The sequence below is a fragment of the Acomys minous genome (assembly GCF_964271855.1).
Source record: "Acomys minous genome assembly, chromosome: 5".
NCBI lineage: Eukaryota > Metazoa > Chordata > Mammalia > Rodentia > Muridae > Acomys > Acomys minous.
Window position 1 is genome coordinate 86,808,258 of NC_140494.1, and position 127,697 is coordinate 86,935,954.

Consider the following 127,697-nt stretch of genomic DNA (forward strand, 5'->3'; position numbering starts at 1 on the left):
TTTATGGCTTCAAAATACTTAAATAATGCATGACTCGTCGGTGCTTCTTTACAAATGCAGATTATTTGTTCCAATTAAATCAAAGTCCTTTAGTGTCAGAGGGACAAGGAAGTTAGCCCTAGATATAAGGGACCATATAATATATGTTGGTATATGACGGCAGGAAAGGAGTGACCTTATAGGCCAGCCATCCATTAGCAGTCATTCTCGAGTTTGGGGCCCTGGAATCTACACAGCCGAACTGGTAAAAAATGTAAATAATAGGTCAACCAATGTATAAAAAAATCATAAGAAACCTGCTACTTTATAAGCTAATTAAAAAATAAAAGTAAAAAATATTTGATCTGCTCCCAGGAGCCATAAACTTATTAAATTGCCTCCTAAATATTTTGGATTATGCCCACTGTGATGCTTAGCATTAACATTAGAATAACTGGGATGATTGTGCACATGCTGGTGGGCTTGACTTTTATGTTAATTGATATGAGAATACTCATCCTAACTGTGGGTTGGACCATCCCCTGGGCCATATAAAGTGCAGAAGGGAAGCTGAGCATACCTTGGCTCTGATTCTCAACAGTGGATGCGATGTGACCTGCTAGTTCAGGCTCCTCCCACCGCTGTGAGTTCCTGCCATGATGCACTTTAAGATGGACCTATGAGCTAGAATAAAGCCTTTCTCCCTTAGATTGCCTTTGTCAGGTGTTATCACCACAGCAGAAATGATCAGTGTTGCTGTCAGCTTTGATTAGAAGCACGTCTTTTCATAATAGGTGGTGGTTCTCTGAAGACTTAATAACTGGTCAAAGTGCTGAGAATAATTTAGTGGCAGAAGCTGTGCCCTCAACAGGACACCACTCACACTCCCTCAAAGGCTTGGGGACCATCATACAGGGTCCAGAAAGAATGAAAGAGCTAGGGAAAGGGGTAGAGTGTTATGGAACATTTTCTTCTCTGCATTCTTGAACTCTCATCGGCTGTGAAAAATTAGCCCAGCAACATTGTCGCCAAGAGGGGAGGGAATCACAAGGAGGCCCATCTCCCCTTGAGATTATACAGTTACTGGCTGATGGTGGGAGGGAGATTATTTTCTTCAGTAGCCTAGCCACTAGTTAAGTTATCCATGCTCCTGTGTGCATTTGTAATGGGACTCAGAGTCACAATGATAAAGAAAGGGCAACTGACTTGCAGAGGAAGAGGGAGGACTTGGGGGAGTTATGCTGTATGATCAAAATACAACCTTCTCCATAGGTTGTTGGCCAAGAAGGCCTCTGATGTACCTAAAACAATATGGATCATCGCCCCTCATACTGGCTACGTACCATAGGTATATGGTTAAGACCCTGTTACTGAAGACAATGCATACTTCAATTGAATGGCATGCAGAACTCGAGTTGCGATTAAGCTAGAAGCTTCCTCCTTCTGGCAGTATTTTATGGTGCTGGGAGGCGCCATGTAAGCTGTTGGCTGGGAACTGCCCATGCTCTTGTGTATGCTGCAGGACTGACCTGCTGGGGGTCAACAGCAGTGCAACAGTGGCAGGACTGAGGAAGATAGCTGCTTTCTGATGAGAGCGGTGGCCTGCTTCAGATGCTTGGTGTGGCAAACCCACTCAAAAGCCATGGCTGGGAAGAACTTGGGTCCTCCTGGGGAAGTCTTGCTGAAAGGACATGATATAGCTGTCAATTTGCTACTGATTATGATTATGCCCACGGACTAACGCTGCTGTCAGCCTAGCTTCCTTTTGTACTGGGCTGTAGTTACTGCAGAAGCTCATAACCAGTTGGTTTGGAGAATAAATGACTAATGGATTCTAAACTATGAGTGGGGCATCTATATTCCCCCAAGGTTCAGGAACATTATAAAACAGGATAGGATACAAAAAAAAATGTGGAGGGGTACAATGTGGAACGCCATCTTCAAGACCTAGTAAGGCCCCTGCAATCTTCAGCTCTTGGCAGCTGTGGTCACTGATAAAACCCACACAAGGCTGGGCCCATCAACAGTTTGTCATGGAGCAGGGAGGGAGGGCTTACAAGGCCCACCTCTCCCTGACGACTTATAGGCAATTAACAGTTGCTAGGAGAAGGGGCTCAGGAGGCCCTACCCATCCTTGAAGATCTTTAGGCAGTTAATAGGGGGCAGAGGGATGGTTTCCTCAGTCTTTAGCCACCAGTGAACAGCCTGCTCTTATAATCAAGCCCTCACCCACGTGCCTATGAACCTGTAACAACCCTAAATAAACCCTTTGGGACACACACACACACACACACACACACACACACACACACACACACACACACACACACACACACGACACTTGGGGAATAGGACAGGGATCAATGAGAGTGTAAAAGGACAAGAGAAGGCAATGGAGAGGTGAAAGAGACTCAACATATTAATGTACATGCTAATAAATAATGTAAATCCTGGGACCCCCATCTTACACCAGCCAAGTGAGAAGTTTCTATGGAAGGGTCAATCTCTCCATCCTTTCTGGATACTTGTGATGACCACTAGCTTGAGAATGATCACATCAGAACATCAGTCGCCAAGAGGTCAGAATCAAAGTGCAGCTGTGTTACAGTTCTAAACTGGGTGGACGGGTGCCTAATCCCATCAGGCCGAAGCAGGCAATTCTCCGTGAGTTCAAGGCCAGTCTGGTCTACAGAGCTAGTGTCAGACCTACACACAGAGAAACACTGTGTAAAATAAAAAAAGTCAGTTCTATTTGTGAATACACAGCTAAACTGCCTTCCCTCCAAGCAGGCTAAAGAACACTGCACAAATGTGTAGACTATAATTGAGCAATCTTTTATCCCAAATTGTCTGTGGGGTAATGTATGTGAAAAGCTGTCAGCAACTCTGAAATTATACCAATACATATGTCCTTTGCTGAAAAGGACAAAGTAACATGTGGCTTTGACCATAAACCTAATAACATTTTGGATGGTTCTAGTACCTACCATCAGCAGCGGGCCCCACGGTTGCCACCCTTCCCCTTTCAGTGAGGTCTGCAAGATGATGCAAACCAGCCCTTGGCCGTCTGACTACAAACGGAAGTGTGCACAGTCACAGTTAGGTGTGAAGGAAACCAGAAGGCAAAGAAAATACTTGGTACATTTTTCATGTATTTTTTATTTAACATATATAGTACATGTAAACAAGGGGCATAAAATTCATAAAAATACAATGCTCCTATGCAGTATCATTTTATTTTGGACACATCCTTTTATTTTCTCCTTAATACTATTGACCTACTTTAACAGCGCACATTTTTTTTTTTTTTTTTTTTTTTTTTTGGCCAGGCATTTTAGAGGCTTATCTTTTTATGGTAGTAGTGCCCAACTTATTTTTTTAATGTCACAATAACTATTTCAATTGCCTCCTGTCTTTCTTTCCTTTCCTCGCACTAAAGCAAAAATAGTTGTAAATGCTAAAAATATGCAAAATACTGAGCTTTAATACTGCATTTTCAGCTACACAGAATCTATTACTCTTCCATGTTGCCATAAAAGTGTTTACAGCGCAGAGCACCGGCTGCTCCTAGACGTGCCGGAGGCTAAGTGTGCAGCGGACTCCAAAGCCTCAGCTCCACGCTGACCTGCCTAAAATACAAGCAGAACTTGCTGGTGGAGTTACGTTAAGAAATACTGTTACAAAAGCTTTCTGCAAAAAACTAATTTAGGCTACTTTTAATGTTTCCCAGCATGTGAACTGGCTCTAATAGTATTTTAATGTTTTGTTTCTCTGTACAGAATTTCCCATCATTACATGTGAACTTATTATAAAGGGGACTGTTAGAGGGTAAGGATAGAAAATAACTTCTTAAAAGGTGATTTTTTAAAAATCCTAACTGCTGTATACCACACCAGCCATCCTGGGCTGTAGGATGGCTGCAGACAAGGCAGGGCATGCATGCCCCCTCACAGATAGGACCACTCCCTTTCTCTCCAGCCTCAAGGGCCCTCTTTCCATTTTTTTGCATTACTGCATCACCACTCAAACAGGCCTGACCCACTATCTCCAGCTGCTTCCTTATTTTCTGACTCCGTAAAAGCGTATAAAATAAAATTAAGCATCAGATGAGGAAGCTTGGTCACTGTGTGTAACACTGAGCCCCTGGCACAGTCTGCACCACTGGAAATGACAGTCCCCAGGCAGCTCCAGGGAGAGGGACCCTGGCAGGTGAGGCTGGCTCCTCACTGAGGCCACACTCCTCAGTTGCATGTGCTGTCTTTGCAGGTGACCAATAGGAGCAAGCTAGTACTTCCCCAGACAGGCTTGTCCTTGGGCTCTGGGAAGAAGGCAGAAAGAGAACAGCTCTTCCATGGCTGCCAGGAGTGGGCACCGGAAACCATCCCTGAGGACTCAGGTCTCAAGGACAATCCACACTGAGGTTAATCTGCCTGTGGTCAATAAAGAGAAGACTGTATAATTAAACGTGTACTAAGCTACGGTCACAGTTTGCTTAGAATTTAAAACCGAATAACCATTTCTTACAACAATGAAGATCCGTGGTTTTGAGGAATCTCATTTCACACAAATTAATTTCTAAGAAAAAAATTTATAGAAGAAATTCAAAGCATGTTTGGAAATTTTTCAAAAAATGGGGGGGAGAAGAAATGGGGGAGACTGAATATACTCATTCCTCATACTAAGTTTTTTGAGGCAAAATTGTAATATAAGGTTTAAGGCTTTGTCTTATTAAAGACAGGCAATTTTGAAAGCAAAATAGAAAAACTTTATTCATTTATAATTATTCATTTACATTTTGACAGAAGTTACTTACATTTTATCCTAACACTAAAAGAAAAATTACAATATACTATAGTCTACCATAAGCGCTCTCTTCTCCCTCCCTCCCTCCCTCTCTCTCTCTCTCTCTCTCTCTCTCTCTCTCTCTCTCTCTCTCTCTCTCTCTCTCTCCCTCCCTGCATCATTTTTTGGGTTGTCCAATATAGTTTTTCTTAAAACTGTAATTAATCATGAAAAATTTTAAATGAAATAAAGTTATTAAAATATAATATTTGGTTAATACTAAAAATGAGAAAGATACATAATTACTAATTTCTTAACCAAGAATAAGCACTTGCTAATCAATCTAAAGACAAGATAGCATTTATGTGGGAAAAAATATCTGTGTGGGAAGAGACACAACGGCACATGGGAACTGAAGGAGCCGGTCCTCCGCCACACCCAGGAGTCTGGGTGACAACAGGCAGGATTCACGAGAGCAATACAGAAGAAAAAGAGCACCAGGAAATGAGCTGAACAGGTGGTCCACACCCCAGCTACACCTGGCCTGAGTGCTGAGATAGGCTGACAAGACTGCGAACTACAGATTCACTGAGTGTTCAGAGACAGGAAGCGAGGGTGGGGACAGGCTCTGTGCTCAAAAGCAGCCCCTGAGCGGTTCAGAAGTGACTGCTTTCATATCATCTTTGTGATATGACCCATGATGTTTTTCTACCCAGGTGGCTTTGTTCACTGTAACACAAATATTTAAATGATGTACAAGCATATACTCATTTGCATAGCAAATTTTAACAGGTGCACTGAAACAGTAACTAATTGATCTGGTGTAAGTCATTTTTACAATCAGAATGACAAATTGACCAAATAAAATGTTTTCCATCTGAAAACGGTTACTTTAAAAGATTTTTTAAAAAAGGTTTTACAATCTGAGTTAAAATGATACACGACTTAGTGTCAAAGCAGTAAAGCCATTACTGATGCGGTCTCTGAGGGCGGTGCATGCAGCAGTCACTCCTTGATGACTTCTAGGACTTTGTAAACACTGTTCTGGAACACTGTGGTGAAATGCGGCTTGGAGTCCTTCACCAGGATGTTGCACAGGGGTGTTTTCCCGGCATTGGCTGGATCCTCCACATCCCAGATTTCAGGCATGCTGCATCCAGGCCTAGACAAGTAAATGCACGGTAAAATCAATGTACACTGTCCAAATGCAGGCAGCACAGCACATTGTCTACACTTTTTGTCTCATTTCAGCTTTCCTATTTACATTAATTTAATTTTTTAATGTCATAATAGTTACCTTTATTTTTGTAAGCTGTGATAGCTCCTCTTTAGTACAAGGAGAACACAGCAACAGAGAGTGTAAGTAAGATGTACAGGACACATATGCTCTGGGACTGGATAAGACAGCTGACAAATTCTGGTAAGTTCCGCCTCTGCTGCTCATCCAGAATGTGCTGTTAAAGTTAGTTACTTCCCTCAGGTGGTTTCCTCTGGAGTAAAGTGGGAACATGCCTAAAGCAGCGGCTTGCCACTCAGAATGTGAAGACGGTACAGATATCTACCACACCAGGCTCAGAGTACAAAATTATTAGCTATAAAAAATGGGGGAAATTTGCTTAGTTCATGGGCAAGGTACATTTATTATACTCTAAAATGAGTCAATTTAAAGGAAAGTTTTATTATGACTGTATGGGAGGGACAGGGCAAAGAAACTCTCAATATGGCTGCTCCGTGGTATACTTAAGGTTTTTATTGCAGGTAAAAGAGGAAAAACAAAAAAGCCAAAAATCAACAAACAAACAAACAACCATCCAGAGTCCAGGGCAAGGGAAAAAGAGCAGATTGGACCTGTGCAGAGGGACTCTCTTGTGACTATATGGAAGTATCACCTGTCAATAAAATGCTGTTGACCTAAAGCTGAGGCAGGAAATAGAAGGTGGGACATCTGGAAGACAGAAACGATTCTGGAATAGAACCCGGTGTGGGAAAGTCACCAGGCAAGATGAGGAGGACAGAAACATGGTACCTGAGCACAGGTAACTAGCCATGTGGCAGAATGTGAATTAGAATAAATGGACTATTTTTGGTTATGAGCTAGTCAGAGAAGACCCTAACTATATGGCCTTGGTTATTCATGTACACACAGACACACAGACACACACACAGACACACACACACACAGACACACACACACACACACACACACACACACACACACACACACACACACACACACACACACAGTCTCATGAGCCATTATTCTGGGAGCTTGGGACCAGGTGAAACACCACAACAGACATGACCGAGAGAGAGAGAACATATCCACAGGCGTCTGAAAGAGTCCAGAACAGAGAGAAAGAGAAACAGATTAGACAAGGCCAGGGTTACTGCAAGAGAAGTGAGAAGAGCAGGAGAGAGAATGGTGACAAGCAGGGACAGAGCTGGGACATGGGTATAAAGACCCGAGGCGACAAGAGCCATGACGTTAGTGTGAATGCTGAAACATGTAACCAGTACTTGTGAGAAGGCACTTACAGAGCGTCAAGACCCAGCATGGGCTTTGACATGCAACCTGCACGTCAATGGAGCCACCATCCCTTCTGACAGAGGCAAGGGAAATGACTCCTTATGGCACTTTGGGCAGATGGGAACCAGTTTCACAAGATTTCTTGAGGAATTCTGGTTTTTATCTAACCACCAGAAATCCTCCTGTAGCAGGCTGCCAAGATGAGACTTGATAGCTTATGACCATATAGTGGGGGAGGAGGTCCTCCTCCGTCTTAGACCTAGGGGAGGACTACACAGAGGGACCCTGTCTCAACACCAAAAACCAAAACGGAGCCTGGTATAAATAAGATTACCAAGTTATATTTGCCTACATAAGTCATCTAAATAATTTTAACATTTTAAACAGGTATGCTTTATGGACACAGCTGCTGAATTCTCACGTGGTTCTTCATTTTCACTTGTCTTGGGAGATTTTAAGAAAAAGAAAAGCCTGTACTGGTTGCACAGACCTATAATCTCACCTGACTCTGAGCTAAAGTAGAAGCATCTCAAGTTCAAGGCTAGTCCGAGCAAGTTACTGAGATGATATCTCAAAACGCAAAAAGGTCTGAGGAAAGATGCTTGAATAGCACAAATGAGGCTCTATGACGTTCAATTCTCAGTACAAAGAAAAATTAAAATGAAAATGATAGAAAATCGACTATGGCTGTTTTGTCAGACTCTAAGTGTCCAGAGTGATCTGAAGCCAGGCAGACAGTGCTGGTGTTGCTCAGAGGCAACACTTACTGACTTATGTTTGTGTGGTTTCCAACCTTCCTAATGCTGCGACCGTTTAAACAATTCTTCATGTTATGGTGACTCCCAACCACAAAAATATTTTCATTGCTACCTCATAACTGTAATTTTGCTACTGTTATGAATAGTAATGTAAATATCTATTTTCTGATAGTCTTAAATGACCCCTGTTTCTGACCCCCAAAAGGGTTTGCAACCCACAGGTTACGAACCACTGCCTTATATCTTCAGTGTCCTCAATGTCCTTAACCACATAAAACCAGTTCTCTGCATACTAGAGGATGGCAGCACCAGAGCTGTGCAAACCAAGGCTGCACTCCCAGGACTGGAGAGCACAAAGCGTCAGCAATAGGGACACGCTCAAAAATGTCATGCAAGGGTCTAGAAAACTAGGGTGGATCTTGGGTCAGTGTTCCTCAACTGGGGGAAAGCTATGCAAATGATTTTCCTGTTCCAGTGGCCTCCACATTTCTTAAAAGGGGAAGCCCAAGGAGATAAAAAGAGCCCGGCCTAGCAGAAGGCTGTCAGGACTCTGAGCTGTCGCCAAGGCTCACCCAGCACTGCCTTCTTACATGCCTTCATAACCCAGAGACACTAGGCTTCTGTACAATGGACAGGACAGAGAGAAATGGTGAGTATACGGATTTCGTTACGTCCACACCACCATAGGCACTGTAATTTTTATTTTATGTGTATGAAGGCTTTGCCTGCATATATATGCGCATCATGTGAGTGCCTAGTGTCTGATGAGGCCACAGAGGGCACCATATCCCCTAGGACTGGAGTTATAAGAATGCTGGGAAGGGAACCCAAGTTCTCTGTACAAGTAGCTAGTGCTCCCAGCCAAGGACAATACAGGTGGTAAACCTTCAACCCCTACTCAGATCTAGCCAATGGACAGAACATTCTCCACAGTAGAGTGGAGAGTGGGATATTACTTTCTCACATATTCTGGTGCCTCACCTTTTACCATGTCCCCTGGAGGGGGAGACCTGGTGGCACTCAGAGGAAGGACAGCAGGTTACCAAGAAGAGACTTGATACCCTATGAGCATATACAGGGGGAGGTAATCCCCCTCAGGAACAGTCATAGGGGAGGGGAATAAGGGGAAAATGGGAGGGAGGGAAGAATGGGAGGATACAAGGGATGGGATAACCATTGAGATGTAACAAGAATAAATTAATAAAGGAAAAAAAAAGAAGTAGCTAGTGCTCTTAACTGCTAAGCCATATCCTTAACACTGGTTGTAAGCATTTAAGACATGTTCTACACAGTAACAGCAATAACACTTTCCATAAATGATGACTGAATTCAAGTTACCTAGAACCTACTCATAGGAAGGGCTTGGCATACCCAGTAACTATCTTAGGTCTTGTAGACAAAGCTATCTCAATGCTATGCCATAGAACTGTTTTCACTCATGAAGTTTATAGGAACAATTTCTCTTGATGTCCTATAAAATCAGTGAAGTAAACAGCAGACAAGGACAGCTGAGCCACAGATAGGGCAGTCTCCCGAGGCTTCAGTTGGGCAAAACTAAGAGTTCTGACATAAAACAGTGTTCCACTCAATGCCATCAACTCTTGGTGAAATACTCAAGCCGTGTGCTCCCCATTTAGGCAGCTCCCCATCTGTCCTGTGATGGCAGACCACTGTCACCTGCTGTCTCATTATTTGTATGCAGCTTTGCTGGGCTCTGGCTTTGTTTCTTTTCCAGCCAGAGCCTTGCTATGCAGTCCAGGCTGTTCGTAAATTCCACATGAACCCCTACTCAGATCTAGCCACTGGACAGGACATTCTCCAGTTATGTGGAGTGCAGGGACTGACTCTGACATGAACTCTGGTGCCCCATATTTGACCACTTCCCCTTGGTGGGGAGGCCTGGTGGCACTCAAAGAAAGACTAAGCAGGTTGCCAAGATGAGACTTGATAGCCTCTGACCATATAGTGGGGGAGGAGGCCCCCCTTGATCATAGATCTAGGGGAGGGGAATAGGGTGAAAGCGAGAGGGAGAGAGGAACGGGAGGATATAAGTGATGGGATAACAATTGAGTTGTAATCTGAATAAATTAAAAAATAATAACTCAAAATTGCAGTCTTGCCCTTGGCATGCCGAGATGCCAAGGCACGTGCCCAGCCCATTTCAGAAGTTATATTCAACTCTGAGATCTTTCTGGCATTGTAGCTACACTCTAATCAGTGACTTTTGTCATGGAAAAACAAACTTCTCAAACTATAAGCTTAGGAGAATGTATATAAAGTTAATTATTTCTACACTGAGATGTACAGCAGCAAGAAAGGAGAGTTTCATTTGAGGCGATGATGCCAGGGAACCACAGGTCAGGTGCAGACTCACCTGGACACGGGAGTCCCTGCCTCTGCTGAGCCAATGCAGCACCGCAGGACTAGCTCAGTACCTGGCTTCAGAGTCTGAGGTCTTTTGAAGGAAAACACACTCATTTCTAACTAAAGTGTTTAAAAGACAGCAAAGGCAAGTAAGAAGAGTTTGGGAGATTATCAACCCCAATATAATCACAGTAATGTAATATATATGCGCATGTCACTATTAAAAGTCCATATAACAGGCAAAAAGTTCTAATTAAAGTAATTATGTACAGGGGTTTCCCTCATATTTTTGGAACTGTTTTATTTTACATATATCATGTATTGTATTACCAATGGACCTCTTACCGTGAGTCTAAACTAGCTTTCTACTCTTTGATTATAAACTAGTAACTGTATGAAATACTCACTTGGATCTTCTTATACACCAGGACTCTTCTAGAATGTAGTAATTCACTTTTAATTTCATCAATTCCCTCTTCACTTCGTCAGCTGCTTTTCGGCTATACATGGAATATACTATTTTTGTTCTGGCTCTTCAGGAAAAAAATAAATAGGCAAAAATTTCAAGATTAGAACGGATCCGATCAATGTTCTATGGAAGTGTGCATGGATGCATGGGATGAACCGAGCACACTCCAGAGAAGAGAGAAGGTGGAGACGTGCCGGAGGAGACGGCCAGGGCCCAGGGTATGATGACAACGAGAAGGCAGAAGCAGCTCCAGGCTTCTAGATAAGAGGGGTGGCTCTGAGGCAAGGGCCCCGTTCCAAACTTAAGCTTCTCTCTGTCCCCTCGCTTGTGTTTCTAACTATCCAGCAGCCCTGCGTGCAGACGGGCTAGAAAGCAGGCACACTAGCTCCAGCGCTGCAAGAGGCGCCTGCTCAGCCCACGCAGCTCTCCGCTTGGCTTCTAGATTTAAGAAAAATGTACTCCACAAAACTGCTTGGAATTCAGTTCACCAAAACTGATTTTTTAATGAAAAAGCTTTTTATTTATAAAATGCATACCTTGTTGTTATGCAAAAAACAATATCCTAATAGTATTCATCTAATCATTTAGGAAATTAATAGCTTCTTTACCTATTCTGGAAAGTGCATGTGTATTAAATCTATCACCTCTTCTAAGAGAACACACAGCATCGTTTATGGAAAAACAAGTAAGTCTTACACGACCACACAAAATATCCAAGCTCACTACAGCAAACGGTATCACAAAAGCAGAGCAGAAATCCCACTGAATCAATCTCCTGCAACTGACTCCTCAGCCTTGAAGAAAAAAGCTGATGTGGAGGCTTTACTACAAACACAAACTGTTGCATGTCTGACAACTGTGGGCGATGGGGCTAAGGAGGCCCCAACACCTTGAATAACTGAAAGGATTTTTTTGTTTGTTTGCTTGTTTTTTTTTGAGACAGGGTCTCTCTGTGTAGCCTTAGCTGTCCCAGACTCGCTTTGTAGACCAGGCTGGCCTGCTCACAGCAATCCCCTTGTCTCTGTCTCCCGAGTGCTGGGATTAAAGGCATGCACCACCATGCCAGGCTGCCTTGCTTTCTTCTTCTCTGCTCAATAGGAAACAGCACAGAAGATAACAGCTTTCCTGCACCTTGGCACCTCAACAGTCTTGTGCCTAGCCCAGCGGCCTTGCTTCAGCACCGCCTTCCCTATGGATGACTGCAATAACCCTGCTGACACTATCTTCTCTGAAGCAGTCCTCTTCTGCTGGGTTCCTCCCTCCTGTCTATTTGTACGAACACGTGCCCTTCCTGCCATGCATCTGTACACTAACCTCAGACCTGCATCTTCATAATGTGGGTGGTTCACCACGGGCCGGAGGGCAGAGAGCTTCACACTTGCCATGGTGGGCATGGCGCCTGCAAACACTGCATCTGGAAGCAGTAACATGGTCTGAGGAACATGCTGGACAAGCATCACCAGGGCTTCCGTCAGGACAGCCCAGTTATTTCACAAGTAACAGAGATGGCTGAAGCCCATCGAGGTTCACTAGCTAATGATTCAAAGTAGGAGCAGAATGAAGGCCGATGGCTGACGGATGCAGGTCTGCAGCCAGGCTTGGGGAGTCCTCAGAGCCGAGGAGCGGTCACCACCTTTCTCTTTTTCCCTTTCTTTTTCTAATATCTCATAGAGCAGTATTCAACTGACTTAAGAAAGTTTCGCAGCACCAACCACTTCATACTAGGACAGCAAGTTTCCACAGGGACAGGTGGATTAAAGGGCACAACTCGCCGGTGAGAGGAACTGGGAAGGCTTATATTCAAATTCCATTAAGGAAGGAACCAACAAAATCATGTTAAATGTAGCACTTTCAACTTTGGAAAATTTTTACAAATTGAAATTAACATGAAAATAGCAAAGCAAACCACTAAGATATGTACAGCATTCCCCCTTTAAACCATGTAGCTGGAAGCAGTAGCACCTTTAGAAAACCCAGGTGGGATTTTGTGGTAATTTATAAAAGTAACAGGGCTTTCTTGTCATTTTTACCTGGTTTTGTGCTGTATCGGATCCATTCTATGAGTTCTTCTTGTGGTAAATTGCTGAACTCCCCGACAATGTTCCACTGGGTTTGTAGGTTTGCTGAACCTTGAATAGACATTACTGCTAATACGGCAAAAACAACAGTGCCAGGATGCACTTTGCCGAAGAGCCATCCAAACAGCTGGAATCCAAGTAAAGACCCTGTGACTGTCAGCCCAGAGCAGTGTGTACCCGTAAGAAACCATCCTGAGGCTGCGGTGCCCCTGTGGACTGCAGAAACCCTAACTGCCCATCATTACTTAGTTCTTACTGTGGAGGTGACAGAGCTTAGAAGAAACTGTGGATTCAGTTCTCTCCTTCCACCTTCCAGGACTGGACTCAGGGCATCGTGCTTGGCATCAGGTGCCTTTACCCACTGAGCCCCGTTGCTGGCCCGGCAAACAATCCCCAGAGGGACACCGCTTCAGAAGCACAGGGAGAAGAGCCAGGTCACCTCTTGATTTACAAGGCCAGGCCCAAATAAAAATGAGAGCCCATTTATAAGACTTGTGAGTGCAGAACAGGCTAGGCACCCAGCCCACTGGCAGAGCACAGGCCTGTGAGCCTGGGTGCAACCTCCAGCACCAAAGCAGGTACAGGCTTAGCCCAGGGCAGAGACCTTCTGAGTTCAGAACATGGTGCAGAGGCTGGTGCCCGCCCCATCTGGGGGATGGGGGTCAAGATGGAGGACTTGCCACCAGCTCTTTCCAGTCCCAGCGCAGCCTTAAAGATGAGGCTGCGGAGCAGGGGCCTCTCTGCATGGTGCGCACACTGTGATAGGAGCCCCGTTACATGCATAAGCAGCCCACACTTAGTTCTTTCCCCTGGGTTGCCCCTGTCTGACTTTTGGGGAACAGATACACATTTTGATTTTTCCACCCCATAATTCAGAGCTGGTGCTTAGTAAACGTTTGTTACAGCTGATGGAGGTGATGCTTCCGCACCTTGCTGACTGACCGATGAGACAACAGTACAGAGGAGTAAACATTTCTCAATATGACAAGTAAGAGTAAATCATCAAGGATCATTGACCTCTAAAGAGTAAAAGCAGAGACACACATACAAGTGTGCACACAGTGAAAAACATTTTAAACTTTGATTCTGAATAAGACAATGTAATTTCAAAGTTAACTTGAAATCCATTTTTAGAAATTATGTAGCTGGGCAGTGGTGGTGCATGCCCTTAGTACCAGCATTCAGGAGGCAGAGGCAAGCAGGTATTTCTGAGTTCCAGGCCAGCCTGGTCTACAGAGTAAGTTCCAGGATAGCCAGGGTTACACAGAGAAACCTTTTCTCAAAACACCAAAAACAAAATTCCAATAGTGGTGGTGGTGGTGGTGGTGGTAGTAATGATGATTCAATTGTGATATAAATAAAAAAATTTTCTACAGTTGAGCTGCACATTCTATCAGTGCCCATAGAGATTACTGACAGACCCAGGCTGCACTGATTTGGCATTTGCTGTTTGCCAGGACAATTTTACAAAGTAGAAGGGCAGAGAGTACTCAGCCTGGGCCATTAGGCTTAGGAAGCTGTATACAGAACCAAGGGCTCAGTGGTAAAGACTACAAAACCCCGTCAGCCAGCACGGCCTAAGGACCCCGTGTAGCTACAGCTGAGTTAGAACTCACTGTCACCCAAGTTACCTGTCTGGAGCAGATCAGGGATGCCATAACACACATGTGTGGGGTCAGGAAGAGCTTCAGTCGCATGATGAGAACACCAAGGGCTGTGTACGCGATCAGCTGCAGAGCATGGTAAACCAGCTGAAGGGAGGGAGAGACGCATTCATTTCCGCCATTCGTGCAATTAAGAACACACTGTTCATCTGGACTGGCAGAATGCTTTCTTCAGTGATTCTTTTATGTACTATTCTTATTAACTATTTGAGGATTTCAAGCAAGGCATTTGAATATATTCGTTTCCCACATCTTCCCCTAACTCCTCTCAGCTCCACACTCCCAGACTACAGGACTACATCCTCCATCCTCTTAACTTTGTGCCTCCTTTAAAAACAGTACTAGTTCATTTGTGTTGTTTGTTCTCTCTCTCTCTCTCTGCTGTACACATACACACACACACACACACACACACACACACACACACACACACACACACACCCTCTCACCCCTCCCTCTCTTCGGCTCTCTCTCCCTTCCTCCCCTACCTTCTCATGGGGTTGAGATCATCCACTGGAGCATCTGGACCTCCCTGGGGCCATATCTTTAAAGAAAACTGATTCTCCTTCCCTTAGAAGCTGTCAGCTGTCCATAGCTCCCCAGTTAATGGTGGAGGCTCCTAAGCCCCATCTCACCCATGCTGGAACTGTGGACGGGCTTGATCATGCACAGGTCTTGTGCAGGTGACCACAACTGCTGTGTGTTCATGAGGGTGGCAGTCCTGCATCCGAAGCCGCTCTGGTCCTCCCTGACCCCTGGCTCTTGCACCTCTCCCTCCCTATCTTCCAAGATAGGCCTGGCTTGGCAGGGGAAGGGATCATATAAACAGCCATTCATGGCTGACTGCTCTATGGATACTTATTTTCTGCACTTTGATGAGAACTGAGAACTGCCTAATCTGTGGGCTACAGACACTGTTAAAATGTACTATCAGGCTGTACCACTCTAACAGAGGCTGAACTTAGAAGGCAGCTGAGTCGAGCATTTGTGCAACTGTATTCAGAGTGAAGTTTGCAGTAAATGCAGCCTGATTTCTGGGTCTACCTTGAATCTGCCTTGTTTTTGGGCTTAGACCAAAGCATGGAAATGGTCAAGGGAATGAAGGCCGCTGCCTCAAATCACAGTGCTTTCACGCTGGGCTGTGTAAAGCCAGCTCATTTCCGAAAGGTGCGGACAGCAGCCGCTCACATCTCGGAGGCTTCTGGACAAGGTGGGTGGAGAAAAACATGGCATTCTATCATGCAACGACACCTCACGTATCTGCCTCACTGGGCTTCAGACACTAGGCTCTAGTCTGTAAGGACGGACTTCATTGACCACACTGTTATGAGCCAACTACTCAGCCTGCACATCTCCCCCCTCCACACACAAAAAAAAATACATACCATAGAAGTGTGAAGACAAATTAATGGCAAGTGCCAATAAGCCCAGACACCAAGACTACAAAACAAAGTCCACATATATAAAGTAAATATTTACCTCTCCATGATCAAATTGGTGTTTTCTGAAATGAAAAAAAAAAAAATTACTTGTTACTGAGGCAGTCATGTCATTTACTTGTTCTTTTATCTTTGATAACCTTTTATAATCTCTTTAGTATTCCTCCTAAGACACATAATGGAAATTAAAAAAAAAAAACCTAAAAATTTTATCCCAATGCTAGTGTACAACCATTTAAAATAGTTTATTTTTTAAAGGGCAATGTATTTACTATGCCAATAATCCTATGGTGTGCATAGCAGGCCCCTTAAGGCATGAGGTGAGAACCCTGAAGCCTTCAGAGCCCTTGTGCCTGCTTCCTCCCCCGGTGAAGCTCTGCCCTTCTGCTGCAGTAGAGACGACATGGCTACAGAAGTTGCACGCACAGTCTTTTCAGCACTAGGTGTTTAACATTCAAATAGATACATCTGCCCTCAGCTTTGCTTGAATGCTCTCTTTTTCTGGTTATGTGTTTAGAGACTGAGACGTCTTGCTCTCATCTTTCCCTGCCCACCATCAATTCCTACAGTAGCAGGACAAGTAGTTACCGGAAGGGCCAGCCAGTCAGCCACTCCATTGCTTCAACGTCTAAAATGAATGCGGTCCCTCTGCAATTGATGCGGACTTTCAATCCATCAGCTCCAATGCTCCTCTTGCAATGGCCCCACTTCTCACCCCAGACAGCTACCTCCTCCCTTGTCCTCTTCTGATTAAAGTGACTTGATCACAGGCTAATTGAGTCCTAAAGCCACGAGAGAAGTTTGCCTCCTACACAGTGTCCACTCCACTGTCACGCCTGTCCCACTGCCCTTCTTAGAGGAGACAGGATTCATATTTGTATTTTGCGTGTCACTTCATTTGCCCCTCCCCATTAAAATGAGACCTGCAGGAGTCCACGGTACAGATCTATCCATCCATCTACTCAAGTTCACTGAATACTGAACACCTAGGAGATAGAGAAGGAACAAAATAGGAAACCATCCTTATCCTCTCAGAGTCTATATATAAATCAAAGAGGGAAAAAGGTAAATAAGCAATGGTCTCACAGTGAGCAGAGCTGTAGAGGCGGGAAATGGTAGAACATGCTGGAGCCGGACTGCCTAGAGGGGGCTAGCACCACGAACAAGTATCTGAGTGGCCTGAGACGGGGGAGAAGGAGACACCCTGTGGACAAAAAGCAGACAGGAGCCACAGGTCCAGGGTAGGGGGGTTCTGCTGGGCCAGCCATGAAGACAGTGTGTGTGGAGAGAAGAGAAGGCCGAGACTAAGAGGACGCGTCATGGGAGGTGAGCGGTCAGAGGCTCCCAGGTCCTGGAGGCCAGGACGAGGACTGTGGTGTACTTGTCCTCAAGGGCCCCAAAGGGCTGAAGAGAACAGGGATACAGGGTGTTCTGACTTCTACTGGAAAAGCTTGTATCTGGCGATAAGGGCAGAGGCAGAGGCAGTCCAGAGAGGCACTCCACAGGGGCAGCAGTGGCAGGCTGGAGTAAGGGGGGCGCCGGGGTAGTCACAGTCCAGATATCATTCTAAATGTGGCACCGGCAAGATCTGCCAACTGCTAGAAGATGCACCTCAGAGCAGAATCAAAGCTTACAGCTGCTGAGGTAAGCCACCGGGGTGTCAGAGGGAGGTGTCAGACAGGAGAGAGGGATCTGGAAGATTTCTGACACAGAGAATTAAGAGATCCAGAATTGTTCCCAAGGCTTGAACACAGATGAACAGCAGTATCAGTGGTCCTCCTCCCCCAGCCTGGCCAGAGCACAATCGGATTTGGGAATCTGGTCTCAAAAAATGTATTTAGCAAACACACGGGCCAAGTATGAAGGAGGTGGGCTGTCGCTCAGTCTCCATTCCCTGAGCAGCCACAGTGTTCACATGCTACAATCATTTGTCACCCCCACAGCCAGCGAGGAAGGCCAGCCCCAGCGGGCCTGTCAGCCAAGGCTGCATTGAGGGCCATCTCAAAGCTGATGCAGTTTCTCCGTGAGGCCATGACTACTCCTTTACCTCCAGGTCCATGAGTGGAGCGGCTGATGACGACCGCATCCAAGCTAAGGTGTGCCTCTTTCTCCTTCCTCTCCAGTTTATCCTGGCATAACGTTTGCTCTTATGAGAAATGAAATGTCAGCATGCCATTCCCTTTCCACAAGAGCGCTCTGATTCTACTGAACTGAAAACCCTATAAAAGTCTGGTTTTCTGAAATCCCCTGTGGAGTTTGGCTAGTCTTGAGAGGCAGTTGTATTTTTCTATGAAAATTTTTACTTTCTTTTTCCAGAGTTGACTACTAAGGTTCTAACTTTGAAGCTGCTTCTCCAAACTCTTCCAAAATAAAACACTACCTCAAATGAAGAGAAATTTTGGCATCATATACCAGAATCACTTCCCCTTTTCTGTCTATCCATGCAGGTGCAAGCAAGGCATAGTTACAGACAACTGTTTCTAAATGATATACAAGATTTTCCCATTGTGTTAGCAGAGCTTCAAGGGTCAGGAAATAGTGAAAAGGTAAAAATATTCAAGTTATAAAAGAAACTGCATACAAACGCATAACTTAAAAGTATAGTCGCCGTATGTATGTATGTATGTATGCATGCATGTATGTATGTATGTTTGAATTGGCTTTCAAAAAATCCACTGATGTATGCTCGAACTATTCCCATAAGGATGGTAAAATATTCTACTTTATTCCGGGACCATAATTTTACTCTGTAGTAATACATGTTTTGACCATGTTAACTTTCCATATTTTGCACAGTACCATGCTAAGCATCCTTTGACTACTATCTCCATTTGTACGGACACTGCTACAGGATGTACCTGCAGCGGGGAGTGCCGGCTTGAAGGGCCACAGACAATTGTTTCCCATTTCTTCCAGCTATGCAAGCCTTGGATATCACCAATTCTTACTAATCTGCTTAGTAAAGACTTAGTTTTACTCAAAGTCTCTTCATCACAAGACTGTATGCCGTTCAACTACTACAATTTTCTACTGGCTATGCCAAGAGTCAGACTGAAAGGGACTGGGGACACAAATTACTCCGACAGAACAGCTGGCCATTACTGAAGGGCAGGTGGTCCTGGGGCATGGGTGTGGTGGAGAGGGAAAGCACAGACTCACCTTTCTTTCAGTTCTCTTTTCTGTGTCTTTCACTCATTTCCTGGTGTATGAAGACTTTCCTATTACTTTTTCTGGGCTCTTTATATGTCCCAGGCTATCATCAATCCAAGTCACAATATCACAAGTATTTGTTGCCACTATCTTTTTCCTTTCAATAATGCCTCTAGCATCTTTTATCAAATGGAAGTACTTCTGTTTGATGTTGTCAACCTTCCCAGCATATGTTTTGTATCCTTCAGAAAAGGCCTTTTATTTCTTTAATTACAAGGACATTCTCTTTGTCAACTTCTAGGTACATTTGGTTACCTATACGTTAACACTACCGCTTAGGGAGGCTGAGGAAAAATGAGGGATAGATCCAGTTTTATACTTCTCTGTCTACTTCTGACGTATACCAATCTAATTGCTCCCAAGCAGAGTAAGTTATTTTCTGGCAAAAAGCTGTGTCCCTCTAAAAGAGGGTGTGAGGGGGTGTGGTCAGACTTCTCTGGATGAGATCTGATGAATGAACGCAGAGTCCAGTATCCTCCACAGGAAGGGAATAGTGACAATTGAAAGCATCACTTATGAAATTCTGAATGTACAACATACAAGTATATACTGTAATAAATATTCAATAAATGGAAGTAAGAAAATTAAGAGCATATTTACCTTATATGTGTCTGTTGTTTAGCTATGACACCCCATATATCACTAATAATCTGCAAATAGATTTTTAAAGACTTTAGAATAGCTGTTATTAAAGATGTTAAAACTCTTAATATAAACATGATAAATATGGAGATAAGAGATCACTATGAAAGTAATACTTTCAACATTATTTTGTACTAGCACAGTCCTTGATTGTGTCTAACATTCAGGAATCCTATTAGGAAAACTGCAATATCCCACTTAAGACATTAGCAACAGGCTCAGAAAGATGAAATGGCCTCCCTTAACCATGCACACAGAACTGCCTAAGTGGCTCAGAGACACCAACCCTTCAAATCCTATCTCCAGCACGAAGATCAGCATTCTGCACAAGCCTTAGCTTAACCCCGGTAAGAAATACTGGGCTGCTGCCACGGGTTCTAATACTTTCCTGATTGATCTATGCATTTCTGGTCAAAAGCCCTATCTTCAGAATTTACAATTGGCCAGATTTCTAAGGCACCAAAAAGAATGTAGTCATATTTTCCTAATAAGAGGCTTTTTAAATATTTGAAAACAATTATCCATCTTCTATTTGAATCTTTTTTTCTTTTAACTAAACAGCGGAGCTTCGTTCATCTGACCTACTATATTCCATCACATCTTGCCAGCAAAGCTGCAGTCTTTTGTTTTATTGGGCATAGTCTCATCTCACTGCGCAGCACTAGCTGGCCTAGAGCTTGGTATACAGATCAGGATATCCTTAAACCCACACACATCCACCTGCCTCTGCCTCCTACACATGAAGAGTAAAGGCACGTGCCATCATGCCTGGCCATTGTAGTCTTTGAATAGTCTCTTGATGGGCAATATCTGGTCATTTTTGAAGGATTTTATATATGAATCATAGTGGAAAAAGGCAAAGCAGGTGCAGAGCTTGGCACACAGTGAAACAGTAAAGTGACATGAGTTGAAACATGCTGAGAGAGTGCCAAGTTGGGTATCACCCGGTGTCTGGTATAGGAGGAGGGTGCTAAGCCTGAGTCTAGTGTGAGAGTGGGCGCAAAGGCAGCTACTAACAACTTCTGACCTTCCAAGGCACTATCTGTCTAGCCCGTGGGTCAGTGGCTGAATAGCACATCAAAATATGCCATGAGAAAATAGTCTGGAGGAGCACAAAGCACAGTTCAAACATAACGCGCACGGTGGTTACAGCACAGAGATCCCTCAGATAAATACTGCGTTAACCTAATCCCTAGAGCTCGTGCTGGGCTTCGCTGTGTCTTCTTCAATTGCACACGATCTCATCTTTTAAGTCTCATGCAGTTACAGACTTCACAAGCTCCTTTAAAAAAAAGCTCCACACCTGCCTTTCTTTATAGTCGACTAATGTTTCTCAGGCCCACTTTACACCAGAGCTTAAATTGTCATTAGTAAAGTAAATTTGGAAACTAACAAGCTATCTAGTTCATCAATACACTGAAGTTTCGAAATTCTTTCTGATTAATAATAAACCTTACTCAAGAGTAACTGAAAACTGCTCACATACTGTGTACAGCAGTTAAAATATTAAACGCTTTTGGACCTATGACTTAGCATTAAAATCTAAGCAATGAACCCGGGTAAGTCAACTGGAATCTAGGTCAGTGGGTCAGTCACAGCCTCTGGACGTGCCTTCCAAGTGCACGGCAAGAACCTAGGCCTCCCTTCCCTGCGGCGACTTTCAGCTAGCATAAGCAGAGCATCTTTGAGATTGGTATGTACCCACCAGAGGCCATCAGTACAAAAATAGAACGCTTCAATAAATCACACAAACTGTCAGATTATCACGTAGTCAAATGTCTGTGACTACTATACAGAGAGGAGGGGTGTATTTAGCGGTGGTCGGCTTCTCGGCAGCACGCGCACCTTTCTAACCACTGCGGCGAAGATGACAACAACAACGGGCAGCAGCAGCGTCTTCGTGTATCTCAGCGGAGTCTAAAATTGAAGGTATTTGTTAGAGAGAAGTATTTTAGCCAAACAGAACTCCTTTTCAAATGAGGAAACACGTAAATTTCTAAAGGCGGAAGAGAACGTTCACACAAACATTCATCAGCTGAGAGTCCAGCCTATGTACCGACTCCATCATTGAAATTAAAGCACGTTTCCATAGAAACACAATTCACCAGAGCTGGGCTGAAAACACTAAAAATACAGGTCCCCAACTCCTGTGAAAGGCGGCTAGCGCTTCTTCTCCCTACACACTATTTGTCTAACTGAGGAGCTCTGTTGCTATTCATCCCATGAAGGCGCCTTTGCTTACATGGAACAAGCTACCGTACACATTTTATGTATATTCTTACCCACTGTATTTTTTTCTTTTACACCCAAATATATGCTGAATAATGACCAATGCTTATGAAGGTAACAAAGCTAATCTTTACATCTTATCAACAGATAAATTTATAGGAATATTTTTAGTAACACCTGTGCACTTCTCAGTTATCTCCTCACCCCAGCCACTGTCTGGATGCTGCCCGTACACCTTTGTGTGTTAATTACAGGTAAGTAAGATTGCCTTTGTTTTTTCCATTATATATTTTAAGCATCTTCCCAGGTCAGTTTGGAACTGTGTTAGGGAGTAGCGTTCAAGCTTTATCTTTATTTCTATTGTATGATGCTATAAAAGGCATGCATTCCCTCAAGAGACAGACACACAACTGCCTAGTAACAGACCCTGAATTCAGATGCGTATGGAGATGGGCATGGCAGACCACAAACAGCCTGACATTCTGCTTACACTGAATGAAGTCATGCCATGCCTCAACACACAACTTCCTTCACTAGACTGAGCCAACGGCCACTCTTGGGCTACAGCCGCATGATGCTCTCAGCCCCTCCCACAACATTTCTGTTCTCTGCTGATGTTTACCTTCTACTTCCTTCACCACTTTCTAAAAGATGTCCTGATTTCCTATATCTGTTATTTTAAGATCTTACAAGATACTCTTCCTTTGGTTTTTCCTATTACCATTTGTATAGCTTTTATTAGCTATTATGTATCAATATTACAAACAGGATAAATGAAGACCAATGTGTAATTAACTGGAGTCATTCAGGCACACTTGACTAAGAACAGATAACTGCTGGCCTGGCACTCCGGACATAGTATTATCACTGTGGGATTGCAGGGGAAATGAATGTGTCAATAAAGCAGTGGCCAGGTTAGTGCACTCCTACACATGTAGCCTTAAAGGAAGATGTATTGAGTATAAATAGCTGTAAAGGAAAGGAAAATGGGTGGTGCTTCCAAGGCTGATAAAAACATGCTTGAAACAAACTAGCTCATGAAGTATTGAAAATATTTCACTTATGAGATCAAAGTACTTTACTATGTGAAACTCATTTTGTCTTCAGAATATCTGTTTGCAGTATACTACAAGGAACTAGTAGGCTATAGCACAGAGAGTAAGACAGTTTGTTCAAGACCATTATTAATTCACGTTGCAGGATTCTGTCCCACAATCCACTACCCCCTCTCTAGCTTTCCTGTAAACATCAAATATCAGAATCAAAATTTCAAGAATAATGACAGTATGAAAAACTTGTGCTCACTGCTATTTAAATGCAACGAGATCATTCAAATATCCACATAATAAGTAGAAGCCTAAGAGCCTGAAGCCCGACTGAACAGTAATGCTGTCTCTGAAAAGAGGCAATTGGAAATGCCTGAAATGCCTGCGTCCACTCATCCAAGCACTGTGGGTATTCTGAACGCATATTTCCAAATTACCAACACAGAAAAGGTCATAAATAAATGTACAAATGGGAAGAGCTTTCATTAAGCTGCTAGGCATTCTTCCTCTGAGATAAGAGTGCATTGCGGACCCTGAAATAGCAGAAAAAAAGACTGGAAATTGCATCTTACCTCCTTTTCCATAAAGTCAAACTCTGCTGCACAAGTATATAGTAAAGTATCAAAATCCTTGTAACTGAAGAATTTTGATGTTAACAAGTTGCCAATATGAGCCTAGAAAGAAATAAAGTCAGGAACCATTATACCAAGCCAAACATTATAATTTTGCATTTTAATCTTGACAATATCTAAATATAGTTTTCACTGTATGAAAAAGTCCATTGTTCCAAATCTGGGCCTTTGTTAAAGAAAGTTCTGTTCCTCCAACCCCACAGCTGTGTTCCTGTGCTGCCAGCAGCAAGTGACAACTCCCGAAGCTTCCTACCAATGTCTACCTCACCAATGCTTAAGGCTTGCACCCTGGACGCTTGCTTTGCATGGTACTACACCTGGTTAGCCAGGCTTCCCAGCTCCCACCTTGCTGCCTTCCAGGAACTCTATACAGACTTCTGTCCACGACATAGGAAACTGGGTCTGCAGTACAGAGGGAAGGCTGAGTCTGAATTCTGGGAAGAGACTTAGAAAACTGTTTGAAGGTAGCAGACATGGGGGACTGGTATAAAAGGTGCCTCTGACTGACTACCAATACGGGCATGTGTGTAGTCACATACACCTCCCTCCAACAGATAAGGCACAGCTGTTTTCAATTCATAAATGTGAAAAGGCTCACAGACATAAGACAATCACCGAACTTTCTTCAAAGTTAATTTTTTATCTAAAACAGCAAAGTCTAGAAAAAAGAGGTGATTATGCCTAAGGCCACCACAGCAGTGGAGCTGGTGAGAGTGGAGCAGAAAGACAGCAATGTGAGAAAGCAAAAGCTATGCGAAAAGAGCACTGGTGAAGTTACAAAGCTAGACAGGAGGATATGGGGCCCCTAAAACAGCACAAGGAAACAAATAAAACGAAGAACTTTCTAGCAGAAGGTGTATACATACAGAGCTAAAGTTATCTAATTAACACACAAAGTTTAAGCTATCTCGTGAATGGACAGGTGCTCAAACTGCCTTAGGGATCAAATATTTCTATGTTGTCTACAAAAGATAAACTTTACACAAAAGCTGAAAGGAAATAAACATCATTAGTCTAGAACAAAAAACCTAGGGTAGCAATGACAGCACATCATAAAACTAAGTTCAAGACAGTGAGATGCAAGGAAAAGTACTTGTAACAGAAACCAATGCAGAGTGTGGACCCAGAACCACAGTGGAAAGAGAGAATTCCACTCCCCCAACCCCCATACACACACTCACTCACTCACTAAATACAAAATTCAAGATCGAAAACTACATGGAGATTCAACTTGTAAAAAGACAATACTATGCAGTGGTAAATGAACCACAAAGTAAGCTGGCAGGTGCCTGTGTGCGCTCTCCTGTAGAGACACCAGTACACGACTGCAAAACTGACAACTGCAAGAGAAGCAGGGAAGCTCACAGTATTCACTGGAAATGTTAAGCTTTAATCCAGGAGCACGAGAAGATAAATTTAACACAAATCAGCATAATATAATTAATAAATCCATAAATAAAGACTATACACTCTATAGGAAGAGCATATCATTTTCCTTAGGCACAGTAAAAAAAATTAAGTGTTTTTATATGTATATACATATATAAGCACACACACATACAGCATGTAATAACAGTATCTTAAAACTTAATTTTTTTCTAATCGTAAGTGCAACAAAACTAGAAAACAACTAGGAATGGTTTTAGGAGTCCTTTTGCCTAGAAACTAAATAAGGTAAATTTTAATAACCTTTAGATCATATAAAAAGCTAATTTATAAAGTATACAAAAAGCACTACTTACAGGAATAATTAAGATAAATTTACTAGAAAGGAAGAGTGGTGAAAGAAAGAGGGCCACGCATGCTCAGTCTTGCAAATGAATTCTACAAAAGTTAATCTCAGCAGAAAAATATGGTTAAAAATAGCTTGAGCGAAAAAGAAGTGGGGGAGAGGTGGTCAGAGAGGATACATAACTACAGTTAGGTCGGCACAGCTCAGCAGACCACGGCACTGCAGGTGACCGCCATGAGTGACCCTGTCTCATTCCAAAACGCAAGAAAGGCTGTGAAGAGCCACAGAACAACAACAAAGTTATCCACAGAAAGGCTGCTTTTTACCACTCTACAATGTACCAAAGCTCCACACATGGTGTTCACATCCAGTGCTACCGTCAAGTTAGAGAAGCTGAAAACTTAATTGTTTTAATATAACGGATTATTTTGCATATACGTACATATGTAAAACTTGCACATGCAATCCTAGTTAGTTGGTTCCAACAATACCTCTTCTGAAAGCTCCACACTCCACTCAGTAGCATGCACAGAATGAGCAAAGCAGCCCTGAGGACACCCCCACAGCTCCTGAAGACACCCCACAGCTCCCAAGGACACCGCCACAGCTCCTGAGGACACCCCCACAGCTCCTGAGGACACTCCCACAGCTCCTGAGGACACCCCCCACAGCTCCTGAGGACACCCCCCACAGCTCCTGAGGACACCCCCCACAGCTCCTGAGGACACCCCCACAGCTCCTGAGGACACTCCCACAGCTCCTGAGGACACCGCCACAGCTCCTGAGGACACTCCCACAGCTCCTGAGGACACTCCCACAGCTCCTGAGGACACTCCCACAGCTCCTGAGGACACTCCCACAGCTCCTGAGGACACCGCCACAGCTCCTGAGGACACTCCCACAGCTCCTGAGGACACCCCCCACAGCTACAGGCAGCTAATCAAGGTCCTAAGGAAGCTGAGGTTGCATGGCAAACCTATTCACAGAAAGTCCTGAGTGGGCGTTGAAGGTTTCATTGTTGCTCTGCCTACATTTAAGAGGGACTGCCGGCTCTACTCATGCTTTCTGAATAGGAGACCAAACCCATCTTCAAAAATGTGGGAAGCTACCACTATCCTGAAGTCAAAATGAGACAAAATCACTACAGGTAAAGAAGACTATCTCTCCTGCCTTTTATGATTAATACCTTTTCATGACAAATACCCTTGAAGTGCTAGCCAGCCATGCCCAGCACGAGCAAGGAAGAACAGCATAGTGAGCAGATGAGGTTTGCTTCAGAAGTACAACACTGGCTCGGTGTTATAATGCTAGTGAACATGAGGACTTCTATATACAGAAGGGAGAGTCAGAAATCCCCTCCCACAAGGCAACTATAAAACTGGACAAAAGTGTCACAACCATGGCACAGTCTCCTAACCTAACTGCACCAAGTTGTATTTGCTGATAAAAATAAACTTTGATTGAAGAAATGGGAGTCTGTGGCACTCTTGCCTAGGCTGTCCCATCAACACCACCACGGTTCTCTCGCTTGCTGGGTCGATAGCATGGTATCTATGAGGGCAGGGGGCCTAGTTTCCAAAGTTGATTTCAAACAGATTAGAAATGCTGCTGCTATCATCAGCACCAGCAGGAAATGAAGGATGCAAACCTTCCTGCCAGAGCCTACAGCTGCAGTCCCAGTGGCATGAGCAGAACACGGGGAGATCAGTTGTAAATGCTACAGTGAGAACCTAGAGACCAGACAACCATCTGCGGGATGGAGACATTTTTGTATCCTTGAAGGACACGTATAAGATACATAGATGCAAAGAGCCCATGCCTTCTACAAACCCACAGGCGAGGGACTAGAGGGTAGTATGTACATCAGGGACCAGGCAAAGGGGCACGGAACACAGTAAAGACTGGTGGTTTTTATCTATATTTATAGAAGAATATTGACTGGCTTCTTAGAAATAATATAGACCAGAAGATTTAAAGACACTACAGTCAACAAGCAATTCTATAACCATCTAAATGAGAAAAGATAACCACAACAGACAACCACAGCTATACACTGGAACAGAACCAAACTCTGAGAGAATGCAGTCATTGCTAGGAGACCTGGCTTCTTAAAAATTAGGAAATGGCATCCTATAGGTTAAAAGGAAACAAGCCTCCTCAAGCACAAGAGAAAAGAAGGGCAACAGAAATGGTGGAAATGTTGATAAACACAAAAGGCGATCATCTCTTCGTTTCTTTTCATTTAAGACAAAAGAGTGCAGAGAGCAGTAATCTGAACTCATACTGTCCTCACTAACACAAGTGGTCAATGTATGACAGTAATGGCACAAAGGAGAGGAAGCAGAGAGGTTGTGGAGCAGAAGCATTATAAGCATTGCAATCTCTAATGCAACACTAGAAACTAATGAAGATCCATTCAGAACTCAATCCACTGCAGCACTGTCCACCAGCCTAAACAACCTAAGTACACATCAGTGGAACCAGGGAGGAAGAAAACTAATGCTACTGACACTGACCACATGCTATCCTGAGAAAGTTCTTTTAATTTATGTGAACCATATAAGATTTCACATGTGAGATGTGGCCATTCCAAACCAAGGAACCTGCTGAAAAGAACCTACAGGGAAGTACAAGCAGTTTGTTTGTTTTTGGAAGCTGTAGAATTCATCACTGAAGAAATGAGGCCCACATAAAACTTTCAAAGTAGAAATGCTTGAACCCGACAGGCACAGGCTCCTCCAAACAGACAAGGAGCAAAGAAGAAAAGGCATAGCCCTCTCCAAGGCTAGGTGCCTGGCACTCGGGTCGTCAGCAACAACACATTAAGAATGCTGCTGCTGTGGCTATGGCTCACTGTTATGGTTCTACAAATGTTCACCAAGCCTACAGCATCTCTTGTGTGGAAATCAACAGTGACCATAAACTTTTTGGTTGTTTCAGCCCACTAAGACATTTGCCTACAACAGACATGTTACCAGTGCCTTCCCGCAGTCTGAATCGCTGTTTTTACTAGTTTGTCCCCCAACAGAAACTACACACTACAGCCATCTTACCCCCTTCCTCCCACCCTCTGCATCCAAGCTGACTTCATCAGCCCTGCCTCTCATCTGTACAGATGACTTCTGGTCCATTTCTCACTCGCTTCCTGTGTGCTCCTACAGCAGGCCACATGTACCATTCTTCCTGTGTGCTCCTACAGCAGGCCACATTTACCATTCTTCCTGTGTGCTCCTACAGCAGGCCACATTTACCATTCTTCCTGTGTGCTCCTACAGCAGGCCACATGTACTATTCTTGAGTGTCATAGCCTCCATTACCCTTTGTATGACTGTAATTGCTGGGAGGCCCCTATTTAGAGTGTGCTGATCACCGCATCAAAATAATGTAAGCAAAGTGAGGCTAGGGGATGGCCGGGGGTGGGGGGTGGGGGTGGGGCAGTAGCACTCATGGCCGAAACATGAGACTAACCTGTGTACAAGCCCAGCATCCTCAAGGGTGAGCAAAGAGGATCCCTGGGGCTTGCTGGCCCCTAGTCTAGCTCCAGGTTCAGTGTCTTGCCTCATGACAGTAAGGCAGAGAGTGCAGAACACAGTATCCCTTGCCCACCCCTGCTCACCCATAGGCACCCACACAGGCACTGTGAACACACACATATATATATATATCTTCTATACACATGCAAACAAGCAAATAAAGTAACTGTTCATAAGAATCCTTCATAAAATAGGAATGTTATCAATTTAGTCTGTGTCCTAGCCAAACAAAACGAAATATCTAAAGTCTAACATGGCTCTCACTGTGAACAATGGTATACAAGCAGCCATTGCACACACACTGGCCACAGAAGATGGGGAAAGCAGATCTCTGCCTGTGACTGTGAAAACAGAGATGGCTATACAGACTTTAAAATTAGGCCTTAATCTCCAGAGTTCTTGTTTTACAGTTTCTATATCTTTGTGACGTAGAACTTAATTCTGGAGATTAAAAATTATATACATAACCACAGTTTTGTGATTTTCTTTCTGGCATTAAAGAGAGAAAATAATATATACTTCACCTTGGAACCTGGCTTAAGTAATGACACTCTAGTAGTTCAATTAAGACACTCTGACCCTTCTCAAGTCTTCCAAGTGTAAACAGCACCACACTCACATCATCTGCAGCACCACACTCACATCATCTGCAGCACCACACTCACATCATCTGCAGCACCACACTCACATCATCTGCAGCACCACACTCACATCATCTGCAGCACCACACTCACATCATCTGCAGCACCACACTCACATCATCTGCAGCACCACACTCACATCATCTGCAGCACCACACTCACATCATCTGCAGCACCACACTTACATCATCTGCAATGCCAAAGGTTCTGGAAGTCAAACACTTGAGCGCAACAGTTCCAAACAGCCAACAGCATCCTTGGATAGCCTACAAAAGAAATATAAATAAAATTAACTTTGTAGCTTGGTGAAGTGAACAGAACAAATGCTTTATTCCCATGTACACAATATCTTAATCTCCAAGGAAAAACATCTATTGTTCCAAAACTGAGAGTTATTAGAACTAAAATTGAAACTAAAAGCATACGACCTTTCCAGCAAAACTTTTTATGTCTTATCAGAGATGTAAACAGACTCCTACAGTGGGGTTTGTGACACATGGTAGTAAAGAAAACTTCAATGGACTACGGCACCCAGAAAGCTCCTCACCTACTTAGCTGGACATTCAAATGCAGCCCTTGTGTTTAAGATGCTGTTAGGGCCCTGCAGTGCGTGTATAACTCCTTTAAAAGTAAAGCATAAAACTACTGTTAGATTTTCAAGAAAAAAATGTAAAGGCTCATTCTTACCCATAAACTAAGTTCAGATACATTCATCTTTAGGAACTGTGGTTTCATTGCCAGCATGCCCTAAACAGAAGCACAAATGAATATCAGAAGTTCAAGCAATAATTATTCTGAATAATTAAGACTGTGAAGGATGAAATTCAGCACATGATTGGTTTTCTTATTAATTAAATTTGTTATTTGACATTTTCACACATGTATAAAATATATCTGAATTATTCTCCCATCCTGTCTTCCTCAGTCCCCATCCCTCCTCCTTACAAATTTCTTTCCCATGTGTTCATGGGCTTTGCTTTGTGGACTTTTCATAGCACTTCAAGTCCCATATATTTGCAGTTAGTGACTTTAAAGCATTTCTTTAAAAAATTAACACTAAAAAAATCTATCATCAGTGAGTTTGTAAAATTGAAAAGAAAATCATTATACAGTCTATACAATCTAGTTCTCTCTGTTATCTATCTGGTTTGCCTATGAAGAGGAATGCACCAATAGCAGAAATGTAAACAGCTCACGCGTAAGATTCCCGTTAAGCTAGCAATTCCTGACTTATGTGATGAACTATACATGAGATTTTCCTATCTTAACTAAATATTTCTGTGTTGATTCTGTCCAGGGACATGAATCCTAAGCCATACTAGAACTAGAGAGAAACACATACTTCAAACTTGCCAAAAAATATATTAAAGAATTTACCAGTCCTAATCCAAAGGCACCCCGATAGAACCCCAAGTTTAGGGTACAAACAGCATCACCATGTGCCCATGGCTGCAGCTAAACATGCTGGAGCTACAGAGTAGAGGAAGCAGCTCAGGTTGGAAAAGGCATCTTTCTTGGTAATGGTATTTTAAAGTAGGTACTTGCGAAGCAGGCACGTAAGACTCCAAGTTAGTTTATTAACGGGTTCTAGAAACCATGTGAACCAAAGGACAGTTTCTCAAATGGCAGACAGCAGTGGGCTGGGGAAATGCAACGCGCATGTGCATACATGTGTCCTCAGGAAACCAGCTCAGTGGAAGCCCATATGCTACAGATGGAAGGAAGAACTTCCCGTTTGCAAAATATTGTAACACTAAAGCCCTCGAATCAAAGCAATTTTCTAAAAGTTCACAAAAGTCTAAATTTAAGATCACTTTATATTTAGGCTGAAACTGAAAAGACGAAAAGAAAAATTAGCAAGCACAGAAACCTCCCACAATGAACCCAGGAACACAGCAGGTGCCAGGTGAGCCAAGGGGAGAGGAAAGGATGGACTGAGGGTGAGGCAGGCGCTGAGGTCTGGCAGTGACTCCACTGAGTCTCACTTTCTCTGCTTGTGACACGAGAAGCTCATCGCTCTGCCAGGTAGGACCCTGAGACACTACTCCCAAATGCCACGGCAGTGACAAACAATGTGAACCCTTCTGTTTCTAAAGCAGCCAAAGACAGACGGACTGAACATAGAGAGTTATCAAGGGGGGGGGGGAGACAGGAAGCTGGAGCAGTGTGCTGAGGGCACATGAGTAATATCTATGGTCATATTTCATTGAATACATGTATAAAATTATCAAAAAACAGAGGAAAGTTTCTAAAAAGCAGCCAACAGAACACTTACCCAGATAATTACCAACGAGGATGCATAGTATGATGTTAGCAACATCGAGTTCCCAAACATCAACACAAAACAAAGCACGAGAGAAATCTGTAAAAATCCAAATGAAATGCAGTCAGTCCAATGGACACAAAGGAAGAACATGGAATCTCACTTTCAAACGCGGAATTCAAAGCACCAGGCAAGATCCAGCACGCTTTTCCATCCCACATCTCGTTCCCCAAGGCAGCCATCAAGAGCGGGGTCCTGTGCACCCTCTCAGACACCAATATCAGGAAATGACAGCTTATGCCTCAGTCGTGAGTCACAGTGGGCACCCACCCCTAAGCTACTCTTTCTTGCTTGGACTACTAACACGCTTAGGGAAGCTTCCCATATCAACCCAACTCATTCTAATCTGCTGTGTATGAACTGACAAGCATATGCCATCTGACAGACAAGCCACGGCGTATTTGACTGCCCTGGGTACTGCCTGGCACCTAAGGGCCTTCTGCTTCCACCCTGTCTTCCTCTTCCCTGGCGTAAATGGCAAGGCCCTGTGGACACATCTTCTGCACCTACCAGTGCATTCCTATAGGTACCACGCCTGTCTGTCAATGCACTCCTGTAGATGAACTACCTCAAGAAGAACGGGTGGGTCAAGATACAGCCATTCCAAAACCCAAAGACAGAATACTGACACTGTACAAACAGACTGTACCAGTTTACTCTACCCCAAACAGAGTGAGTATTTCTGTTGTCACATACTAACCTATAATGCGCATTGCTTCTTTAAAGCTTCCCATTGCACCCAGGGAAATGCTGTCTCATTGTTAACCCCTTCCCTGCTGCAATGATGTATGAGGCAGTGTCTTCCACAGGCGTGTGCTATGAGTGTGAACCACTTATTTCTAAATGTGTGTTTTTCTGTTAGCTTACTGGTTTTCCTTCAGGTTCTTGTAATATGTCACAGGACGAAGATCCTTATGAAACAAGCATACCGCAAGTATTTCCCCAGTTCATTTTTCATCTCTGTCCTAGTTCTGTATTATGGTCTGCTTAAATTTTTATGTTAGTCATACTTATTATATCTCTCCTTCGGGTCTTCAAGACTTATCTTTATAATTTAAAAAGCCTTTAAAAATAAAAAGTCCATACTTTATTCTAAAAGTTTAATTTTTCTTTGATATATGTCCATTTTCATGTGGATTTCATTTCAAAAATACATATTTATATTTAAAAGCAACCAATTTAATACACTACATTTTGAGAATAAAAGAAAAGGCACAATTTCAACTGATACAGAGAAGTATTTATTAAAATTCAAAATCATCCAGTTACAATATACTGAACAAACCAGGGGCAGGGCAAACCCAGCTTTACACAACAGAGGCCATGCATGTCGCCAGGTAGGCGCTGCTGGGACAAGGGACAGGACAAACATGTGCCTCTTAGAGAGCCAGGAAAGAAGACATTCCAGCAAACTGGAGACGAAAGAGTAAAACCTCTGCTCACAGATACAATTTCAAATCAAGAAAAGCCTGAAGGTGGGATAACAATTGTTAATAATGCAAGAAGGTAACAGGCTGCAAAATTAACACCCAAAACCCAGGCAAGCATCCACACACCAACGAGAAACAATCTCAGAGAGAAATCTAGGAAGTAAACCCTTTTGCGCCAGTACCATCAAAAGGAACAAACACACAGAAAAATACAATAAAAAGCCTCGGAAAGAAATTAAAGCACAAATAGTGAGAAGGCAGCTCACGTTTATTGTTTGAATACTGTTAAAATGAACGCTGTGAATGGATGAGTACTGTGAAAAAGAACCGGGGACGGACTCAGACTTGGGCTGCAAAGCTTAACGTGACGCCAAAGTACAGAGAATGCCATGGGGGCAGGCACAGAGTCAGGGAAGTAGACAGTGAGCCCGCCCTGGCATGGACCGGGCAATACATGGACCAATGATTTTTGACAGGAATTCTACCATCGGTCAGTGGAGATGAGGCAACACGGGATGGGGCTGGGAAGACTTGTGCTGTAATGGAGTAATGGCAGCTGCAGCGGGCACAGTGGGCGCAGTGGGAAGGGGGAGCTTATAATTTAGTTATTTTTTTCCTCTCAGAGCAAAGATCCCTGCAGAAAATCCTTCTATGCTGCCAGTGGAAGGAGAAAATGGTTCTGCTTTGAAATATGCAGCTTTCTACTCTCTCCTCTAGAAGATGGGGGCCATGTGAACTCTTCAGCTCACTGGATGGTACAAGACTATCTTATTCAGACCACGACATCACAGTAAGACGGCTGCCAGTGTCTCCCACAAACACAGATGCAAAAGAATGACAACAATAATGAACTTAATTCAACAAAACATCAGGAAACCAAACTGGACAGTAAATAAAGAGTCATGCACCACCAGCAAGTGGGTGGACCCAGGCGTGAAGTGTGAATCGTGCAGCACTTGGAAGCCATTTTGTCTCTAACACTGACCGCCTGAAGAAGGAAACAGGGAAGAGAAGCTATCTGAGCATGCACAACATGCATTCATGCTTTAAAGGAGAGAAGAGTGCAGCCAACTGTGGACACCCATGATATTCCCTCAAGCTCACAAGGAAGATCTACAGAGAGTAACAGCACCCCACAGCAGAGTTAAGGTGATCAGCCCCCTGCCAAGATCAGGAGCCTGGCTGTGAGCGCCCTCACTGCTTCTCAAAAGCCCCATGCCTTACAGGGAGGAAGGATGTGGCAACTAAAGGGAAGGGATTCATTATCTGCAGGTAACAGGACCATTTGTAAAGAATATCCCAAACGACCAACAAACCCAGGGTTAATGAGGAGCTGCAGCAAGATGACATGTGGGTTTCGACTGCCTTCCGTCACAACCCAACAGTGTCTGATAATTAAAAGCACTTCGCCATTTAAGCTAGCAGCTGAAAAGATGAACTATGTATAAATCCAACAAAATGCTTACGAGATCTCCAGACACAAGTTTACACACACACACACACACACACACACACACACACACACACACACACACACACACACTCATGTAAAATAAATAAAAACATATATTGGGCTGGAGAGATGGCTTCATGATTAAGAGCACTTGCTGCTTCTGCTAAGGACCCAGGCTTGGTTCTCGGCACCCACAGGCAGACCATAACCTTCTGGACCTCTGAGTCTAAGGAATCCAAAGCCCTCTTCTGACCTTTGCAGGCATCAGGCACACATGTAATACAGAGATATACACACAGGCAAAATATACAAATCCATAAAGAGATAACTATGCAGCACTGGTTAGAGCATTCAAATAGGTAAATAAATAAATCTTTGAAAATAATTAAAAATCCTAACTCTGAGAAAGTCAATGCCAAGATCAGAACAAGCTATCTTGTTCTGATAGGGGAAAATATTCATAAAAGGTACATGTGCACTGGGGCTGTAGCTTGGTGACAGAGTGCTTGACTAGCATGTATGAGGCTCTTGGCTTAACTCCTAGTACCCAGATTTAGACGGAAGAGAAAGACATCATCTGCTAAAGGATTGTTATCCAAAATAACAACTAATTATTAAAACTCAATAATAAGAAAAGAACAAGCAACTTCAAACAAAATAAACAACAACAAAACCAATGGCAAAGACCTGAACAAACATGACACCAAATCAGAAACAGTCTAATAATATGAAAGTATGCTCAAACACACTGCAGTGAGACAAGTGCGACTCACACAGATCAGAATGGCTGGCATAGGCTCAGAGGAGGGGGCAGGGCAGCAGGGTCCCTTCCTTTTCCTTACACCCCTCTTTCTTTCCTCCCTCTGTCCTTCTCCTGGTGGAAATATAAAATAGTGCAGCCAGCATGGAAAATAGTTTGGCAATTTTCTAAACACTAGATAAACTGTTGCCCTGTGATTGAACGATCACTTTCCTTGTCCAATGAATTTAAAATTTAAATCTATATAAAAGCCTGCAGGCAAATGCTGCTGCAGCTTTATTCATAGCTACAAAAACTTGGAATTAACCAAACTGCCCCTCAGTAAGTAAATGGATAAACCATGGCATAACAAAGAAAAAAAGTCAAAATGTTATTCAATTATGAAAAAGTGAGCTATCAAGGCACAAAAGAAGTAAAGCAACTGCATTCAGTAAGTGAAAGATATGGATCCGCAAAAGGCTAAGAGCTACGTAACGCCACATGTCTGGCACTCAGCACAGGGCAAAACAACACAAACATGGCCATTATTAGGCACATGGGGGGGGGGCAGGACTAGATGTATTCTAGGACTGTGACCCTGTTCACAGGATGTGTCACCATCCATCAGATTTTATACAATATACAGTACCAAGAGTGGGCCCTGACATAGCCCACAGACTGGGTGTGTGAGACATGTCAATGCAGGTCTGTCAACCAAGACAACAATGCCACGCCCATGCAGGACAGCAGCAGTTGCGGGCATCATGCAGACAGGACTTTCTTCTCACCTGTGCTCAGCCACAGCTGCTTGTGCAACTGTGTTTCTGCTCAAGGGAATAGCACACCACATTTTACTGAGAAGTGTACTTAAAAAATATAAAACTGCACTAACCACTTTAGGGAGAAAAATTAAGTCATATTTAAGAAAATAAAAGTAAAAAATAATTGTTTAACCTTAGAATTCATAAAGAGAAATAAAAATGCAGCAATAGTTAGGAATTATGTCTATTCCCCCTCCCCAAATGAAGGGTGTTTGCCTGTTTCAATGTGATGTCACCGTGACAGCAGATTGAAGAGGGAACAGCACACAGATCATCCAGGCAGAGGAAGAGCTTTTCATAAAATTTATTATTATTCATTTCTTTTGAAAAGTAGTCAAAGCAGGATGAGAGAGCATTAAAAAAGCCACAGAGATAGTGGGCTAAAAGGTATGTAATTCACACAACAAAAAATAAATACACTGGATTACATCACTCACAATCAAAGAGATCCCACCGCTCCAACAAAAGAGAAAATTTGCAAAAAGATTTGAGCAGGAAGGTCTCAGAAATAAAAACAGAGGGTGATTAAACATACTAAAGATATACAGATTCATGAGTAAAAAGGAGAAAATGTAAAATTATAATTGGATTATTCTATTTTATACACAGGCATTATATGTAAAGAAAATGTAGTATCATGAACCATTATGTATTGCTTTTTTATTGCTCATTATGTATTACTCTCACCATTTCAGAAATGGTTTATCAGTTACAAAGCTGAACATGGTAGTAATTTAGCATAGAGCGGTACTAGGTAAAGACTCCCAAGAAATGCCTATGCGCTTGCCCCAGGATATACTAGTAAGACTACACATCATTATTTGTTAATGAAGAGACAGAAGTGTCAGCAAAAATCTCAATGTTCTTCAACAATGAAAGATAATAAACTGTTTAATTCATGCCATGGAAAATGCTCAGCAGTGGGCATTTCTGAACTCCAGTAACATGTGAATTTCAGAGACCTAAGAAAAAACCTCAGCCTCAGAAAAAGGCCACCCACATCAGCCTGAAGAACTAGGCTTCTAGTTCACAAGTACGACTACTTCAAAATATCTAAACAGCAAAGCGGAAGGAAAGCCACTCAGCAACAGCCCAGTGAGGGCAGCGGTCACCTCCGGGAGAGGTGAGGATGTTCTATGCTTTGCTAGGATGTTGGCTAAACGTACCAAGATCCCTAGTGTGAACTGTAGGACAAGAAAAGGCAGTTTTGGTCCAGTGCAATGACGTTAAGATCAGCAGAGAAAGAAAACACGGGTGCTATGTGTAAATGAGGAATGACAGTAGACAAATATGTTCAAAGCACAAACATGCAACCAGCATCAACCAACCAGCCTCAGAGGCTCCTCAGGCAGGTTTACCAACCTAGACTGTTGTTCTCGGTGATGTCACTGCCTGCCTGCCCTCCTGCCTCTGTCCTGCTTGTCCTTATTTGGGCTGACCACCTCTTTCACGGCCGCCATCTTCTTCCCCCAACTTTGTGCTCCCTAAATGCCCTACTCTCTGTTAGGTTTTTGTTCTTTACTTTTTGTCGCTTTCTGACACCTATTATATTCCCAATTTTTCCACTCAACCAGGTCAGAAGCATGAATGCTGAGGGCATGTGTCTCACGCCCAGTGAGTGGACGTTCCAGTTCACGTCAACAGGAGGCTCCACAGGTGGACAGTGCCCTACTCCATGTCTCTGTGCACACGTACATATGCTGGGCACAGAGCCCATAAGATAGCAGGATCCAAATTAAAACCTCCGTGGTAGTCTATCTAAAACAAGGGCAACTATCAGTGTTTGAACAACACTGATTGTAACTACAAGTTCTGACAACCTCACACCAATGTACATAGATTAAAGTTAAATAAAATATTAAAAAAAAAAGAAATAAACAAGTCAAGACATCAATCAGGAGCTTATTAAGGTAAAATTACGGAGAAAACATATAACAGAAAGCATTACCATGTGTGTATAAATGATCTTCCGTAGTTTACATGTGTCAATGTATCCCACAACATATACTGCAAATAACGATGCAATCTGAAATAAAAAGAAGTTGTATCAAAAATAAACACCACACACACACATGTACAAAACAAGTAGCCAAAGAATAAAGACAATACTACTTTATCATCTTTACATAGGAATTGAGTGTTTCTTTTTTCCTTCCAGTTGCCGGTTCATTATTGAATATAACAATTAGCTGATCTTTCCCTTACACAGCTCTAATGGCAACTGTGTGACGTATCTACTCTGTGGATCGTCCAAAACAGCACTCACTTTAATATCAGCCTAACTCTACAGAAACACATACAAGTAAGAAGTCTTCTAGTCAATCAAACACTTGAAAATATAATTAAAACATGACCACTAAGACAACTGCAGAAGACACAGTAAACTAAAAAGTAATCAGGTGATGTATATTTATGTAAAAACACACTAAGTCTTCCTGTTTGTCATCTCCATTTGTATTATGCATAATTCAGATAGATGGTTACATGCTTATTACAATAAAATTTGTCAAGTTTCAAATTTGAAAAAAATACCACAAAAAACTTTTTCCATTTGATGAAAATTCTGTTATTTATAAAGAATTATAAAATTCTCCAATTTATCACAATTCTAAAGTTACTAGATTTAGATGAATTCAGTGATTAAATGACACTCCAGCTCACGTAGAGAAGTGTCATGTCAGACAGTGTCCCTCTACTCTTTCCACAAAGGGAAAAAAAGCCATTCAAAATAACTCTATGCCTCTTCACAGGCAAGCATGGAAAACTGCATAAGAGCTTAATATTTACATACAATCTATGATCCAACCACTAAAGTTTTTTGTCTTTAATTTCTAAGTCATTCCTCCTAATAAGAAAAGCATGCTTTCTTTTCCCCAGCTACCCATGGGGACCACACTGCTTCAGGGAGATCAACGTGAGATGACGTGTGAGTAGGTGTGTTGCTCTGCGTGAGCCCCAAGGGAGGCAAGTAGACCAGCTTCCTTCCGCATACCCCTCACCTACCCCACACTAAATGCAGTCTAGCCCACTACCTGGAAGGAATCAAAAGCCCCTTCTCACCCCTGGAGCAGAGCCACACACAGCACACTTACAGGGCACAACCCTTGGATTCTAAGGACAACTCAGCCACAAAGTGAATTTAAACAGAGTCAAATTAAAGACAAAGAAGTCTCAAAGATACGATCAATGAAGACATTAAAAAACAAAACAAGGAGCCAGGCATGGTGGCACATGCCTTTAATCCCAGCACTCAGGAGGCAGAGGCATGCAGATCGCTGTGAGTTCGAGGCCAGCCTGGTCTACAAAGTGAGTCCAGGACTGCAAAGGCTACACAAAGAAACACTGTCTCAAACAAACAAACAACAGAAAATCAAAAAAACCTAAAGAAACAAAAAACCCCAACCCTCTTGTTTTTTAAATAACAAAAAAGCAACTAACAAGACCAGGTGAATGAAGCAACTGCAGGCTCAGCACCCAGGAAGCTGAAGCTACAGGGTCATCACTTTGGGATACCAAGATTCTGCCTCAAAAATTAAAACAAATCAAGGCAGCTGACCTTCCTGACATCTGGTTGAGTCCTGGCTATGGTGCTGAGACTTAAACACACTAGCATCTGATGCTACCCCAACCTAGGAAAGTGGGCACTTCTCTGTTTCAGAAAAGATAAATCTGGAATAAAGAAAAGTTAGGGTTTTGTTTTCATTTTTGTCTTTATAGTTCTTTGTTTTGTTTGTTTGTTTGTTTGTTTTGCCTATGAAGGCAGTAATTAGTTAAAACTCAAATACAGAGCTGCCTTTATTTCTGAGTATTTAAGAACATCTCTCCGACAGTGTTATATTAATGTGACAAGCATAATTTCACTAATAGCAAGTGAGAGAAAACCCGAGCCCATGAAAGCCTCCTCTCTCAGAGGGCCACCTTGCTTTATAAACCTAGAAGGGAGAAGCAGGCTACTCGGAAAAATGATAAATTACAGAGCACCAGGGCAGCCACATCAAGCACACACTTACTGCCCGCACATTCTCTTGCTCCACATATACGTACTCTACATGTAAGAATTTAAGCGAGCCAGCCAAAACCCCGCACTAGGGTGGCGAGGGGTCCATGAAGCCGCACCCCTATTTGAAGATCTATGGGCAACTGGTGATGGGGCGGGGTAGTTAGTTCTCTTCAGGGATGCAGGGCCCTGAGATGCTTTCCATGTTCCAACTGACCACTGCACACTGATGCGCATACAGACAACTAAATACACTCAGTGGGGCGGTGTGCACAGCACACAAGAATCGGGCGTGTGAGCGCACAAGCACATGAGTTGGAAGGAAAAGTGGTAAGGAAAAGGGAGAAGCTGAAGGGGAGGGAGTGAGGGAAGTGGAGTTGATACAAATAAACAGTATGTAGGCATGAATGCCAGGAAGCACTTACGGAACTAGCCGTAGTTTGACTTAGAGACGCACTTTGGGTTAACCACTGGTTCTGCTTTCAGTGTACCAGCAGTTACGGGATAACAGAGATACGCATTCCTACAACCCTGAGCTCTACTAGTGAGCACACGAATCTCACAAAGATCCACACTCCGATTTATCTTTATAAGAATGACCTAAAAAAAATCTTAGAACTTAAGACTCATGAAACAGGAAGGGCCAGTCTGCTTCAGGGATGATGAGTGCTTGTCCAACCCTAAACCGTCAGCCACATATACATAGTAGCAACACTTAGTGAACACAGCAAGTTACATTTACACACACACACACACAATACACACACATATTTAGATACACACACACACACACACACACACACACACGTGTGTGTGTGTAAAACATCAATACAAATAAAAAAGCATGACTATAAAAGGCAGAAATGGGAGGCACTGGGTGGAACAGTGGAGAGAATGTTGTTAATAAGTACTCATATATAAAATTCTCAGACAATAAAAATACAAAATAAGTTGTGGCTACAATTTCATACAAATGAGCTCACATAATCAGAAGCACTACGCTCAAATACTTAAGTTTAGAAACACGCCCACCTTACCTGAGTAAGAAGCACAAACTGGGCGAACTGCCACGGAAGCATGAAGAATACATTGGAAATGCACAGTGCAACCAAACTCCCTCTGTAAATTTTTGTAGTCCTTGAAAAGATAAATATCAGGAGGTTTAACTAGAAAATAGTCTGCCATAGCTCCAAACTCCTGCTAATAAATCACAAACATGATCCGGGGTTCGTACTACCTGCACACAAGATGAACCAATGGGTTAGAAATTATACCTTCTAATTCTCAATTACAATAATTTTCTATAAAAAGTAAATACCTATTATTACTGCAAAACCACAAAGCCCTGCCAAATAGAGGGAGCAGGCGAGGTTAGCATAGTCATTATTTTTTTTTTCACATTACATTTTGGAGAATTTACAATCAAACTTTTTAAAATGGTGACTCAACAGATTCATTAGTTCAAGAAGTAAGAGAATGTCTAGGAGAAATGACAAAAGTGGCGTGTTCTGCGAGCTAAGCAGTGTGTGGATGAGCACCTCAGGGATGGGATGCAGGGGTGGGATGCAGGGGTGGGATGCAGGGGTGGGATGCAGGGGTGGGATGCAGGGGTGGGATGCAGGGGTAGGATGCAGGGGTGGGATGCAGGGTAAGAGGGAGTGGAGGGAGCTAAGCAGTGTCTGCATGAGCACTGCAGGGATGGACAGAGAATAAGAGGGACTAGCAGGGATTCTCTGAGGAAGCAGCATACAAGGCAGTCTTCTGCAGGGGCATCTTGGAAAAGAGATGCGGAGGCAAAGGAAGGGGCTATTCTGGAGCCACCAATAGGGGTGTCGTGTTAGGACCAGCTAGTGCTTTAGGAGACTTTCAGGAGCAGCCTTTACGCCTACTTATGAGCCAGTCCCAAGCCCTAAGCCTGCCACCATCTGCTTGCCACCATCCTCACAAAAGTAGAATGTGCATACTAGCATAGTGAGGAGAGGAGCAGGCAGCAAAGGGACACCACCCGGGGGCCTTCCTCAGCTACCTCTCCAATGAACTATCCGCCCTTGTTGCTCTAATCTAACCCAAGTATTCTTAACTCCAGACAACCTTAGAAATCAAGTAACTAGATGAAAGGCAGCACTTTAATGGAGTACAAGAGACAGACAGTGTCCTGTGAAGTTTCAGCTCCAGCCGTGTGTTCACCTGTACACGTGTGTGCTGGACCACAGTCAGTCGCAGCCATGGGGTTGGAATGCCACTCCGTAAAAGCAAAGCTTTTTCTACAACTTTGGAATGTGAGACTCATCAGACTCAACAAGAGCAGAAATAGGAAAAGTCAAAAACGGCAAGTGAATGTGGAAATGGCTCTGGTGAGCAGAAGGCAGGCTGGCCTGCAGGGCAGCACTTCCTCCGCAGTGCACAGGAGCCCTTCTCCCACTTGTAGAGCCAAGAGGGCAGGGCTGCACGTCACTTGTGGGTGCTGAGGGAACACTGAACCCGCTCCTAAGCAGGAACTCAGACCAATGCTAGAGGCATGTAGACTTTTAAAAAGCTCACAGGCTAAAAGTCGCCAGCCACCTGACCTGTGAGAGACCTGTCTGGTGAGACTCTATCAGAGACAGGAAGCTGTGTACAGGCCGTTTGCCATCTAAATGCATCACAGAGGCAAACTGCCCAAAGGCACAGCAGCCTTTTTCTGCAAAATTCAGCAGAGCACTGGATGGAGTTCTCAGACCAAGACACTTTGAGCACAGGCCCTACTCTATGTTCATGCCTAAACTCAGGACATTTCCACTCAAAGAGAAGCTGGTCTTATTCTTTCGCAGTGGTACTTAAACCAAACTCAGTTATGGATTCCTCACAGGAATTCTCCCAGCATTCCTCTGGTCTACATAGGTGGTTTCTTCCTATAGCTGCGCTCTGCCAGTCAGCAGCTAAGGAAGCTCAGAAAGCATGAGGCCACCAAGTCCACGTGCGAGCATGTCCAGCTGGGACTCGATGAACTCTGTTCAAAGGACTGAATCCTATAGGACGGGGTCCCAACGACTGAGCGGTGAAAGAGAAAGGTGAGTGACTGCGGGGAGCAGGAGTAAACGTGCATCTGTTCATCTTGAGCAGTCGCCATGGACACAGAGGAAAGACAGGACCAGAGGGCAGAGGAAGGAAAGGTCTTCAGTACTATCTGTAAATTTACATTTTGAAAAGATACATACAAATTTTCTTTATTTATTCACTATAACAAGATCATATTAATTTACTATGCTAATGTTTTTATTAAGGAAACAAGACATCATTTTTTTAAAAACTTATCAAAACTCTGGTTTAAGTTATTTAAGGGACAACAACCCCCATAGGAGAAGAAGTGAAAGTTACCTGAGAATATGAGTCACAAGCAGCATCTGGAGCACGAGGAACGGATAGGAGAAGCTTTCCCGGAGGGGGGGCGTCCACATCACACGCGTGCACTGCAAACAGACATGCCACAGACATGCTTACCCCAGGTACTGAGTGAGGAGGGGGACACGGTAAGAGGCACGGTCAACGAACACCAACTACTTCCCAAATGCACCTCAAATGGCGCACTGAAGACGAGCTTCTGGGTTTCCTATGAACAGAACCCTGGCAAGTGGGAGGCCTCGCTGGGAAAAAGGCACCCGAGGCTTAAGATGCATGCGGACAACAACCTTTATCTTGGATATTGTAAATGGGGATGTGGCAAACACAGCGGTCTAGATACCATCTGACAAAATTTTTATTTTCTTTGGAGATGTACCTGAGAGTAGAACAGGTCGAGTAAGTATTGGTTACAACAATGTACCTCAAAAGAGCTAGAAGGGTGTGACTGTTGCTAGCAGTCAGATGTGCTGGGGAGATGCAAGCACTTAACAGCTCAGACTGTGATCTCTAAATACGTTTCCCCCCAATAGGATACAAGATTATGTGAAAATAGCTGATTCTGTATCGTGGAACGAGGTGGTCCTGAGACAAGAAAGTGTTCAAAGACTGAAAGAACATATCAAAAGACGTGAAATGCACTCCACCCTCTCTGCAATGAGCGGCAGAGAATGCAGATGCATGGCTGCCCATGGTGCTCCCGAGTGACAGCTGACTGACGCAGCCACTGCAGCTATGGCAGCCTGCCGGGGGCCCGGCAAGTCAGCAGGTGACCGTGACTCAGGACAGGCTCATGGGCTCTTCTCCTCTCTGCTGCAGCAGCGCTACTGAGCGTCCTGGAGAAGGGTCATACTATCCAACTGCCTTATGAATATTTATGTTCACATGCACAGATCTGTGCTACTCTCAAGTCTGGCAGAAGCTTCTTTTTGTGGTGGGTGATGGTCAATTCAGTCTTGTGATAGTTCAAAGTGCTGAGAGCAAGACACTGTGAGTACTCCGTTGTTTATGGGGCATCTAAACCAATCTGTCGCGACCCCAAGGCCCTGGTACCACCATGTAAGAGGAGCATAAGAATGAAAGAGCTGGATGATGGGGAGGAGAGCCGTGACTGGTCTTCTGGACATGACTTAACTACCATACACACGAATTCACATCAGCTCTGGCGTGAATCCAGAGGGGCTGCCTAGGTCTCAACCTATGAAGAGCTACTGCCAGTGGCTGGCTGCTAAGGGAGAGTCACTTTTCTTTGGTGGAGGATGCTAAGATGCCAATGCCCTGGTGGGTTGCCCGACACCCATGTACTTGTGGACAGCTGACTACATCCACTGGGGCATTAGCATCTTAGCACCCTCCACCAAAAGAATGCATGAAATTGGGAGGGAGACATACTAGAAAGTTCCGAGGGGAGCTGGAGGCCAGGTAGACATGACTTTTCAAAGGAGAAAAATTCTACTAAAAAAAAAAAAATAGGAATCCAATTCTATAAAGTTACAAAAGTACCAAACCCATAAATGATGACGGAGACAGGAGCTGCTTCCCATGGAGGGGCTCAGGAGACCGCCTGTTAAGGGATAAAACTGTACCTCACATTTGATATAGAGCAGCCCTTCTCAACCTGTGGGTCAAGACCCCACAGGGCTTACATATCAGATATCCTACCTACCAGATTTTTACACTAAGATTCATAAGTAGCACAATTAGATAAGAAGTAGCATTAAAATAATTTTCTGGTTGGGGTCACTACAACACAAGAAACGGTATTAAAGGTGGCAGCATCAGGAAGGCTGAGAACCGCTGATGTACAGAGAGACAGCATAACTAGGTACATATGTAAAATCTGCTCAGCTTGACAGTTACTACATGTGATGTTAATATATGCAAATTATGCACCATTTAAAGTCAAGGCTACTCTTGAATTTGTGGTGATTTTAACATCAAGAATTACGATGACAGGAAAAAAAAAGAATTACGATGACAGATTACAAAACACTACATATAAAAAGAACTCAAGTGTATATAATAATAGTAAAAGAAAGCAGAGCAAAATTTTGTCTTTATAGAATAGCAATTATTAAATGTAGATAATATAAGAGAATCAGGAAACTGCCATTTTCAAAAGCCAGCAGAGTAAATGATTCAGGCAATAATCATCAATGAATGTGAGCACTTGGTGAGATGCTTCAAGGAAACAAGACATTTTATATCTCACAGCATCAAGACACAAACCACTTAGTAATATAAAAGGAACAAGAGCATCTTTTCAACAGATAAATCTGACTTTCACCACCTGAACCATGGGACTGCTTGAAGAAATCCAATAATGTGGCAAACTGGTCTCACAAGTCTCTCAATGTACTGCAATAAAAATGATATATTGCCTGCTACAGTCTTCAAAAACTGTCAAATGGGGACCCACTGGTAAGCAAACAAATGATGGGGCCTTTACAAAGCAGTAGGCCCGTGTCTGTGTGCCCATCCAAAGACAGACGGAGGGGCTGCTCTAGAAGAGGCCCTCTAGATAAAATGGTAACTAAAAACCACGTGTGGTCCTTAAGCAAATCCCGTATCCAACTCAAAAGCATCAAGGAACTGGCTGCAGTAACTAGGAAATGTTGACTGTGCAGTATATAATATTACCACTGATTTCTTAAGTATGAAAAAAGTCCGTCATAATGTAGCAACTTTCAGGCAACATATAACAAGGTATTTGCAACTCATATGCAAATGGAGCAAGAGAATGCCTGTCTGGGTAAGGTGTGTGCAAACAGTGGCATGCTCAACGAAACGCTCAGCAGGTAAAGGCACTGCTCAAATCCTGACTTCATGGTCTAAGTTCAATGCCCAGGACCCACAAGGCCACATGGGGAAGGAGAAAACCAACTCCTGCAGATTGTTCTGACTTTCATATGTGGTGTATGTGGTATGAACACACACACACACACACACACACACACACACACACACACACACACACACACAATATAATGAAAACTTTAAAAGAAATTTAAAGAAAAATTGCTAAGTAAAAGTGAAAGTAAACATGATCTTACTTATACAGGAAATCCAAAAAGTTACACTCAGAGAAATGAAAACTAAACTGCTGCTTCCTAGGATTGAGGTTAGGAAGAAGACGTGGTGTGGGGGGAAGGGAAAATTTGGATCAAAGGACGCCTCAGACTAGAAGAGTGACTGTCAGTGGTCTGGTGCACTTCTGTAACCACAGTGAATAACACACTATGTATTTCAAAATGGCTCTAAGAATACTTTTAATATCTTTTTTTCTCTGTTGCACAAGTTTTATTTTATTAGACTAATGATACAGCATAGAGTATCAGTATCTATAATCATGAATAAAATAAAAGCAATTCAAAGTCTACAAGCTAAAAACATGCCCCCCAAAACTCTATTTTCACCGGAATGTTTTTCAAATATAAACAGTCTGACCTCACTAGAAATCAGTTATATAGCCATGCTATCTGTAATGAGGAAATGTCAAAAGCTTCTTCAGGAGGCTGTTTCAATATTTCACCTTTCTACTAGAAAATAAATTCAACTTCTCATTGGAGTTTATTCCTCTGAATCACAAAATGTTGGCAATTATTTTGACCAAATCTACACTGTATCTACAGATCATATAATTATGAATTTTCAATTTATAAATACATTGAAAATTAATAAAACGCCCTGCTTAGTAATCATGAGTTACTAAATCTTTAGTGGTTCCATTTAATGCGCACTGGGATATTATAGCTTCCTACTATGAAAGAATATTATGAAGATTATCTAAATTGTTTTCAGTGTTCTAAGAATTGTTCTCCAAGTCTTATATAAGCAACATAATCATGCCAATAAGTAATTAGTATTATGAATATTTATATTTTAATCTCAGTCCAGTTAACAGTATCCCAGAGACGCAGCATCCTACTGTAGAGACACCTGCTCATCCATGCTCTTTGCTTCCCTAGTCCAAATAGCCAGGAAATGGAAACAACCTAAATGTCCTTCAACTGATGAATGGATAATTGAAAGTATGGTACATAGTCACAAAGGAATCCTGCTCAGTTGCAAAGAAAATTAAAATTTCAGGCAAATGGATAGAACTAGAAAGTACTACACTGAGGTCACCTAGACCATAGCGACTGAACGTCCTCTCTTACTTGTGGATCCTGGCTCCAATATTTAGAAATTCAAGAGCGCAAAGAAGCACTAGAGATGCTGACAGCAGGAGGCAGCTGCTACAAAGGAAATAATGGGAGTGCAGAGAGGAATGAGAACACTAAGGATGTTTGGAAAAGCCAGTTAACTTAATGTGAGTGTGTATACAAATGTGTGTGTCTTTGTGTGTGAGAGTGAGTGTGTGTGTGTGTGTGTGTGTGTGTGTGTGTGTGTGTGTGTTTAATGCAATTACACTATATGAGATGATGGTGCTATCCCAATACCTAATACAACTCCAGCCCCAGGCACAGCATATGGCCCTCATGTTGTTGGTCAGAGGAATACAAGAGACTCCAAAACCCAATATTGGCTATTGATTTCCATTGCCTTTGGATGACTTCCAGAACTTGAGGGTAAGACCCTACTGCTGAAGACACCACACTAGTAAGATGTGGAGGAATTGTGATGCAAGCGGACTAGGAGCCTCCTCTCTGAGGACTGGTTCCATGGTCTCAGAAGGTGCTATATATGCTCTCACAGAAGAGAAGCTAACAATATTCCTACTGAGCTGTAAGTCCTATAAACCATAACAACGACTTGCCTGGGAAAAGAGTCACAATGTTGCAATAGTGGCATTTTTGTCTTGGGTATAAACAGCAGCTAACTAATTACACTCGACCTGCTCAATACAAGGGACTCATGCCTGGTAATATAAATCCAGCTAACTATCCACGGTGGAGAAGTCACAGACTCGAGCAGATAACTTACTACTGGCATTTCCCTAAAGCGATATAATGTCTAACTATTCTAAAGCCTTATCCTTATACCAACAGGTGAGTGGCGCGCTCACCTCCAGCAATGCCTCTTTATACAACAGAGGGGACGATTACAGAGACCCACACTGACCAAACTGCAGAGTTCAGGGACTATGGCAGATAGTCCCCACCCTAACTGGCAGATCTGTAATACCACGCCTACACTAAGACTCAAGAAAAATCATGGAAGAGGGGACAGAAAGACTTGAACAGTCAGAGGCCCATGATGACTACTTCTAAATAGTATCCCTGAGACATGACAGAGAAAACGCACCCAAGAAATCTCAACAATACGGTTGCCTGAGACAAGCACAGTGGCATGCACTGTGGACAGGGTAAACTGCAAATGGTCCCACCTCCAGATGAAATGCAGTACCTGCCAGGAGCTACTGAAATACGAAATGAATTTCCTCCTGCGGGGATGAGGACCCAGTTAGGTTGTCTAATTACAAATGGCACATAAAAATAATGCTAATTGGACTCAGTATGTGCTTCTCCTCTCTCTCGCTCTCTGTCTCTGTCTGTCTCTGTCTGTCTGTCTGTCTGTCTGTCTGTCTCTCTCTCTCTCTCTCTCTCTCTCTCTCTCTCTCTCTCTCTCCCTCCCTCCCTCCCTCCCCCCCCCTCTCACACACACACACACACACACACACACACACACACACACACACGTGCGCATACATATATACATGTAACAATGTAATTAAAGATCATAAACTTGGGAGAGAACAGAGGACACAGGAAAGGAAGATTCAAATGGGTGAGAGGGGAGAGAATAATGTATATTAAATATATTCTCAAAACTAATAAATGAATTTAAGAAACTAACATGAATAAATATGTTGGGGTAGTTTTAAAGGGTTATACATGACCCACAAGACAATATTTCCACCTACCTTAACTTGCTTTTCTAAAATGGAAATTTGCAATTTCAAAAGCCTTTTTGTTTGTATGTGAATATATTCACAAATGACAGTATGTTTTACATAAAACATTGATCATGAATATTAATTTTTAAAACTCTGTATGGAAAAGCTAAATAATCCTATTTCACATAAAAAGGAACATCTAGCAGTTAATATTTGAAGCAGGGCTGGAGAGATGGCTCAGCAGTTAAGAGCAGCTGTTCCCCTTACACAGGTCAGGAGCTTAGCTCCTAGCACCCATGGCAGATGTCTCACAAATGTGACTTTAGCTCCAGGGGATCCACTGTCCTCTTTTGACCTCTGCAGGAACCCATACATACCTACACACAGAGACAGAGACAGCCAGACACAGACACACAGACACACTCACACTCACAAGGCTGAAGAACATACAGTACCAGTTGGTTTTGTTTTGCTCTTTGCAGTGCTGGGGATTGAACCCAGGGCCTTGCAGACGCTAGGCAAGCTCCCTCTCATTAGCCAAATCCCCCAGCCCTGTACAGGGGAGTCCTGTGCACTCTCCCCACCACTGCCCAACCCTTTCATGTATGAAGGCTTCTAACAAATCAAGTCAAGAAAGTTTTTTGCCCTTTCTTTCTTTCCTTTAATGGTGTACAATGAACACTGTGTAAGCTTACTTCCCCCTACATCCTCAAGTGTTTCTTCCTTCTCTTTGCCATTTTCCTTTTCTACTCCATGAGATTTTGTTCCCCATTCCAAGGTCCTTCTGTGATATTTATCCAGTTTCAGCCTGTGATAACCACCTTGCCAGGCAAATGCCAACACAGATGGTTGTGTCATTTAGCTTTTCCCACTGTATCTGTTCAACAAGGATGCCATTCTCCCCATAAACATGAGCTACTCTACGGGTCTCCTGATGTTCAGTGTCCTCTTACAACCTGAACCTCATGATCTTTTGTTTCAACAACATTTTTAGTAATTCCTTGGGAATTTCATACAACATATTTTTACTAAATCACTTACATTCCCAGTTCTTCCCACAGGTTTCCATCCTCCCCACACACCCACCCAACTCAGAGCCCACACCACCACGTCAAGTCCAGACTGCTTGGGAGTGGGTCCTGCCCTGTGAACATGGTGTCTCCCATGGAGCCCCATCCTGACTGTCCCCCTCCCAGAGGCTATGGAATACTAGTCGCTCCTCAGCTAGGGGTGGGGTTTCTTGTCCACCCTCCCTGCCCTATGCCTGGATTTTGTCTGGCTGAAGCTTGTACATGCTGTCACAATCACTGTGAGATCACATGTGCAACTGCCACATGTGGAAATACAGTTTCCTTGATGTTATCCACAACCTCTGGCTCTGTAGTCTTTCTACCTGCTCTTCCTGGAAGGTTCCTGAGCTATGCGTGCCCCCCAGGGCGGAGCAGCCCCCAGGCTCCATTATTTTCTGTTAGTGTGCTATACTGTCAACCTATGGCACCCACTTCTGGTTTCATGACAAGGAAACATGACAAACACAGCAGAGCTGTTGGCTTTTGTCATCTTAGCTTCCCACAGTGGCATGAGAATAAAGAAATAAGCTCATCTGCATGTTTTAACCTGGAATGCAGACCCTCAGTACTGTCACTCGTAATGGCGAAAAGCCCCTATCTTCCATCACATGTTTCAGATGTCAAGGTCTTCAACATATTTTTAAGGATTGAATTAATCCATTTGTGCTATACATAATTTTAGGTATGTGGGGAACAGGCACAGTACTTTAGAGTACTAGGCAAGCACTCTGCCCTCTAGCAATATCCTTTGCCCTATAAACAAACATTGTAGTTCTTCTGTTAAAGCCAGGTTTTCTTTGTGACATAATCTGTGGGGAAAAAAATTACAACATGCCAAGTACTGTCTTAGATCCACTACTGAGACAATGTATTAATAAAAACAAAACTTAAAAGCAACTAGCAGGGGGCTGGAAGATGGCTCAGTGGTCAAGAGCACTCAGAGCTCTTCCAATGAGTCTAAGTTCAATTCTCAGCACCCACATGGTGGCTCACATCTGTCTGATGCCATCTTTTGATGTATAGACTAAAGTACTCATATGCATAAAAAATTTTGAAAAAAAGGACAACTAATAAGCCAAGGATATATTTTGGTGTATGAATAATTCACTCATGTGAGTAAACATCTGGTCTGAGAAAGCAAAGCGTGGGGCAACAGGATGACCCAGCTGGTAAAGGCTCCTGCTGCCAACTCTGACAAACTACATTTGATCCTTCGAGGACGCGCAATAAGGAGGAACCGGCCCCTGAAAGCTGTCCAGTGACCCTCATGTGAAGGCTGTGTCATGTGCACCCCAACTACTCACAGAATCAAATGCAATCTTACAAAGGAAGGCACTGGCTACCAGCCCACAGCAATTTCACTGAGCAGTGTTCCACAAAAGGTACTTGATGTGTGACAGGGAGGAGCAGAGCAGATGATTCCTGTCAGACAAACATCTGAGACTTTAAAACATGCATATATTTGTCTGTGTGTTGGACAGACCTCATTCTGTAGCCCTGGTTGGTCTGGCCCTGTAGGCCAGAGTGGCCTCTAACTCAGAGCTCCACCATCTTGTCTCCTGAGCACTGAGATGAAAGGCGTGCACCCAGCTACAAACAGTTTTAAAAGATTAGAAGAAAACAGGGTCTAAAGCTGTCATAGTCTGAAAGCAAATGAATAACACTATCGTAGGCTTGGGCTTACTTCAATTCTTACCATTATTAACAAAACTGTAGCGTATGCTCTAAACTTCAATGTCATTATACAAAAACTTTTCTGCCGTAAACTAGTAAAATGAAATACAACAATTGGTTATTTCCATAAAGCTAAAGTTCTCATTTTATTTGTTTCATGTACCCTTCCTAAAAAAATGATATCTAAGTAAGCATGTTTTAATTAAACTAAACAGCTAGAACATACTAAGAGGAAAAAAACCAACAACATTAAAAAAAAAACCCAACCGATCTGAATTCCACTTTTAAAACTGAAGATTGTTCTTGCTACTTTAGCATCAAGATTGTAAGAAAAACATGAAGGGGGCACTGGCACGCCAGGAAACCGTGATGGTACAAGGGCCTTCTGTGCTCAACAACGGTGCCTTTCTGGCCGCATCTGATCTACATGCTTAGTAACGCCATGCCCCGCATCCTATTCTTACAGACAATGCCCCTTTCTTGCATTATTAAGCTACTGTTTCCACTTCAGACATCATTCTTATAGAATCAATTTCAAAACATCCCACGATCCAGGCTACTATAATGTGCAGAATCCACAGTTAGGATAAAGCCAAATCCTTCCCTCCCTTGGTCCAAACTCACACTGTAGCAATGCACTGCAGCTGCTGCACTCACTTGTGGAGCGCTAACCCGAGGCCACTCAATTTTGCATTTCTGTGATTCTAAACAGTGAGTGTACATCAGGTGAGACTCTGTTAGCAACTGGCTAACATCTTTGCTCCAGTTTGCGTATCATCACTCACGCTTAAAACCTGTGCATGTTCAAAGACCACAGACACTTAGGGCATGAAGAGAAAACATGCAGACATCTCACACATCCTTTTCCTTCCTCATACAAACTTTTCCATAAGAAGTCTAGACAGACAGAGTATCAAAAAAAAAATTACAAGTATGATTAACTTAGAGGAAAGAATTTATTGAAAATTTGAACTTATTAGAATTTTATTTGAAAATTATTAGTAATAAGTAAACTATCTATCTAAGCTAACAAGCATATGGCCCTTTACGTTTTAAAAGCTGTATTAGGCACTTTAACATAGCTGCATCTGATTTATGCAATAACACTATGAGATGAGTAATGTTAGGATCCCATTTACAAAGCAAGGGAATGCACAGACAAATAATAAATAGGAAAACTGGGATTTGAACCCAGGCAGCACGGATGCAGAGACTATGTACTTGACAACGTTGCTATCTTTGGCCTGCCTTGAATATTTGCAAACTTACAGGTTTGGCAAATAGTCTCAATAAGATACTTAAAAGTGCATTAGTCCTAACACGAGAGACACCAGCTTTAAAACCAGACTCATTCTTTCCTCAAATCAGTAAGACTCCTGTCACAGGAGACCATATTTACATTTGGGGTCAAAATAAGAGGATCAAATGCTTAAGGAAATCCAGTATTCCAGATTAAACATAAGAATTAGTTGAAGAAGCTGGTACTTCAGTAGTGATCGTGACTACCTACCTCTCCATGGTTGAAGAAGAAGCACAGCACTGTGACCAGGCCTCCCAGCCGGCTGCCACTGCAAGAGGAGAGGAAAAGGAAAGTGCATGTCAGAACCGAGGGTGAACCTGTAACTGACGCCTTCAATCACAGCACCACGGTAACTTTCCACCAACACAGATGCCTTGGCCACAAAAGACCTCTCCTGTGCTTATTTACAAATGTTCCTTTTCTTCCAAACTATCACTACTCACAATACATTTTTTTAAACTCACTTACCCGCTCAGTGAGGTGACACAGGCCTCTGCGTCCAATACTTGAGACACAGGCAGGAGGAGCAGGGGCTCAAGGCCAAGCTTATCTGCATTTGAGTTTGGGGCCAGAGTATGAGATCCTCTCTCAGAAAAATAAAACCAAACACCTCATTTGCCACCCACAAAATGTGCACACTCAGAAGGAGGGGCGTAGGAGGTGTGGGAAAAAGAACTAAAAGAAGTCATTTTTTAAGAAGTTACTGACATTTTTACCTGTGTCTGCTTCCAAGTCATTCTCTATAGCCAAACCATCACGAGTGAGCGCGGAATTCACATCTCTCTGGTATTCTTTCTTCTCTAATTTACTATGAATATTTTTAATAACTGCTACCATAGGCATCTTTTAAATCAATGTGAAAGACTGCACAGTAGAGCGCTGCAGTTCCTTCAGCTCTTTGTAATGTGTGTGCAGATATGTTCAGGCTCTTGCTGTGTAACATGTTCACATGTTGGGAATACACATGCTGACGCCTTTCTCCCCCTAGGAAAGACGTGGGCGTGGCTCTCTCTGGTAAGCACCGCATCCGGACAGGTGCAGCTCCCCTAGGCTGTCACTTTACCTTTCACCTCCCTCCCTGTTGGCAGGGAGGAGCCCTGGACTGTTACAGTGACGTGCACATTTTTCTTGCACTAACTGCCAGCAGCCATCCCTGTGCATTCAACTATTATGGCTGTACGCTTCTCTTATTACAGACTGTGGTAACCAAATGGTTGGCTGTCATAAATTGCTTTGATATAAATTATAATGTATTCAGCTAGCACTTCTAATTATTATGTGGCTAAGTATGTTAATTTTATTTCTTCTCTATTGCCTGCCCTGTCTAGGCAGGATTTTCCTATTTCAAAATTTTATAGGTAAAATTTCTTCTAGAACCATACATCTCCATTTAGACCTTTCATCCGGAGAGGTCTAATCTAATCTCTTTGAAGTTACCACTCATGCTAAAATACCACGCATGGAACCTTCCCTTTCTTAGAGAAACACAGCCCAGCCTTTCTCATACAGTACTTGGTTACAACGCTAGAACCGTCTGTCCTATGACTGACTCGGGTCTGTAACTCCTTACTGTTGCGCGACACCATCTTTATCCTGTAAGATGCTGGCTACTGTAACACAACTCAGGAAAACTCCCAGCCACTCTTACAGACTGCTTGGTGATTCTCAGAAACTTACTCTGCGCAAAGCATGATCTAACAGTCCACTTTCAAAACAAGTGCTGTATTTCATCTAAATTTATACACGATTTGTGATGGACTGCTCTGCCTGCTCAATCACTGAATATGCCACTCCCCATTTATTCAATTAATTTACTTCAAAGAAAATTTTATGAGCCAACAATACATCACTCAAGCACTAAAGTTAATCCTTCTATAAACACAGAGAACATGGTGAAACCTGACCGTGCTGGTTGTTTTCATGCTTTCAAAATGTGGCAGGTCATATAAGCCAAGAAAACATGCCAGAGATTTGAAATAGAGCACTAAAACGATCAATTTTATAAAAATATACAGTAGTCTGACCAGACAGAGACTGTGCTGTTCTTTATGTCTCTCAAGCACCAAGTTCTGGAGTCAACGCACTCTCAGATTATTGTCAAAAAATAAGACAAAAAAAATTAAGAATTTAGTATGAAAGTCCCTTTTGAAGACTTCCTTTGAGCAAGACAGAACCCAAACTCGAGCTTCCTATCTTTAGTTTTTCTTAGTGGAAGGGCAGAAATAGATGAAACATGGAAGAGGTGCAAAGCCTCAGGCAGGAGCTGCCACAGCCGCCCAGCCTCACTTAGCTGGCCCAGCCCCAAGGCTCCGAGACTGGGCCATCTCCACAGCACACATGCTGTCCCGCCAAACTGCACAGGTTCCAGCCTGTGCCTCCTGTCTTCTGTGCGAACTACCCAGGGAGGCAGGTTTTTCTGAGCCACTTTCACAACCTGCGAAGCTGGGATGTGGATGTCTACAAACAAGCCTACAGAGCTGGCATGTCTATAAGGAATTTGTCTATAAGGGATAAGTGTTGTCTATAAGTGCCTATAAGGGAGTTGCAATCACTACTTAATGTTGTGACTTCAAAAAAAAATCAAAATTAGTGTCCCTAACACTAAGCTATCATTCTGTCCTAGAAACTGCCACCAAAAAAGTGTTACTTTGCTAACCAGAAAACGTGTGGTAATCAGAATATTTAAAAATGTTTAACCTTTTCCCTCATCACAGTTGATATTTCAGCATTGCTTAGTAATTAAGAAAAAAAAATCTTGAAATATCTATCACCAACTGTCAGAAAGCATGAAAGCCACTATTGTGCAAACTTATAAAACATGACAAACTTGCTGAACACTGGCCACATACAGTCAAAGATTTCACTCATCTTTTTGTGTATGTGGTAGATGTGTATTTTTGTGTGTGTGTGTGTATCTATGTGTGTGTGTGTGTGTGTGTGCGCGCATGGGTGCACATGTGTACATTTGTGTGATGATCACCGCTCAACATTAGGTATTTTCTTGTGAATGCCCGCCTTCCTTTTTTGAGGTAGGGTCTCTGGGTCAGCCTGGAGCTTACACTGGCTAGCCGGCAAGCTCCAGATCTCTGCTGATGTGTGCTGCAGCACTCCTTGGCTTTTTACACAGCCACAGTAATGTGAACAGGTCAGCATACTGTGTAAGCACGCTCTTCACCAAACGAGACAGCTACCCAGACTCTTGATTTGCCCTTTGAGCCTCAGTGGTCTCAGACAGAAAGTTAAGAAGGGGGCAGTAAAGCTTAAAATGTAAAATTTCCATTAAAAATACTTCCCAGTTCTGAAATTTAATAATGCAATAATCTTTCTTACTCCTTAATTTGTAAAAAATTGAAATCAATTATCAAATTCTAATGGGTTTTGTCAATCCTCTGACTAACAAATGTTAATTTGTTCTCTGTAGCACTATGTAGAAAATGATGGAACATACAATATAACATTTGAAGAGAAGAAAAGAGCATTCAGAGTTTTAAAAACTATAGTAAGTAAGACCTAGGATGATTTTTCTTATGTAAATACTTAATAAATAGGGAAGAGAAAAATGTGGACACTGAATGAAGAATTTTCAATTGCAAGGTTGGGAACTAAGGCAGACACCTTGCTGTCCTAGTGAAGAAAGCATCAGCGGCTGAGTGGAGACGCGTGTCCTATGTGTGAGGGACTCAAAGGTACAATAAAGAAAGACAAACACTGGGCCAGCAGGAGGGCTCGGCGGGAAAAGGCTCCTGCTACTCAAGTGTGGGAATCTGAGTGCAGACCCCTAACCTCATACAGAGGTGCAAGGACAGAAACAACCCAATCATTTTCCTCCATCCATGCACCACGGCACATGCCCATACATACATGTCAAGTACATATATGTGCACAACTGTAATGATTTAAAAAGAAGAAAGTAAAGACAAGGGAAGGAAATGACAACAAAGGAGGGTTTTAAAAAAACCTTCTCTGCTTGGCCCCGCCCAACTCTCAGGCTTACATTACAACTCCTTAACCGTGTGCAGGCATTTAAACAAACACTCCCTCTCAGCATGGCAGGACCCACACACTTACTACCAGAGCAAGCCTTGTCACGGCACAGACTCACAGATGGCCCCTAGAACAAACAAATACACAAATGGCACTCAACAAAAGGCTGCTGGCATTTGCTGGTCCTGGAGCTTTGCTGTCAAATACGTCGCTGTGGTCCTTAGTCACTTGTCCAGTTGTAGGTGCCAATTCATTGTCAACAGCATGTGGTCTTCCCACTGTCCCCTCCACAGCCTCCCAGCAGGGAGACCTCCCACCTGCTCTGCCTCAGCCACGGCCTCCTCCTCCTGCTCCTCCTCCCCCTCCTCCTGCTGGAACCATCACGTCTTTTGTGCAGTTGCTTCCCTGGAGACTCCTCAGCTCTTCCTGCTAATATCTGTAGTAAGGGCACTCCCACACACTGGCCCAGGCTGCCATCCTCTTCTACCTGGAGGGCTATGGCCTTGTGGCCTTCTTCTCCCAGGCCTGTTTCCTTTCCTAAACATACTGAACTGCCGCAGGCCGCCACCATCCACAACGCACTTCATAATGGGCTGCACCAAGCCCCCACTGTCCTCACTGTACTTCACTGCCCTCCTCTCTCTCTCTCAGCTCCATCCAAGCATCAAAGCATGCCTAAATGTCTTGCAGGATCTGGCCCCCGCTCCACCTCCAGAACCCCTCTCCATTCTTCCCCACCTGAACGCTGTGGTCCAGCTGCCTGGTCTCTGTCAGAGTCTCAAGTGAAACAACCACGTGGGCTGCAGTGTACAGAAGACTGTGGTGAGGGCAAGGCTGAAGCAAAGCTGGATAGCCAGTGAACTAAGGCTTTGGTGTGTGGCGTGGCGGAGATACAGAGCCAGGTGGAGGGACTTGAGATGCTCTGACAGAAGTAACAGGATGCTAGGTCCACCTCTAATACAGAGCCAAGGGCAGAGGAAGGCCATAGGTACCTCCTAGGAGTCAGGCATGGGCATTACTGTGAAAGAAGTGTCATTTGCTAACACAGTGAAGTCATATAAGGGGAAGAATATGGAGAAAAGATGTTAGTATTTTCTAACAACAGCATTCATCACTTTATGCATACCAAAGAGAAATACTTATCTTTAAATATTCATATACAACTGTTAAGCCAAATGGGTGGGATAAAGGATGTGATAGCAGGCCAAGTTACTAGAACATTCAGAGAAGTATGTAAGTGGCCAAGTTTCAGATGGTACAATATACAACCTATTTAAGACACATTTTTACCAAATCCTGCCTGGGTAAGCAGTAAATGCCTGCTTTACAATAAGGTTAGAATCAGAAAATATCACATAAAACTGTACAGCAAGACAAAAAGTAAAATATATTCTCATGAGAAACTTAACTTTTCCTTAAAACAGGTAGGAACCAGCAGAGGACTAAGAAACTGATAATAAAAAGAATTTTATTCTACCAAGGAGCCTCCAAAGAACAGAGGATCAGAAGCTGGACTCGGGTCGTGCGGAGACTGTGATGACTACTCATTTCAGAAGGAAAGGGGAACACACGCAAAACCAAATGGGGAGAGAGAAAGATACAGATAAATCTTCTGGGCCCTTGACCTTCTGTCACACATCTAGAAGTAAACTCACATTTAAAAAGGGTCTCTGCTACCAAGAGATCTGCTCCGACCTTCACTGACCAAGGAGGATGACAGAAGGACAGAAGATGAACACCCTGTGCCCTGGTGACTGTCAGAGCACAGATGCCAAAGAAAAGGCATTCTCTGCTCACTAACTCCATTTACAAAAAAACAAAGAAGCAATGGAGATTTGAGTAGACAAAAGAAGCAGTAAATACTCCATAAGAGGAGGAAAGCATCGGGGACAGATCAGAGTGGCCACAGGGACCCTGGTCAGCAGATAGGAAGTGGATAGGAAATGCATGAAAAAAAGAACTGCCAGTGCAACACATGGAGGTAAAGGAGGAATGGAGAGTGCACCCTGCCTGCGTGCACCGCTCGGCGTGCCACTGTTCCACGTGGGTGGCACCACTATGCAGGTATCACTTCCATACGCCAGACTCATTCCAGAATAAAAATGGTTAGCTTCCGCAGAAAATTAGGAACAACTCTACATCAAGACCCAGCTATATCACTGGGCATAGACCCAAAAGATGCTCCACCATACAACAAAGACATTTGCTCAACTATGTTAATAGCAGTGCTATTAGTAATAGCCAGAAACTGGAAACAACCCAGATATCCCTCAACCGAAGAATGAACAACAGATACTGTTCAGCTATTAAAAACAAGGACATCATGAAATGTGCAGGCAAATGGATAGAGCTGGAAAAGATCTTCTTGAATGAAGTAACCTAGACCCACAAAGACATGCATGGTATTTACTCACTTATAACTGGATTTTAGCCATATAATTAATACAGGATAACCATATTACAATCCACAGACCTAAAAAGCCCAAGGAGGGCCCTAGGGAGGATGCTTAATTCTTATTCAGAAGGGCAAACAGAATGGACAGTGGAAGTGGTTGAAGAGAGGGAACAGGATGGGAGCCCACCATAGATGTCCTCTGAAATTCTCCCTACCCAGCAGGGATTGAAGCAGAGACTGAGACTCACAACCAAACTTTGGGCAGAGCACAGGGAGTCTTATGGACGGGGCAGGGGGATAGAAGGACACAGAGGAGATAGAACTCTATAAAAAGACCAACAGAGCCAACAAAGATAGACCCAGGAGGTGCTGTGGAGACTGATGCACTAAACAAGGACCATGCATAGAGAGGACCTAGGCCCCTGTTCAAATGTAGCCAATAGGCAGCTCAGTCTCCATATGAGTCCCCTAGTAAGGGTATCAGGGGCTGTGTCTGCCATGAACTCTGTAGCCTGCTCTTTGATCACTTCTCCCTGGCAGGGTACCTTAGCAGGCCACAGAGCAAGAGGATGCAGACTGTCCTGATGAGACCTGATAGGCTGGGGTCTGATGGTAGGGGGGGAGGACTCCCTTCTCTGAGGACTAGGGAAAGGGAAGAGGGGAGAAGAGGGAGGAAGGGTGAGACCTGGAGAGACGAGGGAAGGATGATTGGATGTAAAGTGAATACATTTTTAAAAAGAAACTTAAATTAGAAAAAAATGCAAAAGTTTCACCTTGTCCCTTTTTTCTCCATATGCAGATGCTGCTGGGCCCATAATGAAAGAGCTACAATCAAAGGAGTCTGGGCCTCCTCTGCAGAGAGCTTTCCAACCTCACGAAGTCTGCTAGTCTGAAGGTCCCACTCCCTTAAAAACATTGTCCTCTCGGGTCCTAAAGGCTCTCTAATTCTAAAACTGTAACTGCTACACTAAGGATAGCCAGACTCTTAATCACTCTTAGCGTGAAAGACAGAAATTGCTGTTAAAGATGGAAATTAGGCATAAGAGGCAACACACACACAAAGTCAGAAGAAAATTGCAGACCTAGATTACTTAAAAAGTTGAAATTTTACTAAGGAACAGAAAGTATAACAGATAAAACGAGGGGGAAAAACAACCCTAAAAATGTAATTTAAAAATTCTTAAGACCTGAAGTCGCCATCTCCTGTGGCCACGTGAGATTTTTAGTGGAGAGAGGGAGATACCAACCCACCCATAAAACCTATGACCCAAACTTTGTCCTGCCTACAAGAAGTGTAAGGATAAAGATGTAGCAGAGATTGAGGGACCAGCCAGCCAATGACTGGCCCAAACTGAAACCCACAGGATGGAAGAGAGCCACTCTGACACTGTTAATGATACTCTGCTATGACTGCAAACATGAGCCTAGCATAACCATCTTGTGAGAGGCTTCATCCAGCAGATGATGGAAAGAGATGCAGAGTCCCACAGACAGACAGTAGGCAGAGTTCAGGGGGTGCTGTGGAAGAGCAGGAGGAAGGACTGAGAGATCAGGAGGGGAGATGGGTCAAGGACACCACACGAAGACCTACACAGTCAACTAACCTGGGCCCTTGGAGGTTCACAGAGACCAAACCACCAACCAAAGAGCTTGCATCAGCCAAACCTAGACCCCGTACGTATACATAACAGATGTGCAGCACAGTTGTCATGTGGGTCCCCTAATAATGGGAGTAGGGGCTGTCTCTGACTTTGTGCCCTGACTTGGATCCCTTTCCCCTAGCTGGGCTGCCTTGTCTGGCTTCGTAGGAGAGGATGAGCTTATTCCTGTTGTAACCTGAAGTGCCAGGGTGGGTTAGTACCCAATTAGGGCCTCACTTCTCTGAAAAGAAGTAGTGGAGGGAATGGAGGCGAGGCACAAGGGGAGGACTGGATGGAGAGGGAAGAAGGGGCTGGATTCAGGCTGTAAAGTGATTAAATAAACCATAAAAGTGCTCCAGATGGTATTAAAACAGATATGCCTATTTACCACCACATACACACACACACACAAAAGTGGTAAGGTTTTGTTAATTTTGGCTTAAAAACTACTAGAAGAGAAATTATCCCTGAGGCAAACATACTGCCACATCATCTAAAATTCTGGAGTCATACATGATAAAGACTGGAGCATGAACCCAGGGCAGGTACATCACACAGGACCTGTAAAGTCACAGAAGCACTGCATACAGCATGGCACCTTTTCTTCCAATTTTTGCTGTAGTTAAAAAATCAATATACTGGCATCGAGAAAAAGAAATGAGAAAACTACTCAAATGATTATGAATATCTCCTGCATGATAGTATGAAAATAGAGCAAAATGAGATGGTGATAAATGACAATATTAAGAAGTTACCTTCTAGGTATTAAGTGGAAATAGAAGGGTAGAAGTCTAATGTCTTCTGCACTCAGAGTCCTGTCTCCTTACAGGGAGGCCTCTTCAGACTCCATGACCCCTTCTACTAGGCATGTCAGCTAGAGTCATCCCACATCCTCCCAGGAGCGTACCCCATGTCCTCCCAGGAGCGTACCCCACATCCTCCCAGAAGTGTACCCCACATCCTCCCAGGAGCATACCCCACATCCTCCCAGGAGCGTACCCCACATCCTCCCAGGAGCGTACCCCACATCCTCCCAGGAGCGTACCCCACATCCTCCCAGGAGCGTACCCCATGTCCTCCCAGGAGCATACCCCACATCCTCCCAGGAGTGTACCCCACATCCTCCCAGGAGCGTACCCCATGTCCTCCAGGAGCATACCCCACATCCTCCCAGGAGCATACCCCACATCCTCCCAGGAGTGTACCCCATGTCCTCCCAGGAGCGTACCCCATGTCCTCCAGGAGCATACCCCACATCCTCCCAGGAGTGTACCCCACATCCTCCCAGGAGCGTACCCCATGTCCTCCAGGAGCATACCCCACATCCTCCCAGGAGCATACCCCACATCCTCCCAGGAGTGTACCCCACATCCTCCCAGGAGCGTACCCCATGTCCTCCAGGAGCATACCCCACATCCTCCCAGGGGCATACCCCACATCCTCCCAGGAGCGTACCCCACATCCTCCCAGGAGCGTACCCCATGTCCTCCCAGGAGCATACCCCACATCCTCCCAGGAGCGTACCCCACATCCTCCCAGGAGCGTACCCCATGTCCTCCCAGGAGCGTACCCCACATCCTCCCAGGAGTGTACCCCATGTCCTCCCAGGAGCATACCCCACATCCTCCCAGGAGCGTACCCCACATCCTCCCAGGAGCGTACCCCACATCCTCCCAGGAGCGTACCCCATGTCCTCCAGGAGCGTACTCCACATCCTCCCAGGAGCGTACCCCACATCCTCCCAGGAGCGTACCCCATGTCCTCCCAGGAGCATACCCCACATCCTCCCAGGAGCGTACCCCACATCCTCCCAGGAGCGTACCCCATGTCCTCCCAGGAGCATACCCCACATCCTCCCAGGAGCGTACCCCACATCCTCCCAGGAGCGTACCCCACATCCTCCCAGGAGCGTACCCCATGTCCTCCCAGGAGCATACCCCACATCCTCCCAGGAGCGTACCCCACATCCTCCCAGGAGCGTACCCCACATCCTCCCAGGAGCGTACCCCATGTCCTCCAGGAGCGTACTCCACATCCTCCCAGGAGCGTACCCCACATCCTCCCAGGAGCGTACCCCATGTCCTCCCAGGAGCATACCCACATCCTCCCAGGAGCGTACCCCACATCCTCCCAGGAGCGTACCCCACATCCTCCCAGGAGCGTACCCCACATCCTCCCAGGAGCGTACCCCACGTCCTCCCAGGAGCGTACCCCACATCCTCCCAGGAGCGTACCCCATGTCCTCCCAGGAGCGTACCCCACATCCTCCCAGGAGCGTACCCCACATCCTCCCAGGAGTATACCCCATGTCCTCCCAGGAGCATACCCACATCCTCCCAGGAGCATACCCACATCCTCCCAGGAGCGTACCCCACATCCTCCCAGGAGCATACCCCATGTCCTCCCAGGAGTGTACCCCATGTCCTCCCAGGAGCGTACCCACATCCTCCCAGGAGTGTACCCCACATCCTCCCAGGAGCGTACCCCACATCCTCCCAGGAGTGTACCCCACACCCTCCCAGGAGTGTACCCCATGTCCTCCCAGGAGCGTACCCCACATCCTCCCAGGAGCGTACCCCACATCCTCCCAGGAGTGTACCCCACATCCTCCCAGGAGCATACCCCACATCCTCCCAGGAGCGTACCCCACATCCTCCCAGGAGCGTATCCCATGTCCTCCCAGGAGCATACCCCACATCCTCCCAGGAGCATACCCCACATCCTCCCAGGAGTGTACCCCACATCCTCCCAGGAGTGTACCCCACATCCTCCCAGGAGTGTACCCCACATCCTCCCAGGAGCATACCCACATCCTCCCAGGAGCGTACCCCACATCCTCCCAGGAGCGTATCCCATGTCCTCCCAGGAGTGTACCCCACATCCTCCCAGGAGCGTACCCACATCCTCCCAGGAGCGTACCCCACATCCTCCCAGGAGCGTACCCCACATCCTCCCAGGAGCATACCCACATCCTCCCAGGAGCATACCCACATCCTCCCAGGAGCGTACCCCACATCCTCCCAGGAGTGTACCCCACATCCTCCCAGGAGCATACCCCATGTCCTCCCAGGAGCGTACCCCACATCCTCCCAGGAGCGTACCCCACATCCTCCCAGGAGCATACCCCACATCCTTCCAGGAGCATACCCACATCCTCCCAGGAGCATACCCACATCCTCCCAGGAGCGTACCCCACACCCTCCCAGGAGTGTACCCCACATCCTCCCAGGAGCATACCCCATGTCCTCCCAGGAGTGTACCCCACATCCTCCCAGGAGCGTACCCCACATCCTCCCAGGAGTGTACCCCACATCCTCCCAGGAGCATACCTGGTCTGGGGTCTCCAGTTTCTCTTGGCGAAGCCTTATCCACAGTTTCTCTTCTCTGCAAGCCACTGGTCCTGCAGTCCCCACTCTCCCTATGTCTGACCTCCACTGTCCTTTCTCTCCTAGCTCCCTCTCCTACCCTGCCCCCTCTCTTCAAATGCTTCCACTGTCTATTCTATTTCCTCTTCTGAGTGAGATTTAAGAAGTGTCCTCCCTTGGGTGTTAATTATCTTCTTTGGCTGTATGAATTGTAGTATGGTTATCCTGAACTTTGACCCAAAATTTACACTGCCTACAAGATGTATGTACAGGGATAATAAAGACAGAGCAGAGACTGAAGAAATGTCTAACCAATGACTAGCCCAACCGGAGACCCACCCCATGGGAGAGAGCCAAACCCTGATGCTATTAATGATATTTTGCTATGTTCGCAGACAGGAGCCTAGCATAGCTGTGGCTCTGCCCAGCAGGAGATTGAAGCAGATGCTGAGACTCACAGCCAAACATTGGGCAGAGCACAGGGAGATGTGAAAGAATGTGTGTCTGTGTGTTGAGGTTGGGGGGAGAATAGAAAGACCTGGAGGGGACCGAAGCTCCACAAGAAGTCCAACAAAGCCAACCAAGCTGGGTCTGTGGGGCCTTGTGGAGAGTGAAGCACCAACCAAGGACCATGAACGGGCTGGACCTAGGCCCCCTACACAGATGCAGCCAATGGGCAGCTCAGGCTTCATGTGCATCCCCTAGAAAGGGGGAGGGGCCGTCTTTGACATGGACTCTGTTGCCGGCTTTTCTAATCACTTCACCCTCATGGGGCTGCCTCACCAGGCCACAGAGGAAGATGTGCTCAGTCCGGATGTGATTTGATGTGCTGGTGTGGGTTGGTGTGTGGAGGGGGCTTTATATGAAGAATAAGGAAGGCGGGGCAGAGGGAAGAGGAGGGACTGGGCAGCGAGGAGGGAGGGGGCTATGATCGGGATATAAAGTGAATGAATATATAAATTAAAATTTTTTTAATTAAAAAAAAAAGAGAATACCAGAATCCTGGAATTGTGGAGACCTTTGGAAATGTACTGTTATGAGCAGAGAGGGGGAAGGGAAGGGGAGTAGGAGGTAGAGGGGGAACAGAAAGTCTGGATCATTGTAAATGTCATTAATCTTTAAAGCACTTTAGGTGACGTTTTTAAAAAATAAAACAGGACTCCCCTTAAAATGGAATAAATCTTTTTCTTTTGTTACTCAGAATGTGTAAATAACAAATTAAACAAAGCTATAGATAATTTCTGTAGAAAGAACATTTAAAATGGACTTACACAAAGATACTGCAGAGCACACACTCTAAAGCTTGGTCTACATTCAAATCCCAACACTGCAACCGAATAGCTCTCAGGAGAGCTTAGAAAAATTACATAATATCATGTAAACCTCAGTTTTTTCTAAAACACTGCTAACCTGCCATGAGACACCACAGGCCTAAGTGAGGTTACTAATATAAAGAGGCTGGACCAAAGCCTGCACATAGTACAGTAAGGCAGGCTTCTGCACCATGTAGAGTACTCAGTGAAGAGCAGGCCAAGCAAAGAACGAGGTCCAGGGAGAGCGGACTCCACTGGGAAACACTTCCTAAGGTGGTAAGTTCCAATAAAGCTCACGTGATAAAGAGAAATCCATTTCCACTAAGCCCTTCATATGTGGCAGGCGTGAGCTGCCACTGTGCCATGGTGGAGTCTCCAGGCCCAGGAGCCAAGCTTTCCTCTTGTACCAGCGATGGAAAGCTAACACGGACGCCTTCTTGGTTAAAGTGCTTTCAGGTGCCACCTTCAGTTTTTAGGACCAAATACTTTTGTTTCCTGCCTTTCGTTTCCTAACCCTCTATATCCCAACACTGCACTCACTCTTCTGTTTATACTAGTCAGAACATTGCTCATAGTCCAATTCCAAAAAGAAAAACAAATCTTTATTGGAATAATGCTGCAACTTGTACACATTTTCCATCAGTGAGTTTTAATGAATTTTATATGTGCGTATTTCCCCCAGACATACATGAGTGCATCACGACAGAGATACTAATTCCAAAACAAACCAACCAAGCTACTCTTAATGTACGATGACCAGGGTGAACTTGACACCACAGACTGTAAAGCCATGCTACACTGCAGAGAACAAGCATTTTGCCTGCTTGGTACATGCTCTAGAATGCAATAACAAATATTTTTTGTATTTACTAATCAAAGAAGTTCATACCTTGGGCATGTATGAGCTTTACCAATCAAAAAAGCGTATGCCTTGAGTGTGTGAGAATTTCCCCTAAAAAGAAACTATGTAGGAAGCTGTACTCTTAGAGCTGCTCTCCTGGTGCTGTCAATCTACAGTGTACAAATACCAATATCTGACTGAACTGTAGCCATAAACTAGCAATAGAGCCTGAAGAGTAATTAGAAGGGGATATTTGGAAAAATACTAAAATACTGAGAATTCCAGGAAAAGAATCATATTGTGAATAGGCTATGGTTGAAACTATGTCTCATTTGTCTTAAGTCAGTTCTTGAAAGCCAGCCCCAATCACCAGGTGGCTGGTTTTTATTTCCCTCCTACTTCCATTTCTAATGAAAAGCAATGATTATCTGGCTCCTGAAAATATATATCTGCATTGTCATATTATTTTGAAAACAAACATACATCTGAAAAAAAGTGGCATACACTTAGCTGCCCTGCAAATTTCTTTTTTGTTTGTTTGTTTTTTGAGGGTTTCTCTGTGTAGCCTTAGCTACCCTAGATTTGCTTTGTAGACCAAGCTGGCCTCAGACTCATAGTGTTCTGTCTCCCCGGGTATTGGGATTACAGGAGGGCACCATCAGTTTGTTCTGCAAATTTCTAATCTGCCAGATAAAATCTAAATTTAACTTCTCTCTACCTAATATAACTCATATTGACAAATACTTATGTCAATTTTTTATATCTTCTTTATTCTTGACTCAACTATTAAAACTCTGCATCTTTATCCCAGTCAAAAAATTAGACAAGTAATTAAACTAGCCTTCAAACTAGAAAACAGTAAACATGAGACTCTAAAAGCACTTCATGGTAATAACACTTAGAAATGTAACCTGTGGCCAAAGGGGCAGCTTATAGGAACACCGCACTTAAAGAGGAAGAAAAGCCAGGGGCTTCTGCTTGCAATGCGAGTGCTGGGTAGGCAAAGAGAGGCTGATCCACACACCAGCCAGCCTCACCTCACTGGCAAGGTCCAGGCCAGGGAGGTCCTGTCTCAAATACCCACGTTCATCCTCTGGCCTTTGAGCGTGTGCATGTGTGCACGCACACACACACAGAGGCACAGCCACAGACACGAAATGCAATGTTTAAAAACTGATAGAAACCAGTGATAAAGAATTCAGCCTTCCAGTGTCATGAACACTAGTGCTCTAGAGAGCAGGGAGGTCTCCCCTCTGAGCTCCCTGGGCTGCAAGGGCCCTCTGTTCTAACAGCTCAAAGCTTTGTATGAACGGCAAGTGCTGGAAGACCTCTGAGTTTAGGACAGCGTGATGCTAAACTCCTTGCAATCTCTGCAGTGACACATTTCTTTTTGTACTCTAGAGTTCACTGACAGCTTGATGGCCCCTAGGTGGCTGAGGAATGGGGACTGGTCACAAGGACATGAAGGCAGGGCTCAGGGTTTAGGAGTTTTCATTCTCAACCTCCAAGTTCCAGGAAAGGGAAAGTGGCTAATGCTCAAGTTAGTTAGCAATAGTGACTCAATCGTCCCTAGATGACAATGTTTCCATAAACTGACAAAAAGACTAAGTTTAAAAAGTGTCCAAATGCCAAGCAGAGGAAGAAAGTTCAGGAAAGTGGCGCTATCAGGGTCAAGAGGCCCTGGGCTCCTTTCCACACACCTTACCCCCATGCCTCTCACCTCATGCTCTGTAGGCATTTTTATAATAATCCAGCAACACCACAAGCACTGAGTAGAGACCGTGAGCAGAGAAACTGGGTTAGTGTTCCCATGTGTCTTCAGAGATACCTTTGCACAGGCTAACAAAATTATTTGGGGCTAATAAAAGTGATAGGGGACAGGGGACAGAAGAGATGCACAGAGGCAAGCTCTACTCTATTACAAAAGGCACAGTGGACACACACACACACACACACACACACACACACACACACACACACACACACAAAGGGCTTGTTTGCTCTAAGCAGCTTCTAACCAGGTGGTAGCTCAAGGCTCTGTGGCCTTGGAGTATGCAAACCCCACTGTACAGAGAAAGGCTGTAAGAGGGGAAAGTGGGGGACACATAAAGAGAAGCAGAAATACCATGAACCTCAGAGACAAGGTAACTTTCTAATGGCCGACGGGCCCTGTCGCCATGCTCTAAAGTCCACTGCCAGAAGACAGGATGGAATGTTGCTCTTCTGCCTTCTCGGGTCTGTGCAACTTAAAGGTTAATTCTCGGCTTGGATTACTGACTCTGTGGTGAGAGGCAGCATGCACTCCCCCTTTGTGGTTATCCTAACAAGGAAGACAGAGCTGGAGAACAGATGTGCCCTGGTGATGCAGGCTGTGGGGGCAGGGCATCAAGCCTGAGGCAGTACAGAAAGGGTCAGAGACAGTAAAGCAGGCAGAGCTGAAACAATCTGTATAGGCCTTGACCCTGGAAGGAAAACAGAGCCCATTACTCCCTCTCCACCACCTTAAACGGAGGCATTTGTAGGACTGCAGCTACAGATAGAGAAAGCATTACAGCATAACCCAGTACTCAGACACAATACAACAAGCCTAAGCTGTACTGACACCATTAAAAATGCTTTAGTCTAGCATCTGTCTCAAATATCAGTGTGTGTGTGTGTGTGTGTGTGTGTGTGTGTGTGTGTGTGTGTGTCCGTCCGTCAGTCCTTGGGGGTAAATTCTTCAGGTGCTATCTGAAATTCTGTTATCTGAGAAAGCGTCCACCTGTCCCAGCCTCTCCAGTGTCAGGGTGTGCCAGCGTGCCAAGCTTTTTTCCCCCTTCACTATGGTGTAATGGTTTGGATGAGAGTGTGCCCCCCAGGCTCAGCATTGGGAACTTGGTCCCCAGGTGGGAGCGATGTTCAGGGAGACTGTACAGGCCTGCTGGAGAAAGTCCAGATGGGCTTTGGGAATTGATAGCCTTGCCGCAATTGCAGTTTGTCCTCTCAACTTCCTGCTCTCTTCTGCCATGCCTGCCACGTGTGGCCACGGCTCCATTTCTGCCACGTGTGGCCACGGCTCCATTTCTGCCACGTGTGGCCATGGCTCCACGCCTGCCACGTGTGGCCACGGCTCCATGCCAGGATCGCCCCTTATCCCTCTAGAACCATACGCCAAAATAAACTCTTTCTTCCATAGGTTGCCTTTGGTCACGGTGTTTTGTCCCAGTAACAAAAAAGTAACCAATACATATGGATTCTGGTGAAAAACTCAGGCCTCCATGCTTGAAAAGCAAGTTTGCCCAGCTCCTAAAATACTCTTCCGTGGGGGAAAAAAATGGAGTACCAGCCTACAAAACTGTTTTCAAAGCTGCTTAAGAGGCTATGCTCTGTAGTGTTAGGCTGTGCTGGGTCTGTGTACCTCTAGGGACAGTGGCAGCTCGGGGCCCTCTAAGATCATGGCCCATGGTGGTTAAAACTTCTAACATACTGCAGTCTCTTTGGGATGAGTTTAAAGCCAGCCTTAGAGGAAGGCCAGCATCCAGCCCCCGATGGCTATGACTTTGTCTTCTCGCCCATGGGAAACATGAACCCTCAGGTAAAACTCACCTTGCCAGCTGCTTTCACATCTTATGTGCCCGCTTCTGCCTCACTGGGAAGTGTCTCGGTTATTTCTACCTATCTAATCTGATGTCTCAGGGTTGGGCTCCAGTGTCCTTTCCATCAGAACAAACTTCCGCTCAGGATTCTAGACTCCTCCCCTTCCTCCCTCCTCCTTCCACTGATGTGCATTATGCTGCCATCCTCACCTCCCACCCTGTCCGCTCACATCCCGCCACAGCCAACAGTCCTAAGAGAGAAGCTGCCTAGCGTGTATCTTGTGTGTTGACTGAACAACTGAACAAGCATTGCCCATATATGAAGAAAAGCATTTGTTCATCAGGAAAGGTTAGGGCTAAAGACTAAGAAAGTTGCACAGAGCCAGTGCCACTAAGATCCCTTCAATAGGACCAGAACATTCTATCCTGTTTGCAAATACTATGCCTTTAGCCTTTTGTACAAAAGTTACAAGCATGGTAAGAAATCTATGTGCATGTTTCCTCCACAGTAAAGGGTGAGAGGGTCTTTCAACAATATAAGCACAACTATCCGAGGAGAACACAATTTTTGCATTTATCTTACTTGAGTTGAGTCTCCTAAATACAGTAAGGTGTCTGTTAAGCGTTTTAGTCTATATGCAAATCTATCTCAAACTGACCTAGTTGCCTCTTCACTTAATAAGCACTTATCAAGTAACTGCTGTGCATACAAACCTGGGCTAATAACGTAGGTCTTCAAACAGATAAACTGAAATGCAGAAGACAGCAGCACAGTAAGAGACCCCAAGTCCTTTCCACTAACTCAAGAGGAAAATCACAGTCATGTGCGCACAGTTCTGCACTGCAGACAGTCCGCAAACAGCAGGAAGAAGCATCTGCGATACTTTCAAGGTCAGATAAGCTCAAGTGGCTGAGAAGAGGGTCCAGGCATCAAGTGCTTGCTTTGCAAACATGAGGCCCTGAGTTCAATCCCTAAGAAGCCCATGATAAAAAGTGAGTAATGCTCAGAAAAGGAGATGGATGGGTTCCCGGGGATTGCGAGTCAGCCAGTCTAGCCTACTTGGTGAGTTTCAGACCAGCAAGAGACCTAGTGGCAAAAATTCTCAGTGCCTAAGAAAAGACATTCAGTGTTATCCTCTGACTCCACACACATGCACATATACCCCTACACTGATGTGCATCCACATATATTCGGGTGCGCGCACACATGCACACACACAGAGTTCAGACAAGCACACAGAGATATTGCAATACATCATCAAAAGAAAAAGAAAAACGCAAACACAAAACCTTTAAACACTATCATGACTTAAGTTGGAGGAAGATTGCTTGACCATGAAGATAGGCAGAGAGCAAATAGCTGTGTGGAATACACTCCTGCTTTAACAGTGCCAAAGCAACACCACTACTAACATTTGATATTAGTAATGCTTTCTAATTTTACAGATGACCACATGCCTATGAATCATTAGCACGTACCATGTTCTAGTTAAATCTCTGAAACAGTGGTTCTCAAGCTGTGGGAAGTGCCCCTTTGGGGGTCACATATCAGATCTTTACATTACAATTCATAACAATAGCAAAGTTATAGTTATGAGGTAGCAATGAAATATTTTTATGGTTGGAGGTCACCACAACATGAGGTACTGTATTAAAGGGTTGCAACATTAGGAAGGTTGAGAAGCACTGCTCTAAAGCTATCTAAAATGTAACTGCCATAACAACAGTGAAATCAGATTAATAAAAATCCTATTGTAACCACAAATAGATATTTTAGAAACACTATTAAAATTGAGCAATAAGTTATTAATAATTATTAACTAATAACTTTGTATTATATTTTATAAATACATAGTAAAATATTCTTACCTTAAATATGTGCCATATATGAAGAATAATGCCATCATTAGTCCATTCAACATAAAAATTACAGCAACATAAAAGCAAGCAGGATCTCCCAATCCTTTAAAAATAAACAAAACATATGTTCTAGCCACAAATTATGTTATGAGTCTAGCAATTTACATTAAACTGTGCTTACTGTGAAACGGTTGCCAGATAAATGGTTTCCTTGGTTCCCATATGAAAACAGGACAGGAATGCATAATAGTGCTGAGTATTATTCCGATATGCTGCTCTGGAAACAGGGCTGCAAGCCTGTTGATATGCCTTCCAAGGAGGTTCGGGACTTGGGCTGGGCTGCAGCTGAGTAAGGCAGAGTAAGCATCTCTGCGTCTGGGAGGAAGACAGCAGCAGCCAGTGGCCCAGGGGGAGTGAAGCTGTCTTGGGAAGAGCACAGCAGCTTCTGACAAGTACCTTACTATAAAAAAAAAAACCTCAAAGTCCATGGAAAGGTGGCATGTAGATGTCCCAGGGGATACTGGAACTACCCAGCCCAAGGGCCAAAATAGCTTCCGGTTCAGTCTGCTTTTCCCAACCATGTGATTACCCTGTGACCATGGAAGCAAACCAGCCTGCCCATATTTGCAGCTTGCAGAATCCAAGAGCATAATAAAACGGTTGATACTTATACCAGTAGGAATGGAATAGCCTACTATAGTCCAGCAGCCAACTGGACAAGGTGCAAAAGGAGCTCACCCTCACAGCTCTCAATCGGACTGAGTCCTTCTCCTCGGGTAACTGTCCAACATATCTTGGTTTGAATGCCAATTAAATCCATTATTTTGGTATAAATCCGGTACCAGCTGGCTAAGATCACCTTTTTAAAGAAAATAAAGATGTCATAAGAAATAGTTCTCAAGCCAGGCAGTGGTGGCACACTCCTTTAATCCAGCACTAGGGAGGCAGAGGCAAGTGGATCTCTGTGAGTCTGAGGCCAGCCTGGTCTACAGAGAGAGTTCCAAGACAGGCAAGGCTACACAAAGAAACCTTGTCTTGAAAAAATTTAAAAGAAAGAAAAGAAGGAAGGAAGAAAAAGAAATAGTTTTCATTACTAGAATATGTTTTAGAGATTTTCTTTTCTTTTTGTACAAGGCTCACCCTCTCCCATGCAGACTGACTGGTGACATACAGGTAAGAAAAAAAGAAATAAGAAATCTGCCAGATTTAGAATGTTTAAAAAATATAAAATTTTACAAAGAACATAAAAGACCTAAACAGATGTGTGTATACATATATGTCTAATTTTTCAAGATGTAAATTCACATCTCAAATTAATTAGTAAAGACAAAACAATACTACCCAAAATCCCAAAACCTACAATTATTCTAGAAAAGTAAAAGAAAAAGAAGAGAATGCCTGACTGAATAGAAAGGTCTATCACTGAAAGTGACTAAAATAGCATGACACTGGCAGAAACACACTCAGATGGATCAATGCAATCCATCGAGGTGATGGACATAGCTGATCCACCTTCCAGGCAGAGGCACTCCCAGCCCCAGCAGCTGCCCAGCTAGATGGTTGGCAGTGACAGCTGTCCACTCTCCAGAACTGCTCTAGGCTGAAGAGAGTGTGCACTCAAGGTCACATTGCATGCTATGATAGGCTAATCAATACAAGTGATCTATAGTTTAGGGGCCTTTGCCAAAGGAAGCATAACCGTGCAAATCTACCCTAGCCCAGAGAACTCATGAGACTCACTGGGACTTTTGAAGAGATTCCCTCACAGCTCAACTCCTTTTATACCTCTTTCTGTGTCCATCAACCCCGCTTCTGGTATGAACCCAAGGGCACTCCCTGGTAACTTGCTGCAAGCAAACCTCCAGCTCAGAGTCCACTTTTGGGACCTCAAATAAGGCAAGACTGAGCATAAAATCCAAACACAGATGAGCCACTGATATGGACACTAACTTTCCACACAGAAAAGAAGTGTTCTTCAAGTCAGTGCAGAGAAGATGGGCCTATTATCAGCAAAAAGGACAGTATGAAAAAAATATCCTTTTTCTACAAATGCCTCAACATAAATTCCAAATAAATTAAAAATATAAATATATAACTATTGAGAATAAGTATTTTACATGCAGCAAGTATAAAAGTCTTAAGTTAAAAGATTCATGGGCATAAAATGTTGCATAGAAAAATATGTATCCATAGCTAAAAATATAAATATTTTATTAATGTTACAATGATAACATCTTATGTATATAAAATGAGTCTTTAAGAAACCCAATAGAAACATATACAATGCGGGGAAAACAGAAATTCTTTTTCAAAATAGAAATGGCTATTTATATAGCACTGAAATACATACATATACATGAATTGAATAAAATACACAAAGTACTTATAATTTCCTTGTCTATCAAAATCAGCAAGGATGCAAATCAACATTTCCCAAACTGCTGTTGGCAGAGATTCAACTGGTATATCCTATGTGGATGGCTTTTGGCAATATGCCCCCAAATCATTACAATATATAGTCTGCTAAACTGAAGGGCTGTATGCACAAATTTAGAGTTTAAAAAATGAATAAATGTTTTACTGGTGGGTTCTGTAAATGACACAAGCCTAGACATAACTTAGAAGAGAGAATCTTAATTGAGAGAACATCTCCAAAAGGTCAGCCTGTACACAAGTCTGTGGGGCATTTTCTTGCCTAATGACTGATGTGAAGGCTCAGCCCCAGCCCATGTGGGTAGTGCCACTCATGGGCAGTAACAGGGAGCAAGCCAGTAAGGAGCATCTTCTATGGTTTCTTCCTCACTTCCTGCCTCCAGGTTTCTGCCTTGAATTCTTACTTTGGCTTTTCTCAATGGACTGTGGCCATTATATAAGCCACATAAACCCTTTCCTCCCCAAGTTCCTGTTAGTTTTAATGTTTTATCAAAGCAGTAAAAGGTAACTAAGGCAGATGTGTACAATAGATTTAGATGCACAGATGCTTGCTGCACTTTGCTTAAAACAGTCACAAGTTTAAAAAGTTAAGACATCCATAAAAGACAGGCTAAAGGAGACAATTGTAGATCATGCACACACACGTCAGAAATGACATAATGACAGCCAAGGCTATGTAGAGAAACCAAGAAAAAAAGACACAATGAAAAGGAAGTGGTAGAGAGAGCGGCTGCAAATATTGGCAAAGACAAAACACACACATACAAATAGCACACACCTTGTAATCCCATTTTTGTAAAGTCTACTTGCATACAGTCACAGAAAATATTCAAGAGCCATACTTCATGGGAAACACTGAACTGGGGAGGGCATTCATATTGATTACTCAATAACCAACCAAGTCTCTAGCCCAGAAGAGAAGTCCTTTCAGCAGACAAAGACGGTAGACCCACCCAGACATCAGGTGTCATTCTGTACCACATGAAGATGGGGGTTTCCAAGGGAGCCTGACTTCAAGTCACAAAGAAAGTAGCTTCTTCATTTAGGGCCCAGAAAAATGCTTAAGAAATATGTCAAATGAGGACAGCGAGAGTAATGAAAGTCCTAAAATGTTACCAGTATCACAGTTTCCCTCTCAGCCTACTGGATGAGCCCATCTTCCATTTAGTCCTAGAGATTCAAATTCTCCCCCGTAAGCTCTTTCCCATGGTGCATTTTTAAAATTAAAATATTAAATAGAATTTACTATGGTGAATCTGAACTTAAATTAGTATTTCATTTTTAAAAAGCATTTTTTTTTCATGAAAAATCACAACTGGGAACAGCAACTTACCTCAGGGTAAAGATTGAACCTTTTTAATGTGTTAATAACCAAGGGGTATTCAGTCAGCTTGTCGTTCATTATCATCCATACTCCATTCAAAAATGAGGGCGCTTCCACAATAGTCTTGAAGTAAGAATAATACAGCCCCTGAAAGATACGCTCCAGTTAGAATAAAAAGCAGTTATTCATCTTCTTAGATTACAAATATTTAAAATACACTGGTTTTTGAAAACCTGAGCACTCAAGCAGGTAATAGCTACAATTAATTTCACAGGTTTCTGACCACTTATAAATTCATAGGCTACAAAATAGTACATTTTAGAAGAATTTCATCTTAATTGAAATAATTAAATAGAAAAATAGTTTCAAAATAATTTCAGAATTTAAATATGTATACATGTAAGTCAGCATATGCCATATATGAAAAGTCTATTGAATACCCAAAATGACATCAATCTTATTTCTTCCAAATGTACATTAAAAAATTCAAATGCATTTTTTAAAAAGACTCCACATTATACACATTGCTATTGAACAATAATTCTACAGATCATGTTTTCCCATAGCAACTCAGCAGAAGAGCAGACACTGGGCACTGAGGGGGGTTGTATTTTGAGGGAAATATTAAAGTTTAGTCTGACATGCTACTTTGAAAAGGTTTGAAACAAGGATGAAATGACACAGGACAAAGCAATATGAGGCAGAGCTGAAGATGTAGCTCACTCTGTTGAGTGTTTGCCCAGCATGCGGAGGCTCTGAGTTCGATGCCCACCTATGTTGCCTACTGTATTAAGTTAACAGGCCTCTAAAACTTCCTTGTAGGCCAGAACTGCTAGCATGGTCGCACTGCAAAGAGAGCCCTTACTCATGTGACCAAGTCCAAGTAAGGACAAAGCAGACTAGGGTGACTCTAAATGGAACACAGCCCTACAGCATGGAAAGGCAGACATGAAGGACAGAAAGGAACAGGAGCGATGCAGCAGCAAGCCAAAGAGACCCAGGCAGCTAGCAACCCAGCCTGCCTCAGCAACAAGTGTGCCTTGCTGACCGACAGAGTCCTTTTTGGAAGACGCACTATCAGAAAGCAGATTCCCACTGTTTTTATTCAGTGGACCCCCCAACACCCTCAAACTACTCTCTGCATCTACCCTGCTCTGTGAATATCATTTTAGAAACATCCCAACATTTTATTTACTCACAAAACACAAAGCTTTAAATATTTAAGAAACAAAAAGAAGGGAAAAGTGCTAATTATTTATCAAATTGGAAGAGAATACCAAGTATTCAAACTGGGCATTCTAAGTGGAACACAGCATAGCACCATGACAAGCTATGGGAAAACCCTGAATTTCACTTAATAATTATATTTCTCGAAATGAGTTTGACATTTTTATTCTATTAAATAAATAATTTGGAATTAATACTGTTTAAGTAAAACAAATTTAATATTAAGTAAATAGAACAAACCCTACAATTTAAAAATCTTAATATAAATTCATGATTTACTGTTTTTTGTTTTAAAACAAAGTTTGATAATTCTGCTCACTAAAAGGCTATCTCAACAGGTGGAGGTTCTGGGCACTACACACTATCTGCAACTGAAGAGAACTGAGGCTCTTTGGACAACTAGCTGCTGCCAGGCCTGGGCAGGAACTGTCACGCAGCCCCAGACACCAAGGAGACGCTAGTGAGGTCACAGTGAAGGTCGGCACAACCAACTGCAAGAAACTGGCCACACAATATGTGCCAATCAACCTATGGATTCTGACTAGAAGATGTGAAAGAATCTATTCATTTTTATGAAAAAAAAACCACTGTAAATAGAAGAATTGATTATTTTCATGTCTTTCCACTAAGAAGTATGCCTCAGAAAGAAACTGGAGCCACACTGCAGGAAAATTCTTTACAGAGTTGCAAGTCAGCATGTGCTGAAAAATAAAGACAGTGTCTACTCTACCAAGAGGAGTAAACTGCAAGGATGGCTGAGCGCTAACAAGGCCTCAGCCAGATCATTCCTTAAGCTCCCCCCGAGAAGGCTACCTGTCCCAGTGTATACCTTACATGCCATGATAAAAAGGGCCCAGCATCAGCTGGGAAGTACTCCATCCAGAAAAGGAGGCGTATTTTCCATCAGTCTTCAGAAAACACATGAGATGGGAACTGAGTGAGAACGTGAGTTACAGTGGACAATTCTACTTAACATATATATATTACACATATGTTGAGGAATTGGTACACACACACACACACACACACACACACACACACACACACACACAGTTCCTCAACAGACAAATGGCAGAAAAACAAAACAGAAAGAGGGACTTATAGACGCAACAGGTAAACACAAGTGCAGACAGTCTGCATCTTCAGTTAAGAACACTGTCAAGGGCCAATCAGCTCATTCAAACACCAACTTAAATTTGATGGTGCTAAGAAACAGCTGAGGACAAAACGTCCTTTGAGGAACTTAGAATGTGCTAGTGAAACAGCTGAGGGAAATGCCCTTTCAACAGGATAGGTAAGAAGCTGTGGATGACTGTGAGTTGTCTGTTGTTAAACTACAAGATGAGCAGGGAGAGCAGTCTACTGTTATGAAATATAAGCTGTGTGGGGGGTACCTGCCTTTGGCAGGCCCGTGCCAAGGTGTGCCCATGGGAAATTACATCATGCAACAGATCTGGTGTAAGGAGGTTTACTGGGGGAAGGAGAGGAGTGAGGAGCTGGGCAGGGAGAGAGGCAGGCAGGTGGACATGCAGATGGGCTGCGGTGGGGGGAGGAGGGAAGGTTTGCAGACAACAGAGAGAGCTGCTGGTGGCTTGTGGGTTCTTTTGTATGCACCACACACCTGCTGCACCTGGAAGTGTCAAGGCATGTCCTAAGCAATTGCTAGGCCCCTGAAGGCAGGCCAGTGGAACGCCTGGATACCAACATCTACTCCTTTTACCTGGAAATGTCTTGTCAAAACATTTCATGCCAATAAGCTTTAAAATATTTAGAGTCCCAAAATACTACAATGAAATCACACACGTGCGCGCGCGCACACACACACACACACACACACACACACACACACACAACTAACCATTTCCGTGCGGAAAGCCATCTCCCTTTCCAGTGTTGAGAGGTGAGAAAAATGCCGATCATTTTCAAAGAGGTGCGTTATATGGCTCCTGGAAACATGAAAACAACAAAGCCAATAGTGCTCAAGCCGTGAGATTACTACAAAGCAAAGAGGGAAGTCCTACAGATCGTAGACAGTTTGCAATAAAACTGAAAAACGACTGTATCTACATTTGTTTTCTACTAGTTTTAACAATTCTACTAAAAGTCTTCTTCATAAGAAAACACATTCCAATTAGATTTTAACATTAAAATAAGCCATAACAATATCTTAAGTGATGTACTATAAAACTATAGATCACACTGAATGTGCCATTGGGTACCATTCAGGAACTGCCTGGTTCCCAAAATTCATACATCTCTCCACCCAGAAGATTAAAAACATCAATCTAATACTCAACATGCACACCATATTAATGTTAAGCAAATTAGAGTATCAAATATAGTCTCTTTAATAATAGATAACTTTATATAAAAGTTTTATTATTCTGATCCTGATTTATCAATTAAACTAATCTTTCAGAGGATTGTGGTATAAATAAGATACATTCATCCTTAAGATACAGAAGTCTTTTAAATACATAGGATATAGCTTTTGTAAGGTATAAACATTTATATAATACATATCATTAAAGAAAAAAACAATCTTACCAGTGCAATAGGGCTGCAAAGGAAGCTGAAAGAAAAAGAAATTTACATTACTGTTTTAGCATAAAGAAATATTTTCTCCTTACAGATAAGCACTTCCCATGAGATCCAGCACATTCAGGGCCAGATGGCTTTAGGCCACACAAACACTTTCAAGATAAACCTGCCAAGCCTGAGCTGTGGGAAGACTGATCCAGGCTTAGCACACTAGCACCCTGGAGACTACTGACCCTTCAGAAGAAGCACGGAGGCTAAGCCTACATAACACCAACAGGCTGGCCCAGGCTCTATCTATGGTGTTCACTCACTCATTCATTCTACAACAAACGCGAGGCCCTATTATTGCCAGACATTGTACAGGAACCATTAGATGGAAGCCATTACAAAAAAGACCCCAGAGCAACAGAAGCAATGGGTAAGGGTGCGGTACAACAAAGAGTCACACTGACTAGTGAGGCCAGAGTTACAAGTGAGAGACACAAAGTATCACCACCTGTTAAAGCTACCTCAGTGCCTGGATTTTTACTGGAAGTCCCACACTTATTTATAGATATAGCAAATATAAAATGGAAGAAGTAAAGAAGAGTCCAAGAAAGAAACACTCGGAGGAAGTCCAACAGTAACACAGAGCACACCTCGGAGCAGTCCACTCTCTGCCCTAGTACAAAGATCACTGCAGACTCATCGGATTACAGACTCTGTATCCATAAACACTGTATACACACTCGGTTATTCCAAAAACATTTCAATTACCCATGAGAAAACCTTTACAGCAAGGTCAAATAGAGGAGTCGCACCCTCCAGGCTAGGAACAAGAAATGTTTCAAGTGTTATTTATTTTTTATTTTTGAAATATCTGCTTGTACATAATAAGATAGCTGGGGATGGCACCAATGTCTGATTACAAATCTATTCATGTCTCTGAAATACTGTACAGTCAGAAGGTGCTTTGATCCTGTATTTTCAGAGTGTCTGAGGTCAGGTCCAATAGTTTCCACCTGCGCCCATGTGGAAACACTCAAAATATTTCAGATTTTGGATTTGGGATTTCAGATTAGGAGTAGTCACACTATTCCTAGTTTAAATTTTTCTAATGTCCATGAATTAATTTGTATGCTAATGTATATTGTTGTTAATATGCAAGCTATGAAAACTAATTTGTTACACATTTGTCTAGCTCATTTTCTTTCAATTTATTGATTATAGTATTTTCAGCTTATCACTGTAAATTCCCCATTTTAAACAGTATTATTGGCAAATGCTAATTTTTCTGTTTTATAATTTTACCATTAGCATCTTCTATTTGGCCAAAATAATATTCTAGAATATCCTTAAAAGTCCAGGTGAAAAGGGACATGCTAGGCTTGATTTCTTCTCTTACTTGAAAAAGTTTCATCTTCTATTCTGTAGTGAAAATGAGGATTTGCCAAGGTCACCTTCCTTTGTGTTCTCAGAATACCATAATCTCTTGAGAGAAGACTGGAAGATGCCAGATGTCTTCAGCCCCTTTAATCAGTCCCTTTAGCACCAGTGTGGACAATAGGAAATCCCAGCATCCTGGCACATGAATGGCACTTTTTCAATCTCTCTCTTTCAAGTTAGTGAGACGGCAAACATTTTTTACACACCTACCGAGCACTTATGACAAGCTTTACCTGCAGGAAATCACTGAGTCTCCACAGCTCCCATGCTGTGCCTGGCGTTAAGTAAATGGTCAGTTATGAAGAACCGGGGCATACAGCAATCGAGTAACTTGCTGGATGATACACAGCTTACTGGGCAAATGGAAAAATTAATGAACTAGGCTCAAGACTTCTGACTTAAGATCCACAAATGGTACAGCCTCTACAGAAGAGGACAGAAAGGAGGGCAGTGCCAAATCTCAGCCATCTTGTCCATAAAGAATTCCTAATCCCAGCCCCACATTATTAAATAGAAAAGAGAAAATTGGGACAATGCATCCTCAACACAGCAAATATACTTTATAGACACTATCAGTTATTAGAGGCTGGGGGAAGGCTCAGTCCAGAAAACATTTGCACACAAACAAGGATGATGACTAAGCCAGCATCCACATGAACAACGAGGTGCAGGAACCAGCAGCATTTGTGAGCCCAGCTCTGGAGACACAGAGCGGGGAGGATTCCCCGGCTCACAGGACAGCCACTCCAGTCTAATCTTCAGGCTCCAGCCTACTAACAGAACCCTGTCTCAATATTAAAAAATGGACAACTCCTGAAAAATAATACCCACGGTTCACCTGGCTTCCACAGGCACAAACACATAAACATAGGCACACATATAGACACACAGGTGCAAGAGACAGACACATACATATACAGGCAGGGGGGAGCACACATATACACTGGCTTACATATGGCTAGAAATAATTTTTATATTAAAATTTGGAGATATGCTTTACATAAAATGATGGGTACTGTGTCACTTGAAGTTCCAGTAAGATGCTGCATGTAAACATGTGATTTAGGAATAAACACAAAGTGACAGAAACTTTTAAAAGCATTTCTGCACTTTTCCTGGCTTCAAAAAAGAATATTCTAATTTATTTTCTCTACATTTATTTCAGTCATTATTAACCCTTTTCTATTTGTGGTGTGTGTGTGTGTGTGTGTGTGTGTGTGTGTGTGTGTGTGTGTGTGTGTGTGTGTGTATGTGTAAAGGAAAGGTGACTGCAGAGGGCCCCACTCCTTACGATGACAATTTTGAAAGCCCTCTGGGTTTGGCTGGAAGCATCATATTGCCTACACCGAAGCTCAGTCTGGTGCTGGGCTCTGATGCTAATTCTTGACAGTTAAATAGTCTACCAGGTTCTATGCCACACTGTAGCAATTTTCATTCCTGTGGGACTTTGCCGTGAGTCATTACAAACAAAACTCTAAGTCTCTCCTTGCAGCTAGACTCCAGCTAGCAAGACAGAGCCTAACTGCCTGCAGAAGGGAGTTTAGAAACAAAGTTCCTGAATTTACTCCAGTATTTGCTAGACAGAGCCTTAGAAGTTACTATGTATAACTAAGTGTGATGGGAAGGGTACACACTACACCCAAACCCTGGCCTTGCAGTAAAGAAGCTAAGCTGAACCTTTTGTTAGACACAAACCTATATGTGATCTTTTCTCCTTTACTCCAGCGGGTTAGACAACTCACTGGAGGCAGCCAAGGGCCAAACATCAGGATTTTCTGCCACTTCAGTGCACAGAGCATGCAAGACCCTGCAGCCCTGAGTTGGTCTCACCTGCTGGGCCAGCCACAGCTGCAGGAGGCAGGCGCAGATATTCTGTCTCACTAGAGCTCCTGACCACCAGCTTCCTCCTGCCTGAGCCACACTCACCTGCCAGATGCTGACTTCCCATTCCAACCACAGCTCAAGAATCTGGGGACAGGTGGGAAGGAGTCAGCTATGTGCCAGGTCTGAGGCACCTCTTTTGAAGGTAATGCTCAGTGGGGTTCCACAGACTCTCCCTCCATCCCCCCAAACTTTAGAGTCCATTGCATTGCTCTTGGTTACACTGCTGATGGTGAGACCCAAGCATTAAAGCCATAGTTTTACACATAGAGTTACACAGAGGACATGGACAGATGGAGCTGGTTCTGACCAGAAAGCTTCTTCCTACTGGCCAACTTTCACAATGCTGGAAGGTTCTGTGGATGCTACATAATCAACAGTTTTACCCAGCTGTGAACCCCATAAACAAGCTACAATAATTGCTGCCCTGTCAAGGCAGGCCACTGATGAAATAGTGGCACAAATATTACGGGAGTCATCAATCACTTTGTGAGTGGATTTAAGGCCTGATCCACAAGACAGAACTCACACCTGGTATCATTAACTGAGCTAAGACTCTACGGTTAGCCAGGTCACAAGCCCTCAGGGAAAACATACTACCACCATTCTGCTAAATGAATATAGTAATAAAATGTCTCTTAACTTATCTTTATATCCATAAATTACTATGCCACTTAACCCTCAATAGGAAAGCCACCCTGTCCTGGCCAAAATACATCCAATACACAGCTGACCTCCTTCTCCTAACCATCCACGCCAACTCCCTCCTCCAGCCACTACTGGCAGCTGGTCCCATTAGCACCGCTTCATGAGTCCCAAGGACTCTTACCCACACCAAGGTTACAAGCCATTCCTCTCTTCCATCCACCCATCCCCTTTCGCCTTGCTGGGCCCTCCTCAAGATCCCATCCTACTTGTTTCAGCAACATCAGTCACCAAGCCAATGTGTGCTAACTCCCCCAGGCCCTGCTCTTCTCTGGTGCAGGACCATTACTGGTTCCTGCATTAAACCCCCATTTCAAGGTTTCTGCATGCCTGGGATGGCTGTTCCCAGGTTTATCTCCATGATCCTGAAGAACTCACTTTACAGCTGGGAGGAGACTGAAAGAAAAGAGACCTTTATCCCTCTGCTCACCGTCTCCCTGGGTGCCACGGGAGCTGCTGAAGAAGCCCTTGCCCAAACACAGCATCTGGCCAGCGGCTTCAAGAGCAAGCTTGAGCAGGTGATGGCTTCTACATGGACGATTTCAAGTCCCGCCAAGCACAGATCACCTCCTTAGTGGAGACTGTTCTACAAAACCGAAGAGCCTGGACTTCCTGACTCCTGAGCAGGGAGTGACTTGCACTGCGTTGGGGGAAGAATGTTGCTTCTATGTCAATGACTCTGGGCTGATGGAACAAAGCATACAAACAAGGGCCATCCCTCAATGACCCATTTTCCTCTAGCTAGACCCACCTCCTAAGGGATCTACAACCTCCCCAGACAGAGCCTCCAATAGGGGAAGAAGTGTTTATGGGAGACGCTTAACATTCAAACAACAGCAAGAGACTCTGACAGATTGATCAAGGTTGATTATCAGAGAATGACTAGGGTACAGGTGAATGCTCTTTATAAGATTTACACTGAGAACTGAAGGGTCCCTTAGTACTCTAAGTATCCTGGAGGCCAGCAATGGTTTGTTACCTGGGGGCTGGGTGGAAAAGCACAATCTCAAGCCACAGCCTTGCCCCTCAGCCAGCAATCAACATTTCAAGAAGCTGGAGGTAGACACAGACAGTTCACTGACAGTCCCTGGCAGCCTTCCACACGACTAGGTGGCCCTGGAGCACAGCCATGGGAGGAGCACTCAACAGGTAAAGGGGCTTGAAGCCACACATTAAAAATAAGCCCTCAAGTGATTCATATCGTCCATACTCTGACAAGTGGCCCAGTTATGATAGCAAGTCCAGTGAGAAGAGCAGGTGACAACTCATTCGGGTAAGATGAGGAGACCTGGAGGATGGTGACAAAAAGGGATAAGGAAAAAGAAAATACAAATTCAAAAGATAACTCTGAGGGAAAAACTTAAAGCATGGTGGCCACAAATAATAATTAAGAAAAGGAAAGCGTTAAAACTCAAACTTCCTTCTTATAAGAAAGCCCTTCCTAAGAAGAAGCACTTTGCAGGTTTTATAGGACATCACTGATTTAGTCTCAGAGTACAGCGTGGGGGAGGGGCTGCCTCAGCGACCAGGGCTTCATTGTGGCCCAGGCTTCACCACCAGCAAGGACTTCTTCATACTCTCAGAAGCGGCTGCAACAGTGGTTTTCTGCCTATTTTCTATTTTCATTTTTAATCTTCCTGCTCCACAAACATCAAAGCCTTGATAGGCTTGATCTCTTTCATTTGCTCCCTCCTTGGGACTGGGGAAAGTGCTCTATTCCTAATAGGAAAAGAAGGCACAGGCTCAATGTCCTAATAGAGACGTTAAGCCTCAGAATGAGAAGCAAAGCTGCTTTTAAAATTCACAGCCTGATTTAAAGAAATGGCTTCTGTTAAGATGCATAGCACACAGTGGTACAGGGTGATGGATCAACGTTGGCTAACTCTAGCCTCCTAATACTTTGGCATTGAGCAAAACAGTACTTGACAACAGCTAAGAGAAACTTAGAAACTCTTAATTATAATGGTAATATCTAATGTCTGCCCAATAATACTAAGCAAAAGTGATCTAGGAGCCCATCTAAAGAACCAGCGGCTTTTACTCCCCCAGGGGCCTAAGGTCTCAAGCATGGAGGATACAATAAACCCTGGAAGAGAGCGCAGGCTTCCCTGACTGCAAGTCCAGACTTGAAAGTGTTGAGCACATTGGCCAAAAGAGTCAAGTGACACACAAAGAAATGTCTTAGAAATCACAACAGTATCAAAGACATAACGATGTGTTCTAAGCTGAATATATGAAAATAACAGAGCACAGAGAGGATATGCCACCATTCCACAGACAGCATGACTGGGATTCTAAACAGAAAACCACACAAAGTCAGCTTGCACATGTTTTAAATATAAATTTATGTACAACTACTAGAGGAGGCAATGCATGATTACACAAGACACGTTTTAAAAGCAGCGAATTCTGTCTTCCTTTAAAAAGTCTTAGCCTTACACAAATATTTCTAAATCAAACAATAACCCACATTGATAATTCCCATAAAGTAACTTCTTCATTGTCAAAACACAATGCATTTTACTGTTTTAAGAACAAATAAAGTATACAACCAAAATAATATGCTTGTGAGCATGTAGAGGGAAAATGCAAACCCTGGTAAATCCATTAGGTAAAATACAGAACACAGGTCTCTTCAATATAGGACAAGATTCAAAGACAAGCACAAGTATACACACACACACACACACATACACACACACACACACACACACACACACACACAAATATATAAATACAAGGGAGAAAAGCAACCTATATTCCACTATGAGGCCCCTGGACTAAAACCGTGGCCAGCACAGCACACCACCCTAACTGCTATAGTGGCATACATATCTTGGTTGTAAACAACAGCTAATTGGACTTAAGGCCCACACACAAGAAGGAAGCTTATATCTGGTACTAGAAGCCTAGCCAACTTCCCAGGGCTAGGCAAGTCATTAATCTTCAAGGAGAACCTACAAGCACAGTTTACTAAATCAGCATAGCCATAGCCCCTAACTGTATACCCACCCGTAAATGTAGTCATCACCCCTCATCAAAAACTGTTTCGCTACAACAGATGGAAACAATTACAGAAAATCACAACCAATCAAAATGCAGATCAGAAGTGCCCGTGTGGCTGGTGTGGATGGATGTGTGGCACATACATTTCCAATACAATTTCTACACCTAAGACTTAGGGATTATAGCGGAGTAGGGGGCAGAAAGATTTTAAGACTCTGTAATTTTTAACAAGCCTATTCCCTGATAAACCATTCTACTGTTAAGATAATGAAACCCCTTCAAAATGCAAACTGCCCTTGAGTATCGTAAAATCTCGCTTACCTTTAACTTAAATGAGTCAGAAAGGTTATTAACTTATTAACTATCTTACTTTCTTTATAGCACTCCCAAACAACTTCCTCTCATATTTTTAAATTCAGAATTTATACATTCTTAAAAATAAATATATTAATTAAAAAGTACAAATGAAGATGAAGGTGGGGGGGGCGGGGCTAGATAGACCTGAGGGTATAAACACCACAACGATTCTCAGAATGAGCAGAAACAGAAATCTGTCTCTAAAGAATCAACAGGTCTCAGGGCACAAGAGACCCTCTTCCCGCAGATAGGCTTTGTACTACCATCTATGCCTTCAGACCTGAAACCTACAACCGACCAATATGACTGACAAATAACTAGCTTCAAGCCCCAACCTCACCCAGGGAACTCAGGAATGAAGTCCCCATGAGTAAAAGTCTCAACAATAGCATTTAAGTTCTAGATACTTAGATTTCTGTAGACATCAAAGATGAGTGAGAAACAAGAAAAGGAAGTGTTCTAAAAACCACGTTTCACTAGTAGAAGTGCAAAAGCCACGGTCACATGACGAGGACTGTGCAAACAGCCACGGTCACCATGAGGAGAGAGAATGAGAGTGTACAGTCACGTAATTATTTGAATTGTGATAAAACTACAAATAAAACCTTACTTTTATCAATTACAACAATCTTCCCAAATCAAACATTCTCCTGGGCAGCAAACTCTTTAAGTGACCAGTCAACCTACACACACACTGAATGCCAAGATCTGCCTGAAGCTGCAGAGAATGTGCATTTAAGCCACCTCCCTCCTTATCAGGCTGAGGCAAAGCAAATCTTGTCAATGCTTTAGGTGACAGTTATGTCAACTGGTCACCTCTACATTAAGTTAAGATCACCAAATGCGATCCAAACATTCCTCTTGTTGTGGCTACAGTGCTAGAAGGCATCCCTGACAATCAGCAAATTCAGAAGGAAGTCAAACACCGGGAGAGACACTAAAGAAATAAGACTGACAACTTAACTTTTCATTAAGAGCCCTAGAGAAAGAAAGGATCACAGTACGTCTCAAACCTGAAGCAAAAGGCTGAGATGCCTATTTAACGCATCAAAGTGGACTGGCCCAGGCTCTCCCAGCATCCCTCAGTCCCTACTTGTTACAGGGTCCTCCAGGCTGCCACACCCCGCCCCTACCCTGAACTCTCCAGCCTAGGGGCCGGGCGCATTGCCTCCAGCTGCTCCTCCCTACATAACCCGGCCAAAATGGCCGTGTGCCTCTTTCACCTTCCAGCCTCCTGCCTGCTTGGCCAGTGCTCCTGGTTAGCCTCTCTCCCTCCTCCCCTCCGCTCTCCACTTGTACGGTCAGGTCCAGCCTGCTGGTCATGTCCACTCGGGCTCTCCCAGATATCTCTGCCTCTTCCTGTGTTCTCCATTACGTTTGTAATAAAACCCTCAACTCCTTACGAACAGTCATGGCTCCCTTTTACTTCCTTTTTCCATTCTGATCATGGTAATGGTAAGAAAATAAAAGTGTTATTAAAATATATCCCACAACTGTTGTAGACTGATGCATTCTCAGAATTAATTCTACTCTTATTAAATGACTCGATTGGATGACAAAAGCTACCCACAGAGAACTGGTTTCTTCATGTAACTAAAGGTGTGGATCTAAAAGGATGAGATTTTTATTCATTTAGTGGAATGAAGAAAACTAACAAACTATATCCTAAAATGTTCCAATGGTAAATTACAGCCAACGGCGAAAGATGAGGCCAAGAGACACATGTCAGTGTGGATGGGGCTAGAGGTCCGCATTTTACAGAAACCATTGCTTCTACTTTGGGGCTCCAAGGAAAGAACCTGTGGTGTATGTAATTCCACCATGTAAAAGCAACGTAGAAAACCCTTATGTCCCAAAACAGAGGCTGTATTTAAAGTTGATAAACTGGATCTCTTTACCTTACTAAAAAATATTTTTGATGAGCATGTATTGTTAATGCAAGTGCCGTTCGGTGTTAGCTATACACCTGCTGGGTGCCAGTTAAACCCAGCCCTGCAATCCTTTTCCCTTCCCCAGCCCCTAACTCTCTCCCTTTCTATAATAATCACTGGTCTACACTCAGGTCAATTTTTCTTTTTTAAACTTTCACATTAAAGGGAGAATACAAAAGATGAGGGCAAAATATAAGTTTAGAAACAAATATGTAAATAACAAAGCTTTGTAGTGTATGAAATGCAAATATCATTAACTAAACTTACAAAAGATATTAATACACCTTTACACTCATTAAAAGATATTAATACAATATAGTAGGAAAGGGTTAAAGAATTTAAATAGCCCAGTAACACCTAAGAGCATGTCGGTGTGTATGTGTGTGTGTGTTTAAAATTCCATCCTCTTTCAGTACAGATGTCCTATGATTGGCAAAAAACAGTCATAATCTTACAAGAAGTGAGCACTTGCGAGTGTAATGCTCAGAACTTCATATTAGATCACCCTTAGCATATTTAGGTGATTATAAATATTCTTAAGAGTTAACCATAAGTCTATTTTAGAAAAGTGGAAAAGAGTTTCAAAACCCCAAATTTCTGTCTTTTTCTCGGTTTTGATGGGATTCTGGTACTTAGCACAGGCACACACCCACAGCTGCTTGCTTGGCTGAGTCCACGCTCTTGCCTGGGGGGCAGCACAGGAGGCAGCCGATGCTCCCTGGGCCTCACACTTGAGCTTCTCTGCCCTGCAACTGGCCAGTAACTGGCTGCCTTTCCATTCTTCACTCTGCTGTCTCTATGTAGAACTCCTTTTTTCTTTCTTTAATTCTTCTGAAGAAAGAAACAAGGAAGAAGGCAGGCCACGCACCAACTGCTGAGGTGTCTTAGAACTGGCTCAAGATGAAACACCGCACAGCAATTAAAAACATGAACTCAGAGGACGCAGGGCTTGGGTTCAAAGCCTGACCTTAGACATTCCAGACGTACCTTGCGTAAGCTGCATTAGTAAGCACCCATGTACCTCAGATCCCCTTTCTAGTAAATGTGATCATCATGATGCCAGGGTCAGGCCCAAGTCTGTTAAATGCGTTCATCTGCAGCACTGGTACATAGCAGGGCAGAGTAAGACACTCCCCCAGCCCCACTCCCAGCCCCCAGTGTAAGATGCTATTTTGAAGTCAATCAATCACCCTGACTCTGAAATACCACTGTTTGCTGGAAGCTCACTAATTTCTAATCCACTCAGAACTTGTCTTACCACCACCTGACACCTGACGCTTAGAGATGCCACAGTCACGTGAGGAGTCCTGTCTGAGATGCTGACACCTGACGCTTAGAGATGCCACAGTCACGTGAGGAGTCCTGTCTGAGATGCAGCCCTTGCTCTTCTCCATCACACCTGCCTTGTTCCGCGTCCATACCGTCCTCACTGTCTCCCCTCTCCCCTCACACCAAGACCAAGCCACCCCCAAGGTCTATCAGCTTCCCCTCCAAACTCCATCCGATCCTAGCCCCTTCTTACCATCCCTACAGCCACGCCCTCTCGGTGCCAACTACTCGTGGGCCCCAGAAGACCCCCCCTCCGGGCGAGGGTGTCCCTGCTTTATCTTTGCATTGCCTCGACCTATTTTTCTAGAACAGATTTCTCAAAATTAAAATGCAAACATGGCCCTGTCTTGCTCAACACTTCTCAGGGACTTTCCACTGCCCCAGGAATAACCCCAGCTCCATTCCCAGCTCTGGTCCACAGGCCACCTTTCCTCCTTAAGCCCACACTTACTTCAACAAGACCACCCCTCCTAATCCCTCTCAAGTAGTGCCACTCCTAAAATGAGCCATGCATTTTTATTTCAATACATAAGGCTGTTGCGGGCCATTCTTATTCAAGCCAACAGTTCCCTTTTTAACAAGTTTTAGAGCACAGTCCTGTACCACTAGGATGTTTTGTGTACATGTTCAATATGAACATTTCTCACTTTAACCCTTCAACAGAGCCCTCTCTGTTGAACTCAGTAGGACACAGTTGGGTATAAGAACTATGTAGCTCTACCAGGAAGTGGCAACTGATAGCCCCAGTTTTGAGGACGCATTAAAGATTACAGAAACTGTAGGAATTGGATAGTTTGTGTGCCCATTTCAAGAAAGTGGGTAGAGCGGAGCAGAAGGCTCAGTGGGTGAAGGTGCCTACCACGAAGCTGGACAATCTGAGTTTAGGCCCAGGCACCCACACAATAAGAAAAAGCTGATAGCTGCAAGTTATCCTGACACAGAAGCACTGTGGCACATGTACATAGACACACACACACACACACACACACACACACACACACGAGAGAGACAGAGAGAGAGAGAGAGAGAGAGAGAGAGAGAGAGAGAGAGAGAGAACATATAAAAACAAAGGAGGGGTATAAAGCTTCAGCAGCAGACTGTAGCCACGAAAATCCCATTTCCCAGTACTGCCAGTCTGCTTCTAGACAGCTCAGTGGTACAGCATGTACCTACCATGTATGAAGCCCTGGAGTCAATCCGCAGCACCAAAAACAAATAAACATTTAAAACCCACGACTGTGCTATATCCTCACCCCTAGTGGTCTGCCGTGTGCTTCATTTTAAGTCTTTAGATATCTCCAGTGTACAGCTCAGGTTAAAAACTGCTGGTCTAAGGTGTAACAGTAATTTACACATGCACAAATCAAATGTAAAAAAGCTAAAAGGCAGGTGGTGGTGTCACATACCTCTGATCCCAGCCCTGGGGAAGCGGAGGTAGCCAAACTCTGAGTCTGAGGCCAGCCTGGACTGCAGAGTGAGTTCCAGGACAGCCAAGGCTACACTGAAAACCCCGTCTTTTAAAAACAATAAACCAACAACAACAACAACAACACACAAACAAAAACAAAAACAAGAAAGAAAGAAAAAAAGAAACAGGAAACAAAGAAGGTAAGCAGACATGGAAAGAAAGGCAGGAGAGGGTGAGGAAGTCTTAGTTTCACTTCTATTGCTGTTATGAAATCTCCTGACACAAAGCAACAAAGCAACATAGGGGAAGGAAGGGGTCATGTGGCTTGAAAGCCCAGAAAGCCCATAACTGCAGGGAAGTCGACTCAAGAACATAATGCATGGTGTTCACAGTCTAGAGTAGAGTGGAAGACTCACATGGATTTATCTTTGCTCGATGGTTCTCACGCAGCTTCCCGGGGTAATGGAATGGCACAGCCAAGCACTGGCTGGAGCTTCTTACATCAGTCAACAAGACTGTCTCCTACTGGCCAACCTGATCTAAGTAATTCCTAGACTCCCTTCCCAGGTGATCCTAAAACTAAGCAGCACAAGGAAAGAAATGAAGAACTTATTGAAAAGCAGTGTTAACCAGAACTTTGCTGGTTGGTGTCCACTCTCCACCTCGCTCTGCCTTGACCCTCGTCCCAGGAGGCAGGCTCTCCAGGATGTTTCAGTGGCCGGCAGGATCACTAAGGGCAGAAGACTAACGTGGGGGAAGACTTGTAACTCCTCTTGAGTGACCGTGACTCCTCAGTACAGCTGAGCATACCTCCAGACAGAAGGCTTGGTCCCCCAGCAATGCACTCCCACTGTTCACGGTGCCCAGATGCCTAACAGCCTTTGCAGGTTTCTCGAACCTGTTAGCACCTCTGAAACTAGCTCAATTATTAATGTTTCCTGCCTGACCACGGGAATCCATACGAACACATCTATGTACTAGGATGCACTTTCTGAGGTGGGAGCAGGTTGGAGGCCACGGATATTATTTCCTATGGTCAGGGAAATTTTTGAAAAAATTTTCAAGATTCTTCTTCCACCACTGCCTCCTGTAGGTAGGAGTAACTGGACAGAAACTTTTAAAATATTTCCAGAACTCTTTGTTGCCATTAAATAAGTAGTGATGCCCATATGTAAGAAAATCATATACACATAACTAACACAGACAAAGGCCATCACTGCCCAACAGTCGAGAGGCCACCTTGGCAAGTGACTTATCGGTGCCCAGCACACATGAAGTAAAACTCTAGCCACTTCTAACATGTGCTACTTACTATATGGCGCTTCAAGTTAGGAAATTTACTATAAAATAGGAATAAAGCCATTTTATCACAGTTTAATATGTAGTTGTTAGAGTTGAGCAACTACAATTAATTCAATCAACAAGTGATTATGCAATGCCTCTCCACAGGGAAGACCAAGAAGTTATTTTAAAGTTCCACACTGAAATACAATTCCCATCCACTCTGGGAGGGTAAAAATCAGAAGAAATGAAGCAGCCTTCAAAAACATGGGAACTGCTAGAAGCCATCTGCAGGGTGAGTGGCTTTCTGATGCTGCAGGGTCAGTGGCTCTCTGATGCTGCAGGGTGAGGGGCTCTCTGATGCTTTGGCAGCATGGCTGTAGAAGGGGGGGGGCGGGACGACAGGGCAAGAGCTAAATCAAGCCCACCAGGTCTCATCAGTCAGCAGAGCCTTCCCTTCATGTCCTATGTGGTCTCACAGCAGGTGGCCAAGGAGAGGACAAAGACTGCGGTGTTCCTCCAAACTCCACACACCTGGCGACCTCTGTCCAGGGTACACCTAAGACTATGGTGGGTCACATCCTCTGTGTTTCCACTTATAATGCCTAAGAGCAAATCAAAAGAAATGCTACCCTGCTACAATGAGCAAAACTGTTTTTCTGCAAGGGCATCGCTAAGTCCAAACACAAGCCATCCAGTATAAGAAAACCCAAAGGAAGTGCAGCATAAAATATGGGAGTGGGAGAGAGAAGTATCATTTAAAATCTAGTATTGTCTCTCCCTGAAATAAAAAACAATATCATCCCTTACTTTACTATAGTTGCTGTTTATACTAGACACTCACGAAAGCTGGAGATTTATTCTGTCACAGGATCTGAAATCAAGATTATGCATTTGCTTTTACAATAGGAGCTGATGCTGTTAAATGCTTTAAGACACAAACAAGCATCATCCACGGAATCTTCAGTTTTGCTCCTCAGGACATCCCTGGGGTAACTAGGGCACTTGAAAACTCCACATTACGGAGAAGGAAAGGCCCTCAAAGTGAGGTTTAAACCAAAATCAAGCACCAGCTCTGAATGCCTTCAACCTCATCCACTGTACCACGCTGCCTCCCCAAGGTGAACCTGTACACTTGCCAGGTTCAAGCGAGCTACCGGAGGGAGGCATGGTGAAAATAATGAATTTGCCTAATCTTGGCCCAATTACCTTTTTTTTTTTTTTAAAGAAAATGTTCTAGTAACAATACCTGCCTTTTTGAACCCACAAACACATAGCCATGACTAGCTTTCAGTGACGACGCGGCCGCGGTCGAGGCTATACCCACAGGAAAGCTGATTTTGCTGTATAGCCCATCTAAACCACAAACTCCAGGCTCTAAGCACCCCAAATTCTTAAAGGTCATTAAGCACAGGTGAAAAGATAAGTAAGAAAATATCACCAGTAACTACATAACTCAATAGCCAAAGTCCATTGTGGCAAAAATATTACAGGATCTTTATGATGGATTTGGAAAAATTAGGCCTGTTAATCCAAACTTCTACAAACTTGCCTTTCCCACAAAGTCAATCGGAAAACGAACCCAGAAGACTGCCCACAAGTAAATGCTTCAACTTATTTCTTTTAGGTGCACAGTTACAACCAACCCATCTATATGGTGCATGGAAGAAAGATGCCAGCAGGGAAGGTTAAAGCTTGGGCATCCAAAACACAAATACAGCCTGCAAAGTGACAGAACTACGAAGTGCCACCCGCGGTGTTTGCGGCCAAGAAGGAAAAAAAAAGAACGCTAAAATTTAATTATAAGTTTGGCAACTTTCTAAGATAAGACCTGAGCTCCAGGAATCGCTCTCATCACCAAGCAAACCATCCTCCGAAGTAGTGGCCGAGCCAGGGGCAAAGAGTGGACAATCCCTGCAGGCACAAGGCAGTCTGGTCCGCGCGGACCAGCCCGCCAGCCACCAGCCGAGCAGCGGTTGATCTCGGGGCCATGTTTTTAAAAGCCAGGGCGGACAGCGGGACGGAGGGTGCGTAGAGCTGAGCCCCGGAAGAAGCGGAGAGGAGCAGAGCGGAGGCAGGAGCGTCCCGGGAAAAGTCGGAGAAGGCTGCTAAGTGACTCACCTAGCAGCAGCGTGCTCCAGGTCCGGCCGCGCCCGCGCCGCAGGCCCAGCGCCCAGCGCAGCCCGGCCACCAGGCGGCCCGCGAGGCCGTCCCGGGCGGGCGCAGCGGTCTCCGCGCGGGGCCCCTTCCTGCCCGCCGCGCCCCTGCGCCCCGGCGACGGCGGCGCGCGCTCCGGCCCCGGCTCCCCAGCGCCCACCTCGGATGCCCCACTCAATGGCGGAGACGCGCGGGCCGGCCGGGGCGGCCTGGGAGCCGTGTCCCGGTGCTTGCTCCGCGCCTGCAGTACCATCTTGGCATAGTCGCACCCGCTAGCTGCGCGCGCCCGGACGGCGGCCGGGTTCCGCGGACTGGCGGTCGCTCACTCTGGCCGGCGAGGGCGGGCCGGGAGGCGGGGACAGCGCGGGCCGGGCGGCCGCTGCCTACTGCGGGGCGGCCGGGAGGCGGCGCCGGACTCGCGCGCCTCCGCCGTTGCCGCTCTCGGGTTGCCACGGCGACAGCGGAACGCCGCCGGGCGGAGGCGGGGACAACCTGCGAGCGGCGCGGCCCCGCCCCTCCGGAGCGCGCGCCCAGGCGCGTTCCCAGCAAGCAAGCGCGCACGCGCGGGCTGCAAGCGGGGCGGGACCGACGGCCGAGGGGGAGCGGCGTGGACGACCTCCCGGAAGCGGCCGTGCGCCCTAGGGAACTGGGGGTCGGGCTCGGAGGCGCCGTGGCGGGCGCTCGCGTGGGGCGGGAACTGAGTGGCCACGGAAGGGCGCAGTGCGTGCGCTCGGGAGCCCCGTACGTTAGTCTTGTGCGGGATAACTAATGGGGTAAATAAAGTGTGACCTCGCCACTCAAATCAGCCTCTAGTTGACTGGTGAGAAGCTGGGACAGGACCGAGTATTCCAATAGAGAGTCCAGTAGGTTTGGAGCAGGAGTGTAAACTGAAAGCCTAGGCTGGAACCCAAACTTAAGTCATAAAAGAAAAGGGCCTGTCAGCAAGGTTATCAACACACGTTACTTTTACCTGCTGTATCCTGTCTTCCTTACTAGAAAGTATGGAAACTGCTAAAAGATGCGAAAGTTGTCTTGAAAATAAATTTTCTCATAGCACGATGTAGGAGTAAATGAAGAAGCCCAGGGAAAGTATGTATGTATGTATGTATGTATGTATGTATGTATGTATGATATATATATCAAGTTAACCTTCCTTGCCTCCACCCCAGCGCTGTTTGCACAAAGCTGTAGAGAACTGCAGCAGAGGCTTATTTCTTGGCTTCTGTCCAAATGAGCTTGTTCCAAAAAAAAAAGTCTAAATTTTGGAAATCAAGGCACATCGTTCTGCTTTTCTCCACTGTAATTACAGGGGTTTCAGAAGGCTGTGGCTTCTCCTGCTCACGACTTTATTAATATGAGCCTTCATTAACTCAGGGAAAAATAATGGATTTCGTGCAAGGACTTAACCGCTGTTACACTTTGTTAAGTTTCTTGGGTTTGAGTATTAAGTTGGGTATTGAAAAGAAGGAACAACTGTTTAAGACCCTTCTGTAAAACAAATGATTGACAGTGCCAACTGGCTTGTACTGTGAAACAAGGTATTATGTCAGTCTCCTGTTATTCCTGGGTTGATACTGACTTTATCACCCACCGGATTAAAAGAAACTTAAGTCTGTGTCTGCCGAGGACAATGACAATAATTTCATCACCAACGTGCTCATTAACCAGAAGACACATGGAGCTACAGGCCTGAGTTGCTTGGCTCTGGGATGTGGAGGGTCTAGGGCTGCTTTCCAGTCATCTTTTCCAATAGAGCATCACTGGGTCTGTGAGCCATGGTCCATGGCAGGCCTCATGCCCGGGAATAGGTGGCCAACACAAAACGAATGCTATGGTTATGTATTTGTGGAGTTTTGTATTGTTTTGATTTTTCCGTTGTACTGCTGCTCGGTTGTAATTTTTGTTTTGTGCTTTTGTATTTTGGTTTGTGGGGGGTGGGGGGAAGTTGAGAACATAGATGACCCTGGGGGAAATTAGAGAGGGGGAAACATGATCAAAATTTATTGTGTGGAAAAAATTAAATAAAGAGAAATAAAGAGTATACAAGAAAGAAAAAGTTTTCTTGTGCTTCCTAAGAATGCTGAGCTCTGTGTGGGGACTTAAAGGAAGGAGAAGAAAGAAAGAAAGAAAGAAAGAAAGAAAGAAAGAAAGAAAGAAAGAAAGAGGAACAGCTTCCCTTTAATTGGCCCCGTTCTATCAGACGATTTTCTTGTCGCATAAATGAATGCATGAGTGCAGGAAATAGCATAATCAGTCAGTTATTCACAACATGATGTCTCTAGAACTTGTACTTTCTCCACATAGTTTGAGTTTCTTGAAGAAACCAAATCTCTCTCATGTTGATCTTCAATTGGACCCGAGCTCAGACCTTGGCTGAAATTTGCTCTGTTGACTTGCTAGAGAGCTAGGGCAGACCCCGTAGATCTTAGTTACATCCCCTTCTGAGAGGAGCAACCCTGTAGACACCTCAAGCAAGGGAAGAAAGTATGAGAGATAGTGGGGGTTGTTGCTTGGTTTTGTGTGTTCAGTTTTGTTTTGTTTTGACTGGCACTGACCTGCAGTCCTCACACCCTGGGACGAGGTGAGACAAAAGAATCTCACATTTGAGGACAAACCTGTGCTACATTGCAATATCCTGTATGCCCTTTCGCCAATCAATCAATCAATCAATACTCCATCTAGAACCAGCCTGTAATTCTTGCTCTGGTGTCTGGCCTGATTCTCCTATCTATACCCTTCATTTTTTTGACTCTCAGTTTCCCCATCCCTTGGATAAAGAGAACAAAAATATCTATCTACCTTTAAAAAAAAAAAGAATAGGTTCATTTCAGCCTTATTCATAATAACCAGAAACTGGAAACAACCTAGATGCCCCTCAACTGAAGAGTGGATAACGACAATGTTGTTCATTCGCACAGTGGATACTACTCAGCTGTTAAACCCAAGGACATCATGAAATTTTCAGGCAAATAGATGTAACTAGAAAAGATCATCCTGAGTAAAGTAACCCAGACCCAGAAAGGCACACATGGTATGTACTCACTTTTAAGCACATTTTAGCCATATAATACAATATAAACATACTACAGTGCACAGACCCAAAGGTGCCAAGAGAGCCCAAAGGAAGATGCTTAACTCAAAACAAAAAATAGAATAGCCATCCAAAGTAGATGGAGAGAGGAAACTGGGCGGGAGATGGTTTTGGGGGATGATGGGAGTGGGGATCAGGTTGGAGGAGAAGAGGAAGGGCTTGAGGAGAAGAACTGGGAGAGAGAACAGAAATTGGTGGGGTGGCATTTCTGGGACGAGAGGCTTCTAGAGACCTATGGGAGTGACCCTAGCTGAGCATAAAGTTGGCACCTCCTGTAGCCAGGTGGGGGGCAAGAATGGAAAAAAATTGAGAGAACGGCAAACCAGTGGCTGTCCCAGCTGGAGACCCACCCCACAGGAGAAGGCTGACCACTGTTGCTATTAATGATACTCTACTATGCTTGCAGAGAGGAGTCTAGCATAGCTAACTGTCTTCTGAGAGGCTTTGTCTGGGAGCTGATGGAGACAGATACAAAGACCCAAGGCCAAGCAATGGGCTGAGGTTGGGGAATGCTGTGGAAGATGACAAGAAAGATAAAGGGAGCAGAGGGACGAAGGCCACCACAAGAAGACCTACAGAGTAATCTAAATCTAACCTGGACCCACAGGGGCTCACAGAGACTGAAGGACCAACCAAAGAGCTTGCATGGACACACCTAGACCCCTTATGCATATGTAGCAAATGTGCAGCTTGGTCGTCCTGTGGGTCCCCTGACAATAGGAGTAGGGGCTGTCTCTAAATCTGTTACCTACTATTGGGCCACTTTCACCTAACTGGGCTGCCTTGTCACTCCCCATTGGGAGAGGATGTGCTTAGTCCTGTGGTGACTTGAGATACCAGAGTGGATTGGTACCAAATCCAAGGGCCTCCCCTTCTCTGAGAAGAAGGAGAGGGGGAAATGGGAGGAGGAGGTGTGGGGGTGAGACTAGGAGGAGAGGAGGGGGGCTGGATCAGGATGTATGGATGGGAAAAGAGAATAGGTAGCATTGCTAACAATCACATTTACTGAGGCTGTTGCTCATTGAATCACATTTACTGAGGCTGTTGCTCATTGAATGTTCAAAGAGATTTGGACAAAGCAGTTGATGTAAGTGTTGGGAGCTCTGGATAGTGACAAGGAAGAGGATGTTTCACCCTGGGAAGGTGGTGGAGCTGAACATGGAGTCTTTAGACAATATGCCAGACTTAATAGACCCTTTACAGAATGCAGAAAAGCCAGAAGACAGTTTAGTCATCTCTGTATCCTTACACCAGTGTCTGCCACATAGTGCTAGATATTTAAACACAGACACACAGACACAGACACACACACACACACACACACACACACACACACACACACATACACATACACACACACACACCTGACAGACTAAAAGCTACATTTTATTAATAAAAAAAATGTCGATGATCACCTGCATCAATACAAGATTACAATAAATTTAAATTGAGTATTAATATTGCGGTCCTTTACTATGCTTTTGCTCTATGCTTGAATGACATACCAGAGAGATCATTCCTACCATGGTGCTATAGAAGCTCAGCCAGAGACAAACAGAGTCTGAGGCCAGGAATCAGAAAGAAGTAGCACTCAGAAGAAGGATCGAGTCTGACCCCTGAGAAAAGAGTCAATCAATTTCTTCCTCACTATGAAACTATGCTTTGCCCATTGAAACAAATGCTTCATGTTGAAAACACTGTGTGTAGCTTTAGGGATCGTGGTAGGGGATATAAGGACGAAGGAAACATAGAATGAAGATTTAAAGTATAAAATCCTAAAGCAAGACAAGTAACGCAGGAAAGTACACTTAGTAATATTTAAGTTTAGGTATCAGGGAAAACCAAATGGGTAATGAGGGAAGTAGGCGGAACCAAGGGAAGGCCGCTCTAGGAACTGGTCTCCTCTGTTTTGTCATTGAAGGCTCCATTTGGATCTTCCAAGTGCCTTTTCCTCCCCCTTCGCTTTCCTACTCATGGGTAACAGACAACTGTGGAATTTCTGGTGTTTATTTTTATGCTCTTAAGCTAGATCATTCGATCTCTATTTTAAAGAAGTGCCCTAAAGTTAGTTCCAGATTCTGGTTTCCTGGCTCAGCAGCTGCTTCTACCAAGACAGGAACCAGAATAATCCTGTCACTTCACTGAAACTTAAATCGGTACAAAAGGTCTATCTGTGGAGCGCCTGGCTTTCAGCACAGCTCCAACCTTAACCTGTCATTGCATCTGTTTTAACGTATTCTCTGAAGTGGGGAGAAAATATTGAAATTGCTACTTTATTTTCTTTTTACACTTGTTATCTTGCGTCTCTCTTGTATCTGACCTTGTAATTTAAACTATTCCCCGCTCCTGTGAGTCTTCCCCAAGGAGTTCATTATTAGGCTTAGCTATAGTGCGTAGTCAATCACCCTGCTGCAGAGGGGCATGTCCGTTAAACTAAAGCACAATTCCAATTATTGACAGCTTACTAGGTCCCCAGTGCCTTAGCATATATTAGAGGCATTAAAAATTCATATGTCAAACCTCTATCCTGGAAGCGCCTGAAGTTTAATTAGTGAAGCAAAATAAGCCAGAAGAAAATATGTTCACGTAACAAAGTGTATTATTTAGAGCATAAGGACTAAATTCTAAACACGTGATGATGGCTGGCGTGATGGGGGAGTTCTCAGAGGGAAGTGAAATTTAGCCTCGGAGTATATTTTGTGTGAACAGAAAGGGATGTGGAAGACTCAAAATAAGCAGGGATAAGCATATTTCTGAAGCCCTTGGTCTGTATTTGGCAGACAGCATGTTCTAATATGACCATCTGAAATCCTGTTTGGAATGGAGGAAGGGACTGAATATGAGCCACCTTATGAATGGGCTGTGAAACGGTCAGTATGTGCAGCCCATGGTACGGCTCAGGGATGAGACAGCATGCACAATGCTGAGACTCATCCAGACCGGTGGTGGTCTTGGGACTAATGGAAGGCACAAATCCACGAAACTTGCAAGCACCTAGCCTGTTCCTGTTAACTCCTTGCCGATATCCCAAGCCTTCCTATTGCTTGCCTCCAGACACGGAGGAAAGTTAGGACTGAATCTCTCAAAACATATCGTCAGTCTCCTATCACCAAACCCCAGGTCTGTCTCAGGCTGTATTCTTGTCTCTCTAAGGGTAACAGGGTAAAGGCTTGATTTCCCAGCTGGTGGTACTACTGAAAGTAGGGGCATGACTGAGGGGAATATTGGCATACGTGTCCTGCCACCTCTGCTCCCTGGCTTTCATGAGGTGAGCTGCTTTGCTCCATCATGCGCTTTCTGATGTTCACCCTTGCCTCAGGCACAGACAATCAAACCAAATATCATACACTGACACCTCTGAAAGTGTGAACCAAAATGAAACTTCCCTCCTTTGTGAGCTCAGAAGACCAAAAATCCCCAGTAAAGATACAGACAAGGAAAGCTGGCCAGGCTTTAGAGGAAGAGCAAGTGTTGGGAATGGAATCAAAGGTCAACTTTGTGATACTCTCAGTGAGTTTGCCTGTGTTCTTCTGCCTGTGCCCTTAGACTTTGTAAAATGCTTAGTTTAAAGGTGGTGGACTAGTTTACATGGTGAAGGATTTTTTTTCAAATGATTATTTATTATATATACAGTGCTCTGCCCGCATGTATGCCTGCCCACCAGAACAGGGCACCAGAATTCATTATAGATGGCTGTGAGTCACTATGTGGTTTCTGGGAATTGAACTCAGAACCTCTGGAAGAGCAGAGTCAGTGCTCTTAACCTCTGAGCCATCAGGTGGAGGAAATTATAAGGCATGACATCATGCAGGCACTGGTAAGGATACTGCTGGCTACGTTTAGCCAAATTTACACTAAAAATCGTGATCAAAGAGTGTTTGAGAACCTCACAATCTGAGCAAAACAAATGCTTGTTGAGTTGTGGTTACTGAAAATACTAGCACTGCTGAAAGGGAGCCAAGCATTCACCACTGAGAGATGGAAAATACATTGTGAGGTCATCTCATGGATCAGCAAGTTCCACTCTTGCGAGCATAAACTGAACATGCATAAACCCTCGTTTTGAGAAGGACACTGGTTCTCAACCATTTGCTCCTGCACATTCCATCATCTGGGCACATGTGAAGGAAGCAGGCAATGTCCAACTGTGCTTGTTCTACAAGCATACTCAATGTGAGTTGTGGGACCATGGAGGTTTGGGTACAGATTTCTTAAAAGCCAGGAAAGCCTAGAAGTGTGTAGCAGAGTCAGGGCTCCTGCAGGCAGCCTGGAGGGGAAGGTAATCCATGCAGCTTAGTGGAGACAGCTGTGGCAGAGAGCCAGCAGCAACAGAAGTGTCAGACATACAGGCATGGCCCTGGGGAGGTCACTCAGTGTGTAAAGTGCTACACAAGTGTGGACACTTGAGTTTGAAACCCTAGAGCTCATGAGTAAAAACTCAGTCATCAACATTTGTAACATCATGTTGGCAGATGGAAATAGGAGGATTAGTAGAGCTTGTTGGCTACAGGCCTAACCCCTACCACAGACACACACAAAAAAGGGGGAATTTAAGATTGAATGAGAGATCCTGACTCAAGTAAATGCAGGAGAAACTGAGAATAATAAATTAATGTCATTAAGGGTCTTTGAAAACTTACTTAGGAAACCAAGTTACACAAGGTAGAGTTTAACCAAAAAAAGCACTCCTCGGTTCTCCTCTCAGGAAGAGCATCATTCTGTCAGGCAGGTAGACAACAACCTGCTTAACACCTGGCTGCTGAAAGAAGCCCCGGTGAGTCTGGAGATAACCACGACAATATTTTATATTGTAAATCTCCCCCATTAGTCCAAGTAGCAAAACCTTGGACTCTTGTCTCTTTGGAACAAGTTTAGTTACTCAAAATGTAACTTGGGGGCTGTGAAGCTATATAAGCCGGTGAGCATTTCTGGCCTGGTGTGCTGCCCTTTTGTGCTTTAGCCAGAACCAGTTCCATCATGGGAAAGTGCATAGAAAAGGGCACTTGGTATCTTTATACATTTGCGCATACCCCACACACACACACACACACACACACACACACACACACACACACGGACACACACACACACACACACACACACACACACACACACACACACACTGACACACGGACTATGCAAAGGAAAGCTGCAGGATATGAAAAGAGTCAGCCTAAGAGAGAAGCTATGGGATGCAGCCAGCAAGGCGGTGAGTTATCCAACAGGTCTCTCTGGTCTGGATGCTAGACATGGCACTAAAGAATCTAATGTTTCCTCCCTGGGGTTTGGTCCTGTGTAACTGGTTTTCTTTTCTTCCTTTTTGTAATAGGATTGTCTACCCAGCCATAATATATTTGACCTTTATTTGTTTAAAAAAAAACAACAGTTGTTCTCAGCTGAGTTTGCCTTAGATTGCAAAGGAGATTTTGGATTGGATTTTGAGAGATCCCTAAAACGTTAAGACTTTGGTGAGTCTTGGAAAAGGGCTGAATGCATTTTGCATTTTGAGATGGACATCAAGTTCTCAGGGCCAGGTATATAATGTCATAATGTAGATTTTAAATGCCCCGGGGCAGCTGATGTGTTAAAAGTGTAATTCCTGTGAAGAGGGGTTGTGGAAAATAAGTAATAGGGATCAAAATAGGTAAAAGAATATCTCCAAATAACCTTTGATGGGGACGTGGGGTCCCTACCCCTTCCTCTGTTTCCTGACAGCCACAAAATGGGCTGACTTCCCCTCCCATGTGCTTCTACCAGAATGTTCTGTTTCACCTGTAGGCAGCTGAGCCAAGGGCCCACGGCCAAAATTATGAGTAAAATAAAGTTTTCTCCTTTTAAGTAATCTCGAATATTTTGTTACAGCAATAAAGTTGTTCCAGGAGAAGGAGCTGGAGGTTTTAAGCAGGTGTCCCTGTCTTCCCTTTATTTAGCTTTCCATCAGTCTTCCACAAAATCTCCAGTCTGTCTGTCCCCAACACATGCAGCCCCTGTCCATGACCTCCACCTAGAACCTTCTATGGCAGGCTCACACATTCCACCCCTGTACTTTTCTAGAGCGCCTTCCTGCCTCCTGCAAAGCCTCTCTGAACCCCTTATCTGTAGTACTTGACCTTCAAGATGGCCTTTCTGTTCTCTTGTCGTCACTCAGTATAGCAAACCCTACCCCCTGTCCTCACAGTTCTTGAAAAAACAAACCAACCAACCAACAAACAAAAACCCAGAAAACGCCAGGCTTCTTAGCCCCCTCCACTTCCTTCTCCAGGGACCAGCATCCCTGATCCATCTCATCCACTCAGTTTTATGTGCTCAGCATCTGCCTTTCACCACCCCAGCCTGCCTTTGTGTTGCACAATCCACTGCACCAAATCCAGTGCTTCCCATTGCTTCTTATCCTGAGCCAATGGCAGGCTGCCACTGCAGCTCTGGCAGAATCGTAGCTCCTTTCCCTGCCTGGGTCCTCTCATCCCTAAGGCAAACTTTCGCTGTACAGCTCTGAGGTCTGCACCCGTGCCTCTAAGGAAAGCCGGCGAGATGCTACAGCTTAGAAGGTAGAAAGCATTATGGAGTCTTAGTTCTATCACTAACTAGACCAGAAAAGCTACCCTTTACATTCATCTGACCCTGTTCTCTGCTCAAGGTGTAGGAAGTGTCCACTAATGTCTTATGCCTGCGCATGTCGCCAACACTCTCATTCCTAGCAGACGTCCTCTCCTCCTACTCCATGAAGTCACTGGACACTTCTAGAAGGAGCTGTCATATCTTTCCACAGAATCTCCCTTGGTTTCCTTCCCGTGGACAAAGAGGGGAAGGTTCCTCTACACATCCAATGTCTCTTCTAGTTAATGGCCCGCAGCATCCTACCACTTTGGTGTCTCACTCTATCAGCTAGACACTTGGTTTGCTTTTGATTCTTCTGGGTGATTTCAACAGTTGCAAGCATGGCCAAATGTCTTCTATCTTAAGTTGCACCTCCCTTCAAATCAGTATTTCAAGGCTACCATCCTCTTCTTCTTTTGCCCATAGATACTCTCAGCAGAGTCCCTATGCCCCCCCCTCTCTCTGTGTGTGTGTGTGTGTGTGTGTGTGTGTGTGTGTGTGTGTCCTTATTTTCCTCCCAAGCTCACAGAACCCTGGCATTTGCATTTAACATCCTACACCTCTTCTCCTGCCAAAGCCATAATAACCTCGACATTATCAACTTCACAGTAACACACGTTTCCATCAACCCTAGAATCTGTTTGCTCACTTTCTGCGGTCCTCTCTTCTAAGGCGTCTGGTCACTCACTTTCCATGGTCCTTTCCTGCCAGACAGATGATTACTCACTTCCTATGGTTCCCCAAAAACCCCCCTTTCAGGTTTTTGTAATCTCTTGTTTGTCTGTTGTTTTTCCTGTTCTCCTTTGGAAGTACCACTTGTTTACAGATACTAATATTCCCCAGGATCTGAAAACTGCATCGTCTCTTTTTATGTCTCCCAGGCAACCTTTTGACTTTGTATTATATACATAGGCTGCAAGTGAAGGGTGCTGCCGAGGACAGAAGATTGCATTATGGCAGTTAGGTCACGGGAGAAAGGAGAACCGCTCAGGCCTGTAGTACATGAGATCATGCTAAAACACACTCTGGCTATGTGTCTCCCCCTTAAATAATCATTCTAAAAGCACTCTCACAATACACTAAGAGGTGTACCGTGGTATCCTAGGGGATTGTAGGTCTATTCAAGTTGACGGTTAAGATGAACTTCATGTTTTTTGCTACATGTATCTAAACCTGTGGCCCCAGTTTCCCTCCCTGACATTCAGACTCATATGCATTACTGCCCACTCAACACTTCTACCAGAATTTCCACTGGCACCTCGAGTGCCCAAATCCCACCCTGTGTTTTCTCTAATGCCCTTATCTCAACTAAGAAACATTTCCTAAATCCAGGAAGTTATTCTTCCTTCTTGTAATTTGTCAAACTTGATCAATCTATAATTGTGGGCATTCGGCTCCTTGGTGTCTGTCATTTCTCTTCTTCTATGACCCATCAAAGATGTCAAGGGCACCCAAGTTGGTCCCTGCGTCTTCTCTGACTGCCCATCAACCCTCTGCATCATGAGTCCTAACAAGCAAGTTACTTCCTGGCGCACGAAGTGAAGTTCTGCTCTATCATGTCTTCCCACTGCAATGTCCTCCCTCAGTACAGGCCAATAGCAACACAGCTAGCCAATCAAGGATTTCAACAGCTCAGACCTAAAGCCAAAAGGGATCTTTTCTCTTGGTAAGTTGATTATCTCAGACACTCGTTGTGATAAAAAAGTTTATCAGTACTATCAGTACATAGTTGTGGCATAAGCAAATCAGGTCCTGTTCGGCAGAATTCTGATACAGATTTTGACCGCAGACTGATGAAAGTCTGCCCTCCCAAAGAATTCACTTTTCATTTCAAAATAATCATTATTTGTCAATGACCTTGCAGATATATTCTAAAACTAAGGTAGTTAGAGGTGTAGTTATTTTGCTTACTAAACAGGTGTTCAGTTCACCTAAGCCTGTGCTAGGAGTCTTGCTTTTTGGTCTATTAACTAAACATGAAAGGGGCAGCAGGAGATGGTTCCCTTCTGTCCCAGTGTACCAACTGTCTAGGTTTTGTAGTAGACAAGAGGTAAGAGAAGAGTCATGGGGGAAGACTAGTCTTTTCAGAAGAGAACTCCCTGGCATCCATTTTACCCACTGATTTCTGCCCCTGGCCTCTGGCCATTGTGCATTGAGGAATCAATGCCACTTCAGAAGAGGCAAAGGGCAAAGCACAGTGGAATCGTGTGCTACTGCCCTTGACCTTGCTGGTGGAGCAGTGGGTTCCCAGAAGCCTGACTGTAACCTCTGAGCACTCTGGGGAGGAACGGAGGCACCGATGCCACTGTTAACATGAGCATTCAGACAGTTTGTTCCTATAGTACGGTCAAGAAAAGAAGCAGTTTCCACTAAGCAGGTGGCCCCAGGTTCTATCCCTGGTCCTATGGCACATGCTATGGGCTTCCACCCAGGCTTGAGGGTTGCATAGGGGTAGTGGTGGGGTGACTGGTGGCGAACACAGTGACTTAGCGCTACTTACAGGCCCGTGCCATTACTGACTCCAAGAGTCCTTCAGTTCTCAGTTGCTTAAAGTGTGAAAGTCGAAGTCAACCAAGTTGAGCCTCTGGACTCCCTTGATCAGATGGCACAGTGGTCCTCCCTGCTGGTGGCCACTATTGTATCTTGCCTGGTGGAACAGAGTTCACCCACACCTAGGCCCGAAACTGTTTTGTGGGCAAGCTGGCACACAGGCTGATCAGAGGCTTCCTTGGCCACTTTCTGTAGCCCTGAAACTCACACAGACATAAATTGGTTCTCCCGTCCACTCTCCCATGATGAAATAAACACAATGAGGGCTCTAAGAGTGTTGCCAACAGGACACATATGCTCCTTTCAGTATTAGCTTTAAATTTTAATCTGCAGTATCATTTTCTCCATGGGAGTCAGATGTGCATGGAGAGACTTACTCAAGTGTCCAATACAAAATGAGACCAGCCCCAGGGAGCCTCCCAGAAGACAATCAGTGCAGAGCCATGTATGGGCCACTCTGAAGCCCACTCCAGCTGCAGAGGCTAGGCGGACAGGGTGAGGACGGCAGCACACTGAACTATTCCACAAGGGAGCGAGTGACAAGCAAAGTCTGAAAGTCAGTTTGCCTCATTGAACAGTATAGGTATCAGACTCTGCTTGCTTCACTGCCTCTGTTTGCCAACTGTGTGTATTCTCAAAGCCACCGACTATATGAGATCGTTGAGAGGAAGATTACAGGGAAGGTTAGGAGGACAGAGGACCCTGACGAGGACAGCACAGGCAGAAGAGACAAGGTGGATGGAGAGGAGGAAGAGAACAAGTTGGCACAGGAGCAGTTCGCTGGAAACCAGAGCCGAGGTGACGCTGCTGCTTGGAGACTCTCCCACAGCTGATGGAGTGCCTCCAAGAAGCCTTTCTGGAGCCTTGTGGTGAGCCACCTGCTGAGCCCAGACTCCTTCCTCACCAGCTCACTCCAGCTACAGATCTAGTTTGGATAGTGGTCTTCCAAATGCTAAAGACCATGCCTCGGCTGTAAAATAATAATAACAATAATGATGATGATGATGATGATGATGATGGAAGTTATTTTACTCACAATAATATGAATTATTATCATTATTAATGCCATCAAGACAGGAGCTGAGAGAATCTTTGGGTGATTTGGATAAAAGCTCTTTGCATCAAATCTCGTTTTTCCCATGGAGCACAGAACATTTCGAGAGGTAGCCAATGAAGAGATGTGAGAAACTTTCAACATCATAAAAAACAAAAGCAGCCCAGGCTTTGGCAGCTACCTTCTCATGGGCAGCGTTGCTCAACACAGCAAATGTTCTTCACACCCAACAGAGAAGACTGATCTGGTAGCAGGGCAAACGGAGGGGGGAGAGTCTCACCGTTCCAAATGGTAACACTCAAAAGCTAGCCTTTCCCAGGTCCAGGCGCTGCTCCAGTCCCTCATAAACATGAGCTTGTGGACTTCCTGCAGCATTCTACAAGGTGCGTGCTGCCATCCCCAGGGTTATAGAGAATGAATACAGAGGCTTTGAGTAGCACATTAGAAGTTACACAGCTAGCCAAAAAGAGACTCAAGCAGGTCTGGGTCACTTGCTGTTGAGTTGTAGTATTCATAAAAGGCAGGCACTGTGTTTTGTGGCTTCCCTTAGGAACTCAAAATTGCTTCTTTGAAAATGTGGACCTCTTCACAGCCATAGGCTTTCACAAGTGTGTTCAGAGCAGCAGAGTGTGGCATTTTACAAGGATTAATTTTAACTTCCCTTTAATTTATATATTTATAAATAAGCCCCTGGCAGACTGACATTCTATTGTTAGTAACAAATGACTTTTTCCATTGCTGACAGCCCATTGCAAACCCCCAGTGTGTTGTGACACCGCCATGGCTAACAACCCACTGGCTTGGAAAATGAACCTGAACGGGGAGATATTTATGTAACAAAGTTGGAAAGGTAGTTGGAAGGTGCACAGAACAAGACATCAGCAGTGCGAGTCAGTCTCCTGGTTTGGAGCTTTCATGGAAACAGACCCCAAAAAAGTACTTGGTGGTAAACTCAAGGCTTGTGATATGCAAGTGGAGGCTGGGGGCTAGGGAGGGGGATGCTGGGATGCCTGAAGAAATACACTTGGGGCATCTGTGGGTATCCCAGGCTTCAGGATAAGGCCCGGATTTATTGTTGCCAAAGATTTCAATTTTTCTAGATTAAGAATGTTCTCTGAAAGTTCACATGAGAGAGAAATCAGGACTTCTCCAAGGACACATGTGGGTGTTTCCTGAGGGCCTTTGGTGCTCTGATGTGCCAGGCATGGCTTTAGCTGAGTCCCTCAGTGGTACCCTGAGGGGACGAAGCATACACTTCTTGCATTCCTTATCCAGCTTGGAGAATCTGCAAAGCATAGATAAAAACGAAGCAGGGATGGATTTCAATTCCCCCTGGAAAGGGTGAAGTCTGGCTGCCCGCTGCTTATTTCTTCTTGCCTTCAATTTTCTTCCAGAGATCCAGCCCCAAATTATATTCTTTTTTTTTTTTTTTTCATTTCAAATGAGTAGCTTAGTGAATCCTGTCTACTTCTCCGTTCTGCAGATACTAAGCGAGACAGCGCTTGCATTCAACCCACATGAGCATCATTTAGATACAAACCAATGAATCTGCACAACGTCTGTGTGTAAATGCTAAGGCTTCGGTAGTCCCTATATTCCTGTACATCCTCTTTCCCCCAGTCCATTCTTACATAGAATGCATTTGAGAATATTTCATTAAGAAATTGTACAGGAGAAGTTTGTTTTCAAACACCAATATGTGTCCTTTGGTTAGATTTCAAAGGATCACAACAGGCTTAACAAGATACAACTTCAGCCAATGTACTAATTAGCTCAAGATCCTCAAAGCCTTGTTAGTTGGAAAATGTGATGATTTAAAAAAAAAACAAAAACAAAAACAAAAAACTCAAAAACAAAAAAACCCACAAACACTGATTTGTAACTTCAGGGCTTACTAGGGACTGGCCAGTGGATTTGATATTGAGAATAAATATGAACAAAGCCTGGTCCTGCCCTCACGTCCCCTCACCACAAATCCTAAGCTTGTGACTGATTGTACTGGGTGAGCATTTAGTCCGGACAAGGGTGGAGATCCGACTCAGAACAGGACAGTGGTGGGGCAGGCATGACAGCGGAGGGGAATACAGCACACAGTGAGAAAAGTGGAAGAGAGAGGGAGGGGAAAGGAAGGAAGGAAAGGGAAGGAGAGGATGTAGAGTAAATGCCACTTGTCACAAGTCCTTAGTTCCAGGCCCTTCCCAAAGTCCAAAGTCCACTCACACCCCCAAACACTTGAGCACCCTACATTTTTATGAGAAGTGGGCTCATACTGTCTTCTTAATGATTCTAAACCAAGAGTTAACAAAATTAATTGTGTGGCAATTGAAATGAGTAGAGAACAAAAGTTTACCCGTCTTATACTAGGCCAGTGACAACTTACTACTTCTCCTAACTGACTTTGCCAAAAACTCAGTCAAGAAGTGCCTGCAGGCCGCTGATCTCTGGCAACAGCTCTAAGCACTTTATATCCATCAAGGGCAAAGCCAGGGAAAAGCAAAACTACTAACTGGCAATATTTCCGTCTCATTCAAAATGACCTTATTGTTACTTTCAAGGAGAGAGTAGTATTTGTACGATCTGGGTGGTTATCTGTTCACTAGCTGTGGTTTTCTGGCTCTTAGCAGTAAGGCACAGTCCCGTCTGCGAGTTAGCCCCCATCTTCATCAGCCTCAGCCCAGCTACTCCCCAACCCTCCACAGAACTCTACGACAAATTACTACTTGCATTTAACACAGAAGAAACTTAGACCCACTGAACTTCCTAAGCAAGCTATATATTCTTTGATTCTGGGGTGTATACAGTCCCTTTCCTGGGTCCCAAGCAGCATTTCTCCCTGTCCCCAGAAATGCATGCTGGAACTAACAGGGCGACCATCCTCCTGGTCCAAGAGCAACTAACCACAAAAGAAGTTCATAATTTCACCTGAAGCAAGCACTTTTGGATCCAGTTGGTCACCACGCTGGAGGGCCCATAAGGAGGGGCCCCACTGTGGCAGGGAGAAGTGCGAGAGACTCTCAATGTACCAGCTCCAAATGTGTACGTCATCAGCCCAGGCTCTGAGCACTGCAAATGGAAAGGTTTCCAAGGGAATCCTAGCCCTAGCCAAGGTCATCAGCAAAGGACCCAACCCTCCTGGGCGAGTGTGGCCCAGCTCCCAAAGCCGCGTAAGAACTCAGACTCATCCTTTGCACTGAGGCTACAAGAAAGTGACTTCTTGGTTGCTTGGCTAGAATCAGTTCCTGTACTCGCTGCAGAATTAACCAGATGACCTCTGAGCCTTGGGAAGCGGAGGAGGTTAAGGTATTACACAACCCTTGTGCCATCCCGGGTCGCCTCCTTCCCTGGCATCCAGAGGCAGCTCCTTCCCGTCGGGATCGCGCAGCTTGGATGCACCTCACAGGCTGCCGGTCTCCAGGAACAGGCCCTGGGACACTCTGGCGTTTCCTGGAATCATGCTGTGTGCAGGTGGCTCTGGCTTCTTTGAGAAGTGGCACCGAGCCTACCGCCTGCCTTGATTTTCTTGCCAGCTCTTCTCTCGTAGTTTGGTAGTCTGTTCGGAATTGAGCACAGACAATACAGCAAAGGTAGTTGGGAGTTATCCCACCTGCCTACAGGGTTGCTTGCTTCTGGTAGATTACACCCTGTCCCTGTCCCATTTGATTTAATCTGCAGAGGAAAATGTGTGTTCTGGGTGTACGCTGATGGTCTGGTCTAGAGTCTTTCCTAAGGTGACCATACCATGTTAAGATTCAAAATCGCCATCTGCTTTCTCAGCTTTTTCTACTACGGCACTCACAGGGCTGTGCTCCAGGGGACAGTTGCACAGAACCCCGTTGAATGGCTCCCCCTAGTGGACAGCAGCGCAGCGCAGCAGCCATTGCTGGATGTTCATTAAAAGTTCTTCATTTAAGGAGACATGTAATATATTTTCATTTAGCATCGACACAGCGCATGAGTTAATCCAATAAGTATGTGTTATTTAAGTCTTTAAAATGCCATTTTTAGTAGTTTTTCCTTCAATGAACTCTGCGGCCAGTTAAAAATGATCACTGCCAAGTTTCTATTTGCTTTTTGGGTTTGTTTTATTCAAGACATTCTTGTATAGAATAGAAAGGCAGAGAGAATGGGAAACGGGGGGAGGGGAAGATGGTAAAGAGAGGAAGATGGGAGGAGACAGGAGAAGGGGAGGAGGAAAGCAGGAGAAAGGGGCGGGAATCCGAATGCTTCCCACATCGTAAACATAGGTTATTATTTTGCTTATGGTCTAAGACAAGTTCAGTTGCAGCTACTTAGGTGGCATACGGTCGTGTAGCTAGCAGAGATGTGCGCTGAGCACATTTTGCTAAATCGTCTTTCACAGGACATCAATTTACTAAGTTATTCCTAAGCATCTGACAAAGGAAGACTGTCATTTTAGCATGCTTAAGGCTTTCTGCCAAGTCCAACAGTGGAAGCAGAATGTTTCAAAAGCTTGTTTGGTTTTGCTTAGCCCCTCTCCCCGATTTTATTCACATGAGAAAGTCTCGGAGCTCCTGGAGTGCTGTGGGAAATCCTTTGACGGAGGAAGTGACTGTGCTGGGGGATGGTCTGATGTATTTCCATGCTAATTAATAAAAAGCCATCCCACCTGGGCAGGGCAGATGAGATAGACGTGGCTAAGGTTCCGGTGCTCAGGGAGAGAGGAATCCTGGGAAGAGGAAGAAGGGGGTCCTGAGGAGGAGAAGGGAAGGAAGGCTGCCATGGGCTAGATGGAAAAGAAGCATGTGGCCGGCATGGATGGAGATTTGGCCCAGATGACGAACATTAACAAGCATTTGGAAATTATGGATGCCAGGTAGCTTGATAGACATTATTAGAAGCACATGACATGGTATTGGGGCAGGTATGAGAAGTAGTTTAGAAGCGATTTCAAAATATAATAGGTGCCTGTGTCTTGATTGCTAGCTGGGCATACCGATAATACAGATAATCTAAAAACAACAAGTGATGCCTTAAATATAATTAAAAACAACAAGTGGCGCTCCACATGGGGCAGGTATCCACACTCTTAAAAAGCATTTTTTTTTTGTCATAGTCTGAAAGGGGGGAATAGCTCCCAGAGAGCTTCCCCAGGTTATTTGGTGGTGCTATTACAACTAGCACACCTGTAAAATTTTGATGTTGCTTTTTTTGTAGGATGTGGAAGTAAAATTAGTTTTGTTTATTTACAGTTCAGTCAGTTGTAATGTTTTTAGCCTGAATACCTTTTCTTTAGCTTCTGTGGTATTTTCTATATAATCATGTTAGCCAAAAACCGAGTTTGAAGGGCTCAGCACTTAACTTAGAAGCACTTGCTGCTTTCCCAGGAGATTAGAGCTTGAATACCAGCACCCATATCAAATGGGTCACACATGCCTGCATCTCCAGTTCTAGGGAATCTGATGTCCTCTTCTGGCCTCTGCAGGCATGTACACATACATAGCACACAACACACACAGATACAACAGGTGCATGGTCACATAGAAATAACGTTGTTGTTTTTAAAAATAGTTTTTTTTTTTTCTGATCTGCTTCTCTTTTCTTTTTCTTGGCTTTCCACACTGGCTAGAACTTTCAACACAATGTTGTATAAGAATGAAAGGAGTAAATAGCCTTGCCACACTTTTGCAATTTTAAAAATAAAGTGTTCAATCTTTTTACATTACATATCCGTCATTAACCACTCCTCTGTCAGTTAATAAAGTTTCATCTATTAGCAGGATCCTAAGAATTCTAAAATTATAAATATTAAACATTTAAATATTATATATATATATAGACATCATTTTTCTTCTAGAGCCTGCTAATATGACACAAAGCATTAATTGATTAATGTTGAGTGAGTTCTAAATGTGTCCCTGAAATAAACTATTCATTCATTTTGAATTAGCCTCTTAATTTTTTTTTTTTTTTGCTTCTGTACTTTTTTCTTGTATGTTTATGAAAATATTGGCATGAACTGTAGTTTGGATCGTGAGTACCCTCCAAAGGCCTTGTCAAAGCTTTGGTCCATTGCCTGTGGTCCTGTTGGGAGTCAGAGGAACCTTCAGGAAGTAGGGGTCTAGTATAGAGAAGTTAGTGCATTACAGACATGATCTTGAACGAGATTTACAAATCTGTCTCTCTGTCTCTTTGTCTCTCTTTCCACCTCTCTCTGTCTCTCTCTTCCTCTGTCTTTATCTCTTTCTCTCCCCTCTGCTTTTCAGCTGCCATGAGGTAAATAGGCTTCTTGTGTCACATGCTCTTGCCATAATTACTATATATTGTCACAGGCCCAAAGCCACAGGGCTGAATGGCCATGGACTGAAAGCTCTGAAACGATTAGCCCAAATAAATCTTCCCCCTTTTTACTTTACAAGAAATAACAATTCATTACAGTGACATGAAGCTAGCACAGTGTGGTTTAGTACAAGTATACTTACAGGCTCATAAATTCGGTGGGAAGTATTTCCATTTCTAGTTTCTAAGAAAAGTTTGTGGAATTATTATTTGTAACAAATGCCTAAGAAAATCAGCTGAGTCAGGAGATACTGAAGCCTCCTCGCTCATTCTCTGGTTTTGCTTACTGGTGCCATGAAGTAAGCAACTTCCTCTGAAACACACTCCCAAAGTGTTTGCCAAAATGACCCCCACACAATGACACCAACACAGCCCAAGCCCTCCAAACCAGGAAGGCAAAAACAAACCTTTCTTCCTTGTCAGTTATTGCAGATACTTTGTTGCTGCATTGATAGGGTAATGCAATCTACCACAGCGACGCCTTCCTCTTTGAGGAATGTGAGGGCAATCTTCTGGCACACGACCCAGTTCTCAGTTAGACTAGCTCCATACTTTCAGCTGGACCACAGGCCTTTTCAATGACTTTCTCTGCTTTTTCTCTGCCTTTTAAAAAAATTATCAGAGTCCCTTAGTTGTTCATACGAGAAAGCAAAGGTATGCAGCATAAATTCTAAAACACAAAACAAAACAAAACAAACCAGCTTTACTCGAAGACAAATTACAGCGGCTTGCATTTGTCTGTAAGTGAATTTTAGTGGCTATGCACATTGACTACAAAAACACGTAAAGCAAATGATGGTTGAAATACATAAGGGATAGGACGACTGTTCCGTGATTATCTACTTCATCAGATAGCCATAACAGTGAAGCTGCGGCAGATGGTTTTGTGTATGTAGTTAATGACAGTGTACTCGTTTCCTTTGTGTGTGATCTGGTTCCAACCTCCTCTACAGCGATGGCTCTAAAGGCCTCCAGTGCCATTGCTACATACGGCATCAGGTAGGAACTACACACAAGGTCTCTCAGTGGGAACCCTCTCTGCCTGGGCTCTGGGATTGTGACTGTGCAGTGCACTGCTCAGGGGCCCAAAACTTCTTTACTTCAACTTCATAAACATAGTAAAGAAATAGTATTGGGCATACATTATAAGAAATAAGTACATACATTTCATAAAGAATTATCATGAGGTAAAGTATTCACAGTGAATTGCTGACGTCCTCTCCCAGCATTGGAGAGAGGGCAGGCTCTTTTCTGGAGTGGATTGCTCATCCCTCTGGCTTCTGCACGCCTCATGCCATCCATGACCCCCTGTCGTTCTAAGCTCCTTGGCATGTGTCATGTCAGGAATATGTTTAGCTACTGAAGAATAACCAAACTAGTTTCTAAGAAGGATTTCTGTCACGTGTGTGGCTGAAGGGCTCTTCTTCCTTTCCGTCAAGCACATGTCAAATAGGCATTATACTTTGAATCATATTCTTGCTTGAAGCCCTGACCCTCAATGACTCAAATGTCTTTAAGGTGACAAAAACAATTAAATGAGTTCATTGTGGGGAAAGAAATCCAATAAGATCTATTTTTGTAGGAAAAGCTGCATAGGACATAGACCAAGGAAAACCCACATAAAGACATGTGGAGAAGACAGCCACTGACTTCCTGATCTCTTACCTCCATCCTCCCGACGCCTCCAGCATGGTTCTGGTACGGCTGCCCTTGTAAGTAAAACATGATAGGCTTTCCCCCTGGTGACCTCTCTACTTTTTTTTCAGTGAGAAAATGCCTGGCCAGTTGTTATTTGTCATCTTCCTCTCTCTGAAAATGGTCAAAAGTGTAGCCTGAGAACCTGCTGGGATCCCAAGTCTTTTCTGGTTACTTATAGTGATAAAATAGCATCCACAAAGCTACAGTGAAATATAGAGGTAAGTGCCTAATTGTGCAGCATAGGTTTAGTTAGTTGATTTTTTTTCTTTTGGTTTTTAATTTTGTTTTTAAACTCCCTTGTGAAATAACTTTTTAAAATGCCAGTGTCAACAAGTGACACAGTAGTCCCAAGCTTTTTTTTTTTTAGCCACAGAGGCCTTTAGAGATCCTCTGGAGTTGCCTGTGCTCCACTGGCTGTAGCAGATGTGGGCAACAGCAGATCCAATGCTTAGCATGGAGGAGCTGGTTTCAACAACCATCAGTGTAGTAGTGTAAGATGCACACAGTTAACATTCCCTTTGCATCTTAAGGCCCCATTCTGCTCAGCTCTGGTTCTTTATGGAAACCATAGGCTTGAGGGGAGGGTGTCTATTTGTATATACAAATTCATTTAGTAAGAAGGATATTGGGTCAGGTCTTCAGCTTACAAATTGTTTCCCATTAGGCTATGTTTGGGAACGCAACCCCAGCCCCAGGGAAAGCAGGCACGCTTGTGATACACCTGAACTCCCTTCTAGGGCTTGATGTCATTATAGTTTCATAGAGTTAAGAAAATTGGAGCTCAGTGTGGTGGTGCATGCCTGTGATCCCAGCACTTAGGTGTCAGAGGAAAGAGAATTAGAAGTTTAAGATTATCCTAAGCTCTATGAGACCCAGTCTCAAAAACAAACAAACAAATACTAAAGCAATAATAATATAATAATACTAAGTTAATTTAAAAATAAAAATTATATTTGCAAGTATATACAACTTCAAAAATGTATTGAATTAATTAAAAACCCTTTACTTTTTTAAAAAGAGAAAAAATATTGTCTTAAAAGTATTGTCTTGTCAGACTTCTTGCTAAGCATTATAATTTATGTGTATAATTATATATATACATTTTGAATATATATGCATATATTTAAGTTGTGTGTGTATGTGTGTGTCTGTGTATGTGTGCATCTATGTGTGTGTGTCTGTATGTCTTTGTGTGTGTCTGTGGGTGTGTCTGTGTCTGTGTGTCTTTGTGTGTGTGGTCTTCCTACAAGAAGGGATGCTCTCACAACAAGGCTTGCTTTACCTCTCTGTGACCCAGAATAACTTCCTGGCTTCAGCTTAGGCAGCTGCTTGGGCATGCTGAATATGAATAAAGTTTGTATGTCTGTCAGGGAACACATGCATGAGGGTGTTCTACAAAGAATATTATCTCACTTGCACATGAATCTATAATTATAAATTATCTTAAAGTATGACATTGGATAAAATGTTCTGAAGTTGAAATTTGTCTTTCTCTCTCTCCTTTTCTCTCTTTTTTTCTGGAGAATAATATAGAAGGAAAGTAATGTCTAGAGAAAGTCACCACAATGTTTAGCAGAAGCTGTGGTCAGCTCAGTGGTAGAGAGCTGGGCAGGATGGGACTCAGCCCCCAAGCTGCATCTTGCAATTAGGTTTTCTGCTGTCACTGAGCATGCCATAGATCTACTTAGCCTCAAGACCATGAGGTCGGGCTGGCATCCAGCAAAGGGCAGGCCAGGCAACCACTATCATCAGCTGCCACTCCTTCCCTTTTGCTGTGACACCCCAACCTTGCCATAGATAGCAGGATTGTGGAAAGGAACAATAGAAACCCCTTTAAAAACATTTGCCTGTTGAAGGGGTTCAGAGGTGACCCCTTCCATAAAAGTCATTTCCAGGGTAAAGACTCAATGGAAGAGGGTGGAAGAAATGGGGATGTTGCTGGAACCGAACCTAGAAAAGGCGAGGGAAACTGTCCCCAAGGCAGTTGACCTTTCTCCCTCCAAGAACGTGATCGGGGCCTGGAGAGGTCCAAGTCCACCCCTACACATGAAGGACCAGAACAGTAAAATTTTAGGGACTTCCTGGTTATACCACAAACTTCTGCAGAGTTGTTCAATAACTGCCTAAGACATATTTCTACCTTTCCTTAAATCCATGTTCTCCTTTATGACAGTGGGAAAAAAACAAACAGGAAACAAACTAACAAAAAAAACAAAACAAAACCCATTTGCCTGTATTGACCTGGCTTCTGACTCTTTGCAGAGGTCAAATACAGCACAAAACCAGAACTTTCCCAAGGCATTTACCAACTCCCTGGAGTGAGCACAGTCAGGCACCTTTCTCCAGTCTCCAGGCAGCTAAGCCCAGCCAGTAGCTGACTGTGCCCACAGAGCACCAGCTGCCCGTGGCATCTGCACTTGTTTCCAGCCCAGAAGCAGCCGTTTGTCTCCTCTTGTTTTCTTTGTCTTCTCTAGGGATAAGGCAAGACTCTGGAGACTTGTGATAGGGTTTTCTATCTGATAGCTGTGGATTAACCCAGTCTAGTTAAAATAAACGTATTTTAAAACTTAAAGCCGTAGGATGCCATCGTCCTATAGTAACCTGCTGGTTTGCAGTATCAGTTATCCACACACATGCATGTGGTGTCCATTTCTTGGTTAGATTGTGGCGTTTAAATTTCAGTTATATAAGCTAACCGTATTGGGGGAGTGGCACAGTAGTAAAGCTCCTCTGGGCAGTGTAAGGTTTTTGATAAAAACTCCACAGGGAATAGAGACTTCCTGGGTGAAGGACGGACTCCCAGCCATCAGTAGCTGCTCCACTGGACTCTTCACACATCCATTCTAGGACTCAGTTACAGCATCATCACCAAACAGTTCTTGGACTCCATAACACCAGCAGCTACGAACGGCTCCCTGGGCGCTTACCTTATTCTCTGTGCCTTACATATATTATCTACATTTTTTTCCCCAAAACACCATTTTGAGGTAAATACGTTTAGCATTTCAATTTTACAGATGATGAAATTTTTAAATGTTAAATCAATTGCCGAGTTAGAGTAGGAATTCAGACTCAGTCTCAGCCTCACACTAACATTAGGGCTGGTCAGCAGAGGCCCTGACCGGCACTGGATATCAGAACTGAGAAAATGGCTTATCTATTTTGAGGATAATTCAACCATGCAGTAGGAATCGCAAACAGCAAAAACATCCCCCCCAAAGGTCATCAACCATGCTGTCTTTGAGACAGTCTTGCATTTTACCCACATTTTTTTGTCCGTGAGACATTATTGATTACTCACTACTGCAACATGACTTCCTGGATGGGAAAACAGAAATAAATGACACATATCATGTACATAAATAATTTATAGCTCAATAAGACACTCTCAAAGGCGACTAGGTACCCCCCACTCCTTAATTAAGGAAAGCGAAACACGGGTCTGAGGGAATAGTTTTGTAGTCGGTAGCTCTTGCTCTCGCAGAGAGCCCACATGGCGGCTCACGGCTATCCGTAACTCCAGTTCCAGGGGAGCTTACACCTTCATCTGACCTCCGTGGGCACCAAGCATGCAAGTAAAACACTCACACATAATACAAGTAATTTTGTTTTTTAAGGTTTTTCTTTTCTTTTCTTTTCTTTTTTAAGCCACACAAGTGGGAGGAAGGAAGACACCCAGAGGCCTGCCGCCATGCAGCGCCGCTATGATGAGGATGATGATGATGATGATGATGACGACGACGACGACGACGACGACGACGACGAGCTCGCGTGCGGTCAAGATGTGGGACAGGAAGGGAAGCAGAACAGTTCACGCACTATGAAGAGAGGCAGACAGGGGACACGAGGGTAGTGAGGATGGGTCTGATGTGGCTTAGCCTGCGCTGCCACCTGGGGCCATGATGATGCCTCCGTTTTTTTTTCTGAATTCTCGGGTATTCTGTTTTCCGACCTCCCTGCCACAGATCTTTCCCCTCTCATCACCCTCTTTCTAATTTCATGACCCGTACTGTCCCCTACATACATTATACACATATACTAACTAAAACTTAGGCTCTGCAAACAAGAGAAGCAGCCTGTTAGCCTGAGCCAGGATCATCCCAAGTTAACACAATCATTTTCTAGCTCCATCAGTTTTCCTGCAAACGTCATGAGTTCACTTTCCTGCACAGCTGAACGACATTTTCTTTGTTGATTTACTTGCAGGTGGGTTCAATTTCTTAGCCATAGATAAAAAGGAGCAGTAAACATGGGGCTCAAGCATCTCTATGGCAGGGCTTACAGTGTACATACCCAGGAATGGTATGGCTGGGCACACAGTAGTTCCACTGTCAGTTTGCTGTTTTGTAGCAACAATGATTTTCTATGGGGCTACCCCAATTTAAAATTTTCCTGGTATAGCAGGGGAATTGAGCACAGAAACTGTGGAAAGGGGCAGATGAGGACCAGAAGAGCCAGGGATACTCCTAGTCACTGCAGTTGCAAAGATGGACAAAGCTTATCCACGGTTTTGAGTTCCATTAAAATATGTAGAATGGTATTTTAATATTTTTTTGTAAATCCATGAGAGATGTTATAAGATCCACAGCCAGAAGGTGGCACTAATGAGATATAAACGACTGTTGTGTATTACAAATTCTTTTGGAAAATCTCTACTTTTCTATTTTTAAAGAAATAAACCTAGTTTTTGTAATGCAGTGAACCCTTTAACTAAATATAGAAAATAAACTACAGCTATCATTTGGATTATGATTTTGTTTTTCACAGTAAGTAAAGAGGGTGCAGCCATGTTTATTCAATATATCCAGAGTTAGTTGATTTTAACACCAGCATTTACCTTTCTGTACACGTGTGTGCTTTGCTGTGCACCGTGCCTCAACTGGTTGAACGTGCATCCTCTGCTGAATCAAGGGACTTTTTTTATTCAGGAATATTGGTTTATAGTTCTCTTTTTGTTGTATCTTTACTTCATTTGGGAATTAGAATGATACTGGCTTTATAAAGGGAGGTTTGGGGTGCTCTTTTCCTTTAATAGTTTAATGATGACTGGCTATAGATCTTCTCTGAAATTCTGCTAGAATTCTGCTGTGAACCCATCTGGTGCTGATTATTTTTTTTTTAAGCTTGAAAATTTTTTCGACATTTTAAAATTAATTCATTCATATTACATCTCAATTGCTATCCCATCCCTTCTATCCTCCCATTCCTCCCTCCCTCCCACTTACCCCCTACTCTCCTCCCCTATGACTGTGACTGAGGGGACCTCCTCCCTGTGTATATGCTCATAGGGTATCAAGTCTCTTCTTGGTAGCCTGCTATCCTTCCTCTGAGTGCCATCAGGCCTCCCCATCCAGGGGACGTGGTCAAATATGGGGCACTAGAGTTCATGGGAAAGTCAGTCCCCACTCTCCACTCAACTGTGGAGAATGTACTGTCTATTGGCTAGATCTGGGTAGGGGTTTGAAGTTTACTGCATGTATTGTCCTTGGCTGGTGCCATAATTTGAGCAGAACCCCTGGGCCCAGATCCGCCCATCATAATGTTCTTCTTGTAGGTTTCTAGGACCCTCTGGATCCTTCTATTTCCCCATTCTCCCATACTTCTCTCACCTAGAGTCCCAGTAGGATGTCCTCCCCTCTGTCCCACTTTCCTGGTAGTGAAGACTTTCATGGGACATGCCCCTTGGGCTAGTGTCCAGTTATAAGTGAGTATATACCATTTGAGTCTTTCTGCTTCTGGGTTAGCTCACTCATTATGATCATTTCTAGTTCAATCCATTTGTCCACAAATTTCAGGAATTCCTTGTTTTTAATAGCTGAGTAGTATTCCATAGTGTAAATGCACCACAGTTTCTTTATCCATTCTTCTACTGAGGGACACTTAGGCTGTTTCCATGTTCTGACTATTATGAATAAGGCTACTATGAACATGGTTGAGCATATGACCTTGTTGTGTGCTAGAGCATCTTCTGGGTATATTCCAAGGAGTGGAATAGCTGAGTCTTGAGGAAGCCTTATTCCCAGTTTAAGCTTGAAGGTTTTTAATATTGTTCTTATCTCCTCCTTTGTTATGTGTCTGTTTAGATTGTTAACGTCTCCTCAATTTAATTTTAGTGGTTCAATTGAATCTCTAAATTAATCCATTTTTCAGTTTTAATAGCCTAATGGAATACAAAATGTTAAACTCTGATGATATTCTGAATTCTTTTAATTGGGGCCCCACTCTTTCTTTATTTTGGTTAATTTGGCCAAGGGTCTGACAATCTTGTCTTCTTAAAGAAAAAAGATATTTTATTTATTGATTCTTTATATTGTTTTATTTCTCTTTAATTAATTTTTGTCCTTGCTGATGACTAGGTTTGGATTTTGTTTGCTCTTGTTTTCCCAAATTTTTGGTTGTATCATTCAGTCATTTATTTGTACCTTCTAGGGTTTTTTTTAAATGTAGACACTTAGTACTATAAATTTCTCTCATATGTCTGCTATCAGTGTGTCCAAGAAATTTGTTATCTTCTGTTTTGATTTTCCTTTATTTCTATTAAGTTTTCACTTCTTTGATTCATTCACCATTCTACCATGAGTTGTTTAATTCCAAGAGCTTTTGTATTTGCTAGAGATTTGTTTGATGTCAATTTAATATTTTATTGTATTGTAGTCATAATTCAAGACTTGTTACCATCTCTTTGAATTTATAATGATTTGGATTTTTGTCACAGGGTGTGGTCTATTTTGGAAACCTTCGTTGTGCTGCTGAGTAGAATGTATGGTCCTTAGTGTTTGGGTGGAATATTCTATAGGTGGTCTATTAAGTCCATTTGATGCCCGTGTCAACTAATTCTGATGTTTCTCAGCTATTTTTTTTGTCCAGATGACTTATCTATTGGAGAAAGCAGGATATGAAAATCACCTACTATTAGTGGGTTGATGTTAATATATGCCTTTAGATACAGTAGTACTTTTTGAAAATGAAATTCCATGCAAGAAAGCTTAGTGTATATTTTTTAGGGAAGTAATGTCTTCTTGGGTAAATGATCCTTTGATTAAAATTTGTTTTAGTATGGTATCTATTTTGTTAGCTATTAGGATAATGATACTTGCTTTCTTCCTGGCCCCAACTGATTGGGACACTTTTAGTCACCCTTTTACTCTAAGGTGGTGCCTGTCTTTAAAACTAAGATGTACTTTTTGGAGGCAACAGACAGATTTTGTTTCTTGATCTAGTCAATATCATTTGGTTAGATAATTGAAGTCATTGATATTTAAAGTTATTGAAATGTGTTTGGAAACTGTAGGTATTGTGTTGTTGATTTTGGCATTGTTTTGTTGTTGTTGCTGCTTTTTGTTTTCTTTCTTTTTTCTTCTTCTTCTTTTGGTTTTTTGAGACAGGGTTTCTCTGTGTAGCCTTGACTATCCTGGACTAGTGGCATTTTGTGCTTTAATAATTACGGATTAATATTTTTCCAAATCTCTTGTCTATGTTCATTTCTCTCTCTAGTGTTAAATATAGCTTTTGTATTTTCTTTAAGTTTGGTTTGTTGTATATAAATGTTTAGGTTATTTATATTATGCTAAGTATTTCTTTTTCTTTCAATTATGGCAGGTAGTTTTTGCTGAGTATATTAGTCTAAGCTGCCTCTCATTGTCTTTTATGGCTTAAAATGCATTGTTCTAGGCTCTTTTGGCTTTCAATTTTCCATTGAAAAATCAGCCATGCTTTTCCCTTCATATGTGATTTGTGTTTTGTATTTGGTTGAGTTATTCAATACACTTTGCTATGTATACTTAGCATTTTAACTATGATCTGTTTTTTTCCCCAGTCTGGTGTATTTGGTGTCCTGTGTGCTTCTTGTATATGTATAGGTCTGTTTTTCCTAATTTGGCAAAGCTTTCTTCTATGATCTTGTTGAACATCTGATCGTTGACACTGACTTGGAATTCTTCTCCATCAAACATGCCTGTGATTTGAACGCTTTATCTTTTCATGTAATGCCACATTTCCTATATGTTTCTTCCCTGTGGTTTTTTTCATATTCTTTTTTTAATTCTGACTACAATCTCTACTTTATCTTCATGTCCTGATAGTCTATCTTCTGCTTCATCATGGAAAGAATTTCATTTTCCTTTAATTATGACAGTTTTGCTAGATATAATAGTCTGGTTTGGCATTGTTGCCTTTCAGCAGTTGAAATGCATCATTTCAAGCACTTCTGCCTGATAAAGTTTCTATAGAGAAATCAGCTACTTTCATTAGGGTCTCTGTTCAAGTACAACTTGGTGTTTCAGTTTTGCAGCTTTCAATATATATTCTTTGTTCTGTATTTTTAGTGTTTTTGTTTAGTTTAGTTCTGTTCTTTGAGATTGGGATTCTCTGTGTAGCTTTGGCTGCCCTGGACTCACTTTGTAGATCAGGCTGGCCTCAAACTCAAAGCATCTGCATGCCTCTGCCTCCCAGAATGCTGGGATTACAGGCGTGTGCCACCATACCCAGCTATTTTTAGTGTTTCAAGTATTATATGACAAGAGATTTCTTTCTGAGCTTGTCTATTTGGTATTCTAAATGTCTTCTATACATGAATATACATTTCTTTCCCTTGATTTAGAAATTTTTATTGTATACTTTTACAACTTTTTAATAATTTTAACATGAAATTCTTCTATGCCCTTGATTCATAGATTTCATCTTTGTAAGTGTCCCATGGGTCTTGATCTCTTTTCACTTTCTTGTTTTTTAAATAATTGTAATTTATTTGAATTCAATTATATGTATTATGTAATATATAATATGAATTAAATATAAATTTAATAGAATTATATATTATATTAATTTGTAATTTAATTAAAATCATTGTATTAATTAAAAAGATTATTCTTTCTTTTTTCTTTTTTTGGTATTTTTTTAATTAATTCATTCTTGTTACATCTCAATTGTTATCCCATCCCTTCTATCTTCCCATTCCTCACTCCCTCCCACTTTCCCCCCATTCCCCTCCCCTATGACTGTGACCGAGGGGGACCTCCCCCGCCCTGTATATGATCATAGGGTATAAAGTCTCTTTTGATAGCCTGCTATCCTTCCCCTGAGTGCCATTGGGCCTTCCCATCAAGGAGACATGGTCAAATATGGGGCACTAGAGTTCGTGTGAAAGTCAGTCCCCACTCTCCACTCAACTGTGGAGAATGTCCTGTCCATTGGCTAGATCTGGGTAGGGGTTCAATGTTTATTGTATGTATTGTCCTTGGTTGGTGCCATAGTTTGAGCAGAACCCCTGGGCCCAGATCTGCCCTTCATAATGTTCTTTTTGTAGGTTTCTAGGACCCTCTGGATCCTTCTAATTCCCTATCTCCCATACTTCTCTCACCTAGAGTCCCAATAGAAAGCCTTGCCATCTATCCCACTTTCCTGGTAGGTGAAGATTTTCACGGGACGTTGCCTGAATATTTAAATTCCTCTGCCATATCTGTATATCTTGATATTTTTTATCCCCTCATTCTGCTCTATTATTGATGCTTTCTATGGACCTTCTTATATTGAATTCTTCAAATATTCAAGTTCAGTATTTTTTCAGCTTTTGTGTCTTTATTAATTTTAGTAATATCCAATATTAAATTCTTTCATTTAGCATTTCTGTTCTCTCAAAATTTGTTTAGGAGTTTGTATCCCTTCGGATTCCTGTGGACGTAGCCATTCTTCAGAATTATTTGTCTGGGTGGGATTAGTAATTTTGAGAGGAGTTATATTTCACAGTATTGCATGTTTCCTATGGTTTTTTTTTTTTTTGTATTAAAACTTTTGCATCTTAGGTGATTGGCTCATTAGTTTAAATAACCTTTATTCTTTCAGCGGAAGTGTTTGCGATCTTTAAGATAGATTACATTCTATAAGATTGGTGTGTCGTTTCCTCTTCTAGAATGGAGCTGGTGGTACCAGGCTCAGTTTTCAATATTCCACTGTGAGTAGAATGTTGCCTGAAATATTAATAATAAAGGATAGGCATATTCTGAAAATACAGTAATAATCAAATTAAAAACCAAATCAATTCTTAAATGTCAACAACTGTAGGAAGTAAAGGGATACTGGTAGCATTATGTACACTGATATCTTAGTTACTGTGGGGGCCCACGGGAAGGGGAGAGGTAGAATAAGACTAGCCCATTCTACTGGGTTGACAGATTAAAAACCAGAGGAGGTGAGCATTGACACAACAGTGAGGAGATCAGGGTTCGGAAGGGAGATGAGGTACTTTATCAGAGACACCAGAATCAAAACAGAGAAGAGGTCTGGTCAGATCAGCAGCCCCGGACAGGGACACCTGCCAACCAGCGGACTGTGTTCTATATGGGAACCTGTCCAAATGGAAATGGAAAGAATCAGGAGAAAAGAAAAAGAAGAGGAGGAAGGGAGGGAAGGGAGGAAGGAATATCTTCCAAGAAAGCAGGAGAATAGTGTGCCTGCAGGACGGAGCTGGCCTGCTAACGTGGCACTGCATTAAGTAAAAGAGAAACAGACATGAAAGGGGAGCCATCTGGATGGAGCATCGAGTTTAAATGCTGTGCCTCTTGCTTGTTGGTTTCGCTTTCTGGTGCCATGCGAGGATGCCCAGGATCTTCGGACATCTCAGTAATGATGCACAGCCAGTGCCATGTAAAGGACACAGAGTACTCAGCTCCGTTCTCAGGATGCACA

The 127,697-nt window shown here is 43.6% G+C and overlaps 1 protein-coding gene across 3 annotated transcripts; it reads right to left on the reverse strand.

Annotated features, from left to right (window-relative positions):
- Positions 1-3,118: 3,118 nt before the first annotated feature.
- On the reverse strand, positions 3,119-96,104 carry DPY19L1 (dpy-19 like C-mannosyltransferase 1). 3 transcript variants are annotated; one of them, XM_084781549.1, is made up of 23 exons: positions 95,692-96,104; positions 80,254-80,278; positions 79,565-79,652; positions 76,489-76,626; positions 73,461-73,581; positions 72,732-72,825; positions 53,960-54,017; positions 43,846-43,937; positions 41,526-41,625; positions 38,440-38,517; positions 32,001-32,087; positions 30,413-30,472; positions 29,911-29,991; positions 23,760-23,861; positions 21,758-21,829; positions 19,871-19,920; positions 16,101-16,125; positions 14,589-14,708; positions 12,910-13,084; positions 12,194-12,293; positions 10,818-10,943; positions 5,734-5,923; positions 3,119-4,409 (listed from the first exon to the last, which is right to left on the reverse strand). In XM_084781549.1, the coding sequence occupies exons 1-22, from the start codon at positions 95,978-95,980 to the stop codon at positions 5,767-5,769; spliced, it is 2,238 nt and encodes a 745-aa protein (XP_084637675.1). In that variant the 5' UTR covers positions 95,981-96,104; the 3' UTR covers positions 3,119-4,409; positions 5,734-5,766. The 3 variants fall into 3 exon arrangements, with proteins under 3 accessions (XP_084637675.1, XP_084637674.1, XP_084637676.1); XM_084781548.1 differs by having other exon boundaries at positions 3,119-5,923; XM_084781550.1 differs by lacking the exon at positions 95,692-96,104 and adding an exon at positions 84,689-84,758 and having other exon boundaries at positions 3,119-5,923.
- Positions 96,105-127,697: the final 31,593 nt, after the last annotated feature.

Excerpts from the sequence above, each read along its gene's own strand:
- DPY19L1 (XM_084781549.1), bottom strand. The coding sequence starts at position 95,980 with ATGGTACTGCAGGCGCGGAGCAAGCACCGGGACACGGCTCCCAGGCCG. Across the intron at positions 54,018-72,731 it reads ATATATGGCACATATTTAAG|TGGCAGCCGGCTGGGAGGCC; the intron begins GTAAGAATATTT and ends CTCCTCTTGCAG. Across the intron at positions 5,924-10,817 it reads TGGTGTATAAGAAGATCCAA|GCCTGGATGCAGCATGCCTG; the intron begins GTGAGTATTTCA and ends TTACTTGTCTAG.